The following is a 144,179-nucleotide window of genomic DNA, read 5'->3' on the forward strand; positions in this document are numbered from 1 at the left end:
TTCTACATATGAAATCACAGTAGAGAACTACGAGAAAAACAAGGGAATTCTAGAGATGTAACAGAAGACAACGGAAAATATTAAAATAAATCAGTTTAGCAAGCAATCAACCTTGAGACATAAATCTATAAATACCAGACTGTTCTTACTGCCACTCTTTGTTCTCCTGGTTTCTGTGTGAATCTGAAATTGCTGAAACTCTGCTAGAAAGGTGATTTCCTCTGGTATTTTTAGTTTTGAAATATCTGAGTAAGAAAGCATTGGCAATTCTTCCAGAAAGCACATTTTGACAAGGTTTCCTGTTGTTTCACATGCTGCAACCCCTAGGTGCAGTGCATACTTGGCCCAGCACAGAGGCCAGAGCCAGTTTGTGGTGCCTTCAGAACCACCATCCCTCCTAACAGGGATATCTATGCAGAAAATGTAGGATGCAGCCCTCCAGACTGCAGGATTGAATTGCTAGGTGATGTCACCAAAAGCATATTTAGGACATAACTCATCTCAGCCTAGACTTTGTCCTAGTAATTTAAATGAATTGCATCACCAAGTGCCTGTTTCTATCCCTTATACCAAATATAAAAATAACAAAGGTAAATGAGACTAAAATAATAATAATAATTATTATAAAGAGTAATAAGAAAGAACAATCATTCCAACAGGAAAACTGTAAGAAAAACACATTTTCTTGATTCCTGCTGCCCTAGAGAAGTTAGAGCACAGCATTCAAGAGCATCAGACAGAAGAGTCCTGTCCAATTCCAGAAGCACAGCTCAACAGAACCTCATTTTAAAGGATTTACTGGGGTGAAGCCAGCCTGGGAGAGTGGAAAAGCAGTTGAGTGTATTTTATGAAACAAGATGAGCATGAGCGCTCTACCTGCAGTGCTGTGAAGAGTCTGAAGACGGAGGAAATTTGGATCCAGAGGGACGAGGGGAGTGCGGTAGGTTGCATGTCGACGGGGGTGCTATAACAACTCTCCTTACACACTACATTGCTAAGGAGATCCACTTGGGAAAGCACAATAAATAACACGACTACTTAATAGCTCTGTAGTGCCTTTCATCCAAATATCTCCAAACACTGTACAAACATTTGTTAGAACTGCCGCTAACCCCGGGCAAAGTCACACTATCTTTGCCATGCGGCAGATAAGGAAATTGAGGTTACGTTATTTCCAGGAGCCTGTGACAGGGGCCAACGTAAAAAGCCAAGGGTCTTGCCACCTCTTCGCCTTTGCCCCATGGGAATGCTGGAAAAATGGAAACGGAGATCTGAGTCCTTGGTAAGCCCGTGCTAGGTCAAGGGGCCACCCAACGGTGGCTTCCTTTGCTCCTCCAGAGGGACTAAGTTGAACTACAATGCAGAGAAAAAATGGAAGATACTAGGAGGAAAAGTGAAGAAATGACATGTTGGAAGCATGTTTTTTTCAATGCATATGTTTATAAACGCTTGGATAACTGAAATCTTGAAAGCAACCTAAAGAGGTGTTCCCTTTGGCTCCACCACCTTATCATGGCTCAGGTTAAGGAAGAACGAGCTTCCTCCTTTCATAGAAGGGAAAAATACATCTACACAGCAAACTTGGGGTGTTTTCCTCTCACCTTGCTTTTGGAGCTTTCTTCAGTAACCCACACCTACAGGACACCAATGTCTATATCAGGAGCTGGAGACTGTGGGGGATGCTTTAGGGCATCAGCTTGCACTAGAAGTCTGTAAGCAGATAGAAGAGCCCTTGAGGTCTCAACGAGGTGTCTGGAGTCTGCTGTAGCACAAGGAAAGAAGGGACAGGCCTGGATCATGGGTCATCCAACCCAGCCCTGGGATCAGATGAAGAAGCTGAGGTGAGGCTGATCCTTCCCACTGACTTTAGCAGGTGTCTAGATGATGAGCTCAGGTGTCAACCACTACACCGAAGATGCCTAAACTTGGGCAGATGACTCGTACCTTCCACAGCAGAGACAGGACTGCAATTAGAGTGTCTAAATTACAGTGACTGTGAGCTCTGGAGCACCTTTGTCTTCCACACAAATCACCAGGAGTTGAGCAAAACTCTTTGCAGCCCCCAGGATGGGGTGCATCCACGAGACACGGCTTCCCTTTGTCTAACAGCGATGCCAAGATCCGGGTGAGCAACGAGCTGTGAACACCAGTCCGTTTGCTCAAAGCGATGATAGTTCTCCCCTGCCAAGCCCCCACTGTAATGAAAGAGTCTTTTAACTGTAAATTGTTATTTTTTTATGGAAAAAAAAAAGGAGGAATTCAGATTGTTATGTTTTCCGACCTACAGCTAGCAACACACAACCCCCCCCCCCTTCTCCCTTTGCAACTCTAAAGCGTTGATGTTAGTGTAACACAAGATGCTGAGGAAGCGATTCCTCACAAATATTATGATGGGGTTGTCATGTTGCGGTCCACGTGGGGTGATATATGGCCTGAACAACAAACTGCCCTGCTGGGCCCCAGCCCCAAAAAACGAGGCTGCCTCTCCCAGCACGCTTGGAGCCGGTCTCCTCTGCACATGCCGGGGGCTGTTTCTTCAAAGTGGCTCCTTCGGGGACCACGAGGGAGGAGAGATGGAGGTGTGAGAAGAACAAACAGTCCTCTCCCAGAGATGCGATGACCCATTATGGTTCCCTTTAAATCAAGCAGCAAAAGACCACTGACGGGCTCTTTGGTTGAAGAAGCTCGGCCCAAAGGGGGCAAAGAGGAGAGGGAGGCTCGTGATTGTTTGTGTACGGGTGGAGATTTATTTGGGAGGCAAAGGGAGTTTCCCCCATCCTTTTTTTACTAAATAGCATGTGATTTTAACCCCACCCTGCATGCACCTTACAGGAAGGTCTGTGTGCAGAGGAGTTGAACAGCCCAGAGAAGACGAACTGACAATTTTACGCTCAGTTCAGGCTCAAAAGAAACATCAGAGCTCCGGCATCTCTTAAAAGCGGAGACACCTGCTTCGATGATATCCATGTCCAAGTCCAGGGGAGCTTTATGGGAATGTCTCCCACTGAGAAACAACTGCAATACCAAAACTCCCCCCAGACAATGAATATCAGCTCTTCCAAGACTGGTTATAAACCTGTAGCCTTGTCCAACTTCTTTTTATGTTTGTAGAAAAAAAAAAAAGGAAGGAAGAAAAATCCCAGAGCCCATCTGCTTGTCTCCTGCCTCCTCCTGGGGAAGATTCCCACCCCTGGAGTTTATTTCTCTTCTCTGGGACCAGGCTTTTGATTTGGCAGCTTGCAGATCACGTCCAGCCTGCCAGACAGCATGATGGAGTCCTCCACGTAGATTCAGAGCAGACAGCTTGGGGAGCTACCATGAAGGTCCCATAATTTTGAAATCCAGTCTGTTTGAAGTATGGCATGGGATCAGGGACAGTCCCCAGCTGCCACAGTGTCCCTGGAGCCCTCTCCTGCCTTCCCAAGGGTATAATGACATCCCAGGGTAGCAACCCAAGCCCACCTGGGAGAACCACAGCGTTTGTAGCTGAATCAAGACACCAAAACCCTTGTTTTTATCCCAGGACCACCATGACTGTGTTTCAGCAGGCACCCCAAGCAGGACCAGGCTGTAAAGATGCTTAAAAAAGCTGTGGTGCCTCTCCCCATGGCTCAGGCATTCCTCCGGCTGCTGGTGCCTTTGAGCTGTGAAATTACCTCCCATGGGAACCCTCCGAAAGCAGAGCATTTGTGCAGCAGGCTTCTTCGAGAGCACATTTTCTCCAGAGCCATGCATATCTGGGGACTTTGCTGCTTTGGGAACTTTCAGGAGCTAGCAATGCCCTGGTCTCACTTATCCTTGTCCTGTGGCACATTACGGCTGATGTTTGGTATTAATGTGTGCTATAGGATGATTAGAGAGAGCAAAGAGTAAATGTTCTTTGCACTGGGACCCTGTTGAAAAGCAAGGGACTGAATTCGGCAATACACCTTGCAAATTTCAATCTCCAGTCCCAAGTTTCTCTGCCTCCCTCTCCATAGTGAGGGTCAAACCCACTGCACGTCCCTTCTGAAAGCACCCAGCGCCATCAAAGGGCCTTCCCTGGGAGCCTTCCCTATCTACGCCTACCCCAAAGGAAAGGGGAAGACCACCCTAGGACAACCCTTGCTGGGAATCCAGTTCTCCCGTCACTTCCAGTGCAGCAGAACAACCCCGGCTCAGTGGTTTGCCTTGCAATTGATGTTTTCCATGCCATATGGACAAGGTCTCTGCCAAGAAAATAATTAGGCACTGGCATGGAGGCAGCCCTGTGGGGAGCACGCAAATTCTTCCCATTTACAGAGTCTATGTGCAAAGACTCCAGATCTGAAACGGAGATGGGCCTAATTCCCACTCCACAGAGATTTGCCATTTACAATCCTTTCTCAGGTCGTAATCAGAAGCTCACAGATCCCTGCTATGCCAAGACACAGCCCCGCAGTGCTCCCTGTGGCTTCTCCCGCTTGTGGGGCCGTTCACGGGCCAAGCACACTGACACTCCCTGGTGTCTAAGCCGGTCAAATCACACATAAACCCAGCTCTCCATCAAGGTACAGCCAACACTACTTGCAGACACGCTGCGGAGATATTAAACCTCCTCCCGAGGCTCTCTGTTTTCCCCTAGCTGTCACAGCAGAGATTACAGCTTTCCACAGCCTCTCCTACCCACGCCGTTCACAACTGGCAATCGTTTGCACAGATTTTCACAGAAATCACCGCCACCCTGAAGCAAGCATCAAAGGAACTACAGGAAATCAAAGAGCATTATAAGCTCTAACACTTTCTTCTGCAGAAATAAGATATCAGAGAAACATGCTGCAGGTCTGATGGCTGCACGTTCTCTTTTCTGCCAGGGTTTGAGGGAGGTGGGAGCAATTTGCCGCATCCCAGAGAGATGAGGTTTGTACAATGGCTCTCTGAGCATATGGGAGGGTTTACGTGTCTGTCTGATGGACAGCCTGCGTTCCCCCTAGAATTTTTTGAGTGCCTTCACCAATTTCCAGTCAATTTGACAGAAAATCAGCAGTCTCCAATTTACTTGAGCTCCAGCATGTTTTGTTAATAGAAGGTTAAGGAGGGAGGGAGGCAATATGTGTGTCCTCTGAGGAAAAGCAAGTGCATGGTTTCTGTCCCTGTTAGACCCTACAAGATCTACATGGGAGAAGCTGTGGACATTTCAGCCTGTGTAAGAGCTTCAGCAAGGTTCATAGCTAATGTGCACAGGAGACTCCAAACAGCAAACAGAAATGGTTTGAAACTGGGGTGTGTTGCTACCCACTGCTCCCAGAACTGCAATCCTTGCAGAGACCATGAGACCCCGTTGCTAATTGTGATGGGCTGAACAGCTCCTAAGTTCTCTTCACCTAATGGATTAAGTATTTGTAATATTTCCTGCTCTTCTCCTTCCCTTTTAGAAGACTGGGACACTTCAATATCATCCTGACTGTACCTCTGCCTCCTCCTACCCACCAATCTCAACTTTATTGCTGGAGTCTGGCAGGACAATGCCGTAGTGAATTTGCACTTGTATCTCCTGCTGCTTGTTATGATGGCCTGGCACATTTCTCCTGCTGGAGAGTTCATTTAAATTCTTACATTTCCAGCCAAGCCTTTGTAGATGAGTGAATCCATCTGTCTTGTTCTGTTTTTCCTCTTGGAGTGCTCCAAGCTTTTCTTGTCCTGTCCCAGCCATGGTGTCCAAGTCATGCCTTCCTTGTTGAGGTACAGGAAAGATCTGTGTCATGTGTATCTACAAGGTTGAATTCCCAAACCCGTGGGTTTCCACGTATCTTTATCCCAAGGTTTTGGTCTTTCTTCCTCCCATTTTTCAATATTTTTAACTCTTTCTTTCATTATGCAAGTACACTAATGTCTGATCCACCTGAAAAAAACATCCCTATGCCATGCTGGGACACAAAAAGGATTCATGCAGGAGGAAAATCAGGGGACACGAATCAATTCTAATTTTTGTGAACATGTTTGCCTGTAGCAAATATTCATAAATATTGGAGATAGGATGAAAATGCAAGCAGAAATCCTGAAAAATAACATATGTAGACATAATTGAATCATCTTGCTGGTACAGGCTTGCTCTTGGAAAGATATCAGGGTCTTCTGAAAGCTACATGAAGAGTGTATTACCAACACAGCTGGCATCATCCATTTGGATAAAAACAGCTGAAACCTTGTTCACTTCTTGTTTGTTTCATTCAGGTGACCATGATGCGTTTTGTTGTCCCTAAATATGAGAGTTGTTAATTACTACTTTCACTAAGCTAAAAATGGCCATGTACACAACCAAAGCCTTTACCTACAGCTGTTATTGACATTGAGCTGCTGTTGATAGTCTTAACCTTATGCTTTCTTACTGGTTGCAAACAACAAATCTCTATCCTTCCAAAAGAAGTGCATTGCTTTTTCTCTTTTTGCAACATTTTAGCATGAAATCCAGCCCTGATTAATGCACTCTAATCAGCACAGACTATTGAAAGAGTCCATGGATCCTGAACTTCAGCCAGAGTTTGACTTCTGGAGGTGACTAAACCCACCAGCTTCAGGAGGGATAGCAGCACACAAAAATAACGGTCATGGTTTGGGCACTGCTCAGCCCCCAACCTGGATGACATAGAAAAAAAAACACAAGACACAATGTGAGTGGAAGCATTTTCTGTGACTCCCTGTTAAATTCATGCCAGGCTGGATCAGAAGACGTAGCTCAGGGATTCAAGGAGGAAAGCACACGGGGTGCTTCTCACCAGAGTGAGTGAGAGGAGCACACCCTTTCCTGAGACAACAAGGACACACAATTACCAATTTCTGCTTCCAGACAAGGGCAGGGAAAAACCACAGACTCCTTTGACCATCCCTTCCCATACCTAGCAGAGCAGATACATCTATTTGTGCACTAAAACTATGCAGCCCCCTGGAAAGCTACCAAGATGCCCAGGCAAACCTCTGTCCTGTGACAGGCTGTCGCTGTGCCTCAAGCTGGTGGTGGGAAACATCTTTCTTCCGAGACCAAGCTATCACTAAGCCGAAACATGTAGCAGGAGTCTCTGTGGGGAAGCACCGATTTATCAGTCTAGCTAGACTAGAAATTCCTTTTCGGCAGGATCTGCTCCTTCTTGAACATGTGCATCGCAGCCCGAGGAATGAGCAATGCACATGATATCTCTTTTATGTCTGCCACGGCAGCCAGCCTTTTAATAATAAGAATAATAATTTAAAAAACCTGCCTAGTGACTTCACACCAGTCTTCCTAGAGAGGAGACACAGAGAGGAAGCACTATGAGATGTTTATGCCTGTACCTGTAAAACACCCATATCCTGCCTCAGTTTACTTTGGGGTTAATTGGTCATATCTCTAAGATGCTGTAATGTTTGAATAACAAGTTGTACAAATGCTGCAAGTCATTCCCACGAGGGTGCAACTGGAGGTTCCCCATAACTGCATTTCTCAAGATTGAGTTTTCTGATGCCTAGCAAGGGTTGTGCTCATCCCTCAGCCTGTTCTTTCATTGAGCATTGGTAGGGTTTCTGCCTCCTGCTTGCTTGCTTGGTTTCACAAAACGTACTGGAAATTCCTTCTCTGTGGCTTAAACTGGCCAACAGCCTTAATGGTTTTTGAAGAGATAAACAGACACAGACATGATCCGAACATGATCATATAAGCTGTGCTTTCTTAGGGAGCCAAGTGAAAAGCAAGCCAGATGATTTCAACCCAGAACACCCTTAGAAAAGAAACCTTCATGAAGGTGATCACTGTGATGAGGATTAAGCGAGTGCAAGGAGAAATGAGCTGTGAGGCTAGTTGCAACTCTTGGGTAAATTAAAATAAACAGTGATGCATACATGGGTGATATTAGCCATAAGGACTGCAGGGTCCCAGCCAAGGCATTTGCATGCTGAGAGCAGGATTTGGCTTCAGATTAATGATTGCTACTGGTGGTTCAGGGTAAATCGCCATAAGTACATCCACCCTACAGCACCAGGACCCCCAAATCACAGCAGAGCAGTGCTGACAACAGACTAGGGAGGGTGGGCAGGATGGTAAAGAAGAGGAGAAACCAAAGCAGCTCGTCTCTGTCAAGGCCCCCATGTGGCCCCTGAGAGCAGTAGGTTTGAGTCTCACCTCTCGTGCTTAGATGGGGAGTTAGAGTGTAGTCAAAACACAAGAGTGGGCCTAACAAAGGTCAGGATGTGGAAAGATGGTGATGGGTGCCGTATCATGTCTCATATAAAGTCTTTTTTTATCTGAGATCCTCTTGGTGCTCTGCTTTCCATGCTTGGCACAAACCCAAGAGGTTGTGTCCACCTGGGATTGACTTGGAGGGTCCATTTCACCCAAGGGAGGGATGGAGAAGGCATGGGGAGAGGGCTGCAAGCCATGCTGAAACCCATCAGGAGGCCTACGGAGATGATGAGCTTCCCTAAATGGTGGCCTGCAGGGGGTCGGGGAGTGTCGGCCGCACAGGCTGGGTTGAAGAGGGGTCAGCTACAGGCACTTGCCATATTGAAAAAGGATTTGCAGCCGAAGGCAGGGCTGACTGGAGAGCTCCCCTCCGGGACCACTTGCTGAACGAGCATAATTGCCTGAGCATTTAAGAAAATAGAGATCCATCTTTCTGTGCAAGTGGGCCTGCTGCTGGGAGGGGAAAGCTGGGGGAAGCAGCAGAATAAATACTGGGGCTTTGCGAAGCAGAGATAAATCCACCAGCAATGATGAAGCAAAGTAAGTTAGAGAGCTTTTGGAAGCCTTTCCACGTCAAATGAGTAGTGTGTCCCCTGATGAGGGAGGGTGGCAGGGAAGTAGATCGATGGGCAAATGCTCCAAACAGTAGCATCCATCTCTCATAATAAGGCAGCAAAACTGCTCTCATTTCCTGTAATCTGATAACCCACCAGAGGAAGGGAAAAAATGCCTTTAAATGGTGATTATAACTCCCGTCATGGTGTTTCCTGATAAAGTGGCCCCCCAACATAGTGTTATTATCAATCATGACTACTGCAGTAGCATCCTGAGGCTTGCTTGGAGATCAGTACCTTCACAAGGAAACTGTCCTATGGGACACACAGGACCCTCATAGGAGGGAAGGCTCCACTGAAGTGAAATGAGTTGCACAAGGCCTTCCAGCTGGGACTAAAACAAATCCAGATACCCTTTGATTAGAGGGATTATTTTGGCTCACGCAGTCAAAGCAGTGCTAGGTGGTGGGGACCTGCAGAGGCCTACAGGCCTACCTCCTGCTCAAGGCCAGGCCACCACAAACTTCCAGACAAAAAGGACTAACTAGTTGCTCTGGTCATAACCATGGGTTTGAAAACTATAAGCATGAAAGCCAGGGTCTGAAAAAACATGACCATCAAGGCTGTAATCTCATGCACTTTGGGCCAAGTTCTGGGGTCTGGCATGTTTCTGACCAGTCCAGGCTCTGGTGGCCTTTCCTCCTGTTCCTGGGCATTTTGTTATTTTTTGGTTCTTCCATTTTATTTCTTACTGTGTAGAAGCAATAACAGTACTCAGGACTTTTTATTTTTACCTACATTGACATAGCACACAGCTGTAATGCTACTTCTCTTCACACAGGAATATGCATGCAAAGTGCTATGGCCATTAGTAGCACAGTTGCCATTTGTATTCCAGATGTATCTCAGAGCACAGTGCTCTATAACCACAGAGAAATGACAATTCTTCCTCAAACAAGCACTGACTGACACCAGCAGGTGACCAGGACCTCATTCCTGTCCTGAAGGACTCATCTCAGGAATTCCCCATACCCCACAGCACCTCTGAGCTGCAGTCCCCAAGCAGCACCATGGCTTTATCCTCACTCATTTCTCCTCCACCACCACCAAAACGTCTTCAGTTCCATTACCTTTGATTATAGGAGCACTGAAGAAGATGACATCCCAGCTGTACCCACCAACAGTCCTTGGAAATGGAGGTGAGGTGCAGAGACTGTGGTGCTGCATGGCAAAACCAATTGAGGCAGCGAGGGCAGCTTTTATCCCAAGGAACCTGCAGCATTCATCTACCTGCCTCACTCCTGTGGCTGAGCTGGGCTACAAGCCCTAAATCCCACTCCTGCTCTGCTTTTTGTCTCCTTTACATGATGAATTCCTCAGAAAGCAGAACCATCTAGCCCAGCCATAAATCTGTCTTCCATGGAGCAAGGGAAGTGGCAGAGAAAGCTGGAAGAAGTCACTGGTGTTCCAGAATATTCATTAGTGAATTTTCATAAGAAAACCTCTCTCATGTCCCTTCTCAAAATAAAAAGGGGATGAAGGAAAAATGTCCATAAAACTCCTTGTGTCATAGGGACATAGCTCTGCGCAGGCTGCTGATTAATTAGGTACCTAACGGGTGGCTGCTCCAGACAATGTGCAGGAGCAGCTCATGCAGCAGGCAGCACGGAATCACAGCCCTCAGAACAGGCAGAACAAAAGCCCCACATTGCTTCGCTACACTTTGGTTATTAAATCATCTCTTCTAGAGAGAATGTCGTGTCAAGCTGGCTCACGGTTTCAGGCACGAGGGTTGCCCAAGTCTGGTTTCTGTTCTGCAGCTGCAAACACCTCATTCCCAGCAGGTCTACCTGAAGCAAAGAAAACTCCAAAGCGCTGCCAGCCATGTATTCCCGAGGGCCAGGCTCCCACCCACCACCCTGCCACAAACCCAAGACCATTCCTGGTTCACTCCAGACCCCCAAAGATATCTTCCCTCCCAGGTGTGGGTGGCTGAGGGATGCCCACCCTGCAGTCTGGGTGCCTGGAGGGAGACTTCAGATCAACTTGAAGACCTCACGGTGACGATGTCCCTCCTCTGAAGATGTGTCCAGCCTACAGACCATACATAAATCACCACCCCCGTGATGCAATGGAGTTCCCCAAAACGATGACTAATGATATCTGCTCTATTTACCACGAGAGGGCACTTTTACATTAATTCTCACATCCCTGGCTCCAGCTTTGGAGTCTCTGCCTGAATACAGTAGGTGACAGTGGGGTCCGATGTCCCACTCCCCAGGGGAATTCCTTTTCTAAGGATGGGGCAGTGTGGTACTCATTGCATTACAGGGAGATTGCACTAAGGGGCTTGGGACTTGTCTTGGTGTATTAGTTCTATACAGAGACAATAGCAAAATAATACCAAAGAAAACTTCCATGGTAAAGGATGCCATGTGCGAAGAAAATTTCTTCAGGGGAAAAAGTTCTGTAGGGAAGATTATGCAAAAATGCGATGTCTTTCAGTCCAGATGAAGGAGACACCTGCTTTCCAACTTCTCTAGGAAAGACTCTATAAATTAGCATTTTGGACAGAGAACTGAATTAACGTTTTGGAAAATGGACAATGGCTTTATACGTGCTGCAGACATGAGTGGTTCCTTTGCAAACACCTCACCAGCTGAATGCTGCAGGATAGAGTCCAGGCTGCTGACTTGGAGCTGATTAGAAACCTTTTTAAAATTTTTTTTTTCCTCCACTCTCCATCATGCAGTAGATGTGGAAAACTGCAAGCCCTGAGAATATGCATAGCTCTGAAATTACCGCTATTCATCATGTCCAATTGGCTGTTGGAGAAATCCCAACTGGTCAAGGAGTTCTGCAGCATAACAATAGGTGATTATCTTTTGCTCCAATTCATTTTGTCATGACAGCCTCCCAGCCTCTGCTGGACTCAGATTTTCCTGGGGTTTCAAGGAAAAGTGTAGAAGATCCCAGCAACGAGACAGATCTTTGCTTCTCCGGGGAAAGCACCTCATGTTTGGGCAAGAAATCAACTGTGCCTTTTAAGGCACTTAGCAGACACAATTACTATTTTGTGTCTTGGGTTAAAAAAAGAAGTCAAAATGAGTCTTTAACTAAATTCTGCAGCTTTAGTCCAGAATAACCGGGAGAAAGAAGGCAGAGAATGACAGACGTGAATTAGATCAGCCCTGGGAAAGAGAGAGTCCTTTTCAATCATCTTTACCCTTTCTCATTTCATCTTAGTTTCATCTTAAGAATCCAACCACAGATATGAAACATAACATTTTTAAACACCATCAACGCTGTGAAAAGGGGCAGTAAAAATGCTGAGCAAACACAGAGAAATCTCACAGAAGAACAAGGATGATAAGAGACTGGAGAAAATATGACCTGTGAGGAAAGACTGGTGGAGTGGTGACTCCTCAGCCTAGGGAAAAGAAGACCACGAAGGGAATGCGATGACTGCCTTGGCATAATTTACAGCACAGCAAATTTAGGTTGGCTTTGAAGGAAACCTTCTAACTTGATGGAAGAGAAATGCTGTAAAATCTGAACTCATTTCTGCTGGGGGATTTTGTGAACTGGCAGCACAGTCCTTGGTGTAGGTGGTTAGACTAGGAGCCCTCTTGGGCTTTCTTTTATCTCAAAGCTTTCTCTCTGTGGCTGGGCATAGGGAAAGTCAATCCTGTTCTTGTAACACAATTTTAAAGCCTTTCCATGAGCATCTTCCATGAGAGTTTGTCCTTGCTGAGGGAATTCCAGCAGAGAAGAAGACAGAAAGAAGCAAGGATTGCTTTGTTCCATTTGTGGCAAATGTTAAGCATTTTGCAGTATCAAAATACACTGAAACTTTCCGAACTGGATGGAAACCCCTGCTTGGGGTGTCCCTGCTGGAGCAGGGTGGCCCCAAATGGACTCAGAGCTGCCCTCCAGCATCAGCCACTCAGGGATCCTGTGAGGAGCATTGCCTGAGCTGGGGCAGGATGATCCAAGGTCCCTTGTCACAGCAAACACCCTGGCAAGCCATGGGTCACACTTTTAAAGTGGGTTTATAAAAAGCATCTCTGGGCAACTTGACCATGGCCGCAGCCTCTCTTGATCACAGCAAACCACACACCACAGTGGTCAAAGACATGCTCCGAAGAAGATCCAGCTACACATTTTTCAGCTTGGGAAGGACGGAGGAAACTTAGAAATCCAAATCCAGGGAGATTTCCCCAACCTGCTGCTTGCTAGAGCAGGGAACAAAGCCCACTTTCCAGCTGCAGCAGGCTGGGCTAAGACAGAAAGGCAGACCAAGGGCAGGGAGGATTCCCAGGGGACACCACAGGCAGAGGCTCCAAATGCCACGTGTTGTCCTCCTGCATTAACCTCTTGCCTCCGAGCACCCTTTTTTCCAAACACGGCCCTTGAGGAGAGCGTTGGCACTCCCCAGCAGGTCGGGGCTGTGAGTGGCAGTGCGATTTGCAGCAATCAGCTCTTGCTCAAGAGCCAGGAAGCGCAGGGCTGAGGGGGCTAATTAACAAGAAGACATTTCGATAGCCTTTACATTTCGTGGGACTCAACGTTTCACATTTGTTCCCCTTTCCCTTGTGTGGAAAAAAAAAATGTGTTACTGTGACTCTCGGAGACAGGGAGTGACATGGGGATCTCCGGCACCTTCCTGCTGGATGCTTTTGGTGAAGGAGTTTGACCCTTCCCAAGGAGGAGGTTCGTGCCTCGGCTGGGTGTGCATGCGAGGAGGGGAACATCTGCACCTCCTCGCATGCAAGCACCATCCACAGCGTGTCTTCTCCCATCACGTTTCCCCAGCCACAGGCTCCCAAAGTCCATTCTGAGCCGCGGCTGCTGCAGGCATGTATCTGTTGCGTAAGATTTGTCCCCATCACTCATTTTGCAGACACAAACTACTCCCTCCGGTCATAAAAATCAGGTCTCGGCACGCTTGCAACATGATGATCTGAGAACAGAAGGGTTGCAAATGCTCGGGGAAGCCTGGGTTTAAAACCCAGGTAAAAGTTGGGAGAGGTAAAGCTGCAGATGATGTGCACGGGGCAGGTGCAGGATGATCGGTGCTGGGGGCACAGCATCATCAGCCCAAAGCCTCTGCAGCTGGATGAGGCTGTGAGCAAGGGCAGGGGCTGCGGGTAAGTTCATTTGCAGCTCGTATGCTGATGGCTGAAAGCAGAAGCCAAGGCACCTCCGCTTCCCAGATGCACTGGGCATCTTCATGGACCTCAAAAAAATCCCCACAAATAACCCAGCAACCTCCAGCACTGGGAGAAACTTGCTGGCAATCCGATGCCAAGAGGGTTTTCCCCGACATCTAGCGGCCGGCATAGACACTGAGCAAGATAACATGGCAGGAGAAAACAAGCCGTGCTATTACCAGGAAGATTAATTACAAGCGCAATACTATCCAGGCCTTCTGATGAAATATTTTACAGTATATTGCCCTCAGGAGAGCGACTGTTTTTACTGATTTATTTTAACCTTCACATTACGCAGATATGTTATAGACGTCTTCAGAGATGCCCTGGTGTTATTTGCCCCCTGACAGCAAATAATAAACTCTTTCTCAGCTATATAACATTTCCAAGGAAGCCCTTGACGTGACCAGAAAAATATCGAGGACAATTAAGTCACATGGCACTCACAGCCCTGTGGGAACGGGCTTGAGCTCTGCTCCAGGACTCAGATAGCATGAGAAACCCTGGTTCAAACGGAGTAGCAAGAGTCTAGGAGGTAGTAATTATTAAAGATCTCCTGGTTAAAGATCCTCTGGGGTCCCTCTATTATTTTAATAACGGTTCGAGCCAGCTTTACTGCTTCCAGAGGAAAGGAACGAGAGGAGCCTGCTAGCACAGAGGAGGAAGGGCTCATCGCAAGGGGACCTGGGCAGGAGATCGACTGCCTCTTGCGGGGTCTGATGGGGAGCAAGGGGGTGTTGCTCACACAGCCTTTGGGGTTGGAAGGGACATTAAAGCCTATCTAATTCCACTCCCTGCCATGGCCAGAGCCCCCTACCCAAGCCCAGGCTGCCCCCAACCCCATCCAGCCTGGCCTTGGGCACTGCCAGGGCTGGGGCACCCCCAGCTCCTCTGGGCAGCCTGGGCCAGGCCCTCAGCACCCTCATAGTAAATATTTTCCTCCTTATATCTAATCTCTTTTATATTAAAGCCAGAGGAGAAACAGCATGCCCATGAAAGAAGCATCAACATCTACATTTTTTGCGACCACCTTCTTGTCTGTAGGGCCCTTGCAAGGTCTGAGCACAAGTCTGCCCACTCCAGGTTCAACCCCTGCTCTGCACACAACTAAGTAGATGGCCATGGGTTAGTACAAATACTTGAGATAACCCTAAAGGCAACCTTGCAATCTCCAGATTTTGGCACTTCCAGCAGCATTGAGCCTCTCTTTCCCCAAAAGAAATGATTTCTCTCACTGAGAGCTGCAGCATCAGCTCTGCAGACCCTTTACCAGCATTACAAACTCGAAGCAAAAGCAAAGCTCACACAGCCCCCCGGTGCCTTTTTGCCTCCCTCCTTCCCGTGGTGCTGGAACAGATCCCTGCAAAACCACTTTGGCTGGAGAGCTGTTGTCAGGTCATTTTGAAAAGTTTGCAACACTTTGCAAATTGTTCTTGCTGGAGGTTGTACAATAACAGTGCCATTACTCAAAAAAAAAAACAAACCCACAACATCCAAGAATATTATGTTAGACACAGGTCGGGTCTCTCCACCCACAACAATATTCCAGGAAAAATAAAAAATAAAATGGAGGAGGAAAAGAAATTGTTAAACACAAGCTAGAGATGACAATGAAAAATTTACCCTTAACTGTGTGTATTTTTATGGAGAAAGGTTATCTATCCATCCATCATCACGGACAAGTACAGGAAAGAGCCTGTGAGTATTTAGATATTTATATCTGGCACGTGAAGTTAAAAAATACTCAAATAGATGCACGGCTGTATCTACTCCATCTCTCCTCCTCCTTTAGGTGTCCATCACAAACACTGCATAAACAAATTGAAGCTGGTGGTCCCACCTCTTGAATCATCTGTGTTAGGGTGAAGTGAACAGCAGTGTCTGTTGGTGGAGGGTGGTGATAAAGGGAGCCTCAAGCAACTCGTTCAGGTGTAAAAACCTCTCTTCTGCCAGGCCAAACCCATCTTTTTGTCTTGTTTTCCCCATCTCTAAGGCAGAGAGATCCCCAAACAGCATGTGGGGATCCAGAGGGAAAAGGAGCTCAAGATGTAGGGATGTTGTCTGAGAAATATCACCAGCATCAGCGATGAGGTTAGTAATGAGAGGCTGATTTGTGGGCAACATTTTCTGTAAAAGCATTATTTTCCTATCAGAAGTCAGTAATTTCTGAGCGAAACATTATTAAATAAATAAATTAAAAAAAAAAAAAAGTGGTTATTCCTAAATGCCATTCTTTAGATTCTGAAAAAAAAAAAAAAAAAAATTGCATGGCTACAGTCAATATAAATTTAACAGCATTTTGAAGAGTTGAATGCAACAAATACCCAAAACAACATGCAAAATAAAACCTTTTTTTTTTTTTTCTTTTTCCCCTTTCTTCATTTTTTTTTTCTCTTTTCCCTTTTCTCTTGCATTTCTGCTTGGGCTTCCCAGCAGCAAGGAGCAAAACAAGGATCCGAAAGCCACCCCCAGTGTGGGTCTTTCTCCGATGGCTCTTGCAAGAGGATGTTGTGTCCATGGGAAGCAGCCGGTGTCTTGAGGCCAAGGCAAGCCAAGACCTGCTGGTTTTGGGTCTGGAGCACAGGGACAGGGCTCTGGAATTGGGGTTAGAGTTGGAAAAAACAAGTCCTGATGCCTCCTACTGCTGGAAGAAGACTCAGCCCATGGCTACAGCACACCCTTTATAGCATAAGGGCAGGGAACACCAACTCCCAGCTGCTCTTGTCCACCTACTTCATGTCTGTGCTTTGTTTGTCCGTGCTCCTGTACATTTTTAGCATCATTTTGTCTCTGTGATGGGTTCAGCAAACCTGCAGTGTTGGGTTCAGTGAGGTTTTACTGCCTTGCTGGGTCTTCGGGGGGGGGGGTCTAACATTTCCACGAGGACTCAACAACATTAATTTCCTTTCAATCAATTTTTCCCTCTCCGCCCATCAGCCCTTTCTGCCTTTCATACTTTTCCAAGACCCGCAGCCTCATAAAACTTCATGGGAGAACGTTTCTGCCTGGTTGGCGCGGGCAGGAAATTGCTGTCGTTTTTCACTTCTTCGGCCCGAGGAGGTGTTCTCCAGCCCCGGCACCGTGGGCAGAGCGAGCTGGCACCAGCACCATCCTCAGAGGGGTCTCAGAGCCGACAGCCAAGGCAGAGAAGTGGCCAAGCTCTTTATTTGGGCTGGCACTGGAAAGGCAACCTGGGTGCTTCAGCAACACGGCCGCTCCGGCCGACCCCTCTGCAGCATCTTGGCAGGGTGGAGGAAGCTGGAAACCCCCCACAGCTTGCTCCAAATTTTAGCAGTGACCCTGGTACACGTGCTTGTCCTGGTTTTTGGACATAACAGACCCTGCCTTGCTGTTGATTGAGTGTGAGCACCCACATTCCTGGAAAACTTCTCTGCTGGGACATCTCTGATGGATCTTGACCACAAGGCTCCTGAGATGGTCATGGTTTAGTGGGTGACATTGGTGGTAGGGTGATGGTTGGACCAGATGATCTTGGAGGGTATTTCCAACCTTAATGATTCTGTGATTCTATGACACTGCTCTATGGGGAGAGTTAATAGAGAGGAGCTCTGGGGCAGAACACAAACATGAACATGGGACTTGCAAGTTTTGCCTTCTCCCTTCATCATTTAAGAGGAATAATCCCAGGTTCAGGTTGGCTGAAGAGCCTCATCTCCTTGCTAAGTGCGTTATTTTGTTGCTTTTGAAGGAGGAAAGGCAGGAGGTGGAATATGCAGGATCCTGCCAGCCCATTTCTCCAGGACCCCCTGAGTCTCACCCATGCCCTCCAGCACATCGATGGCTCCCTGCCTAAGTCTGGTGACATCTACAAATGGAGATGCACCCCAGATGTAGATGCACCCCAAAGCAGAAGATCAACCCCAACCCCACTAGCTTTGAGCTATGGAGGCAGAGAAAGATCCACCTCTCTCCCATATACTTTGTCTATAGACAAAGCCTGCTAGGCTTGAAAAAAAAAAAAAAAAAAGAATCTGGTCTTGGTGTATCAGCTGGTTTGAGGAAAGTCAAGTGGTTTCTCTCCTTGCCCCCCTAAACCTGAATAAATTCAAGGAAGACTTGGTGGATGGTAAGAAATCACACCCAGCCATCACGCAATTAGCACAGAAGAGTAAGAGTCACCAAATCAACACAATTATCTGCTGTGATTTGTGGAGAGGATACTCGAACTTTGGATTTCCTGAAATGTTTCAGCTTGTGCTCTCACTTGGACTATAGCACCTGCAAAAAGGTTGATTCCGTTCACAAGCGAGTGGTGTGAATCTCCCCAAAATTATGATTTTTTTTCCAAGTGCTTCCAGCTCTCATGCCATTCAGACAGAGAAATGAGAAGCATTGCTGCTTTAGGTAAATGTGTGCACTGTCAAGCCCTGTCTGATTCTGCCTGTCCACTGCCTGCATCGGGATTTGGAGGCTGGTTTGGGGAGCTGTCTGAGTTGTGGGGTCACAGCATAGTTCTGGAGGAAGAGGGAAAATAAATCCTTGTAGGTCTGGGTAGGTACACAGCGCTGCGGGAATGGCTCTGTGTGCTGCTCCTCCCAAAATCCTATGGCTGCAAGGAGAAATAAAGCTTTCAGATCAATATTTACCTTGTTTAGGCTTTCTCCTCATCATCATCTCTAACTGGAGCCCAGAAAGACCAGTTCAAAAACTCTAGCGACCTGCAGGGCAAACATCCCCACAAGCGAGCACTCCCTCCAGCTTCAACATCCTCACCCATCCTCAGGAGATGGCTTCTAAGATGTGTGTTTCACCTGGATGATGGCACAAAGTGCGTTGGCTGCTCAACACCCCAAAAACCCTAAAAGAAAGCTCTTGGAGAACCTCGTCCCCCCAGCCCAGCTTCTGGCAGCTGGGTGCTGCAGTGCCAACCAGCTCAGCAGAGAAATGCACGAGGATGGCAGGTGAAAATCATTTTTTTTTTCAGCAGAGGAAGATGTCTCTGTGTGCTTTGCTGACTCTGCAGCTAATTACCATATATTTAAGCATTTTTGCAATGCGTCCCATCTTGGTTCCCCATTGCTGAGGGTAGACAGGCAGGGGACAAGCCCTGCTCCCATCTTCTCCCTCATTTGAGGACCAGACCTCACCCAGGACTCTTGTGGCTTTGCTGGCTCCTTGGTGCTGCTGGCAGCTCCTGGTTAATCCAGCCAGGCACCTCCTTGACTCTGGTGCTGGACTTTCCTGGCAGGCAGGGAGCCGGGGGCAGCCAGCAAAGGAAACTTTCTAAGTATAAAACCCACCGCGCCTTCAGCCTTGCAAAAGCGTCAGAGCACAAGGCACAGGGTTGACCGAAACTATTTATAAACCGAGACCCCATGGAAACACGATGGAGCCAAACCAAATTGCTCTTTCCATCCTGTCCCTCTCCCCGCAGCCCGTCACCCCAGCGCTGTGGCACCAGCCAGAAAACTTGGCTCCGTCTTCCCCCATTCAAAATAGAGCTGAGTGCTCAAAATGCACCCCCGGGAGACGAGGAGGTCCTCGAGGTGTGTGGGTGGTGGTCCTCTGAAAGGTGAAGGTGTTTGTGCATGGTGCCTACAAGGAGGACACGTGTTGGGGAGTAGCTCTACCCTGCACAGGGCTCCGAGAAATGCTGCAGGGTGGATGCTCACCCCTGGTTTTCTACCCCTATGGCCACCAACAACCAGTAAGACCAACAAAAACCAGTAAGACCAACATATGGGGCATGTTGGATGGAGGCTCCAGCTCCCCAGGACCAAGTCACCAAAGACAGAGCAGACAGGGGAGCTCCAAGCCCCCAGGTTGGGCAGGTCTCCGTTCCCTCCACGGCATTTCTAAAGAGCACGTTTTGCAGGACTCTCTACCCACCGACCCCTCTCCTACTCCCCAGATCCTGTGGGCAAGGAACTTTCCAAGTCCTTGATGGTTCTTTTTGCAGAGCTCAGAGCTGATCCACCCCAGAAGGTCCCGTGCTCCGGCAGGAAATTCACTGTGCTTGTTCTCGGGCCGTCATGCTGCTCTTGCAAGTGATAATCCTGCTTTTAGCACGCTCTTCTCACAGGAGCCACAGAGGATGCTACACTTCCAGTGACTAGCGAGTTAATTGGGTTTAAGATCTGTAAAACTTAAAAACCACCAGGGGAGGAAAGAATAGCAACCTTTTTCCTTTTTCCTAAGCTTTTTTATTGAATTCTGGGGGAATTGCGGATATGTGCGATTTGGAGGAACAAAAACACCGAGCTGGAAAGGAGTTTGGGAGCCTCTAAAGACCACCCTACATTGCTGAGGCAGGAACAGGGGAACAGGTCATGGCATCTCAAGCCCTGAAGATCTTCAAAACCCTCCTGACAAAGCCCTGAGCAACCTCAGGTCAGACTGAAATTTTGGATGATGGCTAGCATCATCCAAAAAATTGGGATGATGCTGCCTCTTCTCAGGCCCTCCAGGAGCAGGGATTATGGTCTTGGATCAACTTTGCTGATAGTTTCTTCTTCAACAGTTCTGATTTATTTTTTTTTCTTCTAAAATATACAAAGTGGATATTTGTTGTGTGCATGCAATTCTTAATCCTCACTGCCACATCTCTTTTCTCAGCTAAGGGAGCTCTCACTGTTTACAAACCTAATTTTTCCTTGTCTCCTCCCGGGCTGCTCCTGCACAACTTTTCACTGCGTGGACCTGAAACCAGGCACTCCTGACTGCTAACACCTTCCCAAGGAAGGCAGGAATTATTTCCCATCCTTTGCAGCAGATGCATCTCTGTTTTGCAACAGCCTCGGGGAAGCTCCCCGCTCATCTCCTGCCACTCAGCTCCCAAGAGGAGCCACTTCACGCTTCCCTTTGGGACTCTAAAAAGTTTTCCACTCATCTTATGGGAAAAAAAAAAGAAAAAAGAAAAGAAAAAAAAAAAGAAAAACAGCCTCAAATCCTACCGGTCATTTGAAAACCCCAGCTGAGACCCATCGGGCGGAGAGCGCGGTATCTGAGCGAGGCATCGGTTTCATCGCGGGGAGGAGGTGGAGGCGGAGGAGATGCTGTCCGTGTGCCAGATGGGCACGGATAAAACCCAGCCAAGCTCTCACCTCATCATAACAGCTTATTAACCGGCAGGTCAAGGGCCTGGGCAGCAGCCCTGCTGTGTTGCAACCCTCATATGGATGGGGAAATGTGGGGGATGCAACCCGCTGATGGTGCTAACGTGGGCATCTCAAGCCTTATAAGTCTTTTATATCTTATATATATCTTATATATAAGATATATATCTTACAGATCTCGATAAATCAGCTTATTGAGACTGTTTCCCTCGCACACAGTGTGGATTTTTCCCTTGCTCCTTAGAAAATGGGCTGAGAGGCAGCAGTTTAGGCTCCAGAAACACACTCAGACACGTGCTTGGCCATAGGATCGTGGATTCCTCCTCCGTTTTTTAATAGGATCATGGATGTTTTTTAATGAGCTGCTCTCGGGAGCAATGCTGAGACCCCATCTGGGAGCTGTGCAGGGCAGGGGCCTCCATCTCCAGGCCCAAGCAAGGAGGAAGGGGAAAGCATCGCCGCGCTGGGCAGAAAACGCAGCTCCGCTTCGGCTCCCAAAACATTTTGGCATAACTCGCTAACTTGAATTTTATCTGCGAGCGTTTTCAGCCCGATACCACTGGGAATCCTGATTTTCCGAGACTTACCAACAGGAAATCCCTGAGCCGGAGGGTTTAGCTGTAATGAACTTATTGTATATTCAAGCACCGAACGTCAATTTGGATTACGATGTCAAAAATAAGCACTGAGAGCATGCAACCGTACCCTGGGGTCACCTGTCAGGAACTCCAGACTGAAATTGGCCAGATATAGACCAGCACGGCCTTGATTTATTTTTTTTCCCTGTGCAGATACAACAGCCAGGGCTGAATGAACCTACTGCAGCCTGGAGATGAGCCCCCTCCTCCTCTCCCCAGTGCCTTCTCCCACTTCACCTGGCTGGGGATGCTTCATTAGAGGCTGCCACAAGAGGCCAGGACCAGTCAGATACACTTTGGGAGGCCAAATCCCTCCACTTGTGTCATTTCGGGATCCCACAGCCTCAGGCAGAAATCAGGACACCCATCCAAGACATCCCTTGCTCCCTGGCCCTGGGCTCAAGACGCACGGGAATTTATTTTGGGGCATGGGGTGCCAGAGGAGATGTGCATGGGAAAGCATGCAAGAGGATAAATGGATGAATTACATGCAGGGAGGCAGCATGGGGGGCTCCTGCTGCAGGAGGGGTGGTGCTGCCATGGGGGTGAGCAAAGGGACCCCACCAGGGGATGCTCAGGGGACCAAAAACCAGAAAATTCATGTCCTGGTTGCACCCCAGAGTCTGGATTTTCAAGTCATTCCTCATCAGATTTTGCTATATGATTTCTCCAAAAACAAATGTTTCGCTAAAGTTCCAATGTAAGCTCCTTCTTTGGTGTTCTCCCCATTAGCTGTGCTGCTCGTTATGTTCTCCCTCATTAATTGCACCACTTTCCTTGAGATTTCCTCCTAAATCCTTCCCGTGGAGGCTGCACAGCCGGTTACAGTTAGCTGGAGGGAGAAGCAACCTGGAGACAAGAAGCTCAGGTTTGGTTTCTCCAACCAAAGGACGTGGCATTGGAGCCTCCAACCCAAATTTCCTTCACCTCCCCTCTCTCTCCCAAAACCCGCAGCCTCGCTGGGAGGCTGGCAGTGGGATCAGACCTTTATTTGCTTGAAGGAAGCTGGGAACGTTGGCTTTGCCCATGCACTCAACTGGGAGGCTGCAGCACATTTATCAAGGCGAGGGATGGGGTTTGCAGCCTCTTCTCTTCCCTGCAAATGTTCAGGACAATGAGGAGCCCCAAAAGTTGGGGATATTGGCTCAGACTAGAGCCACTGACCTGTTTTCTCTGGGCCCAGGGGAAAGGTTTCTGAAGATACACACAGAGAAGGTTGCTGTTGAGGGTTTGGAGAAGCACTTGCTGCAGTTCAGCGTCCAGGGTTTGGGGAAGGGATCTTCCAAAGGAGGGCTCCCTCTGGTAGGTGAAGGGCACGAAACCCAAAGGTTGGATGTTATAACCAGGAAGAAGGTGCAGCAAGAATAGAGCTGAATGCTCTCAAGCTCAACTGGGAGTTCAACAACGAGCTGCTGTGGCTGCAGAGAAGAGTTTTTAGCTGCCTGAATTAATGCTCCAAGTGGTTCTTGTCTCCTCCTTGCAACCTGCTGTGCTGTGAAGGGCTTCCACACCTCTCTTAGAATCACAGAATCATGAAGGTTGGGAGAGACCTTCGAGACCATCTGCTCCAACCACCCCCCTACCACCAATGTCACCACCAAGCCCTGTCCCCAAGCACCACGTCCAACCTCTCCTTGAACACCCCCAGGGACGGGGACTCCCCCACCTCCCTGGGCAACCCGTCCCAAGGCCTGACCGCTCTTGCTGAGCAGAAATGTCTCCTCATTGCCAACCTGAGCCTCCCCTGGCACAACTCGAGGCCGTTCCCTCTGCTCCTGGCCCTGGTTCCCTGTGAGCAGAGGCCGCCCCCCAGCTCCCCACCCCTTCCTTTCAGGCAGTTGCAGAGAGCAATAAGCTCTGTCCTGAGCCTCCTCTTCTCCAGCCCAAACCCCCCCAGGTCCCTCAGCCGCTCCTCACAGGACTTGTGTTCCAGGCCCTTCCCCAGCTTCGGAGCCCTTCTCTGGCCACACTCCAGGGCCTCGATGTCCTTCTGGGAGTGAGGGGCCCAAAGCTGAACCCAGCACTAGAGGCTCTTGAGGCTTAAACTGACAAATCCAGCTAAAATTCATGGCCCACGCAGCATAACAGGTTGGGTAAGACCAGCCTGAAGACTCAGCCCAGCCCTAGACCCACCCAGTTGTGGTAAATGTGGGTGGGGAGTAGAAACAGGGACCTTCCATACTCCTCCAACAGAAGGCCCATGGAGCAGAGCGACTCGGGGCCTCTTGGCCCTCTCCCCACATGTGGGTATCTCCCAGTTTTGGAGATGCCCCCCTGCCCTTCAGCCGAACAGGAGACACCCCAGGAGACATCCCCAAAGTCCACCGAGGCTTTTTGTGGTCTCAGATCATGAGGCAGCCTCCTGAAAGCAAGACCAGAGGAGCAAACACCACTCTGCAGACACTTTTTATAACCAAAGACACCAAAAAATGCACAATATCAGAGAGCACCGTCTGTGTAAGTTTCTCAAGCTCTTTGCTTAACGGAGCTGCATCAGTGAATCCTTTGTGATCCCCCAGAAAGCGATTTTTGTGATTATTTATTTCTATTATTTTGGTGGGTAGTGGTTTAGGTTTATCTATCAGAGCCAGCGTGACGCAGAAATAGGCTTTTCCCTGCCAAAATGAAGACCATCCAGGCTGGCACGGATGCTGCTGTTGGGCAAGCAAGTCAAGGAAAGGCACCCGCTTCAGGAATTCAAACGTGGTTTTATCGGGACAATGTTTAAAAGTAACCTAATCATTAGACTGATTAGGGCCCAGCAGATGAAACGCCAAGTTGGTCAATGCACCATGCACTGGACAGATCTCATCTGCACCAAGGGTGACATCTGATTACTGATTACTTTGTGGAAAAGTCTTCCAGTTTTTTTAAAACTGGAAAAGGTAAAACAAAATGTAAAATGGTGCTGCTTCCTACAAAATAAGCTGATAAACAAACCAGCAATGAAATCTCGCAGGAGCTGACGTGCTCGTTGGCACATTACAGCCTTTTTGGACATGGGTTAGGACATAACCGAAGGAGAAATAACTTCTTTGGCTGCTTGGGAAGGGAAGGGAAGGAGCAGAGGGATGCTGCTGATGCAGAAGGTGCCATCTGAGCAGCGATGCCTCCCTGAGGAGGGAACGCAGCTGGAGGGACCCAGCTGCCTCCCAGCCCCACCACCAGCTGTGGCTGTTTTTCCAGCTGCGTGCCATCTTTTTGGACGATGGAGACAAACAACTGCCGCACCTTCTCGTGTGAAACGGAGCCAGCGAGGCAGTCGGGTCTTCCAGCAAGGCTCCTTGCCCAAATATTCACGTTTGGATCAATAGGGGCTTGCTGAACGGCAAGCCAAAGGGTTTGGGAGGGGGGCTGGGAGGACTGAGAGGTTGAAATCATGCTCGTAGAGAAAACAAACAGCGAGGAGCCACCAAGAGAAGACGCACGACTTCTGAGAGATACTAATCAGTTTTATTTTATAAATACAGATGAGCTTTCCCGCAATTACCAACATAGTTTGAATGTGTCATTTACTACGGGATATTTTGTTTTTGCTTGTTTTAAATACCTGGCCAAGCAAGGATAAGCTGACGCTGTTGTGCTTGCTATAAAAATAGAGCGGGATATGATCTTCCAAAACTAATATTCTCAAAAATCTCAGGAATTCCTAGCGAGGGGAAAAGATTGCAACGAAACGTGTGCTCCCTTTGCAGACATTTAACAGTGTCACAGCTGTGCAGGAACCGAAAGAACTGAGAGGCTCTTGCCAGTTTAAAGCACGCTGTGATAAATCATCTCACCTTCAGTCGTGCTTGTTGTTTCCCTCCCACTATGCTACAGTCAAATAATTTACGGGGGGAAAAGGAAAAATCACAGAAGAAAAAAAAAAAAGCCAACTGTTGTGTGACACATTAAGAGTGACAGGGCTCACACAGGGACGGCAACGCAAGGGAACTCAACTTCATTTGGTTGGGTGCCACCTGAGAAAACGTGCAGCTAGTGAGAAAAAGCCCAAGTCTGGCTGATGCTCTACAAACCTAATTACACGGGTGGCTTAATTGCACCGAGACGCCCCGTGTCTGCCTAGAAGGCATCGCGACTTCGCCGCTGCTCTTTGGGTTGCTTTGGAAAGTCACCGCCGCACACAACTGGAGGAAAAGCAGCGTGCCCAAGCCCGTCCTGTGCTGTTTTCGTGTGCCAGGTTTTACCCCTCAGTGCTGCATTTTGCCTAAAATTGTTCTGCTCTCAGAAGAGATCGAGTTACGGGACAGAGCAGCTTCTGCTCACCTCAATGAAATGTGCTGTGCTTGGTTCAAGCGTTCCTTTCTGGCTCTCCCTACACCAAAGCACGGGGAAAGCTCCCTACAAAGATGATGGCAGTGCTCAGCGCTGCTGCAGGGCTTCCTCCAGGGACTTTGCATGAGGCTAGAACAGAAAAGTCTCCTCTCACGAGACGATACTCACAAACGTGCCCAAATTCATGCCCGGACTCAAATCGTGTTCAATCAGGAATCAACCGTAGAAAGGCTCAATGCAATAACTCAACTGCGGACAGAGCTGTTAAGAGCTAACAGAAGAAATGTGAATAGAGCTTTAATACAATCATTAAGGTGTTACCTGGAGAACGCATACTCTAGAGCAGTGCTATTATGGATACTGGTTCTCACATACACATCTTGGTTCGACAACAGATAGTTGAGATTATACACAGCCACGTTTTGAGGAGTTAATTTCGGCTAGCCTTACGGTGCAGTTAGGAGAAAGACCAGGTCGCTGGTTCAAAAAGAAAGCAGAGATCAGGGAGGAAAAAAAAAAAAAAAGCCAGTGATGAAGTGTTTTTTATTCTGCTATATATTTGTTTTTTTAATATTTCTGAGCTCATGACCGAGCCCAAATTCTTGGGTATACAATATAGAAAGCAAGAGCAATGAAATCCAAACTCAAACAAATACCAGGAATCACAAAGCAGGCTGCAATTTGCTTTCCCGTTAGTGCAGCTGAACACACGTGCCAGGGGGAACCGAGCTGACACCAACCCACACCTCCAGCAGGAAAATTCCTCCTTGAAAGCACAGATGACAGAGTTAAGAGGATATTAATTTTGAGGAATAATGGGAAGCGCCTCCCTTTCTGCAGAAGGTGGAGCGATTCCCCAAGTTCACCTAATTCCAAAGTGCTGTGTTTTCTGTCTGTGTTTTTGGTTTTTATATATATATATATATATTTTTTTTATGAAGATGTTTGCACAGGGCCTGGAAGCCCAGGGCCTGTGGTGGGTGCTGAGGATCACAGCACACCAACCCCACTCACACGGTGCCTTTGTTAGACCTCCACTAATTAGCTCGGTGAGGCTACACCTAAGCAAAACAGGGAACGGCCACGGCTTTTGGGAGAAACCTTAAGGAGATTTAGCCCTCAAGGGCTCTGCTGGCAGAAATGGTGAGCGTGGAGGAAAGAACAAAGCTGATCCTTGCACAAGGAAGCGCAGGTGCTCAGCTCTCAGGCAAGGTTTCACCACTGCCAGCTGAAGACCCACGGGTACAAACCAGAACTCGTGGGACTGCGCAGCACGGCCAAGAGGAAGCTGTCCCCTGACAGCTAAATCTTGGTGTTTCTGTAGCACTGACCCCATTGCTCAAGAAAACACAGGAGGACATGGGAAAACATAAAGAGGTCTTACCATAATTGTAATTTTAAATTAACCTTTTTTCCTTCTGAAAAGGCAAAAATAAATTTAGCTCTAAATAATAATCAGTGAAACAAATATTCATAGGAGGGCCTAATCAGCACTTGAAGTTTGTTTTTTTCCAGGAAAGCATTTAGAAATGGACTCCATTGCCTTTAAAAAAACAAAAAAAAACAAAAAAAACCAACAGATTATAAATACCAGACATAAGAGGACTGGAAGGAGAATCAAAATTTACCTGGGCTGTGAATATACCATGATCCTGTGTTATCGTGCTCAGTAACAAGTCATTTTTTTCTAACACCATAGGAATAGCTTTAAGGTTTTTTCTTTTTTTTTTTTTTAATATATATAATTAATATAAAGAATAAGTGCAATTTTATCTCTATTCCAGATCACTGATTCCACCCCAACGTCTGCTCTCAACCCCCCCCCTTTGTCCAAGCTCACTTGTCCGAACTTTTCCGCGGTCTGCGGAAGCTGGACATGTTTTCGTTCAGTGCATAGATCCTTCGAGAGAACTCCTCAAACTCCCCCAGGACTTGTTCGTCACACTCCACCGCCACGGCGTGCTCCACCGGGATGGAGTTAAAGTCTTCGAGCTGATCTCCCGAGCTGAAGCCCGTCGCTTCCATCCCCATTATCTCCTCCGCTTGCTCCACGGTGCAGCAGAGGACGGGGCCGAGCGGGGGCCGAAACTCGCGAGGCTGCTCGCTGCTGGCGGTGCCGGCGCACTCAGCGGGCAGCAACGCCCCGTTTATTGCACTAGGATGTCCTACGAAAGATTCCTGCCGGTCTTGGCTACCGGTTAGGCTCCCGTTTTCCCCGTTCAAACCGCCGCACGAGTCCTCTCCTTCCTTGGCGAGCCCTTTCGAGGAGTCCGCAGAGGTATCGAAGGAGGAAGGTATGGAGGCAGGTTTTTTATCCGGCTCTCCCACCTGGGCTGCGATGGCTACGGGCTGAGTTAAAGCGGAGTTGTAACTAGGAGGAGGAGTCTTGTGCTGCAGTCTCTCGTTTCCCGTGCTGGCTCGTTTTCGGAGTCCTTTATCCGGAGAAGGAAGCCCGCTGGAAAAGCCGACGTCCAACCTGCCGAAGCTGGAGCTCTGTCTCTTTGGAACGGGGATTGCACTGGATGTATGGTGTCGATCACTACAAAGGAAGGGAAGGATAAATCAGAGCCGTCAGGCGTGCCCGCGAGCAGCGCAGATGTTTCACCAAAGGCTGGAGCAATTATTTCATCCCAACCCCGAGCTCCGTTTGGCCAACCACTTGTATCCTGAAGTGCTAAAACCCCAAACGTGTTTAATGCCGTATGAACTGCAGAAGACACCCCAGAGGACAGCTTTACTGAAAGCCGGCAAGATCGTGCGGGGAACGTTTACAGAACTCCATGGTTGAAGAGTCAATCACCCAAGAAACCACCACATTATGCTAATTCGGACTGTTAACACCATTTTATAGGACCAAGCTGCACTTTATGAATTATTACTGTTGACCGTGTATTTATGTATTTATGGCCTGTGCTGGGCCATCATAAACTCCTCAAAAAGTGAGTAATAATGGTTGAATCCTCCACGAACAACTTCCTTCCAACACTGGACTTTCCCCGACAGCTGCACAAAGGAGAAAAGCCACGCTAACTTGGCTATTTTGCAGGGGATGATTTTTGCCAGATCTTTTGCTTTTTCTGTGCCAACCGTTCCGAAGCTTTTTTGGACAACTGTCAACCTCCGCTTCTTGAGGAAGACGAAGTAATCAAGCTTCAATTTAACAAGTTCAGTTTTACTGTTTCAGACCGTTTCCCCAGACCGCTTAGGCTGTCTCGGGGTCTGTAATTGGGAACATCCGCTTTACATCATCTGGGGCGTGTTCGGTGAGGTTTAATCCTTACCCAAATATAATCACCACCCCGTATGCAAATTATATGTTGTGTTTTAAGTGACCAGTTCGTTTTCCTTCCCTGTTTTAACACAGCTATTACTAACCTTCAGAATACACAACCACAATTCGACTGCTGTCAGCGTGCGTGTCCTTCATTAGCTTCGTTTCAGAGGAACTCTTCCTCTACTCAACGCCTGATACATTTTGGGATTTGTCTTGCAGGGAAAAATCCTGTAACGGCGGTTATGAATAGCCCCTCGTGTGGATCCTTTTCCATCCCAGTCTTTTTCCTCCACTTGTAAATAGGATAAGCTAGATTGCAAAAGGTCCCTCTGTGAAAAATAAGCGTCCCCACGGGAGGGCTGCTTGCGGTACTGCTGCTCTTTAATTTCCTTTCCCATCTTACTTCCTCCCAGGCTGCCCCTTAAAACACGTGTCGGGCTCACTCCTCTCCTCTAACCACCCCAATTACCTTCCGGAAAGGCTGCTCGTCAGAATTTACAGTTGCAGACAGTGGAGGAGAGAGATAAGCACCCAACACACAGCCAGCAGCAAACCCAACAGCCTTCTTCTTAGATTGCAGCTGCAGTTTGGCCTTTAAAATGCAAACTAACAACATTCACAGCTCTGTCTGCAAAGGTTCAGAGCATGGAGATGCTCGGACAAAAAGCAGCATGTGGCACAGATGCTCCTAAGCAGTCTCAGAGATTATTCCTCAGTCCCTTTCTGACCAGAGACTTTTATACGTGGCTTTTAAATACTTTATCCAACCCCTGTGCAATCAACCATTATGTCATTTTACAAATAATGAAGACATCTTACAAATAAATATGACAACCAAAAATCTGAGGCAGGGCACCTGCAAGCTCTGCTTAGGCAATGTGCACTGCAGATGTATAGCAGGGATGCTTTGCTTTGCTTTCCCCTCCCTTCCTCCAGCTTCGTCCTTTCAGCCTTGGCTCAGAAATGAGCACTCAGCATTACAAATTTGATCAGATTCTGTTTACCTCAAGCCTTAGCCTTGTCCACATTTCCTCCAGGCTTGCTGAATCTTCCTTAAGAAAGAGCACATGGAAAAAGGAGAGAAGCACGTTTCCAGTTTTAATAGCAAAATGCAGAAAGTCTTTTGCTCTATCAAGTGATTGGAGTCTTTACTATCAAATGGTAACTTTCAGGAATTTACTCCCAAATTCCACGATCCACAAATTCCAAGGTTCATAAAGCCAGACCATATTCAAGACACATCTTTGGGTCAAAAGGTACATTATCCTTCTTTTATGTGAATGATTTCCTCAAGGACCAGTGGTATCTGATTACTACAGGCCACCGTTCATTAAGTTTTTCAGTACAAGATAACTAAGGCTCTGCTGGTTACAGAATTCACTCCAGACAGAGACATTGTGAGCTGAATTACCTCCCTCCTACCTGCAATGCTGTGATGTCTTACTGAGGAGATGTTGCAAAATGCACCTTGGGGAACAGAAACAAGGCTGCACCTTGTGGAACTGGGCAGGGAAGGCTTCCCTCTTTCTGCTCTCCCTGCAAAACCGAGCCCAAAGCACAGCCTGGAATCACACTGGAGACTCAGAAGGAGACAGGCAAAGAGGAGAGGTGGGTTACGTGCTCAGTTGAGTGTTTTAGGTTAGAAAACCTGTTGTCTTTATTCCTAGCACCATTTAAAATGCTGAGCAGGACTGCATTTCAAAAAAAGGAGGTGGGGAATCAAGGGGAAGCCTTTCTCATACAAGCTACTCTTCAAACTTAAAGGACATTTATTGTTTTCTTCCAAGAGAAATGGGTTGTTTTCAAATCCAATTCCAGTCTAGCACCCCCTGCAACAACAATAGCACCACCACTGTCCTTGGTTTCTATCAAGATGCCAGGGATGAGTCAATCAGGACTTTATTCCTATTGAACTGGAACCCAGGAGGGCTGCAGATCCCAGGGGAACAACCCACACACTTGAAATAGAAGACAAGGAGCAGTCAGAATAATTCACGTTGTACAAACAAAATGGGCTAACTTTTTTCATGCAGAACAGCTTAATCTTGTTAATTTTTCTGTTGGCGGTTTGGGTCCAGATTCACCAAGGGACTTCAGCAGCGAGAGCTGGACCAGCCTATAAGCAAGGTGCAGAACTTACAAGATCCTCTGTCCTCTGCACAGTGCAGGAAGATTTTGATGCCAAAGCCTCAGATCTGCAGCAGTGACAGCTTCTTATGTCCTGATTCAGGCACAATGATGAGGAAGGTTTATGGGAAAGTCTGCCATTTTTCTGAATTTTATTCAACCATCCACAGCCCTGGGACAAGCGTTTAAGAGATCAAAACCTAATCCTGGAAGAATTTCAACTGTGTGCTGTGAATTTAAGCACAGATGTATGTTTCTCAAAATAGGCACAAAGATATTGACTCTTTTCATGGTATTTTAGTGATAAAAGTTCTTGCCTGAGATGTAAGCAGGCAGAAAAGGGTCCAGACAAGTCTCATGACAACCACAGTGACCTGACCAGCAGCTTACAGACGTGTTTGTGGTAGGTCCTCCTGCTGAATATATCACCCTGCAGCACAAAATGTGAGAGCTAAAAAGCCTAAAAGCCATCATGGGTGAGGAGGTCATGTAGGGAGAGATGAACAGAAAGCAATCCTAAATTTAATCCTAGCTCCTGAAGCTGCAGAGCCAAACTATCATACAAAATATAAGTAATTCTTGGAAACATCAAAACTAAAGCAAAGCTCTCACTATATGAGTGATGAATAGATGAGTATCTGCCGCTGCTCTGTTTGTTGCACTGAATTGTGCTTTAAACTTGCTCGAAGGCATTTCTCTCACTCTAGACTCTTTAAAGGTCAAAAATGACTCTTTAAAGGACAAAAATGCTCATGTCAAGAAGTATGGCACGGGACTGCCTGCTTGGCAAACCCCAAACTACCTTCAGCAAGCACTGATCAGTCCAGCTTAGGCACAACAGCAACTCTTCTATGAAGGTGCAGTAGCAGCAGCAATTTAAGCGTCTCTGTAGACCAGCACGAAAACCCGTGGTGTCTAATTAGCTTGAGAGAAGCAGCTTTATAAATCGTTCCGGTGGGCATGTAAATTTAAGTTCCTCCGAAAAAGAAACATGCCTAAATCCCTTTGTAAATCTAGGCCTTGTGGGTAAAAGGGTGAGACATTAATTAGCGTGTGGGACCAGGAGAGGTTTTAAAGAACTTGTTATGACAAGGCTACTCAAGCTAACACGTTATGTGTATCTGAACAATACCTCTTTAGTCCCGCAGCCAAAAAAATCTTCCCTTCCTTCGTAAGTTGAACTGGCAGAATGATCTACACTAAGTGATCCAACAGACTAAATGTAGCAGCAATGCAGAGCTAATCTCCCTCGTTTACAAAATAACTTCCCAGTTCTTTAATAGAGCACAGAAGGGCTGCCCCGTAGGGCAATGCAGCAGGAATCATCTTCATTTATCATGCAAGCGTTCAAACTAATGAATTAAAACAAAGAGCACTCGCAGCCAAGGCTCCTTAAACTACACGTGATTAAAAAGGGCCTTACTTCAGCCTGCGAGATCAGGTTTAAGCTGCTGGAGACGTATGCAGGCAGATTTCTGAAAGCATTCATTGCTGCCAATGTGACTGGGATGGGCTTTGCTTCAGTCAGGAATAAATATGGGGATAACAGCCCAAAGCTGGGAGAGTGGGAATGAAGTCAGCAGAATGGCTTAACTGCTTATCAAATACTAGCTGCAGCATGTAGATAAAAATAAATGCACATGGAGGACTTTGGAGACCAGCCACTTAAAGAGTTCGTTGCCTAGACTTCTTCCAAATCACTGGATAGAAAGAAAAAGTGCAAGCACTGGAGAGAAGGGTGGGCAACACCATCCTGCGAGCTGTTTATGGCACTGTCACCCTCTCCAGGTGCCTCTTCTTGTCCACGGGGCAACCAGCTTGGGCTGATTGATGAACATCTAGAAGACAAGCCTGGTAAGATGCACAGCTCTCTGTGTGCTTTAAAATGGAACAATGATCATATTTGCAGGCAAGTAAAGTAAAAACTAAACAGTTTTTAGCTAGAGGAGGTCAAGTATTTAAGTCAAGGGATCTTAACCTGTTGCCTCGCCTTCCCCCAGGTGAAAATGAGAAGTCAAACTGAGGTTTAGGATCAGAAGAAATGTTCACAGAGAAGCACAGAGCTCAGAAATAGGAGGTTGCTATTAAATTTTACAAAAATGAGCAGCTGATGGAGGGTCTCTAGCCGGTCTGCATTTTCCCCAAGGAAAAGGCTGCATCATTACCAAAACTCACAGCACTGCATCAAGGCAAAGCCCAGAGAAGATTCTTTATCAGCTTCACGGCTCACGGAACAAGTAAGAAAAAACACGTCATGCTAAAAAACTAACATCCAATTGCCCTGAAACTTTAGAGACTGTAAGGAAACCTCACTAGTGGAAAAATTTTGGCATGCAGGAGTGCAGGCCTTTACTCTAAGGCACTACCTTGACCTGAATTACTTGGGGTGAGCTGGTTCAGCTTCCAGCCACAATTACGTGGTTGAACTTCTGAGACGGCAAACAGATGTGGACACCTGTCCAAAAAGGAACAGCCTGCGACCAGTGGAGTATAAAAACCTGGTTTGATGAACTGTCATCAGGCCTTAATGGCTTTAAGTCATCAAGTTGGATCAGACTAGAGCAAGTTACGTACACGAGTATGCTGAACTGCTCTTAGGACGCAGGATTCCTAAATTAAAAACAAAAAAGGAAGGGAAACTCAGATTTATTGGACATTACAGATAAGAGAATTACATCATCACCAGTCTCAGTGTTTCAACTGAATCCAAATCAAGGACATCAATTCATACGTGGTCTAACTTCAGCTACAAGGCAGCATAACTACAAAGTAGCTGCTTTCTCCCCAAAATATTCATTTTCACTTAAAATAGTCAGTCCATTTGGGGATACTTCCAACCTGAGGTGCAGGACAGAAACCCTTTGCTGTAAGCACATTAAGCAATTGAAAGAGGACATGAACATTTCTGAAGTTATTTTTCCTAGAGAACAGATTCCCGTTGTAATCTGTTTGCAGTTTTGATAACAAGAAAGTTCCTTCGGTCAGATTCACTTGCGATTATTTAATCTGTCTGCAACGGGCACGGAGAAACTGTAAAGCACTCTGAGAGACAGAACACAATTCACAGGCTCAAATATGTATCTTTTCCTCCCCACAAAATGTTTCCTCGGAGAAACATTACTGGATCACAGCTGGTCAAAATACTAAATCTTGATTGTCTGGCCAAGAGCCAAAATCCACAGCTACAGCTCTTTGGTATGAGAATACTTTCAAAAAAATAACTTAAACACCATTTGATCTTTTTTGTTGCAAACTATGACCTCATGGCAGTAAGAACACTAAATGAAGGTGTTTAAGTTGGTTTATAGCCATCTGAAATGTTTGAAGCTCCAAGCGCAGCTCCGAGCCAATATCGTGTCAACTGTGCTAAAAAGCAATAATAGTTTCTCACCTTCTTAGAGATTACGGCTTAAATAATGCACAATAGTGACAGGGCTGCAAGGGGAGGCTGCCAATACAAAGTTAAGGTGAAACTGCGTCTTTTGGCAGCTGAGAAATTCTGACACGCGTTTTTTTTTCCCCCCATGAAAAAAATCATCATAAATTAAGCTACCAGAGTTTGCTTAACTCGAACATTAAGTTTTAGCCTCCTCTTGAATCTAGCAGTATATGAATCAAGAGATACCTCCAAAACTCAAATTTAATGATGATTAAGCCTTGGCATAACAAGTATTTTGGGGTATAGCTTTTTTAATGAGGGCTCCAAAAGACATCTCCTGACTACAGATGTGAATTTCTAAAGGAATATGTGTAATTGCCTTCATTAGATAAGCGTATTAATTTATTCACTAGGAAAATATCTGCTCACTGGACAGCTCAGATTTGCAGCATGCTCTGTAATTGCTACTAATAACCACAAATACTAACCCTCAAAGTTAGAGTAAATTGAATTAAGCTGAAGACCAGAAAAAGCCGAAAGTCTCCTGATTTAATGCAAGCATGATCCAAAGACTTCTGAAAGATAAATCTGAACATGCAGAAAGGAATAAACTGATGTTCGAGTTCAAAACGTGCAGTCTAAGCAAAGATTTAGGCTCTCAATAGCTGGAAAATGCTCGAGAGCGATTTTCAGAGACAGACTGCACAGAGCCTTTTGCATTAGCAAAAGCTGGTCTTAAAAGTGAGTGTTTTTCTGGAAGCTGGTGAGTCCCCACGACTAAGGAACTGGACGTGGGAAGAATTATTCCCAAAAAGAAAAAGATTCTGTGCACCACAACTGGGATAGTCTAAATTGACAACTCTGGTTCATTATCTTTTACCTTAAAAGCGAGTCAACAGCCAGCCCTGATACCTGAAATATGAGTTTTTGCACTTCTGTAGCTTCCATAACAGGATGTGTGGGAACCAACATGCTTGATATTCTTCTTGATTTCATCTACACACAATACAAATAATATTTTGCAGTAGGGGTAAAGGGAAAGGAAAGTAAACACAGCAGAATATAGGTGCCAGGAGAGACATGAAGAGGGAAGCAGAGCTTGTAGACCTGCAAGCTTGACGCAATAAATCATGCAAGTTGGGATGTGAAAACATGTATTAATCATTTCAGCGTCGTGCCTGAGAAACCAAAACAACACAAATCTCACCAGGCAGAGGGATCCAGCAGCAATGCAATTAAACCTTGATAAAAGGCTCCAGGCTCCCCGGATCGGCAGCGGGGCCAAGGGCTGCCCCAGGGCTCCAGGAAGAACAACGGAGTTCATGAAAGCCTGGGGCAGGGATTGTAAAAGACAACTGCCAAATTTGCTCTGGTAGAAAGGAAATAGTAGGCTCATCCACTGAAGTTGTGGGGATTTTTGTTTGTTTATTTCTATTTTATGATCTGGAGGAGTGAAGAAACTCTTTTGTACTCAGATCTAAACTGATACTTATCAGGGAAGGAGGTTAAGCCTGAAATAACGAAGGATTTGGGTTACCCCGATTATCTAGGGGATTCAATTCTGCTCCAGGCTGCTAAGAAACACAGATGTCTCCAGAGAAAAGCAAAAATGATGAGTATGTCCTGCTGAAAGAGAAACTAAGTACAACCTGAGTGCTGGTGTTTACCAGTTTGTGATTTGACATCAGTTCAGCAAAAACCCTCTGCAGCGGTAACACAGGAAAGTGAAGATGAAGACCAGCAACTGAGCGACAGAAAACAAAAGTTAGCCTGTGCAAACGAATCTGTAAATAAGAAAAACTCATCACTACCTCATGTGCTCCTGCTCTACCTCCTGCAAATGAAGGATAACCTGGAAATACTTTGCTGACTACGGTCTGTGGCAGAGGGTATTGGATTACTCACCTACTGTAGCCTGCAAACGAAAAATCCCTTCCAATCTTCATTTTAACAGCTGGTGGCTTTTATGCTTGCTTAAATATATGTAAGCAGATATTATTCACGAGACAGTGGGCATCTGTACTCCGCTACGTATGGGGCTCAACTGCAATGCCCGATTATGAAAGCCTGGCCAGTTTTCCCCCTGAGCTAGACTCCCTGTAAAGGCTCATTTCCATTTGTATTATTAGGAAGCACTAAGAAGCCTTGTTTAGGATCATCAGCCTTAAAAAAAAAAGTTACAAATGAACAACTGTGCATGCAAGGCTTAGAGGTGAGAAGGAAATGAGGCATAGACATTCATATGGGGGCAAGCAGGGAAGGCGATATTCCCGGAGAACGATGCTTAATATTCCTGCACGTTTTGAAATATCGTCCCGCCAAAAATGTGTTTTGTCTTACTAATGACAGCGTCTCACCTAACAGGGAGAAAAAAACAACCCTGCTTGTATGAAGGCAAAAGCCCTAATGCCTAACTAAAGCTTCCATTAACAGTTTTCTAGGCTAGGGTACACCAGAAGGGAAGAACAGGTACCTACACTGTGAATGTTTTGTCCATTTACCACATCCCAGAGACATCACAGCTCTGCTTATTCAGGACTGAAGGAGACATTTACCACCTGTACTCCTCCCACCCCACAGATGAGTGCCCACACGTGTGCCAGAAGGCACGGTTTAGGTATTCTAGCCCTTCATTTTTGGATTTGTTTAGGGGACCACACAGCATCTAAGGATTTTTACATCACAGTGATGTGTATCACACACACACTCATCTTCCTGATGAAGAAAGCTTTTCTTTACACATCTTCCTAGGGGATAAGAAAAGTAGGGAGAATATTTTCAGCTCAAATTACTGATGGTAAAAACCATGCAAGGACTGAGGTTCATTTTTTTTGGGCCTGCTTACTTCCACTGTTTTGCTAGCTGAATTTCTATTAGACAACACTTTTTTTTTTTTTTTTTTTTTTTTACAGTATTAGTCAAAGAAGATGCTTTTTTTTTTTTCTCCTCCTCTGTTTTCCTTTGCCAAAACTATCCTCCCAGACAAAGGAAATGATTCATAAACCAAATTAGCTCCAATTAATCAGCATTTCTATACAAAGGATGAAGGATTAAGTTGAAGAGCAACTCAGAAACAAGAGCAGGAAAGCGCAGTGGCACAATGACATCCCACAAGATTTTAGTTGTCATTACTCCCTGCAGTAGATATTTTGTCCCAGGGTCTGATACTGAGCAGCATTTCTCTAAGGCACTAACCCTGTTTGAAGCCTGCTCCTGTAATTTTCAACTGGAGTAGCAATTTTTATTTCCTCCTATTTTGTATTGAAGCATGTGTGATCAGAAACTGCCTTTACAAGTGAAGTGTTCTCCTTCCCACATTCCGTATATTGCAGGAAAAAAAAAAAGTCTCTTAGAGCCTAGCAACATTTTAGGAGCTTACTAGAAATCAGCAATAAGAATCTTTTTGAAAAAGCAAAATCCTTTAAAGAAGAGTGTAACCAGAGTAGTCTGCATCATGCTGCTGCTGGAGACCTTGTTACTTCCATTGGCTTAACATGCAAGGAATTCAGATACCATCTAAACAGCATTAGAAAGCACCAACTGTTAAAGCTTTGTGACTACCACTGTCACAATATTTACTGTGATTTCACATCAGATTTTATAATTTGTTCCAATTTGGTTTTCTGAGTTTTCTACAAGCCACATACAAGCCTCAAAATATCCAGGTTTGCCTATTAGTGCTTAGTACTTTATTACCCCATTCAAATCAATTAGTTTCCTTTAGGAAGGCTGGAAACAGCCTTCCACCCAAACCAAGTATCTATACTAAAAAAAAAAATTTTTCAGGTGAACTGAAGCAGTGATGGAGTCCATATCTATCACCAGGGCATCATCAAGTGATCAAAAACCAAAAGCCAGGAGTGGTTACCTCATACTGGATGGTATTTCCAACACCTTGGAGCATCCAGAGTATCTGCACAAGACCAGGTAATGACACAGGGATCATATGTGACCTCTGCAACCTTGTGGCAGGGGTGAATAACTGATCTAGGACTCCTAAAATCGCACTGTGCTACGTTTGGGTGGGATTCAGGCACCCAAAGAGTGAGGATGGGAATGTAATACAAAAGAATTGCTTAAGGTAAGACACTGTACAAGCAGTCATAATTCAAATAGATAAAAAAGTAAGAATATGAAGCATCTACAACCTCCAGTAATACACCCAGCAGTGAATAGCCTTTGGAATAGCCTTTGGAAGTTGAAGTTTATCATCTCAGTGGTTTTAAGGAGAATTTCTCAAATCTCATGCTCAAGCAGCTTCTGCAAGGTAACCCTATGCTAGCTTGGTCTTGTAGTGTAGAAACCAATTTGCTTTGATTTTCTACAAAGACAGCAGAGAAGATTTTGGATCCTCCACAGCAAATCAGAGCAGAACCAATTAAGATTTCCCTGGAAGGCTTCAATAATGCTCAATTCCTGATTAACAGAGCTTCCCATTTAGCAGCAACACTCAACATGCAATGGCTATTTTCCTTAGCAGCGAGTATGCTCAGATGGTGTTGACTGTGATTCAGATTCCCATGCAGCTCACCTGGATTAAACTTTAAAACAAGTGGGAGGGCAGACACTGACCAGGCTGTAAGACCTAATTTACTTAATGTCTTAGCACCTTTCTGCCCTCCCATCCTCCTGGAGTATTACAATACACAAGGTACATCTACTGCCAGCCCTTAGATTCAGTCTTAACAGAATACTTCTCTGCCTGTTGGTAAAAACACTGCATTTTAATCAGTCTTTTCTCCTTCCATAATTCCCCCCCAAGTGTCACGGGCCCATCACATGAAAAGATGTTATGAAAGCAGAAGTTAAAAGCCAAAAAAGATCCTACTATTTGTGCAGCCTGTAGTTTGAGAAAGTAATTACCTTCACTGAGCACTCTTCACTTGTCAAGAGGAGCTGCTTGTTTGTGAAAAATCTTTACAGTGATGTTTCCTGTAGCATCCACCTCCTTTAAATCACAAGGTTAAGTTACAAGGAAAAAAGAAATACACAATCATAGAAAAATACTTACCATCTAACCATTAGCCCAAGCTCCATGAAATTTTTCAGGTTAGGAAGAGTTTGCCTTAGGTCTGGAGTACTCAGCCCGTGTTGATATCTAAGCTACAAAAACAGGAAAAAGGAGAATTAGGAAGGCTTTCCAAACCCCATATTCCAACGGATATAGTAATATGAAGATTAATTTGTCAGGTTTTCAAGTAAAACGTAGGATAATCAAGCAGCTCCAGGAGATCTATTGCCCTTAAGGAAATATTCCATTTAATGCTCATAACCTCAGATTAGCAAAACCCACCCAAGAACAGGGACAAAATGATCAGTCAATGCAACTGTTAAACCTCATTACACTTTTTCCGTTTCCTATCTGTACCAGGAGAGTGGCCTCACAGCTTAATAAAAAAAAATATAGAGTTATTAAGGGAGCAGACTGACTTTCAACACAATGTCCTACATTCACCGAGTCGAAAAATTTATTTCTGTGCAAGTGTCATCTGTCATCCTGAGTGTATCAGCGTTAGCTGGAATCAGTAGAGGAATTATTACAGCAACATCAACTGGTAAAAATACAGACTGTCACAAGGCTGAACTAAATCTGGGTTCTTTTAACTGTTTGTATCAGCATATAAACTATTTTCATAATTGAATCCAGTGTCACGTGGCTCAGAGAGCAGGCTCTAACATCGACCTGCTTTAGCCCATGTATGAATTCCTACCTGGAATTAAAGAGATGCAGCCAGAAATTAAAAGCTTCAATACGCTGACTCCACGCAAACTGCAACTTGTTTTTACCCTCAGGTTATCAAAACGAAGTACACACAAATTAATTCACTGCTTATCACAATAAACTACTCACTTAAGAAGTCCCCAGCTAAAAATGCCTTTGAAGAAAAGAGCACATGGGAAGAAGGAAAAGCCTTCAGGTTTGAATCCCAAAACTTCAGGGAAGATCTGCAGGGCAATTTATCCCTCGTGTGGTTCAAATATGGAAAATATCCCTAAATTCAAACATCTTTGAAAAGAATATTGGAATGAAGCAGTACCAAATTGATAGGTAGTTATCAACAGATATTAAAACCCTCTAGAAGCTGCACCTTGCCTCAGACCTGCACAAATTCGGTACTGATGAAGCTAGCTGCTAAAACATTGAATAATACCAGTTAAATATTATATTTCTTTGAGCTACACACCTGTTTCTGTAAGTCATGAAAGCAAGGTGTAGGCATCCTCTGAGTTAGAAAGGTTTCTGACCTGAACCAGGAGCCCACGCGACTTCCCAAACAAAGACCTAAACAATTTCTCTGTAGAAAAAGGCTCTTGAAATTGGGAATGATTTCTGAGCTTGTCTGAGTTTTAGAAAGAAAAATTACTTTGGAAGAAAATCATCCACGGCACTGCATTGTACAACAGGAGGCCATTTATTACATAGTTTATTATTTCCATATGGACACAGCCGAGTCATATGGTGGGCTTGGGTTCATATTTTCTGCTACAGTGACAGAACCTGGATTAAGACAAGCATACAATATAAATTACTAAATGATCACCACATTCTCCTGATGGGATTACAGTGGATTTGGTTAACCAAAGAACTAGCCTGGGGCAAAAGAAATAAAAAAAAGCAAAAAAATAAAATTAAAACCATTACATTTGTTCCTCCTACTACAATCAAAGTGATTTTTTTGTTTTTTGTTTTTTTTTTTTTTTGTTTTGTTTTGTTTTTTTTTTAATAGAATACCCGTTTTTACAGTCATCCTTAAATTCTAAGGTTTCATAGCATGAAAAGAATTGGATTAAAGGATCTCTATTTCCAACAGCCAAGATCAGAAGAATGCATGCGAGACACACTTTTATCAAAAGACACGTACAAAAACATTGCTTCTGCTAAAAAAAATATAGTGTAAATAGCATGCAAAGTTAGGATGCAAGTTTTGTGAAGCCTCTAGAAAAAAAAATAATGGATTTAACTTCATAAATTATATTCTACTCCATCTTTGTAATTGCTTAAAGAAAAGGGATGTTGCCTTAGGTGGCTTTATCAATACCAGCTGATGATGATATATTTACAAAGTGAACCTAAAAAATCTCTGTCCTGGAGAACTCACTACATGTACAGCCCATAGTAAAAACAAATGTAGAAGGAGAAGCCCTGAGATTTCTCTTTTATTTGAGAAAACAGAACTTCTCTTCCTTCTGCTCCCACTCTCTGCTTGTCAGAGGATACAGAGAGAAAGGCAGCGAGAAGAGGAGCAGTGAAACAGTCTGGGTAGGAAAAGGAGCTGCAGGAGGTGCCTGCATGCTGTCCTGATTCTCCCAAGAAACAGAGTTTGATTTTCAATTGCTGCTGTTAAACAACACCATTTCCACCCGCCCCACGCTAAGTTTCCAGAGGAACCAAGCACCACTCGCAAGAGCAGCGTTTTATTTAAAGATTAGATTGTTCCTCCAGGATATTACAGACCAGCCATCCAAAGAAAACGTGCCTGTTTTAATTTGAATGAACAAGCACCCAAGATTTGTGTTCCCATTTATGACTGTGTATACACCACGGGACCGTAAGTAAATCATTAACGATGCTCAGGCAATAAAATATTAATTGCCATTTCCTTACTAATATTTAGCTCCTCGACGCAGCTTCATTTTCCCAAGTGCTGCGTGAAATGCTGTGTGACTGAGCAAAACCATGGAGCAAACGTACCGGGAAACAAACAAGCTGAAGCCATCGGGCACGTCAAAGAGCATCCTAATTCTGCTCTCAAACCAGTCACCAGTAATTCTTACCCCCCAGCAGCAAGAGGCAATGAACAGGATGCAGCACGCTTTAGGAAGAGTTCAAGACAGAAGAGCTTAAGGGTATTGATATTTAAGAAAAATAACTCACCTTCTAATTGCCTTCAATCACAGATAAATTCCTTTTACCCTTCTCAAAGTGAGAAAGTTTCAGCATTTCACTGAGCTTTGTTACCTTGGCTTCTGTGGTAACTGAGAGCTTTCCAAGTTAGCTAGCTCAAGATATAAAGAGGGAAGGGAAAACGTAATGGTGAAGAGTACAGTTCTCTAAGATCTTTAAAAACAAACCTAAATTCATCTAATGTGATCCTTTTTTTCAGGAAACTTGCATCTGTAACCTCTGACACTGGAAATCCTGTATGATAAATTAAATTTCAGCATTATGAGAAGTCTTGGAAGAGAAGACAGTATTTGTAACTACTGGTAGGTAGCTGCCTGGAGTCTGCTTCTGTAAAGTCTCCAAGTTTTGATTTGTCCTAAGAGTTTCAGAAAGAGCCTGTACAGAAGAATCTAAAGATATTAAACTTACATTAAGGGCAAGTTTATCTTTATGGAAGACCGGCCTATCGTACCAGTGGGTATTTTATATCATGCCCTGCTATTTATTCCAGCAGAGAACCATAAACGTAGAAACAAGCTGCGTGTAAAACAACAGTTCCCAGGGTGAAAGCTTTTTTTCTTAAAGCACACATTAACTTCCTACTAAACTCCATCAAAGGCAGAGAAAATTGTTCCAGCTAACAAAACACCACAGCATTAGCTGAAGGTGAGGCTCGACAAACAAGTTCACTTGAACTTGCAGCAAGCAGGGCACGACTGGTTTAAACTCACTGCTTTATGCAGGAGGGATGTGTTGCATTGCTCCAGCTTCTACCTGAAGTTCCTTCTGTGCAGTGGCTGGATCAAAGCTGCCTGTGCCTCGGCAGGGATCAGCTCCACCCTGAGAACCTCCACAATCCACTGCTGCTACCCAAGCATCTTCCAGGTCTTTTATCTCGTTAATCAGACAGCTATACGTAATTAAAATCACATCAGACAATACAAAAGGTTACCTCCCTTCTAAAGATAAGAGCTCAAAGATAAATATTCATTCACCAGGTCATGGCAAGCGTGGCCATCCTGTTTGCTATTAAACTAAAATACAAACCTGCATGGGTTCAGCCACTCTCTTACAAACTCCATAAGGTAGGAAATACTGCAGCTATTAAACTTTTTCCACTTAAACTGGCTTAAAAAGAAACCACTTTGTTATCTTTCTATTTCTGTGTAATATCGGGTTGCACCCAAGATCGAAATTAGGGTTTTTGCCTCTTAAGAAAAATAACGATATCCTGCATTTAGGTGCAAAGAGTAGGCCATTTCCTATCCTAATGCCTGTAAGATTATTTAATGACTAGCGGTACACGAGCACATGCATTTATTTCCAAAGAGAAACCACAGAGTATCTGGTCTGGAATATCTTTTTTTTTTTTTTTTTTTTTTTTTTAAAAGGAGCTCCCAACAACTCCAATCCCAAACCCATCTGTTCATCATTTCCCACATTGCTTCCCCAGCCATATTCATCTTGTTCTAAGACACGTGGGAGCAGTCTCGTAGCTCAGACTGTGTTCATCAAGTTCAGGATACCGGTCACTTCGGTGCTTGTTGTGCATAATACTCGAGTCTGCACCGAAACCTGCAGCATTTTTGCACTTCTTTGGTCTCATACAGAGGTACTTCAGACAGCAGGTCATCAACGTGGCAGCGTGCTGTTGTAAAACCACCTGTATCTACACAAGACAGGTACCCAAGCCACTATTACACTATCCACGTTCATGTATTATTAGGGCAGCTGAGCAGTTTTTGAATTATTTTCAGTTAAATGAGGCTTTTCTTTAATAGCTTCAAGAACTTGAAAGGCCATCTGCTCGACAAATGCGAACACACACAAACAAAAATAGAAGCAAAAACGTTCTTTCAATCAAGTTCACAGCGCTGGTTAGAAGCCAAGCATTTACATAAGGTTTTCAGAGGATGTCAAACGCTGGGACACAAATATAAAAAGCAAGTTTTAATAAAATGACATAGTTAATTGTTTTACAAGATCCTGGATGACTTTTCCCCGAGTATGAAGGAGCACTGGCTGGGATTCAGATGACTAAGCACTGCAATAATGAAAACAGAAAGTGTTGTTATAATGCCTGTTGCTATATAAACAACCTTGGGGGATCAGTGAAATAATGCCTGCTGCTATATAAACAGTTGTGTGTGTTTATACCTTTTGGGGGAAATTATAAAATTTGAGATTATTTGCACTCCTAACGTGTTGCTCTCCTTTGTTTCATTAGGTCTAGCTGGTTGTTGCCCCCTCTGGAGGTTTGCTGCAGAACCCCGAAGCTGCAACATTAGCGAAACACATCATGGTATCAATTAGCTCCTTAGACAGCCTATCTCGAAATTAAGCATTTCAAACCCATTTTGACTTTTCATATTTAAAAGACTGGCAGCGTATTAATATCTATCAAGATTGGAAGCAAATCTAACGAGGTTTTCCTCCCCCAAGCTTCTTAGGAAGTAGGAGAAGAAAGCAAGCAGTACGGCAAGTACTGAGATTACAACAAGTCTTCAAGTTCTTGTCAGCCCCACTTTTGGAAGGAACAGAGACTGCCATACAAGCGACAGTCCTCATCCAAAATCCTCATCCAAAACAAGAAGTGCTCAGCTACAGGGCTGTTTTTACAGTAATGCTGACTTGGATATTGATATGCCAACACCTGCCTTCCTCTCCCAAGGGGATTTCAATGCTGCTCCGAGGTCCACCTTGAAAAGCAGATGTTTATTTCGCAATTTTCCTAAGAATATTAAACTAACGAGAGAAATAAGTGACATCAACCACTTTGAAAACCCATGTACCTCCATTAATCCAGTGAGCACACAAAATTCCTCAAGCTAACCCAGTCTGCCCTAAAAAAAAGCCTTCAGGGAAACCATCTTCAAGGCCTCCCAGCACGTTTAGCAATAACAAGGCACACAAACAGGAATCAAAGCAGCAATAGGGTAACAACTGTTTTATGCTGTCCCTTCAAAGGCTGCTTACAATCACACTTTATTTTTATAACATGTTCGGTCTAAAACAGGCTGATCCCATCCCATTGATCAGGGAGAGGCTTCTAGCAAGAAGATATTCACCTCTTCTCTTACTTAGGTCTGTAGCAGTGACATCTAACAGTCAAAATGCTGCAAGGTCACTGCTCCAAGAGGGTGAATGCTGCATTTGGGAAACGTTGATGTTATGTCTGCACACGTTAGGTTAGCATGGAGCTCTAATTCATTCAGTTTTTGCAAACTGCATCAAGTTCAAACAGTAACTTTTTCCTCACCACTGGTTCTTGCTATCCCATAAACAATCTGCCTTCTTTCCTCCCTTCTCGCCCCAGAGGATTTTAATCCATGTCTATCTGAAAGGGAGGAGAAATTCAGGCATGAAATGCAATTACAGGAGCGATTCAACAGTGACAAGGGAGATGATATTCTCTACTGATGACAGATCTACTTCCCTTCTACCTTCTGATTTACCGTAGAATTACAGAAAGCTGCTTCTTCACCTTGCATCCACAAAAACACAAAGCCTAACCATTATCTGCAAGCAGCAGCAGCCTGAACGTTAATGCTCAGCAAGCTGTAAAATCCCACCAGAAATTTACGAGTTTTCTTCAAATTTTTTAAAACCGAAGTCTGATCATAGGCAATATTCAACCCTGGATTCTGGTTTCGCAGCACGAGTGTTTATTGGAGATAGACCACAAGAAAATAAGGAAATTGGAGTACGTGTTTGAGTACATGCACAACACGCTGCAGAACTAAACATCTCGATGAGCCAAAAGCTGCGTTTCCTCCAGGACTCTCTTGCTTGTATTAGTGAAGCCCTTCCTGACAGTAAACACAATACCTCTCCAGAGAGGCCTCAGACATTAGGCTTTGTGGTTTGAGTCCCCTGTCCCAGTAAGGATATGGGAAACCAGTGTCAGGGACAGGCTGGGGGAAACAGCCTCTTACAGAAGTAAACTATTCCTGTAAAATTTGGTGGTTAGTGGGCTCGTTGTAAAAATAACATAGGTGGGCCCCCTTGCCCATAAAGGTGCCTCTCATATACCAGGACCGTTTTACAGAAAGGACGTTAAAAAAAAAAGTAATTTAGAAGATAGAGCAGTTACTGGCCTCAGAAAAGCTTCCCCCTCTCCCCAGTGAAGCACTCAAATAACTAAAACCACGTTTACTGCTCGGCTCTTTGCTGTGCTGTAGCTCGATGAGATGAAACTATGCAGCATAACCTTTCCAGGTTCAGGTCAGAACTTCTTAAAACACCTCGGCATCACAGCCATGTTTATTGGATTACGAGACGTGGGCACACTTACTTCCTATGACTTCATTCAGCCTAAATGTTTGTATTAAAAAATCATTGCAAGAGGCACAGAACAAAAGGTTAGATGTGCAAAAGCCAGGAGAAAGACAAGTAACGCTCTGTACCTCTGTCTTACACGTACCATTTGCTTTATGCCTTGAGCTCCCCGACTGCATGAGAACATTTTAAGCTTGCTTTTGACCTACAGACACGAAAAGTGTAACAGTTTTGTGAGTGCACAGGTAAGTACAGGGAACTAACCCACCTCGTTAGGCTGGAAATCAGAGCGACAAGAAGTTGAGAGGCTGCGTGGCCTCACCAGGGATATTCCAGAAGCCAGAGGGTGGCTGAGCATCTGCACATACCTGTGAACGCCTCTGCCACCAATGAGGTTTCCTCACTTGATGACAGTTCAGAGCCATGCAGCGGTTTCCAAATAAGTTTGGGGAAATTTGCATGTGGTCCTACTCACTCCTTCAACATGAAACAGGGGGAAATGGAGTTTCTTGGCAGTTTTTCCTACAGCACTGATCCAGATTTGTTCCTTCTAAAACCTGTTACTTCAAAGCAGAAATGCTTTTGCTTCTAGAAAGCATTATTTAAAGAGAAAGTGATTAAGCCTGTACCAGAGACCAAGCAGAGAATTTGGGGTTTCTCAGCTCCCTGCCCCATGTTTCATCACCTCAGCTGAGTGACTTCCCAGGCATCCGTCACTCTACTTTTAGCAGGCAAAAGAGACTGACTTCTGAAAAAAAATATTAGATTTGGGATAAAGTGGAAAGACTTCTCATTCACGGAGTATAACATCAATAGCTTAACCTGTGTAAGACTGGTTTCCTTTCAGCACCTTCAGCAAACACCAAAAAACACTAAGCCACACCAATACTGGAAATAATTTCTTATATGATAGAGCATATTCAAAACTTAAAAGCTAAAGCCAGGGTCACTAAATCAAAATCTATTAAGCAACTCTCTCCTTGAGAACAACTAACAGCTTATATTTAGCTAACTGGAACAGCTTTTATTATTACTATTTACACAATATTGAGAAATGTTTGTGTGAATTACACACCAGGTCAAGGAAAGGTGCTTATGTTCCCTTTAGTATGTCAGGTCTCTTGAAAAATAAATACTTTCAAGCTCTGTATTTCTAAGCGTTCTGGACTGATCAAAAACTCAACGAGCCAATACATATCAGACACTTTTATTCCTTTTGTCAGAAAATGACTTGCTCGAAATTTCAACCACGGTACATAACAAGCCTGAAAGGCATTTATGGGTGATTAAGCAGCTGTCATAGCCGCAGCTTTCAAAACAGGATTTGTGCCCTGATGTGCCAAATCCTATCCAGAAGTATGAGGCAGAGCCTGCCCCACGGAGCACAGAACGACAGAAGAACAAAGGACGTGGGCGGATGGAGAAACGAAAACAACAGGAGCTCAGCGAAAAAGAAGTCACAACTTGTCACTTGCTTGTGACAGGTGAAAGTAATTCTTACTCATTAAGCGAGCCAGGTTTCAGGAAAGGACAAGCCAGTGGCTGTATGTGTCCTAGCACGTTTTCCTTCCACGGGGAGATGGCAGCACAGCAGAAAGTGAGAAGGCTCCTGAAGGAAGGGACGGGCACAGGAACAAGGTCTGAATTCCACAGGTGCTAATGCTTTATATCTGAAAGTCAAGCTTTGTCTCCAGAGCACACACCCTACTCGTTAGGAAATATTACAAAACCACATCTTTTTCCTACACTAATACATTATGCCATGGCTTGATAACAGACTTCCCGCTCTCCTATCTCTTCCAATTTCATAAAGCAACGCTTATATGAACTACAAAGCAGTTTAAGTTGGCAATCGTATGTGTGCATGTCAGCTTAACTCTATCAGGAGCCCATTTTCCTTTTGATTACTAAATCTTGGTTCTATTTTAATCACTTACTCATTTTTTTTTGATCCTTACTTAGCAGGAAGAGTTAACGTGCAGAGACGACGACAGCTGCGCAGAACACGAGTGATCGAACACACAGAGCGTGCCTGCCAGCATGTGTCCCCAAAATTATTTTGGAGAAGTGGCTCCAGGCACAGCAGGTGGTGCCAGCAATATCCTCCTACCCAACCACGCTGCCCAGGCTCCTGCTGCAGGTGCTGCGGTCAGTACGAGCTGGGAGCCAAGGTCTGCTCCTCCGCGAGCCTTCGCTGATCACTGCAGATTGCCTCCGGGCGAGGAGAGGTAGGCTTTCATCTGAATGAAAGGGTGACTGCTGTTACAGCTAATCCAGTCTCATTTCAACCTATTTTATCTTGGCATGGGAGATAGGAAAGGAAAAAAAGGAAGCCTTCCAACAAGCTTGCAAAAAAACATATGTAAATTCCCCAATTCTAAATGATCTGGCTAGGTATCAGCCCGCTGCTGCCCTCCGAGACTCTCAGGAATGAAACCTCTCCTAAAAGCTTTTGGCTCTGTGCAGCTGGAGAAGGTACTTTGTGGTTTTTCAGGTGCAGTCCCTTCCTCTTAATGTTAAAATGAATGCTTGGCACTTTGCGAGACGAGGACTCGGCTCTGGCTTCAACCTGTGCTCTTTCAACAACACTTTTCCCTGTGCAGTTAAATTGGCCACAGATTCAGACAGTGCATTCTTTCTGAACTGTACATTTTATGATCCTAGTTTAGGGGCCTCATAAAAGATGTAGTGTGCAAGTCACAGTATCCTGCGCTCTAGGGGTCATAACCACTGCATCTACACCGATACCCACAGAACTCTTTAAGACACTTCTGCTCGGTAGTGTTTACTGCCAAAACAAATTTCTACCCCTAACATTTCTGCCGTTCAACTTCCCATGGAAAAGTTTAATAGTTTCTATTATAAAGTTGATTTTCTCACATGGTAGATAGCCTAACGGAGCCAGGAGCTGGACATCTTGCCTCATTTCATGTTTAAGAGCTCATTTTCAGAGCAGTTTCTTACATATTGCCCTAGCACATAAGCATTCGACTTTTTTTTTTTCATGCAGCTAATAGAAAAGATACCAGTTTTTCCACAAACATGAAGAATTTTGCTTTTCTTCCATGCTTCTGGGAAGGTTACTTACCTCGTGCATTAGACAAGCTACAGGAACAACGAGCAGAAATCCCAGGAGAGCAGCGATAGCTGAGCAACATCTCTATAAAGCATGTAAATGTTGCCTGCCACCATGTGGACACAGCGACTCTGGACATGAAAAAGGAGGGCTAGACAAAGTTCGCTGCACTAGAGATCAACGCAAGGATGTGAAAATAAACAAGCTTCCTTGGGAGAACTGACAGGAGATTGTTCGAGTGATTTTTTCCTGTCAAATAGCAAAGTTCATCTGTTGCTAATGACTGTCAGATGAAAGCAGAACTATTCGCTGGCCAGGGTTGAACAAACCCCGCCAATGTGGACAGGAATATCAGCCTAACATCACTCAGGCGCTGTCAGACAACACAAATCAAGGCTGGATCAGAAGAGAAGCCTCGCCTTGTGAGACGATCCTGAACACGTATCCAACGTGATCAGAAAAACACTCACGCAGTACAAACCGAGATGACTCCACAAAAGCTGGGAGCGATGGCTGGGGAGGTTTGTTCTGACTGCCACCGACTGCTGAGTCTCCGACAAGCCCCAGTGATGAACCAGGGGAAGACATGACACATTCGCTCCTCCACTTAGCCCTAGGGAAATAAAGAGTTGTAAAAGAGTCCAAAAATGGTTTGTTTTGTGAGCCTCCTTTCAACAGCCAGTAGCTGAGGCAAGGACAGAATGCTGTCATTTCAAGGTCTTGTCCACTAAAGCCAGATGGGCTGGGGAACCCAGCACGAGAAGGATGTGGGGCTGTTAGAGAGGGTCCAGAGGAGGCCACGGAGATGATCAGAGGGCTGGAGCTCCTCTGCTGTGAAGACAGAGGGAGAGCTGGGGATGTTCAGCCTGGAGAAGAAGGCTCCAGGGAGACTTCACTGCAGCTTTTGAATACTTAAAGTGAGCTTATAAAAAGATGGAGAGCAACTTTTTGCTCAGGCAGATAAAGACAGAACAAGGGGGGATGGTCTTAAATTAAAAGAAGGGAGATTTAGGTTAGAGGTTAGGAGGAAATTCTTCACTCAAAGGGCAATAATGTGCTGGAAGATGTTGCCCAGAGAAGCTGTGGGTGCCCCATCCCTGGAGGTGCTCAAGGCCAGGCTGGATGGGGCTTTGGCCAGCCTGATGTAGTGGGTGGCATCCCTGCCCATGGCAAGGGGGGTTGAAGCTGGATGATCTTTTACGTCCCTTTGAACCCAAACCATTCTGTGATTCTATAGGGAAGTTGAGCTGAGACTCCAAACAAGAAACCTACAAGATAATCAACTTCTATCCCTTTTAGAGATTCACTGGAACACCAAATCATTTGGTATGCAGAGCTGCAAATGAATTCATTGTCCTCTTGACATGAAATAGCTGACCGGGACCAGAAGAATCTGGCTTTATAGCTATAAATTATTTCCTCTCTAAGCAATCTTGCAACTGGATGAGGAATAGTGTGACTGGCACATATCATGCAAGAGGCAACCCTGTGAACACCCAAAGGAATTGGTAGTTTCATGAACTAGATGGCAGATTCATGCTCTCTTCAACGGCTATACGTTGTGTATATATGGGTTAGAAATAACAAATACAGGAAAGAAGCCACATAATGTCAACTCGTACACAACTCAGGGCCAGGCTTTCTCCAGCAGGGACAGTGTGGGTGCTGATTAAGGACTCACCTCGAGAGGATTATCACTGAAATCACGGTTAGTAAGGTCATCTCTTCATCTGCAATGAAGAACCTACATCAAAGGCAGGCCTGAGCTGTTTAAGACTCTGGGGATGCAGAAAGAAGATAGCAAAAAAATAAAACCAGCAAGCAAATTTAAGAAGCTGAGAGCAAAAGGCCTGGAGCACCAAGACCAGCGCTGCTCAAGGACTTGTGACAGCTCAACTTATCCTGGCCCACGTCCGTGATCAAGATGAGCTGTGAGACACACGCCACGTTTAGAGAAATGAGAACACTCTCCTGGAGTTACCTTACCCATGCTGTGTGTTGTGCTCACTTTGAACAGAAATACTCAACTCTTCGGTGCTTCTTGATATTTATCCACTCGAAAGGGAGATTTTCATGGTGTGAACACCAATGCAAGAGTTCGTTCCATTCTCCTGTTAAATTTTCACCTTCCTCTCATACTCCACACACATCCCTAACCGAGCAGCTAACAAGTTTGTGGGGCCAGCTACCTACCCAATATCTCCCAGTACCTAATGCTTTTGAGAGCCATCCAATTCACTGCCAGTTTTTTTTTGTGGATATTATTGCACAAGTCATTAATTTCCCTTTAAAAATATCACACTTGTACGTTGGTTGCAGTCAAAGAGCTGAAAGTGCGACTGGAAATTTATGCTCTTACCTAATATTATCCTACAAAACAAGCTACTCTGAACATCATGAGGGCTTCAATATTACGAATAGAAAATAAGGGGATTGAAACAATTTGTGCTCACGTACAGATGGAAGTTATTATGAACTCTCGGAATTAACACACATTGTTTTGACTTCGGAATGTAACAGCAAAGCAAGTTTCTCCAAATAACTGCTCTATCGAGCTAGCACTGAGCTGCTTCTAATTCCAGCTGAATTCTCCTGAGTGCAAGATGTGGTTTTCATTGTTATTATCCTGCTGTTTTACAAAACAGTACCACTTTATCTCTAGAAGAGTTTTGATTTCAGTAATTTTAGTTAACGTCAACCCAGTCGCACTTCTTCCCCACTCACATTTCTCCTTGCCTCAAGAACTCCAGGTGAAAGAAGGGAAAAAAAAAACACAAGAAAACTTCTGTGGAACTGGGGAAGCTTACACAAATCCTTTCAAGAAGCTATTTAAGTTGATATTTAAGTTGATTCAAGGTTTTCTGGGCTCTTTGTTCTCACCCTTGGTGATCAAGACTTCGATGAAGCATTCAAGAAAGGCGATGGAGACCTGAGCTCTTTCCTTAGCACTCTGCTAGAGCTGGTGGTGTTCCCATCTTCTTCTGATCCTCACCCAGCAGCCAGAGGGAGGTAAGCATCTGATCCAGACTAAATCACGACAGAGCAACTTTGCTTGCAGGACTGGTTCCCTGAATTGAAGCCAACGCTTTGGGGCCTTAAAAAGATCCCTTCACAGGCTGTGATGGTCTAGAGACCGGCTCTCACTGTCCATCCAAACAATCTTGATACACATATTCTTTTCACGCTCACTTGCACTAAGCCTATCTGGAAGCTTTTCTCAAAGCAGCCTAAAGATACACTACAACTCTTACATTCCAGCCTCCAAAGGAACACAAAAGATTCAAACAATTCTCAGGTTCCAGATCAAGTCAGCCCCTGAGCACAGAACTTCTGTGATATATTTCCACAGTATCCATCTGCTACGCCAGATTTTTCACGCTGCTTTCACAACGTCCTCTTGGCAGAAGTATAGAAGCTGCAATGTTTGACCAAGAATATCAAAGCAAAGGTGACTACAACAATTTATGTGGACTTCAGTAACACTTTCCTGATTAAGTAAGTAGTAGGATCCCCCCCGCAACAAATTCTGATTACTTTTATTATGGTTTTATATTCAACGGCATACGTTCTCAACCCATAACATGTGAACCACTGGTGTTGTACAAACCACTTCAAATAGCTTGGCCACTACAGCTTGTACCAGCACCAGTGACCCCATGCAAGCTTGGAAACTTTTAAAATACAAATATGTACTTAAATAAAAGTCTTCATTTACTTTTATGAGTTTAAAAACATGCCAGTGCTTTTGGAAATCAACTGCAAGGACTTGGAAGGCAACAGGCATGAGTGACCACGAGTTCAACAGTTCACAGTCCTTTGGAAATAGGAAAAGAACAAAACCAGAATGACCGATCTCTGTCAGTCAGTGGTAACATCTCTGAGGAGACGAGTCAAAAAGAAAAAAAAAAAAAAAAAAAAAAAAAAGATGAAGTGATGTGGAGACAGTTCCGATTTAAAAAAGAGAAAAGACACTGCAGGTGCAAGTGCCAACTAACCCAGACTGCAGGAAACAGAAAGACCACCAGCTTGGGCTCGATGGATAGTTTGTAATTTCGATTAAGAAATAAAACAGTACTTGCATGATACAACTGAACAGCAAACTCACAGAATCACAAAGGGAAAAGCCAGAAGAGGCTGAAAAGCAAAGCAAGCAGCATCACAACTCACAAGCCACTGAACGAACTGATGTATTTACACCAGTATAGATTAAGGACAGCACCGATTTGGCACTAATGGAGAGAGAAAGCTATCAAATCGTTTGGAGGAAAGGGAGTATTAATCCCTTCTTTTCCTCTAGTCTTCCCCATGGAAGTCAAGTGCGAACAGCTGGCTGCCATTATTAATGCCAGCAACAAAGAGTCACAGTTTAAGGTATATTAACAGCTTGGTTAAGTGAATTTCCAAGATTAGCACGACTTGATTAACTTCATCTTAAGACATTTTAGCCTTTAAGTAATTTCAGAGCCATTGGAGGTTATCTTCCAAAATACACTAAACACGGGCAAAATACCAGAAGTCTGGAAAATGGTAAATGCAATCCAAGCTTCAAAAACAAACCAAATGATATAGCCCCAAAGCATTTCTCTAATTCAGTGGTAGAACAGGAAAGAAGTGATGGAAAAGAACTGGGAAGGAAAAAAAAGAGAAATTAAGTATAAAAAACGCAGTGGATTTTTCACAAATAAAACTGTCAAACCAATCAGAGCAGCTGACCCTGCCCCAGGGTTGGGCAACAGCCTGAACAGCTTCTACAGGTCCCCCTGAGACCAGCTTTTTGGCCATTTTCTGAATTCCATACCAAATGTGTGGGCAGCAGGTATTACTGCTTCTTGAATAGAAGTCCATAAACTTGTAAAATTAAAAAAAAAAACTCATTCATTTGCCAGAGCAAAGGATGATTTTTAAAATACATATGAACAAGAAAGTGAGGATGATTAGAGGACTTTTAAAAATGTAAGAGTCGTACATTGGCAAGGCTTTTCTTATCAAATAAGTATAGAGGTAGAAGGGTAGTTAATAATAACACAATTAAACAACACAGTAATGAGATGAACTGAGTGTGGTGAAAGTAACAGAAAACATTTACCATTTTCCTAACAGGGCATGTATGCTCACAATATTTACTACTGGAAAAGGAAAAAAAGTCATTGTTAGCTCGCAAGCCCTTCTCTAAGCAGGGCAGGAGAAAGTCTCAGCACGAAGCAATAAGGCAAGTGAAGCTTGTGATTTGGAGAACACCTCCAAGTAGTTCACAGCTGTTCTCTGTAGAAAACAGCATCACCAGCCAGCAGATGCACATTGCTGCCACGCTGACGCTAAGCAGATGGAAGATATTAATTGAAAATAAAATATCTTAGTGTACCAACCTGTGCTATATTTTTGTTGAGAAGATACACTCCATATTCAAACTGAAGCTTCTCCCCTCCTTTTGGATATAAAGGAAATCTGATGGGGAAAAAAAAAAAAGCATTAAAGGTGAAGTTATTGAGATGCTTAAATGAACCTGAAAAAGGTAGAGACTCTACGACTGGAAAGATTTAAAGTGCTTCCCCTGCCCACGAACCCCCTCCAGAGGAAGTTACCAGGAGCCCTTTGCATCTCCAGTCAGCCTTTTAAAAATTGATGTCAGAATTCAGCTGACAAATTGTGTTTTCTGAAGTATTTCAGGTTTTTAGAAGATGCTTTATGACCCTGCCAGTGCTGCAACATTCCCCTCAGTAAATGAAGCATGTCTTGAGAAGCACGCAGCACAATATCAGATTCCACCTTGCTCCTTTGTACTCAGCCTTTTGCATTTGGCTAGCTCACTTCCTAATAAAATCATTTTGAAAAAGGTGTTCTCTTTTGATTAAGTTATTTTGTGATTGAAAGAGTACAAGTCTCTTTACAGGCTCACTTCCAGGCCCATTTACCAACACACAAAAGGAACACTTAAACGGTACACACCATTCTCCTTCATGTGCTCTCCATCCCACTTAAACCTCACATAAAACCCTTCATCTCCCTTGGATGTTTCCCCCATCCTGCTCTCGTCCCACCATCCTGTTGGGAAAACCTCTCCATCCAACAAGCTTCACACACACAGCTGAAGCTCAGTAGAATTACAGCCCCATAGCTCACCCAACCCATGCAAATCGGTTCCTAATGTTTAATTCTGTTCTATTATAATAAACTGTGGCTCTTAGTATTGAGGTGTAGCTAACAGTTTAGGGGAAGAAACACAACTTATTGTGGTCTTAACTGCTGCAGAAAACCAGAGACCCACCCCTGTGGACCCTAAAGCATCTTTGACATTCTCTGCTGAATTATGTGCATGGATTATTTGCTCAAGTGGAGCAGTTCAAACTTTTAATACTTGTAAACTACCTTTCTGAGGACTGTCTTGTGACTCTTCCTTACCACCAGAGGTTGAGGTCAACCGTGGTCAAGCTGGTAATTTCAGTGGGATCTGTAACTTAACGTTTATAGGAGCTGCACCACGACACCAACTTTTGTCTTTCTAAAGAACCCCACGTTCTGCAGCCCCTAATCAAGATGCCGAGGATATTATCTGCACTAAGCCCACATTACATCAGAAAGCAAAGTCCCTCTCCAATTTAAGATAACAAATACAGGAGATCGATATCTACCAGAAACAACACGCGCTCCAGAGGGGTGATTACGCAAAGTGTATTTTAACATCAATCAAATGGAAAATCTTTACTGCAGCCCCACAGTAGAGTACATTTGCAGCATTTAAGGAGAATTATATAGCACCATTAAAGCTAAAGGTTAGCAGGTCGCAATCGCAGCAGATCAAATATTAAGATGTCAGCTTCAAGTTTTATGCTACCTTCAAGCCTGCTAGGTCACTTGAAGTTGAGGAATATAAAAATCACCTTGAACAGCATCCATCCAGCTCACCTTGCTTAATAGATCTATAAATCCAGCTGGTTCCCCATGCAAGAAAACAAACCCTTTTGAAATGACCACATGCTACAACAATCCCACCGTGCGTTACCCTAAGCGTAAAATACAAATCAAGAAGAATCAGTTTCAATCTCTACAATTACACGTAGCCAAATGAAGGAAGATTTAGACTTAAGGGATGAAAGAAGATTTAGATTTAAGGGATACCTTTACAATTAACAGCATAAAACCCACCCAAGCTCGGCAATAAAAGCACCATTAGGAACACAAGCCCTGTTTTGGTATAAGATAGCATTTCATTAAGTCACTAGTAATAGGAACCACGTATTTTATTATTAGACACAGAGCCCTTCGATATATCCAGTAGAGAAAAGAGGATAAAACTTCTCCACGGTGCTCACTACCATCTCCAACAGCTGAAGTGGTGAAGATTGAGCTTTTTGAGCTTTTTTTTGAGCTTTTTCTGTTTATCAGGTTGGTCTTGGTGTGTTTTTTTTTCTTTTCCTTTTTGTTAATATTCACATTTCTAACTGCCATTAATTAATCTTGAAAGAATCTAAGCTGCATACATCCTCCTGTCAGCTTTCATAACACAGTAAGCTACATGAAAGCCTTGAAAAATGTCAGTGGATGTCTTTGCATATGCACGCTTATGACATACAGAAAAATATTACCAACTTTGATGTTCCTTTCTTTGTGTGTTATCTTGCTTGCTCATTAGGGCTGGTCACAAGCAATAAACTTAAGGGAGAGGAGCCACGACATTTTACATCGTGCTTCACTGAGCGTAATTGAATACAACTTTAACTCTTGGCTCCCTACGTGAAATTGTTGCTTCTTAGAAAAGCATGACTGTAAGCTCAATCTCTTCCTCTGGCATGCTGTGTAAGGTTTTAGTTATGCTTGCTCAAAAGTTACAGTCGAAAATGGCTCTTTTAGTAGCTTTATAATCACAAAGCACTCAATAAAATGCAGAATGGCATCTGCCTGCCCATTCCCCTCCAGTATCTACCTTCCTGGGTTCCATTCCTACATTTGAGTGGGGTGGGAGGGAAATCATCAAGCTCCTTTAAAACAGAACATACCTAAGATGAGAATAAGTGTGATGTATTTACTGGAAAGAACAAAAACCAAGCCACAAATATCTGTTGTGTAATCACCAGAACAGACTGTCTGAGAGCAGTTACCAAGCAGTAGGGTAAGCTGCCAGTTTAAAGGGGTTTCTAAAGTTGATGGAGATCATCCCCTGGCACAGAAGATGCATTTTTCCTCCTTCTGTCCTAAGGCCCTTCTCAATCATCTTCTGAAAGGTGATGGAAGAGGTTCAGAAGAAAGGAGATGTCACTCCCATCTTCAAGAAGGACAATCCAGGAAGCTCACCCGGAGCCCTGGGAAGGTTATGGAGTCCCTAACCCACTTCCAATCACACTATGAACAAGAAATCTGGGAGCAGCCAGCATAAATTTATGAAGGGTAAATAACCAACCTGACTCAATGGGTTAGAGGAGAGCAGTGGGTGTTGCTTTTCCTCTACTTCAATGATGTTTTTGATGTGGCCTCATCCCAGGCAAAGAGATGAAGTACAGGCTAGATAAGGAGGCAGTGAGACAGACTGGCAGCTGATCCTGCAGGTCAATCCTGGTAAATACCTTCATTAATGACCCAGGTGATGGGACAAGGAGGCACCCTCAGCACCTCTGCAGCTGACAGAGAATTGGGAAGAGTGACTGGCAGATGGAGAAATGGGCAGATGGCAATCCCATAGATCTCAGGAAGGGGAAATGCCAAGTTTCCCATCTGGAGCCACATCTGGAGTATGGGGTCCAGTCCTAGGCTCCCAACACCAGACAGATGTGGGCATGCTGGAGAGAGTCCCACAAAGATGAATGTGGTGTCTTTGGCCTTGCTTGAATGGTTCGTGCAAGTCTTGATCACTCTGGGTGAGAAACAAAGAGCCCAGAAAAACTTGTATCAGCTCAGTTAGCTTCTCAGAAGGATCTGTGTGAGCTTCCCCAGGCGAACCTAAAATAAAACCTTCTACTTTGAGGATGATGAAACTGAAACAATGCAAGAGGCTGCCAGGACAGGCTCCATAGTCTCCTTTGTTGGGCTTATTCAAAACCAACTGCACGTCCCAAGGAGCCTGCTCTGAGCAGAAAGGCTGGGACCAGATCTCCAGAGGTCCCTTCCACCATCAGCTACTCTGTGATCCTCTCATTCTTTCCTGGCAAAGCCACCATGCAAGCACAGGCAGAAGTTATAAACAAAACAGCTTCTGTTCTTCGCAGTTCACTCTTCACTCTTGTGAATTCTTGTAAAAATAGGTTAACATTTACCTTAATGACTACGGAATATTACCTTCCACTAGTGCATAGACTTCATAAAACACAGCCCTGATACAACCTGAGTTTACAGTAGACATTCTGTATCTGTATCGAAAGAGCACATTACTGCCACATGCCAGCTGAACAATAATTTAACAGTAGCTCATAAAGATGATCGTAGTTCAAGAACATAAACTTGATGAAAGAAATAAAAGCACAACATTTAGTGACTTATAACAAGTTAGCCCAATTTGGGACCAATTTGGAGATGTCTCTGTATCTGTTTCCAGTGCACTCAGGGCTATTCTTGCTCCACTTCAGACACCTGACATGTCAGCAGTAAGACCCTGTGCTGGGGAAAAGCACAAGATTAGTAGAGATAAAAGAACACGCTGGCAGCTTTGGGACTGAAAATCTTTAGCACAATTGTCAAATTAAAAAAAGTTTCACTCTGAATTCAGAAGGTGGAGAACACAAAAAAGAGAGTGATCTGAACTATCTGAACTGCACACAAGACTGAATTTAGCCAGAAGGTCAATACATGCTTTTAAGATCTAAGATAAAACAAAGAGGATTCTCACTCTTAAAAGCTTACATTTATTCTGGAAGTTTCACGTTTTGCTTATTTAATGCTAAAGGAGTGACAAATGTAATGTTTTCATTAATTCCTTTGAGTCATGTGCTCTGTTTTATAGGACTCACTGGGATACAAGTCAGATGACCAGCGTTACCCAGCTGCACCACGCTGCAGGAACGGAGGCAAGTCCATAATAAATTGCAAAACACACATGCATTACATTTTTAGACACATAGCTCACCTCCCCTTTCATGGCACGTTGCGTTGGACAAAAGTTTTATTGTGGTATCACAAGTACAAGAACGACAGAACAGTTTCTTCCACGCTGAACTAGAACGTTATGCTTGCAGCCACAAAGCACACTCGAGGCTTATCCTAACACTGATGTGTCCAAGAGCCAAAGTTTTCCCAGATTCTCAAGAAGAGCTTTTGGATCTCACTTATCCCAGGAGCCAGCAAAAGAAATAAATCACAGAGGCATTTACAAGGTATTTTTAGTTCTGACTAATTTGTTTTAGCAGAGCTTGGGACAGAGATGGCAACTGACCTGCTTCCACCTTACCTTTACAACACACTTGGGGGATTCCCAAGGGTAATTAGGAGCTCATCTTCACCTGGAATCTTAGTGCAAACAAGTCAGTATCAACTGCTTTACTTCAATCCATCCCCTATAAATTGCTGTCATGCTCCCTAAGCAGACATGAGCTGCTGGGTAAAAAACACTTCCACCTAAATCTGGGTCCTAGAAAGACTGGTGCAGAAGTCAGAAGGCTACAAGGAACAGCTCTCCTCCTCTCCACCAAAGGCACCTAAAATTCAAATTGGTTGTTATTCTTACCACTGAAGTCTTCTGTGTAACATTGGATTTTGCTAGCTGCTGAGCAATTCTAGGGACAAGAATTGATGAGTTTCTGAAGTACAGAGCAAATTAGTCAATTTACACGTAGAGAGGCTTTGCTGATGGGCAATGGTTAAGCAAACCCAAAGAGGAGGTCAAGGCTTAGAGTTCTGCTGATCTACACAACCAAAGACATTGTAAGAATCTGAAGTGAGACTGACAAATCAAAGCTTGTGTTCAAGGATCAGAACAGATTAGAGCAAGCCTACAAGGAAGACACTAATTTCCTTGTAAACTGCCCACACGAACAGGGCTGGGAAAGGAAGAAATCGCAGCTACAGGAGTGGTTAAGTGAAGTGTCAACATTGGTATTGTTTTACACCGTAGACTCCACGTGGAAGTTTCTAGAGTACTAAGCCTCATTAAAGCCTCCCAAAAGGGCTGTGAAAAGGAAAAAGCGAGGCCAGGGTTACGTGCTTTGTTCACAGCAACTCTGATGGGGAAAAGTAACCACAAGGCAGTCTTTTAAATAAAAACGGGCTGAAAGTCTCCTCTTTCTCCAAGTCAAAACTACAAAACCAGCACCCCACCATCAAGGGCAGATGTAATTTTTAATTCTTCAAAGATCCTGCAACACCTCATAAGTTGTAAAAGAAGTAGATATTGAATATTTGCGTAAAGAAATGCCATTATAAAGGGTATTAAGCTTTGAAGTACCCAACTCCAGCTACACCAATTAACAGGACTCTTCAGAAGCCACTAGTTAGGAGTCTGTCTTCGTGCTAATGAGACTTTGTCTAATGTGGTAGTCAAGAAGTGTACATCTTAAACATTCAGCTATGTTTCCTATAAACCAAAGTGAAAAGTACAGCCTTACTACAGTGAACCACATTTTTTAAAGTTACAGAGAATGTAGACAGGGCTCTAAATTGTCACCTCTCATTTAAAAGTCTTCCTATTTAAAAAGGAAATTCAATATCTGCATTTCCAGTCAGTGTGGAAAACTAACAGTGGCTGGTTGCCATCATTTCCACTCCAGCTGAATCATTAAGATGGAAACAGCTAAACAGAAATATCCGTGTAAAACCAAGGCAGATTGCATTTTTTGGTTCAAATTGTAGTCTTTGTCTAAAGCCATTTGTGTTCTGGGTCAGGATGGGCAGACAGGAGTTCCAATGGACACCTTTGCCAGCTGCACCTGTCCGGGGGGCTGAAGCTCTCTCTACACCATTCCTGCAGTAATCCAGTCCAAAAGGTACAAAGTGCCCCACAAGACCATCAGTCTTCACTCCATACTGCTGAAACTACCTGTTCATCACAGAGAAAAACACATCATCTTTTAACCATAAAGCACAAAGTACAGAAAAATCCTCACCTAACATCTCCAAGGTACGTTCAACCCAGCCTGTACCTCGCTAATGCTTCTTTCTAAATAAACTTCATCCCTCCTTGGGGTAGGAAAAAATGTCTTTCAGCATTCAGTTCAGCTTTATTTCTATGAATCAAGGCATAATAGGGACAGCCAGGATTTTGTGTTGCTAAAAGAAAAGCTTTTTGCAAGGATCTTCCCTTTTCTATTTACAATTCAAAATGAGATGCCTACAGTTTGTACTCTTTTTTCTCTTTTAAATTTATTTTTAATATGATTTTTTTTCTACCTCATGCCATCTCTTACTCATCTTTGGATGTATGGACTAAAAGCATCACTTCTGTTAAAAGGAACTTTGCTACTACTGTATCTCCAGCCAACTGCTCACGAACATGGATGTATTTAAAAATAAAAATGACTATAAAAAGGTGAAGATTGCTTATGTCATGCATTGAATAAACCTATAATTTTTCCAGAATCAAAGCTAAAATTCTGGTTAGCCAAATTTGTGTATTTTAGGCGTTAAGATTTAAAAAAAAAAAAAAAAAACTCATAAGTAAACTGTCCTAGTTATTCTACTCTACCCACTAAGAATTGCCTTTTTCAGTTGTTCTCAGACAAATGCTTATCAACCGTCAAGATCGCATTTAATTTTATATCCTCGTATGTGTTACTGAGCTAATCTTTAGCTGTTCTACATTGCAGCCTCAGTTTTCGATGAACTTGCAGTAAATCACCACAGGACTCTTGCTTCAGTCAGATGTTAACTGTTAGGAAAGCTGAAAGAATCCTTATTCCATATATTTATTTCAGACCTCAAGTATCTCTTATGAATTCAAGCCCAAATACGTTTTCAGTTGTGTTCTGTGATTTATGAACTCCTCTGTACCCAAAAAAAATCACATATGTACCAATATATTGGTGGCCAATTTTTATTGTCCAGAACCGCCTGTCTTTAATACAAACTATTTTTAAAGTTTAAGAACTTGCTTCATTTTTAACTGCTTTCACCTGCTTCTACTTTGGTATTATACCATGTGTTTTAGATCTTTTATTCTCTTCTGCTCAGTCATTCTGCCATATCCCAAATTATATTAGAAGTCTCAAAATTTAATCTCTACTCCAGAAAGCTCTTTGGGGAAGAAATCAGTAAAATAAAGATTTACACATGCCACCTAACTGGTTTCCACAGGCTGAAGCGTGGCACAATTTACATATCGTAATACATCCCATTTGGCACATCTAGGTGAAATTTTCAATCTGTTTTGGAATAGTGTTCAATAACATTAATTTCAGAATAATGTAGAAGCTTGAGGACCAATAATATTTTAGCTTTGCAATGTGAAGAAATATTGGCATGTTTTAAGAAATTGAACAAACGCCCTCACTGAAAGCTTACCTCAAAATAAAGACTAAGAGCCTGTTGTCAGAGACACAATACACTTAACAAAAGCAAAACATGTAGTTTAAGATCAGAAACACCTAAAAAAAATACTAATTACATGTTTCCTATGCAATGTATTTACCCATTATTTAACTGAAGATCAGAAATTTGGTTCAACAATTAGGTGAAGCCAATGTCAGTGCATTCTCACATCACCATATTTTCTGCACTTTGACTACATCCTACCCGAGTGCATCCACTGAATTTGGGACAGATCACAAACCTGAGGTGGCTTCGTTCCCTTCATTTCCTATTTTTGAGGACAGTAAGCAGAACGGCTGCAGCGAGATGACTGCAGCAGAGCTGGCAGAACACAGCTAAAACCCAATTATTCACTATTATACAGATAAAGAACTGATGTAATTTCTCTAACAGTCCCTGGTGTGATAGCAGAGAGTCATCCATCAGACCTAGGGAATAACTGTGCCTCACACACACTACCAAAAAAATGGGGCAGTTCAGAGAATGATGAATTTCCAGCTTAAGCCCATGGACAGGATGCCCTATACGAGGATAGAACTAAATAGCCCAATCCAACTAAGATAATGGCCTGAGAGAGTCACAAGTTCTTGCATGATATGTCTGAAGCATGAGGAGTGTACAAGAACAAGATTTGAGTACTTACTGAAGTTTAAGTTTCAACTTCAGCCCCTTCTGGGGGGCTGTGTGGGGCAGGCAGGGAGGAAGGAGTAGCGTCTTCCCTCCAACCTGACCACATCCTGTGTGCTCACTGTAAAGGAATGTCGTATCTAGAAGAGAAAGCTTGAGTTGTGTACAACTGCTAGGGTCTTTCTCAACCAGAATAAAGCAAACCTGGAGAGCCTTTTAGTGAGGAGGGCAACCATTGTGCAGCCATCTCACTCGAAACCACTATTCCCCAGGACGTTTCAGATCAAATATTAGGAAAGCAGGTTCCTAACGAGCCACAAAATACCCAGCACTTCCAACTCATCATCACTCCAGCAGATGACCACAGCACAAGAAGCGCTGGCTGCACAGCTTCAAAACCTGTTTCCTTTTCAGATAAGCTACGCCGAAGATTTATCAGCTTCAGTAGAGGCAGGAACAAGCCTGAAGTAACATGCCCAGGCAGCTGGTCTTTGTTGGAAGGGTCCTCATTAGAAGGAACAAAAACACCACAGTACAAACCTGCCTTCACCACCAGACTCCTCAACTAGAGGCGCAGCAGAGTGCTGTGGATCCTCTTCACATCAAGCTACCAGTCGATGGTAAGGGCCACAAACTCACCTCGGGGTCAGTAACAGCCTACAAGGAGCAGCTAACTAGGCTGCCAACAGACAGCGTGATTGGAAAAGTTTTAAATGAAAAAGTAAGATCCCCACCTGGTGCGTAAAACTGAAAGTCAAATGAAATGGCAGTAAAAAAGAGATTACAAGTGTACACTTTGCTTTGTTAGAGATGAGATTAAGACACAAATATGAATCACAAGTGAATTCAGATTTGATTACTCTATGGTTTTTAGTCTCTACATGAGAGAAAACAAATACTTGTAAAACAAACTTGATGACAAAAATACAGACTGCCAAGGGAAAAAAGCATATCCTCATTCAAACTTTACACAATACAAAGATAATTAGTTTACTGGGAAAGGAAAACATATTGGCAGTTTAACTGCATGAAGCGTATTTTCAAAATGCCTATCTGAATAGCTCAACAATAAGATAATCAAAAGCAGAAGCACTGCCATCTTTCCATTAAGAAGTGTAACTGTCATGACCTTGCTCTTGGAGAACGTACAATAGCTTCAATATGTACAGGCTGTACACAGGAAAGGAAACCAAAGACCCAGATTAGGAAAGTTAAGCAGTTGTTGATAAGATAGTCACTGATTTGTAAAAATATAAGGGTATCATTCTACTGGTTCAGCAAATAACACTGTCACACACCTAAAAAGCACAGCCAGCAATCCACGGAATTAGCAACACCGATGGTTTTTTGTCGATTGTGCATATCTCTGACATGTTACAGCTTGAATTCAAGGCTTGCTAGACGCTCTGTGATGGATGTCACACCGCGAGGACTATCTGTAAGGACAGAGCAGACAACCCCGCTATCAGGGCTTTAAATCTCCCTGCCACCGAAGGCTCATTTTTAACGAGAGGACACTTTAAGCAGGTCAAGTCCCCGTTCATTGAAAAATGAAGTAATGTTTTGAAAAATCATCTCAGCAGGAGGATAGAGTTCCAATGGGAGTAAGCTACGACTAGTATGTCTTCACAAAAACATTTCTCAGCTGTAGATGTCCGGGGTCAGTGGTCTCATCTACTGCAGTAAACAAAATCTGCTTTCTCAGACTGGGCAGAAGCATGCAAAAGCTGCTGCTCCCAGAGCCGGTGTTAATAAGATCTGCATTTCCTAAGGAGCACTTGATCTGATTTATAATCGCTGCACCTTAATAAGTGCTGACCCAATGAAGGCAAAAGTATTGTTTTGGTGATCAAGAATAAAATAACCCTGCGTTCTAGCTAAATATTCCTAAGAATGTGGAGCGTACAAATACAGTTCAAGATAAGTTCATGGCAAAAAGCATTCTTTGAGCAATAGGCGAATGCTTAACACACACTCAATCTACCACAAAGAATCAGCTCTGCTTTGACAGCTATTAGGTTTCTCAACAAACCGTCTCCCTCCATCTGATTTAAGTTTGCCAAGATTTCTTCCCAAAGCTGCCATTTTATTATCTCGGCTGAAGTACCAAAGATGATTAAAGATTTCTCTGTCGAGTTGGAAGATGTCAGCATCAGTGAAAAGTTATTCTTCACTCATTTGCGTCCTGACTTTTCAGACTGCTGTGTTGCAAATGGCTTATCAGCTACTGGACCCAAGGCAATAACCACCTCCTGACTTTCAGCTTTCACATTCTTAGAAACAGGAGCGAGACCACAGAAGCAAGGACCGTGTTTAGACCGAGCTCATTCGACAAGTGGTTTCCAAACACTCCAAAAAGTTATCCACGTGCCTGCTCAGCTCTTCTCCTCTTACTTGCAAATCCAGCTCTTCACGCTGAAGCAAAAGGCACCACAGTTCATCAAGATAGGAAATTTGGAAGCAGTCTTGTAGCAGAACTGGTCTGGATGTAAGTTTTGCTTTACTCAGGTCTAAGCAGAGCAACTTTTTGCATCAGAACTCAAGATGGCAATAACTGGGACTGCTTGACTTAGTTCTGGATGAACCACACACAGAAAACTGGAAGCTTGCTTTCTTAGTGCAAATGAGGATGCCTTAAACATAACCCCAGCCCACTGAATGAACTGCTTAAACATGTGCAGATTAAAAGTGCACTTGGCCTGAACTATTCTTAACTTTTCCACTTCTCTCAAGCTTGGCCTCTTCAACCAATTAAGAGCACCCCAAACTAGGCTAAACCAACCTGCTGGTTCGAATTCAAGGCTCAATCAACAAGCCATGCAAGTATGTTAACGTTCACCGTACACCAGGCTGCAGACCCTCGGCCAAGCACTCGCATGTGTCAGCTTCAGCTATAAACAAACTGTCTTAGGAAAAAACTCACTCATAACTTTACATCCTTGAGGAGTCCAGAAGCATTCTGAAGATCTGACAAGGTCACCTGCATTTCCTGTCTGCTGCGGTCTTCTGTTGCTACAAGACTGCCTCAGCCTGGTGAAAGATGACCTGGTTTTAATTATTCAGACATTCGCCACTTACCAAACGGGCTACAGCAATGAAATAAAACCAGGCTTTAAAGCCTTTGGCAGCCACAGAACTGCAGCAAATTTAAAGTATATGTAATAATATAAGAGGTTGGATAAATTCAGATGTTGTTCCCAGATCAAGCCAGGTGCCAGCAGTGCTCCATGATCCTGGCTCAACTACTTCTGCAATACCCACCTAAACATCACAATAAAAACTAACTACTAATTTTAATCTTTGGGCACACTTGAAGTTTGTTATAATAATGAAGCTGACCACAAAAAAAAAAAAAAAAAAGACTACTTAGAGGTCATGACCCATCAAAGAAATATCCAGAAAGTTTCTTCAGGATCATATCTATCACTTTAAGCTGCAAACAAGGCAAACAATTTTAATCTTATTTTTTATAAGAACCCAGTAACATGAAAGATAGATGTTCCCTATGTTTAATGACAACAGAAAGTGTTCAGTGAGGACGAGAATTAGCATAATTAAAAAAAGGTGTAGAATAGACATAATTCCAACGAGGCATGTCAGTAGATAACCTTGAAGCAACCTACCATTCCTATTATGCCATTCCCACTCTTATGCTATAGGGCTATTTCATCAAAAATGAGTAATGTTCATAGTCTGCATACATTTGCTTCAAAATAAGTCCTCCAATTGCTGCTCAATGATGTTACTGTATGCAGAAATTAAAACAGCTATTTTTTTTCCCGGACAAACAGCTTAAACTGTTCTCAATATTCAGTCCTTCTGAATCTTGATTTCAGTCCCAAGACTATCAAAGCTGTCAAGCTTGAGCTTTTCAGAGCCCCCAAGGAGCCAAACCCCAGGTAACTGTCAGTATGTTCAACTTCACTCTTCCTTAAGCTGCTTCACATAACTTCTTGGTTCCTGAGGTAGCCTCTGAATGCAGCATCAGAGCTGTGTGTGTACAGGCATCTAACAGAAGAGTCCTTGAAAACCGTCTCAAAGATTCAGTATGAATGAAAAATGTAAAGATATAACAGAAATAATTGCTCTGAAAATTAATTTCACTTGCCCAGACACACACAAGCTAAAGAAAAGGTGATTGAACGCTGAAGAGCATGGTTTTTCCTTGGTAAGCATACATACGTCCAAGCTGTCTAATGTGATTTGATGAAACGAGTATTCTATTCTTAAATCTCCAACTGGCAGGTTGCACAAGAGTCATGTGAAATTTCAATTATAAAATAAAGAAATCAAGTAGCTTTGAGTCAACGTGGAAGCTAAAAATGCTCCCGAACAGATGACATAAATGTATGCTCCTGAACTCACTTTAAAAGGAACAAGGAAACCAATACTGTCTAAAAAGATGCAGTAGCTCCCAGGTTGCAAAATGCAGACATTTACCTTGTAATATTTTAACTCGTATTACTGGAAGAGACCTGAAGGGAAGACTATCTAAAAACCTTATGACAAAGGCAGCAACGCCAACATAGACAATCTTGCTCCAGACATGCCACCCCTTATTCTTATATTGAAAACTGCTTTATTTAAAAATCTGGGAGCAGACTAACAGAAGTGTTAAATTCAGGGCTTGACAGACAGCATCAGAACATGTCCTAAATAGTTTAATTTCAGCATTCTTACCAGGTTTATGAGAACAAGATGAAGTGCTATGTTCCTATTCTGCAAGAAAAGTACCAAGGAATTAAGGTCAGGTATTAAGTATGTTTGTCACTGGAGGAACACGCTGCTCTGCTAACTAGCTTAAATTTGGGAGTTCTGTATCCATCATTTTCTTTGAGATCTTTCAGAATCCAGAACTTCTGGAAAGGGTACTCCTTCCTCTTACGTATTGGATGTACTCTGAAGGTTTTCGAAGAGACCACTGAAGAAATGTGAGCTGTTTACTGAAAGTTGTATTCTTTCCTTCCCTAGGTTCAGAAAGTCACAAAAGCAGATTTATGGGAGAAAACTTACAGCATTTTAGTAGTATTAAAATAAGTTAATGGAATACAGAGAGAAAAGCTATCAAATAGATAATAACTACTAATATCTATGAGACCATATATTGTACACCAGTGGCAGGTATTCCCTATCTTGTTCCACCATCAGTAATGGGGCCAGATGCAAGAGAAATTTTCACCACAGCCTCTTACTTTTTGTACAGTCTTTAGTACCAACATAACAATAATGGCAGCACACAAAACTGAAAGCTTCTGCCAGAATCTTATGACTTAAGTAACCTGGTTCGTTCAGGGAAACAGATCTGAAGTGGATAAAATACTTCCCAAATGTAACTTACATTCTGAAAGCTCTCAAAATGCTTGACCAGCTTATTAGGACTTTAAAAAGCTGATGCAGAAAGCTGAAAGATGCATGAAGTAATACACTCATAATATAGTATAACATTAAAAACAAACACATGTACTGATGAAATTTCTTCTGAATGAAAACATCAGCTATACCCCCCAGTGCCCAATTTTTAAAATCTCTTAATAAGAATTCAGGGCAACCCTGAAGTCCAGAAAACAGTATGAAGCCAAATCAAATGCTTTATCTAGTAAATAATTACGATGCAATGTGTTATAATAAAGACTGAGTACACAGAAAACCTCAGTGTAATTACTTAACAGTTTACATTGGAGTTAGAAAAGCTGTTTAAGGACAGGTTACTGAAGTAAAGAAATTTAATAACACACGTTAATTGCTATGCTCTATTCAGTTAGGAGCACATGAGAAACATGAGCTATTAGTTTAGAAAGAAAACTGCAAGTTCAGACATTTGAGGTTTTCTATAGCAACTCAAGTCCTCTGAGAGCTGGCAGGATCGACTCTCCAATAGCTGGGAAGAGAAGACCTCAAGCAGGAGTTAATCCTGAAAAAATCTTGCAGAACACAGGTAAATGGCCCAATAGGGATTAATATACTTAGCCAAACTTTCTCCTTTTCAGAAACTGTTGTGAAATAAAGTATTAAGTCATGAGGGTTTGGAAGGCTCCAGCCTAAAGGACTAAATCTTCCACTTTGTCTCAGACAACAGGAAATTGGTTTAATCTTTATACTCCCACACACAGGCAGCTCTGCTCCTCAGAAATGTGTTTTCCAGATATAAGTGCTCCAGCTTGATACCCGTCTGAAAGTGATGAACAGGCAAGAGGACGATCATGTGCTTAGAGAAGTAAAGCTGAAGCTAAACACATTAACTTTCTATTAAGTTATTAAAATAGTATCAAAGATTTCTTGGATAACTCACCTCAAAATCATTTTCAGAATTACTATAGTCCATGTTTTATCACATCACAACAGTTAAAGCTCTGCGACAGACAGCTTAACTCAAGGCAAGTTACCTCAGCTGTCCTGCCAAAGATCACTGAGCTTCAAAAAGAAATCAGACACTTCCAAGCATCCCAACCCTCCCAGTTATGCACAGTATGAAAAGACCCTTCCATGTCGACTGGGACTTGTAAGAAATGCTGCTATAAACGCTAAAACACTTCAACTGTATGCACCCAAAGAGATCAAGAAATCGAGGCAATAGAGACAGCAATTTTCCACAAGTTAATTTTCCTCCAGCCATTTCTTTCACTCATTTTTCAAATCTTACAAGTGAAAAACAAGCAAGGTTACTGGTGCTGCAAGCCTGACTTTGCAACCGCCCGCAGACACAGAGAGGATCGGAGTGGAGCAGCTGGTCTCCCGCAGCTGGTCAGCGCTGCATTCCTTTGAGTTCTGTGGTTGCAGGCTACAAAGCGAAGCTTAACCAGTAATTGCCCCTATTTTCATATTCCAGCGCACAGGTGCAAAGACAGTGGGAAAACAGGCAAAGTGCCAAAACGCAGGAGGCATTCAGGGAGTGGATTTAAGGACAGCAAGATAGCTTCCGAGTAGCTTAACAGTAACAATAACCCAGTTCCATGTTGAAAGACAATGATTATAGGCCAGATGACACATTTTTCATTGAATATTAAGTTGATTTATTAGTAGGTAACAATTCACAAAACTCTTTCCTAACCATTTAAAAGTCCTCCGTGCTAAAGACAGCTATTTTGTCGTGAATCAAGCAGCACAACAGCATTTGCAGCAACTCCCCACTGAAGGCTGCTTCTGGTGTCTGCAGTTTATTCCCATAGCCAGGAGAGAAACACAAAAGGCAAATTTTCCAATCAGAAGCCACAACTTACCTACAAGGTCCACTAATTAGGTTTTTCTATCATTATTAGATGCCTAATCAATAGCATTTGGCTATCAATAGATGTAGAATGACAAAACTGGACTACAGTTAGCTCCCAGAAACTCAGAAGTTCTTGTCCCACACCTACTGAACACAGTACCAAATAACTTCAAAATCAGTATCCCATCACAGTACCCCAAACTGTTCAAGTTTAGGTGTTTTTTGTTGTTTTGAAAGAAGTACAGAAGTATCTATGTTGTACTTACTCTCGCTCTTTCTCTGTCAGTTTGTCATTGATGTTATCTTTGATTGTAGACCTGGAGCCCTTGTGGATGATGGGATACCTGAGTGGCACTTGTAAGAAGTAGGATATCATTGAAACCAAATGAGCGGTGTAGCCCAGGGCAACAGCAATGCTTCCGTCATCTTTTGCTGTCAATAATAATAAAAAATCCATTAAATAAATCAGTTGAATCTCAGTGCAGACTCAGCACTTCAGGAAGTTATCAGAAGTTATAACACACAGCTACAAGTAGAAACAACTTTAGACTGCTTTGCAATTATTTTCAGTTCACCCTTTGCCTCTTATTAAAGGTAACATAAAGTGGCTAATGACATATCCTCCATCCAATTTTACACTTTTGAAGCTTAAAAGTTACTCTTCCCAAAGTTTCGTTGGGTCAGGCAGGGTGCAGAAGAGATGGGAAAGTGGGAAAAAAATTCCAAGTCATAATTCAAGACTTAAACTTTCTGCACTTCTCAATATGCAGGTGACATATATTACCAGGGTCAGAAAAAAGCTGCATTCCTCCATAGCTTTACTCATTAGAGAGATCAGTTGCAGAGAGACTGACCCCAGGTTCTGTGCTCTGTTGTCTGGCAGTAAGTTGAAGAAGTTAGATTAACCCATTGTTTTAAAGGGTCATTTCCAATTTGACATTTCAGGTTGCAGCCTTAAAGCTTCACCTGCTGGGAATAAACAGGTCTTGAGATTCAAATTACATCCTTTCTAGCATGCAAATACCAGCCATGTAAAGGCTTCTTCTTTCTGATTCAGTTTTTCCTTCCCCTCCTCCTTGTAAGTGAGCATACCAATACAAACACCACAAGAGAGTCATCCCTACTGAGGCACAAGGGAGTCCTGGGCAAATAACCAAGGGCATTCTAAGAAAGCTTTTAATGATACTCAACAATGTCTGAAATCATGCTGACTTCTACAACAAGAGATGATGCATGGATTTAAAGTGTTAAATCCTTTTAAAAAAGGATTCTGTTAAACATTCAACCTTTGAAGCAACACTGTTTTTGCAAATAAAACCACTGATCCTTGAGATGCCTGACTTTTTTCTTTTTTTTTTTATATAATATTTTCTACTAAGAGTTTGAACCAAGACACAGCAAGTCAAACAATTCGGTATTTCACTGATTTGAATGCTGAGGACTTCTTCCCTGTAAAACTGTATTTCCAGAGACTTCGATACAGAATTAAATCATTCTTTTGTGAGGAGTTAATAGCAGTAAACTGAAAACAGGCCAAAAGACACACACCACTGCCTTCTCAAGAATTACAGAACTGAATTCATTCTCACAAGTGCAACCAGGAAAACAAATTAATGTGTTAAACATTATTCCTCCATTATTCGAGCATTCGATATACCCGCTGTTAGTACAAATTAACTCCTCTCGGATGTTAGATAATCAATTGAGGTTTTTGCCCAAGAAACCGTATGACTGGCAGAGTGAACAAGTACTAAGAGCAAGAAATTCCCAAGGGGATTTTAATGAAGTTCCAATTCATGTCCAACACCTACAGGTGAATGCACGCAGTTACCTGTATGACCCTTACACAGGCAGGCATATGGATTTGCTTCTGCAAAAAGATGATGTGCAAAGTTACCGTAGAAGCTGACTTGTAAAAATCCTGCCATACCACAGCAGGAATTAAGGTCAGGAAGTTTTAAGTCATATTTATGCAAGATGTTTATTGGTATGTTCATCAGGAACCGCAACAAACTAAATGGAGATTCATGCACATTGCCTGAGCACTATTTATAGATTGAAACTGGGAAAATGCATTTTTTTTCCCCCCCGAGAATCACTGAGTTTAGAAGGCAGCTCTGGAAATTTCCTATTCTTACCCCTCTGCTCTCAGCAGGATAAGCTACAGCAGGTAGCAAGGAGCACAAGCTGGGCTCTGAGCATTTCTAAGAAAGGAGGCTCCACATCCTCTCTGGATAACCTGCCACAGCATATCACTGATTAAACTTTGAATACAGAAGTATTTTAAGAGTCAGTTCCTAGCTAGCATGAAGGCAGTTTCCAAGAATAAATAATGAGCAAGGTTTCTTCCAGTCCAAACCTTTCCAATCAGAAATGTGGATCCGCAGTCGTTACTATCAGTTTACTTCATTTTATTATGTTTAGAAGCAGTGTCAACTGTAAGAACTAAGTTAAGAATATCCAGCTACCTTGAAAGTCTTCAGAATTAGGAAGCTTGACTCCACAAACAAAGTAATCCTTTTGATCATTCTGCAAGTTTAAAACCAACAATGGAAAGTGAGAATGAGACAACAACAGCCAGTAAATAGAAGTCTGTAAAAAAAACCAATGACAACAAAGCGTTTTGTAAAGAAAAACTAAATATTCAATGAAACCCAGGCAGAGATAATGTTTTAGTAACACTTCAAATTATTTTAAAAAAACAAAAGCAACTTTTTTTTTTTTTTAAAGGGAAGAGCTTTACCTTAATTCATTGCAGAAAAAGGTTTAGGAGTTCTGTATTTTGCCATCTGTTTTTGTGCACTCTAGTAAAGTTCAGCTACCCTACTGTCAAGGTTACTTTATAATAATTACATACAAAGTGGCAAGTATCCATTAAGATGTAGTTATATACATTCTACTCTTATAGTTGAGGCTATTTGAATGATGCTGGCATAAGTCCTCTCTGTGTGAGGTTTACAACTTAAGGACCAGATCCAAGAAAAGGTTGTAAAAAGCAATATGAGGGAAAAGTTTGATCCTACAGAAAAGCAAGGTTTGTTCCAGGTGTGAAACAAGCTTCCTGTTTACAACAAGAATACATTTTAGACCATTCGAAACCTACCAGATCAATAGGGTAGATGTAAGACAGCTCTGACAACAACTGCTTGCATCGAATGGTCTGCTGGGCATTTGTCTTCAAGAACAGCTCTCTGCAGGGGAAAAGAAACCAAAATCATTAGCTTCTTGGAAAGCTTTAAGCAAAGCTATCAACCCCCATCAGCCCCACCCCCTTCAAAAAGGCAATTCTACAAGGATAGCTAAAGGGACAAAGCAACATTTTCAGTTCTATCTTGTATTGTAAGCATATTTGGACTACAACAATTAACAATTACAAAGCTTACAAAATTACAAATTGTAATTACAAAAATTACAATTACATAGGTTCTCTTGTAAAGAACCTACACCTGCACCAGAGCCCATTTCCTTTGCTTCTATTCTTGCTACTGTTAATTATCACTTTAGATAACTAAAAACTGTAGCAGAGAGGTCTTAACAGAAGTTTTAGGGCAACAATAAGGAAGAATTGGGTGCAACAGAAGTCCCTTCTCAAACCAGTATGTCTTTACTGATTGTGGACTAGTGGAAAAAAAATCACGGGCCCTTTTACCTCTTAGCAGTGCATTCTTTTCTTAATTCATGCAAGGATTCATTATGCTCTTGAAGCTTCTGGTACTCAGCCTCAAATGCATTTTCTATATGAGGAAACACGAAAAACATAATTAGCATCACGTATTTTGTTAAATCTGAAGCTGTAAGAGTAGATACTGACACGAGTGTTGGCATTAACCCTCCATTTAGTCTCAGGTGCCCATTTGCTCTGACATGCTGCCAAGCCGGGGAATGACAGTGCAGGAGGCACACCTGCCTTCATGCCCCATACACCATTCACCCAGCCAAGCACAACCTATGAAAGCTCATTCTCCTTTTACACCTGTTCCCTTCACGTCCACAGTAATGTAACTACGTTAAGGCAGCTCAAGTACTTGCACTGGCAGAGTTAAGCAAGTCACACGCACTTCATTTTTAGTAGTGACTCATTATTTTTGGACTCTGCTGGGAATTCAAAAAAGTCCTGCAACAAGATCAGCCAGCCATGTTGTTTGGTTGCTGGTGAGCTCCAACCAAGACACAACCATGTAGAGTCTTACTGTAAAACACTTCCAGGGTAAAATAAAATGCCAAAAAGGCCAAGCATTTCACCTTTCACTTATGTAATAAGCTCTCAAGATTGATTTTTGTCTTCCAACTCTTAGAGTGGGATCCTAGGCTAACAGGTACATTAAAATCCCTTGTGACATTAAAATATGGCTGCATCATGCCACCGTTTACTGCATTACAGCATAACTCTTCTCATTTTCCTTCAGAAAATTAATTAAGCACAGTTTTAAGGCTGCTTTAGAGAGGCATCACATTAAGAAATTGTTTAGAGACACAATACAAGAAAGGGCTGTCCAGAATTCAGTATAACTGATGGTGAAGAGATTTTATCTGACTGTAAAGTTTATCTAAAGGTAGGCAGAAGCACTTTAAAGCCTGATCAAAAAAAAAAACAAACAAAAAAAAAAAAAAAACAGCACCTTCATCATAAGATAGCGTAGTGGTTATATTGGACAAGGTTTTAGGAACAGTGGGCTGAAGGAGCAACCTCTGAGCAGAGCCCAGCAGCTGCCCCATGTCAGATCAGAGCCAGCTACAGACAGCTCCAAAAGGGACCTGCCACTGGCCAGAGCCAAACCAGTGACTGATATTGTTTGTGCTTCTGTGAGAACAGATTTAAGGGTAAAAAATTGCTGTGATGTAGCAGCTGGGAGAGTGGGGAGTGAGACCCAGCCCTGCAGCCCCCAAGGGGGAGCAGGAGGTGCTTCAGGCAGGCAGCAGCAGTTCCCCTGTGGCCCGTGGACAAGCCCCTGGTGGAGCAGGCTGTCCCCCTGCACCCATGGGTCCCACACGGAGCAGATCTCCACGCTGCAGCCCGTGGAGGAGCCCACGTGGAGCAGGTGGATGTGGCCTGGAGGAGGCTGCAGCCCATGGAGAGGAGCCCATGCAGGAGCAGGGGAGCTGCCACCCATGGGGGACCCGTGCTGGAGCAGTTTGCTCCTGGGGGATGGACCCCGTGGGACGGAGCCATGTGGGAGCAGTTCTTGAACAGGATCCCACAAGCTCAGATTGGGAAGACAGCATCCTGCAGGGGCAGAGAATGACCATGAAGGAGCAGTGGAGATGAAGCATCAGGGATTGACCGCAGCCCCCATTCCCCTGAGCCACTCAGGGGGAGAAGGTGGAAGAGGGTGGATGGTGGGGGAAAAGGTATTTTTACTTTGCTTTTAGTTTCTCACTGCTCTAGCCTGTTTGCCATAGGTAATAAATTACTTTAATCTCTGTATACTGAGTCTGTTTTGTCCACAACAATACTTGAGTGATCTCCCTGTCCTTACCTCAACCCTTGAGCCCTTTCCATCCCTATTTTCTCTCCCTTCTCCTTTGAGTAAGGGGAGTAAGGGGGTGGTTGTGGTGGAGTTCAGCTGCCCAGTTGGGTAAAACTACCACAGCTAGGCTACTACATTTCTGATTAATGGATTACAGATACCTGCACCAGAAGCAGTAACACCTGTACACTCACCTCGGTCATGCAAAGTGTTCTTTTCCTTATGCAGCGAGGCTACTTCGTGACCAAGGGCCTTCCTCTGTCTCTCCAGTTCGTTACGTAGCACCAGGATCTTCAGCTGTAAACATTCACTCTCCTTTTTCTATTGGAAGAAAACCAGACTCCAATAGGTAAAACTGAAAGTATTTTATTCATCTTCAAGTTTTTCTTCATATAAATGGTTTTGTAGAAGTGATGATAGGAAGAAAGGGAAAAGTAGGACAAGACTAGTGTCTGGCAGACTAAGAAGTGAGACAACAGATAACGAGGGACCCTAATCATTTTGCTGCTTTGGAAGAAAAAAAACCTCAGCTTTGGTCTGGAGTGTTTGTTCGTCCTACAGGATATATCCCTTCTCCTGTGCTCAGTGATGCAGCCTGGCCCAGGGCAGAAATTAAGAGATGAAGGAGATGCAGTAGGAAATATCTGCAGGATGAGTATGTGGACAGTAACAGCAGAGTGCTAACAGCACGAGAATTCCCTGGCAAAGGGCTTGGTAACAAGAGAAGAGCTGAGCAATGAGGAGCCCGGGCTAAAATGAGATAGGGAACAGGAAAAAGGCTGGAAATGTCTGAGCTGCGCTATTAAATTCTGTTCCCAGCTTCAGAGCAATGAGAAAAGAGGATCCACGTGGGAAGAACACAGAGCAGTGAACAGATTATGTCATTATGCATAGTTATATTAGAAGGATCCCTCCTTTAATATTTAAGACTTTTTTTCCTGTGTCTTTAAAGATTTATTTTATGTGATGCATTTTCTTCGCTAAGAAATTATGCTTCCATGAGAACAGTGAAATAGAATTTTCTTCTATTAAAGGCTGGGTCGGTTTTCCTGTTCGGTTGTTTTTTTGGGGGAGGGATGGGGAGAACATAGTTCTTTTTTTAATCTTTTTTCCCACCATTTTCAGTTTGGAATACTTGTTAAGAATAACTGAAGATTGATTCAAAATGGAAAAAGAGAACTTGCATCCCTCCAGTCCAGCCATACCCCTGGACAGAGCTCAAAACATGAAGACATCTCTGCGAGCACAGCTTCTGCAAGCAGCACCAGACACTGTCACTTCATGCAACGCCGCCAGCTTTCACTTTTTCCCAGCAGCTCATGGAGATAATGTTACTTCAACGCTAACTGCATGAGAAAAAGTCAGCTCTTCCTGAACTCTTCCCTCTCCTTATTCGCCTCAGTAACATGTGTGCGCCCAGCCTTCTGGTTCAAGGCTCCAGCAGGAAACGTGACTCAGGATTAAGGAATGAAACTACAGCTCGCCCATTTATAAAGAGGGATAGAAGCCCAGGAAGAGTTTTGACTACTAAACAAAAGAAAAATGGGTAATCATTTCCTTATACCATGTGCCGTTTCACTAAGAAGCTGTATCACATGCATTATCAGTGTCACTTCTGGTTTTAATGTTGTTCATGTAGTTTTGCTCCACATATTTATAAAGGAAAAGCCTTGGTATGGAAAGACAAGGATATCCATAACTGGAAAAAGATGATGAAGATGATTAAAAGCCTTTTAACAGCCAAGATATTAGCAGAAGACAAACAAGCTCCAGGTTGGAGTCACTGACAGGAGATGTTATATTGCTCTTAAGGGAATTCACTTCATCTACAATGCAATGCTGCAATTAGGGGTCTTCCCCACTGTTCCATTTTATCAAACCCTTAATTTAGTTTGACACCTCTTAAAACTAGCTGAATACACTGTTTTTGCATAGGGAGCAGGGTACAGCAAGATAGACTCATTCCACTTTAAATCCACCACAAGAACCCATCAAGATTTATCATTAAAAGCTTGTTTTTCCTGATAAAACTCTTGTATTTCCTATGCAGTTTTTGTAATTTGAGAGTATCGAAGCAATTATAATAAAGCAGCACAAGCAATCTATAAACCCATTTGAGTAGCTCACACAAACCCGAGATCTGCTACATTACACTTCTCGGTTAAGTTTCCTTTTGAAATGCTAGGTTTAAGTAAAGATTTTACATGTATGGTTTTTTAAAAAAAAAAGCAATTTTATGGTCAGTACATCACGGTGCTTCAACAAGCCTGTAGAGTAAGATTTTAAATGATCAAACTTACCAGTTCATTGCTTGTCGATGTACATCTCAGCTTTTCTTCAATCTCCCTTCCTATTTTCTGAACAGTTACCTGAGTCTGTTTAATTGCACACTGGGCTCTGTGAAGCCTGTAAAGAGAAGTCACAGCTGTTACTAAAGGTTCCTGTACTAAAGGTTCCCCATATGTCTTGGTGATGAATGCACCAGGCACGTCAAAAGCAGCAGAGGCAGTGGAAATTTGGATTGCCAGGCTCTGTTTTGAAATGAATGAAACATTAGAAGAGGAGTTACAACTTGCACATTTTACAAATAAGCGGTCAAAAGAAACCCGCGAGTCTTTAATTTCAATCAAAAGTGACAGATGTCTTTCATTTGTCAAATTCAATAGATGCAGATCACGCAGAGCTATAATTACAGGGTTCTCATGTCATATTTAGGCTATAACACAATAGAGTGAAGACATGGGTACACACGTGGCAGTTACCATGAGCATCATTAACACGGGCTAACTTTATTTTAAAGTGCAAAAATCCCTTAGATAACACAGAGGCACCCGACTTGAAAGCACAAGGTCCACTTTTCCCAATCACAGCTTTACAATTAAGTTCTTCTCCCTTTGTTAGAGCATTATTTAGGCAGCCCTGGTGCTGGAATAAGAATTTCACTCCACTAAGGCCTGGTCAGAACAGTAAAAAAAAATGAAAAAGGAGTCAGAGAACCCACAGCACAAAGTTAACATTTGGCCAGGCAAACACAGCCAATGGACCAAGCCTGTTCCAATACAAGCTTTAATGACCACCTCTGCTTAGCCAAAATTAAACTCTGCCTTATAGGAACATTAAGTTTTACTAAAAGGAAGGCTGCACGTTTTCTGTGAGCCAAGGACCAAGGCGCTGCAGTATATAGAAGAGGCTGCCCAGCTCCTTCTTTATACGTTTTTTAATACCTTCCAGATTTACGAGCAATTGAGGCATTGCTATTTAAAGCTTTTGGCTAGAGATTTTTCATGGTCTGTATGCAGTTAGATCGAGATAGCTTGAAGTAACCCCAAAAAATTGCCCTTCTCACACTGCCTCCCCTTAGCGCCCTACCTTTAGGCAACAGCAGACATTAGGGATTAGTTTAATCACCATGAGGACATCACCCAAACCAGCTAGCCCAGCAAACCAGTACACGGAGAGGAGATAATACAGACAACAGGGAAAAATTAGTGCTAGTGATATTAAACAAGGTCATTACCGATTCATTACCAATTTGGACTCCTGCATGTTATGCAAGAACATTCATGAATACATTAAACCCAAAGTTACCTTTAGTTCCTTCACACCATTGCTTCTCCTAAACACCACCCTCCGAAGTAGATTTTTGTTTCAAATTGTTACTAAAGGGTTGGAAATGAGGAGACATTTCTGCTCAGCAAGAGCGGTCAGGCCTTGGGACGGGTTGCCCAGGGAGGTGGGGGAGTCCCCGTCCCTGGGGGTGTTCAAGGAGAGGTTGGACGTGGTGCTTGGGGACAGGGCTTGGTGGGGACATTGGTGGTAGGGGGGTGGTTGGACCAGATGGTCTTGGAGGGCTTTTCCAACCCTAATGCTTCTAGGATTCTCAGACTGTTCAGAAGATAGGCACTTATGGTCTTTTGGGGGGCAGCTGTACCCACCTAAATCGCATACAAAGCAGAATGGCTCCGCGAGCTGCCACCAGACTGGGGGCTTAAAATATAATAATAAAAATAAAAGAGACTGTTGAGGCCAACAGCACTGGGTCACCTGAAGGCCAGTCCCACATCATAAATGGAGCCCTGGGACCTTCTGCAGAGGCACCAAAGCATCCCGAGCTCTGTGAAGCTCATCCCAAAGCTACCCAACATGTGCTTACATGGGCCAAAACCAAGGCTTGCTGCCCGTCCCAAAGGTCACCCAGGGTTCTGTTGCCACGTCACACAGCAGGGCTTAGGTTCCCTACTCCAACAGTTTCCAGCTGTCCTTTTGCAAAGCTCTGGAATGTTTTCTTTCCAGACACTGGGAACACTTACCTAGAGGTAAGATGTACATGAAAAGAGCAATAACTGAGTGAAACGTACCTTTCCTTTCTCTACCCTTCATCTCATTTTACACTCTCGTTAAGTCTGCTAGGCCATCTAGAAAACACCATGGTACATCCCTGACATCCCACTGCTTATGTAGCAAAATCCCACTGCTGAGAAGCCCTCTACTCACTGAAAAAGCATTTATGAACCTAAAAACTTATTAGAGGGTCGCTTGCCACGTTGCTTCTTTTAATCAATGCTTGGCTAACAACCTGAAGTTTTGTAACACCTTCAGGTCCTACCCACACCCAAATACAAGGAACAAATACCTACCTAGACTGACTTTTACACCAGTACATACCTCAGGATGCTTCTATAATATGGTGAATCTCTATCTAAGAAGTATATTCCCAATCTATAAACTGCTGTACAGAGTAATTCAGCAATCAAGCCTCCTTTTAATATCAAATGGTTTTCTTTTTTAATACTAAATAATTTTCTTTTAAGCCAAAAATCATCCTGATATTCCTTGCACAATTAAAAATGTCCTACAGTTAAACTTGGCTGCCTTGATGCCAAATAAGAGCCATTTACACCGAGTCGACCAGTATCAGCAGGTTTTTGTTCCTGCAGCCTCTGCATGTGAACTACTGTCCTGAGGACTTGAAAATGGCAGCAGAAAGGTCACAGACACATCTGAAGCTCAGCCTTCCAAGCTGAAAATTTCAGGGACTTCATGTTGCAAGAGCAAGAACAGCCAGAAATCTTATTTCTCCAGCCAAAAAAAAAAAAAAAAAAAAAAAAAAAAAAAAAAAAGAGCCCCAACTGCACCCACATGGAAATCTGCGGTCATCCAACTGCAGGATCACAAGCTAAGCCTGAAGAACATCAACTGGAAAATCTGTCTGTCATCTTCACAGGCACAATAGGCTTGGAGGAATAAATTATGCCTGCACCAGTGAACGGAGATCACCAAATTTAGGCCATAAATCTGGATTAGAAGTTTGATATAATTAGCAGAGAGAAGTTTCAACACTAATTGTCCACATATTGTTTCCATTTCTAGCTTGAATGCACGTCCAAGGCTACGGGCTGAAGTTAGCACAGTTTGTGCCTTGAGTGCAATCCGCCTGGGTTTAGTAATCAACAGCTCCCAGCCAACTGATGGCATAACCTGTGTGCTATCAGCCAAGGCAGGATTCTTCCTACATCGTTTAAGAGGGAGTTTTAGTATTATTGTTATTAAAATTAGCACTTACACAGCACTTTAAGAGCTAATTCGGAGCTTGGAGAGGCCACCGCTGGCTCGCTATCAAATTTCCTTCAGTGGTCAGGAAAGCCAAGCCAGTTACAGCAGAACTGCAGGTCTTTTTAAGGAGAATTTAGCCAAAAGTGTCGTCATTCTGCGCCTGCAGGCTGTTCTGGTGTCCCTGCAGCAGAGTCAGAGGGACGTAACCGTGGCAGATTTACTGCAGGAGCTTGGGGCCCCGAAAGCTGCTGCGTAATTGTCCAAGCTCAGGTGAGTCGCACGCTGCTGCCTGGGGAAGCTCTGGAATCAAAGCAAACATTAAAATTCCTTGCAGGGGGAGGCCACCCTACACTAGTTTGGATACCAAAACATCAGCCCCGTGCTGTAATCTAAGACCAGCAAAATCTGCATCCCTAATTGATCTAACAAGAACCCGCAGGCAAAAATTCAACATCTACCCTCATCGCTTCCCAGTTCCCGAGTTGATGAAATACAGGCTAATTGGGGTATTTCTTCAACGCTTTTCAAGTCTAAAATAAGTGTTTCCTCTTCCCCCCCAAAAAAAAGCTACTCTTTACCTTGGCTGTAAGATGTGAAACATTTTTAGCATACGATACCCTGCCAAGAAAAAGCTGAGTAATTTCATATCTTTGAACATCTTTAGGGTTGGATTTATCGCTCTGGCAATCGATTCTGCTTGGGTATCGACCTGGAAAAAGCGAGTTCCCAAGTTTGGGACTTCTTCACTGTTACAGGACCTCTCTGCAACAACACCCTTGTCTTGTTTGCACAATGAAGCCGTTTTCCCAACTTCCCAAGGAAGGGGTCTGACATGATTTTACAGCTCAGGAACATGCTGTAACACCACATTTGCTCTCTTCCAGCTTGCAACAAGCTCGAGGCAACGTTTGAAGCTTCAGCTGAACCCCTTTCCTTCAGGACACTGCTGTATCCTCTTGTAAGCGAGGCATTCCTCTCGGTCATGCATTGCTCTGCTGATTTACTGCTTTACACAGCAAGTTCATTCCTGGCTACAATCTTGAAAAAACAAAAGCTGGAGTCCTGTGATAGTTGTGCTTATTAAGCTAACATAAGTTTATATTCACATTAATCAAAAAATCTCAGCTTTATTAGATACTTGATACGCTGTTTTGTAGTTCTACGATACACTCCAAGTATCTCTCTGCTTCTATCAGACATCTGGGTTTCTCGTGTACACAACTTTAAGCCATAAATATATCCATTAATTACAGCAGTCACATTCTACGGCTACTTCTCCCAAGAAGAAATAAATGCCTCTAGTCCCATTTGCCAGAACAACCTCAGTTTACAATGAGCCTAAATTTAAACTGAGAATTATTAGCAGGGATTTAGAAAACGGAGCAGAACACTTCTGGCGACGAGCGAGATGCAGGATCCTGGAAGTACAATACCCAATACTAATATTAAAAAAAGCCAAGACTTTCCTAATAAATACAAAAAATTGAATGCTCGCTTCTTATATCAGTCCAGAAATTATATTATAGGGAATGCCAGCCAGCTATAGCATATACAGATTTTTTACACAGCCCCTTAAACCACCATTTGCTACATCTACTTTCCCACAAGAAAAATTTTCCTGATTTATTTCATCTACTCCCTTTCCCCACTTCCCTCAGAAATCCATTCCTACAGTTTGTAGGAAGCAGATGGAGGATGAGAGAAGACAGTAGGGAGTAAACAGAGAATTAAATCATGTTTGACTCATTCACTGATGGCATAAACTTCTCCAGCAGTCGGTGCAGGAAGGAACTCACAGAAGACCAAGCTTTTGGAGCACAGATACTTTCCATCACCCTTTCAGTTTTGAATTGACTTACATAGGTAGGACAAATTAAGTTTTTGAATAATTGACTTGAATTGAATGTGGACACTGCAATAGTGAATGCTTTGAGCTATCTGGAAAAGGAGAAGAAGAGGAAAAAGAGACATCCATCGGACTGGCAGCCGGGGAGGTCCTGGCCTCCAGCAGAGGAACATTTGAAGGAGCTAACATACAGATCACCCTCGATACACACAGGGCACGAGCAGAAAAGGAGAAAGTCTTGAAGTGAAGCACGAACCTCCAGAAATGAAGTCACAAGACCTGAGATGTCTCCAGTCCTTTTATTCCAATTCATTGATATGACTCCGCTGCTGGGATGGATTTCCAGCTTATTGTTTTCATTCAAAGACCAAATGAAATTGTGGCAAATAACGTGGAAAGCTTGTGTTTTTTTTTCTTTATACTCACACTTACTGTTTGTATTTGCAGAAACCTTGCTGCCAGGGCAACAGACAGGATCACATTCAAGATGCTGCACATGGCAGAAAGGTAAAATCACATGAAAATCTAAAATTTCAAAGGGCATAAACATATAAAGATGATCCCTACCAGAAGGACAGCGATGCTGGTAGAATCCTGCTGGCTTTTGCTGACATGTAACTTGCCAACAAATCTTAAGTTTCAACTCTAGCTCCAAGGCAGTAAACAAGGCTAAGACTACAGCTCACTGCACAAGTGAAAGGAAGATGCATTAGTTTAGGTTTAGTAGATTACAGGCTCCACCCAAAAAGGGAAACAGCTGCTGTCAAGTTAATTGTGTTCTTCCAGACAAAGTCCACAAGCCTGATAAGGTGTTTGCAACAGCTGAGCATAGGCCTTAACCACTGGAGGGAGGAGGAAAAAACACAGTCAATATTCAGGTGACTCCTTTCTTCAAGCTGCATATTGCTGTGTTTTTTCTGAAAGCAATCCCCAAAATCTGATAAATCAAAGTTTAATTCCAAGAAGTACAGAGCTGGGGCTGAAGTAGAAGAGCTCTACCATCAAAGGGCAGAGGGATGGTCCTACCTCTTACAGGAGCATCTGCTACTTCTCTGTCATGAGTGCATTGCTCCCACCCTGCTGGGTTTTTGGTTATCAAAGTGAGCATTTTTATTACTTTGAGAACAAGCACAATGGATTATAGACCTTCCTTGATGCAGTTACGTAACGAGGCATGCATTCATTGCAGTTTTTGCCCAGGGGGACAGATAGAAAACTTATCTTACCATTCTTACAGCCATACCCCGAATAAAGGTGTAACAAAACTAAGGAAGAGAACCCAGTGCAACTGTTCACAAAATCCTCCTTCTTAGATGCTTTCAGAAAGTTATTCAGGTGTGACATGCTCTGTTTTTCATCAACTCTAGTAAAACTGTAACAGAGATGAGGACTGGCTTATGACTTCTGATCTAATTGAACTGATCCACTTCACTGATATCGTGTTTTATATGCCATAAAAAGAAAAAAAAAGAAAGTTATTCCTGAAGTTCTGCATGACTCTGTGTAATTTCTCTCCTAAATAGCGCTCTCAAACTGAATTTGATCAAAAGCTAGCAACATCCCGATCCCACTCACACTGAAGATTTGCTACTGTAGGGGTGTTTTATTCTGCATGGTGCATTAGGCAAGCTGAAGATAAGACCAACAGCAGAGGAAGGCTACCAAGCCTCCATTTACGTTCAAATCTCTTGTGCTTCATGGACTGTTTCAACTTGCTGTGACCCACGCTGCTCTCTCCTACAGATTCTGGCAAAAATCAGGCTTGGAAATTGGCTCTTCTGATGACTGATTAGCCTCAGTGTCCGGATAGCTTAGCACCACGCGAGTAAAATGCCTGGGAACTGATTTCTCTGAAAGTCTGCTTCTACAGATCAAAATCCCCAAGGAGCCTCTCAAAAAAAAAAAAAAAAAAAAAAAAATCAGCTCCCTCTTTCCTTCTCCATCAGTACTTCCCAAGAAGACGTCACCCTGCGACTCCAACCCACGTGATTTCCAAGCCAGAAGAGCTCACACTCCTTGCTCTGTTCATCCATTTCAGGGCTGCTTATTAAAAGCACACAGAGGCACTCAAGAGGTCCGATTACAGTCCCTATTTATTTTTGCTGGCCTTCAGCCACCCAGGTTTTCACGTCCAAAGCCAAGGGGATGCCTGCCTGCTCTTGGCTGCCTACTCAGTGTGGACAGCCAAGTCTTCCAGGTGGAGATCTTTCCCGGTTCGAAACATCAAGTCTGGCCGTTGCAGAAAAACCACCACGCTTATCACCAGCAAAAGCATGTTTTAGGGGATGAACCTACTGATTTAAGAGCACAAGTCAGGCTAAGAGGAAGCCTACAACCCACTCCACACTCGGAAGAGTATTTCTACCACTGCTGGGAGAGCTGATAGCTGTTTTCTTACCGTTTTTCTTCACTTTTCACCTCTCCAGAAGTTCAGAATGGCTGCTTACAGCAACTGTACAACTGCAAAGTCTGGTTGAGCTGCTGGCTGTCAGGACAGGACACTTCTGCACTGCTCACGACTTGCCTTGTGCATCTCCTTGGCTGGAAAGAAGCCAGTTTCCCCGTGACACACCTTAGCACCAAGCATTTGAAGCACAGGAAGGCCTCCCTCGCTCCATCATTCCCCACTCGCAGAGCTTATGCTGAGCTCGAGGCTGTTTTTCATAGTTTCCAGCTAAAAATAGCTGCCCCGAGTCAATTACCACGTTTAGCATGTGCAATTCCACAGACTCTGTGGTTTCTGAGAAACTACTCCCAGCTACTAAATGAGTTTTTCAACACTGCAACTGCTTACACAGGCTGCACGCTTTGTCTCTTTACTCCTAGCTTCAGGGATTAACTTGCATAAGGCTTCTGTTAGTCAAGGCCACTGCTAAAGACAGAAGAATCTAAACAGCAAGCAATGTGTTTGTTAAAAAGCTTCTTTCCTAAGCAAGGTAGAGCCAAACAAAACCTGATTTTATACGGAGTCCTGACATTTTAGTCTTGATCTCTTAAGGTAGTTGATTTTGCAAATATCCCCAAGATTTCAGCCTGCTGACAAACTGCCTGCATTCGTGGTCTTCAATTCTCTTCAGCCCTAAGTCATGCATTCTTCTTCAATTTAAGTTACTTTCTTTAAATTAAGTTACATTTCAAACAGCAAATCCTGCAACAAAGCCCCACTTCCAGCAAATCCCTGCTGCACTATGACAGATCATGAGAAGTACAGTGAGAATATTCACAACACTGAGATGGAAGAAATCCGTAACAACTCCTATTTCTACTTGTCATGTATCAACACGACCATGCTCAATACTGCATAGCTGTGCAGTTGACTCAGCCCGAGAAAAATGCGGTTCGTGCAGGTTTCTTTGAGCCCCTAACCAGAAAGTAATAATTAGTTCAGTTCAAAAGTCAAGCTCTGCTCTTCTGCAGAGCAATGTCTTGTCACTGGCCAGCTTGGGCCACTTAACATCAGCAAACCTGGGCCATCAGTGCTGTGATGTGAAGCACAGGGCAATTGTTCACTGGGTTTTTCACCCTGCTTGGATAAATCCTGTCTGGGACACTGCAACCAGACTTACTCTCTTATCAGCAGAGCTGTGAGAAGCTGTTTTGTTTAACAAAGGCACAACTTACGTGCTCTTTGGAGTTACTCTTCATTTCAATATTTAATCCTCCAGGTCAGATGCACGCCACGCTAGCAGCAGAAGCCCTTTCACACCCTGGTAGGTCCATTTAAATCAACATCAGCTAGGTTAGATGATATTATTAACGTTACAGCAGCTGCCCGGAGCTGCTCTTTTACACACATCTCCAGCACTGATGTGGTACTACCTTCAGGTTTTTCTTTTTATTCTTCCTACAACCTTTTTCATTTTATTCTGAGCACAAAAATACAGCTAAAATGTTTCCAATTTGCTCTAACGGGCTTGCCAAACAGCAAAAACACGCCATCACATCTGCTGAAAGAATGGTTAAAGCCAGAGAATCACCGAATGGTTTGGGTTGGAAGGGACCTTAAAGATCATTTAATTCCAATCCCTGCCCCCAGCCCCTTGGGCACTGCCAGGGCTGGGGCACCTCCAGCTCCTCTGGGCAGCCTGGACCAGGGCCTCAGCGCCCTCAAAGAGAAAGAGGTTTTGTTTGGAGAGAAGGATATAGGAAGGAAAACCACAAAGGGACAAGTTTGACTAGCCTTTCCATCACTCTTTGTGTCATACTGACCTTGAGAGGATTTCATGCACTCACATATTTAGAGGCATAAATACTACCAGAAGCTCAACTGCTTGAAGTGTCACAATACCCTGAAAAAACTGTTGTAGAAAAAGTAATGTTCTGTATTCTATTTAAGGACTTAAGTAAAATTTTAACACACAAAACTATGTCTTTTCTTTAGTGATTCGCCAGCATATCCCATCCTCCCAACACCACTTAACACTGGAAGGTCTATTTTGACAAATTAAAGAAAACAAGGAGAGAAAACTCAGTGAATACTAAATATAAATCTCTTGCCTTTCGTACTGCAAGTGTGCCGAGAGCTTGATTCTGGAGACATGTCCAGAACATGACCTCAGATGTATTTGGCCCATCCTGAGTGTTATGTGAAAGGTGAAACGTGTTTCTGTACAACCTATTACTACCAGCTACATAATATTTAGAAAGCCTTCAAGTGACCTCTTTCTAGGAAATACGACAATATGGCCAAGGGGGGGTGGGAAAGTCGAAATTTTAGCTTTCCAGTTGGGGTGGTTAATTTGTTAGCCTTTTTAAAACAACCGACTGGAAGAACATTCGTCATCTCCATATGGCATGAGCAACTTGTTAGCTGCTCTGTGGTTGCCTGAGGTTCTTGTCCCTGCCCCAAAACATGAAGGCTCGTGAGCTACAGGGGTGCTGAGAACTTCCTCGTGTAAAGCTGAGCTGCCTGGGTACTTAAACTTTTCCTCTTGCTTAATTATATGGGTTTACAAGTTAATTAAGCATCGGAGCACACTGGCACCATTTTAATCTAACACTCAAGTTTTTCTACTGTTCACACTCTCTGGCATTCCTAATTGATTCTTTTTTAATCAACGTAATTGGAGCCAAGCATATGCTTTCCATAAAGGCATATTCACAAGCTTCCTAAGTTTTAGCTATTCTTCAACTGAGAACTAAAAAATAATTTCTTCCCCAAAAGGCAGTTTTGACAGCTGACGGAGACTAACCCCAGAGCAGTAATGGATTATTGCAGTTTTTAAGAGGTAAGGGCTGAACTAGAACGTGGTCACAGTCTTCACGTCGTACAGCTGATCACTGTGGCTACCTGGCAGCACAATTCCTTCAGAGTAACTCAAACGTGGATACCACCAGCACCGGGACCTGCTTCCTGCTGTGAGAAGTAAGAAAAGCCAGTACAAGCTGCTCTTCACATTCACAATCTCACAGAAACGTTACAAAACCACATGTGCAACTTGTGAGTTTTTACTACAAGTATACCACATCATGGGAAAGGCTTCAAAACATGGGATTTATACAACCAGATGCAAACCTTTACAGTGTAGACACCTCCCTGCTCTCTTTAGAGCCAGTGGACAGAAGCAGGCAGACAGCAATACATTTCCTCCCAAAGTGCATGTCCTGTCAAATGACTCACAACTCAGGTTATGCCTGTACCTCTCTTCTGGTTGTAAGAGGAACATGCTCTTAAAAAAAAAATCTTTGGAAAGAGTTCACGGTCTTGTTACTCAAGTCTGGACTCCTGGAGGAGGTGACAAACCAGACTGGGTGGGAAGAGAAAAAGCACACCTGACAAAAAGAGACCTGAGATCATTAGAAAGTAGTAAATGCTATCACCAGGCTTCTGAAATAGGTATTGAGGGTAAGCAAGGGTAGAGAAAGTGGACCTGTAAAAAAAGCTGAGTTAATGTGACAGATGAGAGGGGAATTCAGGACTATGTGGAGGACCTCTCTTCCATTCCCAAAGAATTCTCCCAGATACCAAGTAACCAGGCAAAAAAAACACACCTATATAAGGCCGTAAGTTAAAAATTTCAGCTTTTCCTGGAACTAGACAATGCAATATATCCTTGATAAGGCACACAGAATCCACTGAAATATAATCAGCATCAGGCCTGGTGCTGAGGACTGGAAAAAAGTGTTCCTTTTAGGACAAGGCAAAAATAAAGGAGTACCTCTTAGCTCAGAGGCAGAGCTAAACAGGAGCTACACCCAACAGCATACCCAGAAACTGCAAGAGTGCACCTGGACTCTCACCTCCCCAGACCTGAGCACACAGCTCCAGTAATCAGGTTTCAAAACAGCACTGATGGGCACCCAGCAAGGGAAGGTTTAGGAAAGCTGACATTTTCATTTCTATTCAGCTTTTTAACAGACAGACACTTTCAGAAGAAAAGTTCACATTTGACAGGGCTCCAGTTGGTCATGTTCATGACCAGCTGGTATCATAGTGAGTGTTTTCTCTGGTTTGTGCTTCACACTACAAAGAAATAAAGGAAACAGGGAAAATATTCATGAACAAAACAATCAGGATGACCAACATACATTTTCTCTTAACAAAAACGTAACATTAGATAATATAAAAGTTCCCTTCCAATGGATTGTGTCTGAGTGTAACCAGAACTTCCTAACATCCCCTGGTTGTTTTCCACTAGAAATAAAGATAAACTACAGACTGCCTTCTAAATGTTGAAGTGTTTTACAGAATCAAGAAAAAGCACTTTTAAATTTTAAGAGAACTTATAAAAGATTGACTTCCGAATAAGCAATCTAGAGCCAACTTTCCCTGCCACTTTCTTCACTGTAGCATTGGGGCTATTGCTTCACGCAGCCAACAGTGACACCTACTGCTAGCACTACCAAAAGACAACTTCTACAACTGAAAGCCAAACACGACTTCTGAAAACTCTATTACACATTTGCTTCTAGAAGTGTTCATTTGTAACATACCTAATAATGTTATTTCATTACTGGAGTTTGAAAACTGTGCTGTAAAATGCCTTTTAAACACAACCTACTCCTCAAACCCAACCTACTTACAGTTTTTAATGCTATTATACTTCCCCACAGCTAACATTCTTGAACAGCTATAGTTAAAACTGATTTGAAAAGGGTTGTTGTGTTTATATTCGTACCAATATTTTATGTTTTTCACCAGAGACAGCTCAAACAATCAAGCTGTGCAAAAGTGCAGTTACTATACCTGTCGTGTACTACACACCATGGAATAACTGCTTCCTCACTAAGCAGTTATCTTCTGGATTACGAGGGAAGATTACACAAAATTTAAGTTCAGTTCAGTGTTTTAACAGAAAAAATCTAGTCCTTATTGTGTAGCTATTGCATAAGCTATACCATCACTCAAGCAGCTTATAGAAAGGTGCTTCTTTTCATTATTTTATTTAAATCAGTTCTCATTTTGTTGAGGAACACAGAGTAAGGGCTTTCCACAGAGGTTCCCTAACATAGAAGCTTTCAACACTTGTAAGGTAGTCTCTGGGCCAGCTCTAGGTCAGCGTCCACTGGAAGCAGCCCAGAGGATACCAAGAAACACGCATCAAGACTCACCTCCTCATCACTGGTAGCAAACCCACACTACCTAAACAGCTCCTTTGCACGGTCCAGTTAAGAATTTTATTGATCTCGAAAGACTCCTTCCACATACCCAAATAAGTTAAAATGTCTATGCAGATATATTCTCCAAAATCTTACCTAAGCAAAGAGAAGACATCGTAAGAGTTACGAACGCAGTTCTGATCCACTTGGAGAAGACTATTCTTCAGGGCACCTGAGTGATCCTTAAGGCAAAGAAAAAAATGGTAATTTAGAAATCAAAAAAGCTTCCATCTGGACTAAAAGCATGCACTTTGATAACAAATGACCTTGCATTTAATGCATTTTACATCTGTCTTCATACAAGTTTACATACTGTTGGCAGAAGCAATTGAAGAAGGCAACAGCAGCAGCTCAAGTCTGGCCTACAAGAACACTTACCTATAAAAGGATAGGTCAGTAGCATATTGATCTGCGTTCGAGACACAGAATTTGAACTTCCTAATCCATTACTGCATAAAGTCATTTTATACGTAGGATGTGATTTACAGTACTGCCATTCTTCAGAGCTGAAAGCCCATTACGCATTCAGCACTGTGCCAGAGATGCACAAGACCATTAGATAAAGTCCTGTTCTTCACTCATGCTTCCACGTGTTTAAAAGATCAAAGCAATCTGAAGCTTTGAAAGATGTGAACCAGTTTCTGGAAGCTACAAACAACCTGCGTCATCCCTAGCAGACCAAAGCCTACGTGCTGCACTAGAAGCATGACACCAATACAGGCCAAGAGCCATTCTTTATGTCACAAGGGTCCAATATCGTACTTCGTGTGGCTGTGCCTGACATGCCAAATTCCATAAAATGCCATAAACTCTCAGAACTGGTTTTTCACATGACGAAGTGAATTCTAACTAGGTCAAACAAGCCAGCAGCATTGCCAGAGACCTAACGGATTGCAGAAAGGCGGCGTTATTCTACAATATAAAACAGCCCGAGGTGGTGCACATGACCAGCAAACTTTTCAAGTGGTGATACGGATGTGCTCTGATATGACTGCAACAACCCCTATTTAGATATATTTTGCCTGCCTCAACAGGCCGTTTCCATTTCAAGATGCTGAGATGCAGAGTTACATGTCAACATCTCCTGACAACTGTATGAGCCACAGGCCATGCAGCTGACATGACTTTGCACCAAAAATAAGGCTCCACTTAAATAAATTAGGAGATCTATACACTACATATGAATCATATTGTAATAGAGGCACCGTAGCAGCACTGCCTCAGCTCCTCAATCCTGTTCTCAAGATGCTAGATTGATCTTACATGCTGAAATCCATACATATATCCCCTAATAAAAAAAAAAATAATAATCTTAAAAAGGAAGACACCTTAATCCCTGAATCAGTTAGGATGGTGAAAAACTGAAAACATTTTGTACCATGAAGTCAATCTCATCAAACACTGCCTTCAGAAAGTGAAGTGCAAAGTTTTTCAGAGAACAAGTGGAATGGTCTAGAAGTCGCTGCAGGAAGAGCTCCCAGTAGCTGCATGTTTTAGCCTCTCTTTCTCCTGCTATATGACTGTATTGAAAAGAAATGCCCAACAAAGCAGATACAGTGGTCCAAACAAACTCCTAAACTATTCTATCTTGAGGATACTTGCAGATGCAAATGAAAAGTTTCAAATTTAGTTATCACAGAGGCTTACCCTTTAGAACTGGAGTTTGTCTATTTTTCTGCCACAATATTTATTAGATACAGGCACATGTCTTTGCAACCATACATAAAAGCTCTGCTTCTGGAAACTGGCCAGGATCTAGCTGCTAAATATGGTCTGTGCAGCCTCTACCTGTAGGTAGATGTGGGTACCTCTGACCTGTAGGTAGATGTACGTGATGTAGGCCACATGCTGTAGAGAGAGATCAGCTTTTCAAAGGTCCTACTGCTTGACTGTTGGAAAACATAGCTACAGCTCAGTGTCCCTGGATTATAACTTACTGTTCTGTCTGTCCCTAGGCACAACCAAATGCTTCGAGTTATGCAGAGCCCTACAGGCTAGCTCTTGCTTTATTTCTTTAAGGAACCAACAGAAAGTTGATCCAAGTAAAAGCTTTACCTGCTTCCCTAAATGCACTTTCTGAAAAGGTATCACTACAGGAGAGAGGGCAAGTCTTACTAGCTAGCAAGAGTAAACAAAATTGTTGAAAATTTTTGAAAGCCAGGAAGACATTGAGGAAGAGGAGGAAAAGGAGGAAAAAGGTGGTTTTAGGAAGGTCTAGGTGCTATACTGGCTTTATTTTGTCGAAGCTGGCCAAAAAGCAGTGCTACACAGAAACATGCAGTCTCAGGTAAAACCAAGAGGATTCAGAAGAATGCTCAAGGGTCTGGAATACTTTAAATCCAGACTGACAGCTTCAAAGATCTCTGAAGTTCCCATCCATTTCTTATTCAGATGTTGGTTCAGCTCAAGCAATTCCATACTGTTTCTCTGTTTGATTTTCAGGGAGAATGGAACCAATAATGAACAAATGTTTTAATGGTCCCATATCAGAACTAAAGGAAACAAGAAAGTAAGGTAGACGTGGTTGTTGCAAAAGGAACAGTCCTACTGAATTCATCTAGCAAAATCACTGCACAGTTTAATATGAAATAATAAAAATCTTGAACAAAATTGTACCTCCAGCTTCTGCTTAAGTGGAAAGTCAAATGTGATTAAGGTCAAAGCTTATTTGCTTGCAATAGCTGCTTTGACCTTAAGCACACATTCATTTACCCAACCTCATTGTAAATGCTAGGAGTTATATGAGCACTGTGAGATACCTACAGCGAAGAAGTAAAACCCTTCAGGGCTCAGAAGGCACACAGAAAGGCTTTTGTAACCTCATTTCCCAACCTTTTTCTCACCGTGATCCAAGTATCCAATGTTACAAGAAAACAACAACTTGATTAAGAACATTACCCACAGAAAGTGTTTGTTTTCTCCTTGGGTACCAGGAAAAGCTATGTCACTGCTGGACAGAAGGGATGAGAGTGGTAAAATCCCAAATCTCTCTCTCAAGAATACAGAATTTAAAGGCCTTCTGCCATTCAGTGCAAAAAAGAAATGAGTCAGTTATATTAACATATATTAAATATTAAAGAGTCAGTTCTATTAACAACAAAGATAGGACTCTTATCCTGCTAACACAACAAATGCTATACCGTAAGTGCCTGGTTTACCTACAATTTCTGTTCCAGTTCTATTTTGCTCCTTTATAGGACAGAAGCCTCCTGCAAAGCAAGCTTTCTGAGCATACACACATGTATTTTGGAGGTTACCTTATAAAAAAAAAGTGGGCTTAAAGGTCCTAAACCACTAAGGTGCATCACCTAGTGAGGACGTAACCTTCCTTTTTGAAGGTGTAACCTTCTTTTTTCACTTCAAGTTAACAATTTAGCAACTACAGCATTCCTACACGGGCATGCTGTTCTTGCTGTTTGATTAACAGGGATGCACCCACCTGATCAATGCATCTCCAGTGTTAAAATAGCTGTGACAATGCTAGTTGTTCCTGTTCTACTTCAGATTGCTCTGCTACAATTGTTTTCAGGCTTCCACCTCTCACTATTTATAAATAACCAGATAACACAGCAAATAGGAACTTGTATTTATGGATCCAGTAGTGATCAGTAGCACCTCCATGGTGCTTTTTGAAAAACTGAGTTCATAAAGTCTCCAAAATATTAGTCAACTTCCAACGATTTCCTTATTTTGGCCCATAAATGGCATTAATGAATGAAAAGGACATTTATAACCATAAAAACTTAGTTTCCCTATTATTAAAAGGCACTTAATTGTAAGAATCCATCAATCTAGTTTGGCTATTTAAATGGTAGCTCAAAGGATTATTAAAATAATCAGGCTTATTTGGAACAATGCACAGAAAAAATAAGCTAAGAGTACAATGCTGTAACTTTATTCATAATGAGATGTGTAAGAACAGAGGACACATCCAACACTGAAGTGTCTTTGTGCACAGGGTTTTCATTAGACTTGCAAAATAGCATTTGTACACATCTAATTTCACAAGGCTTATTATGTGCCAGTGCAAAGAAACCAGAACTGTTATCCCATCCACTTATTACATCAAAAATTTCAATATGAGGCTTATGTCTTGAATTATTATGAAGACCTAACCCCCCCATCAAATAAAAAGCATCCCAAGAAATCAGAAATCACAGCCAAGCAGAAACTGTGTCATGCAGCTTCTACAGTGACAGAGCCACACACCTGACACAAAAAAAAAGCCATCCATACAGAAGGTTTCAGGTAGTGCTTTATACACAAGTCAGTGTACCCACCAAAGTGAGGCTGTATTTGGGATAACCAGCATCAATAATTAGGAAATTAGAAAGCAAAAGAGATTAAGACAGAAGTACCCCTTAGGAACACAGAGCTTCTGAAGGATATAGGAAGATTGAGTCAAGAAGTTGGGCATGAACTGCACACAAGTCACTTACATACAGGAGGTACGTACTATACCAGAAGATATTTAGGTTGAGGAACTGACAAAAAGCAACCAGAAGCTCAAGAACAGGATGACAAAATAAGTTTCTAGCTCTTGCAGCTAGAATAAGTTATAGGGAAGGACAGAAAAAAGATGTGTTCTTCATACACTAGGTCTGTACTTTCAACTTTGCTAAGAGCACATACAAGAACCAAAACACACCTGGGAGCAAGATTAAGGATGGCGTTACCAACACTGAATACAGGCTTGGATTACTAACAATAAAATCATTAAAATTGCATCCTGCTTCAGCAAAACTGAGTTAACAGCACCAGAAAGCTGAGACTGAGCTGCCTACCATAGCATTTGTACCTGAAGAATAACCACCAAAATACCAAACACAATTTGAAGGCTTGCATATGGTCAGAGTTTTGCACATGCAGCCACCTTGCCACTTGCTGCACTCTCCCCATATAGGAGTGGCTACTCGTGCGGTTGGCTGTCCCCACAAGACTGGCCCTTGCTGGTTCCAGCACACGAAGAAACTACACCAAAAATCATTTTCTCTCCAGCCACAGACTCCTTACACAACCTATCCATAGGACAGCACTGCCACCAGCAATTTGGGATAAAAAAAGCTGTTAGCTGTGCCCTTTATATTAGGTAAGTTTAAACTTTTTCATCTTCTGTGTAGTAATCAGCACTGCTATACAATAATTTGGCTGCGTTCACTAGCCAGACAAACAAGTATTACAGTGAAATGGTTGCAATAGGGCAAATAGCTTCAATTTAAGAGCTACAAGTTCTGGTTTTAAGATCAATAACCACCACTTAATGCGGTTTTATATTCACCATGAAAATCAGTCTCAATAACCCACCATTTTCAAGATGCTTTAAGTGTGAATGAAGTGTCTGCCTCAAGCAGTAAAGTCTCAAAGCTTATTTGCAGTAATCGGGATTTCTTTGGACCTAAAATGCTAAGCTCTAAGTCTTCCATGTATAGCTCCAACTGTCCAAGCAACAGAAGTGAGATAACACCTCTGTCATGTCAAAAAAAACACTCCTCAAAACAAAGCATTTTAATGTTCTGAGTGCTCAAGTGTGAAAATTTAAGTTTAGAAGTTGAATTTCAGCTTGTCACCAGCACTAAAAAGCCAGAACAAATAAGAGATCCTCACCTTCTGTTCATATGAAGCTCCATAATAACCATCATTGAGACCAAAAATAATTTCGTTTGGGTTTCTTGCATGTATCTACAAGAAAAGAAAAATCATTTTAAGGTCAACTTAATATGGTTTTACACTCCAGCTGAGCATAAATTGCTCTGTATGACTGACGGTCAAGCAGTTTCTCAGCACCTGTAATTCCAGGAGCAGATGAAACAGAAAAGTGAATTTAACCACAGAAAAAAACATTTGCTTTACAGCTTTAGTAACAGTCACAGATTATGTTCAGCCATTCTACCTTGAGATAAGGAACAGCGGCCAGAGCATCTTGCCTACTGTTGCATTTCAGGCTATCAAAAAAAAAAAAAAAAAAAAGACCAGCAAATGAATCAAAGAAGCCTCAAGAGTAACTGGCATGTACGTGATATGAACCTAAAACCTCAGAAATAGGCTGTTGGGGTCATAATAGCTGTAATACTGAACTAGTTTTGTGTCTAATATTTTGCTGTTCATGTAAAGAACGTTATTTCAAATAAAAGCATGCACTAGGGAATATTCTTTAGGGAGCCATTTCTTCTGTTGAATAAAAACAAAGGGAATATTAAAAGACACTATACTGAGGGATACAGGGTCTGGCTGGGAGGGAGTTTTCTTTTTCGCAGTCCATATGGTGCTGTCTTTTAGATCTGTGACTAAAATGGCGTTGGTAACAGCAGTATTTCAGCTATCACTGAGCAGTGCTCATGCAGCATCAAGGCCACCTCTGTTTCCCACTCCACCCCTGCAGTTACTCACTGGGGGAGGCAGCAGCAGGTTGGGAGGGGGCAGCTGACCTGAAGTGACCAAAGGGAAGTTACGTGCCACACAACCATCACCCTCTGAAATAAAAATTAGGGCTCAGTCTGTCCACAGCAGCTGTTGCTCAAGGACTGGCTGGGCATCAGTCTGTCAGTGGGAGGTGGTGAGTGACTACTTTTGCATCCCTTCTGTGTTGTTTTCCACCTTCCCTCCTCTTTTTGCTTTGACTTAAGCTGTCTTCATCTCAACCCACGAGTTTTTCCTCACTCTTGCTCTTCTGATAGATCTCATCAATTAATCAGTCCAGAAGTGCCCGTTGGAATTAGAACATGTATGATTCAAAAGGCACCAGATTTTTGTGGTTTTATTATTTGTGTCATAGAGGTTTCTTTTAAGCCACTTTTACCATAAACTTAACACAGAAAACACTGTTCACCTCTTTCAAAAGGCTCCTAGTAAGGGACAAATACCAAACTTTTATCAACTCTCTAAACCTTGTAAGGTAAACTCTTCAAAATGAAGATTTTTGACAGTGCCATTCCCAGGAGAATGAACTGGAACTGTAATATACACAAATATTAAGACCTGTGTTCATTTAACTGTGTGTACAATCACACTGCTACTTCCTTGAATCAATTTCTGCATTGCAATTTAACGCACCAAGTGCTAGCAGTATCATTTGGGAGGCTCACTCAGCAATGGTTGCAAACTAAATACTCAGCCAGTCAGGATTTAAAGCTCTGAAGTAAACTAATACAAATCTAGACAATAAGACTTTGAAGTTCACCCTTCAAATGTGTATTTCCTTTCTTAATATTCTGTATTTATTTAGCTGTTTCATTTCTGTAAGTCAGAAGTAGAGAACTGTTCCACATTACCTGCTGTCCCAAGTACTTTAAGCCATCTAGGTTGACTTTCCACTCGATCAAAAGCTGGAAATGCTCCTTCTTGCCTCCCCAGATCCTCACAACGAAACACGAGACAGATGTATCGAGACGATCAGGCATTATTCCAAAGTCCAGACTCCTCCACGTTGGATTCTGGTGGTATTCAAAGGGAAATAAGAACAACTTAAGCTCAAAGCAGACTTAACATCTAGGCACAATATCAGAATGTAGCAAAGCCCATATCAAACATGGATTTTAAGAAAAAAAAGACACTTAAACATCATGCATTTCAGGGTTTATAAAGAGTTGAAAGCAACAGCTGCTTCCTTATTTCATTTTCAAAAGGCAACTCCTATCTTAAATACTATATTCTGTAAAGCACTGCAGAAACTCCATGAGTTCTCACAGAATCACAGAATTTTCTAGGTTGGAAGAGACCTCAAGGTCATCGAGTCCAACCTCCAACCTAAAGCTAACAGCCCCCCACTAAACCATATCCCTAAGCTAACTGCTGCTTTCTATTACAAAACATTGAAGATTACTTCATTAATTGAGTACAGCCAATTTGAAAACTTTTAAAGTGGAAGCAACATTATTTTCCATGTTATAATTTAGCTTCTGAAAACCAGGGTATAGCTTTCATTGCAAGAGTTGAATTAAAACTCTGATCTATTCCCCCAATAATTAAGTTGGTGTAATTTATTTACAGATTTGTTTCCATTCTCCTCCTCTTTGACCAATGCTGATGGCAATCCCCAAGTGTTGCCACAAAGAGCTCCTCTTTGTTCTGAGGGATCAAGCTTGCATCTCAGCAAGAAAGTAGCATATGTTAAGCTGAATGATGACCTTCCTCCTATTCCACTTGGACCCAGATTTGCAAACACGAAGCACTCCAAGAACTGACTCACGTCTGATAACATTTAAATAAGGACTTACAGAATCTGTTGTAATTGGCTCAAGCTACAACCAAAACAGAGTCAATCCAACACTGATAGGGGCAAGAGCCAGTATGCAACTTTTGGACTTCCCCAGGCCTTAAACCACTGGGTGTCCAAAATGCAGAAATAGGAAAAAATATATATATATACATCCCTCTCTTGCTTGATTTCCTGGTCTCAAAGATGGAAACTCCTCCACAACAAAAGCAGGAGCAAAGCTAGCCAGTAAGTTTCACAGGAGGAATAAACTTAAGGAAGTTTCCCTAAGGAAAAGAGATGTTTGGTAGCTACTCAGCAAAAACACCAGGCTGTTAATACCAGGCCCATAGAAGATGTATGGAATTTGCTCAGTGCTACACCTTTTATATAGATTCCTATCATCTGTTTCCTTCAACTGAATTCCCTTCTTGTTATTCATTTTCCTGATGTGGAATAGGCAGAACTGAAAATCCGAAGGTCTCAAGAAATACAAGCTTGAGCAAGGTAAGAGCCTTGCAGTTGCAGACAGCTTTTCCTCCATTCAGGAGGCTTTTGAAGCATTTATAGCCCAGCGTGCTCTAACGGTGCACTTCCACCTCGTTGATGCAGACACTGGAGACTGTTCAGCACGTTTTCAGACTGCCTTGCCCAACACTTGCAACATCCTACTCCCAGAGACCTACCCCTTCTCCATTGTAGTAAACTATTCAGTTCTGGTCCTTCCACTGCTCTGAAGTGGAGAATTTAGTAAATAAGACGTTCACATACTCTGCTTTTTTAAACCTATTAGCTCTGCAGAGAATATACATTTATTTATACGTGCAGGTAGATGTTCCTTACCATTCACCTACACAACAAAGCGATTTTCAAAGAATCTAGTGGTATATCCTACAGCACTGTCTGATTCTCCCTTTATCTGGGACATTATGCCTTGTTTCTGCTTCTACACCATGGTTGCTAAACTACACGACACTTATAATGAATCTGTACACCCAGCAAGTGATATACAATCACCCTTGAATAAGCAAATTGCAGACATTTAAATAAAAGCAGCTGTTTCTGTTGCTAACACCAGAGAGAACAGGGAAAAAAAAAGGATGAACTGTAAACAGACCTTAGGCATGACACATTCAGTTCCCAGACACTGAAAGAATACTTCAGTGAGAGAAATAGCTGAATTTTAACTCGTCCCAGTAAATCTAACATTACTTGGCTTATTTGGCATTCTCAGCATTTAAAGGGTTGATATACTGTAAAGCTTAACCTGAACACTGATCAGTTTTCACAGGAAAACGCTCTGCCTTTGGAGTGTTTAGTCCCAAATGCAGAGGTATCAACAGGCCCTTGTTCCACAGCTGGAATAAAAACCATACATTTCTACTAGTCACCCACTCTATTCCAACCCTTGTGGAAAGAACCTGAAAAGAATGAACGTGATGCTCCTAACAGAAACAGAGTAAAAATATGCATTTAATGGTCACAGCATCTGCAGAGAAACCTATATATTGCAGCAAACAACAATTTCAAAAGGAAAGGTTTTCTTATATGAAACTAACTTACCAGAGAATTCTTGATCACTTCACTCTTATAAAACTCTAAAGAAAAAAAGTAAAAGATACCTTTAAATTAGTTTAAACACTGATATAAATCTTAATATTTGAAATAAAAAAGCTAGAACAAGTAACTTTTAGTCAGAAACTTATTTGAATTTTAAACTATCCACTGACACTTACGTATTAGAAGTCATTATTTAAATGTAAAAGTTTCATCTTTATACCCAAGATGATCCTGAGGAATTCCTGCGTCTTTGGTTTCTGGGGAAAAAAAACTGTTCCAGCACTTTACAACATTTGGTTGCCATTTGCAAAGTGACAAGTTTGTTACGTGACATCTTCCTGGAAGAGTGCAGGAGGGATAAACTAATTGCACTCCTTTCCTGAAGAGCAAGGGTGACCTGTTCCGGATGCTTAGAAAGTGAATGGCCAAATCACCTCACAGAGGTACAAAGAAACCTATATTTAAGTGGAAATAAGCAACTGCTGACACATGAACCTTGGCTCTCCCAGCCAAAAAGAGCTTGAAGCCTTTAAGTGGACAACTACAGGCTGACAACCACACTTCAGATGCAGAAATCAATTACAGGTTCAACCAACCACCACAAGAAAGTCCAAGCAGGAGGCTCAAGAGTTACATATCTTCAGCATCTTCAAAAAGCAAGGTTCTACTCCTGGAAATAAAATGTGGAAGCAACAAAAGTCACTTGCAAAGCTCCAAGCATTGGTAGTATCAAAAAAAGCATAAAAATATATTTTTAATAACATCTCTCCATAATGAGGAGCTATAGGCTGGGATGGAAAAAAAAATTAGAGAAAAATGGGATCTAACACTCAGTTATCAAAAGCAGCACAGATGACTGGATGCTTCTTGTCACTGGCTGACAATGCTATTTTTGTCAGTCTTCGATAGTAGCAAGTGCTGGTGTATGCTCTGTAAAATATCTGGTACCCACAGAGCAGAATGCTCTCTCCCACACAAAGCTACTCCTGCTCCAAAAGCTTTTGCTTTTCTGCACACTTGGAAGCTCCGAAGTTCCTTAAACTCCAATTTTTGGCTGGGGGAAAGGAGGGCAACAAAAATAGGTTTATTTAAGAAGCTCTACCAGAGCTGCCACCTGTTTTGCTTCCTTCCCTACCTACCCTGTAAGATTTTATGAGGCTCAGGAAGCTAAAGAGCTCTTTTCCACCATTAGTGTAGATGAAGCAAATCATGGCAGCAGGTTATCAAGACCTGAAAAGGACAGAAAATTAGCAGCATAAGAATTCCACCTGGTAAAAGAGTTGGCAAGAAGCCCGGTTTACCTTTGTATATCTTGGTGTTATCACACAGGTGAAGAGTGAAGTACGTATCCAGGAGGCGATAGCCATTCTTATTGATAATGTTGCGCGCTGCAATATTCCTAAGATGACGAAGTCGGCGCTAAAAAGGAGGAAAAAAGAAATTTCTTGGTGTGAGATCACATTATTTACTTTTTTTTTTTTTTTAATTATTTTAACGATTTCCAAAGCATTGTTGTCACAAAAACACCAGACACTCCACTTTTTCACTTTTTTTTTTTTTTTTTTGGCAAAAAGCTAGTGTGAATATTAAGCATTCAGCAAAGCCACAATAAACTGTCTGGGCGAGCAACAACAATCCCCCATGAGCTCAGATTAAGCAATGCTGATACACAAAACAAGCTATTCTTCATGTCCTGTATGTAACTTTTACTCAACACATACAACTCATCTCAACTATTAATTATTTCCCATCCATATGCGACACCAGTAGCACTGAACGGCAGCAATATCACCCAGGTGTTCTGCACATTAGGAGTGCTTTTTAATTATTTCCAACACAAACTAGCAGATAAATCTCTAACATAATCCACCACCAAGTCCAGAACCATGTGAAATTGGTTGAATAAAGCTTCCTGAAGTCACAGCAATCGCAGAAACTGTTGCAGCATCCTTAAATGAAAAACAAAGCACGTAGAGATCCTTACCAAGTTATCGTTCATTTTAACTACTTCAAGCAATTCTGTAGGGCAGTTTAGTATTTCTGAAATTATTACTTAGGTTTGCTTCTTGTTTAAACTTTGAATACCTGTGCGTGCATAGCACAGACCATCAGCAAGCTGCCACTTTGGATGCACGAAGCTCTCCCCAAACCCTCCAGCATGGTACTGCAAAACCCTGCTCCCAAAATCTCTCAGCCTACCAGTGTCTCCCCCACCTACCTCAGGGATGTGGACAAATGGCTCCCTGTCCTTTTGGGATGGCCACAAACCACCTACAAGCCTCAAACAACTGGTTTAATACATCCTTTTACCCCATGCTTCCTTTCACAGCATGCTGCTTTCTCCCCAAAAACAGTGTTAGGCTGCCCGTCTGGATCCACCTTCAGAGAAACCCTCCTGCATCTGCCAGAAGAGGACTTGAAACGCTCGCAGAACCAAGAGGCAGCAACTTGTCTGCCTGCAGTTTGTCCTGGGTTTTTAACAAGGGCTGAAAGGCCAGCATCAGGTTTGGAAGGAGGACTCTCACATCTCTGTTCACGTGACAGACCCACAGCCACTGGTGAATAAGCTCCAGCCTTGTTTCTGGAGTCTTATTTACGACTTAAGACTGTAAAAACAGGGCCTGAGAAAGGATGCCAAGAAACATCACAGCACAACTGCTTACTAGTATATGCATGTGATATAAAATTTAAAAAATAGTAATCTTGTAAGCAGCTTAATTGCAAGGCTACACTTTTTTTTTTGTTAGAAATTGGTATCAAGAATGTCAGCTGGAAGAATAAGGTTCACTTAAAAAATATATGGACCTTTGTACATTATTTCAGATCTCAAAGCCATGCAGTTCTCCTGCCCACTTCCCAAGAGCAACTCTGTTACCAAAACACCCAAAGAGGGCAACTTTCTCTGGGTCTTTGTACGATTGCAAGCTCACTGTGTGACTGGTTCAAGCAGTGTGTTACAATGAAGTAACCCTCAAGTGAAGTCAAACCAGTTCCTCCTCCTTTATTATATAGTTTCAAAAAGCTCTCAAGCATCATAACTTCCACTTGCATGTTGAAGACCTCAGCCAAGTTCTTATCTCCGTGCTGTGCGACTTCCCAGTTGCACCTCCCAGTTGCCCACGACATCACTGATGCCACATCGCATTATTCAGATTCCCTCGGAGCTCTGCGGAGGCAGCTCTCGGAGCTAATTAACCTCCCCTGACTGAAGATAATTAGCTTTAGCCAGGAGACCATCAGCTACAGAGGCAAATCCAAGAGACGAGTCAAACTGGCGCTAAAATCCTTCGCAGCCTTGCAGCTGTCCTGTGACAGTGACCTTTATTTCCGAGGTGTTTTCGAGTCTCTGCTAAGTTTTACCTCCTATCTGTCTCGTAATTTTTATTACAAGAAATAGCTTCAGCTACACATGAGGCTACAGCCTGGGGCTTTCACAAGCCAAGGGAAAAGCAGCTCACAGCCAGGCACTGTGAAGTGCAGAAGCCAGTTTTTATAAAGAAGTGACCCATTACGCTTCACCCTGAATACAACAGGTGCAAATAATCCTCTTATTTTCAGGTGAAGCAGGAAAAAGTAGTCATTTCTCATTAGAGACACGTTTTAGCTCATTGTTCTGGTTATAAAAGTGCCAAAAAATCTTCGTCTCAAGAAGGGATCGCTTGCAGATGAGATGTTCTGCAACCATTCCAAAAGAGCCCTTCCAGAAAGCCCAATTTAAAATCAAAACACCAGCGCTAAAGAAAATATATATAAAAAAAGGCTTTGGCAACCTCCTGAGTCACAGAACTTGGAAGAGGCCAGCTGTGCTCACAAGCTGATTGCTCAGGATTTGCTTTCTTAAAATAAGATAAGCAAAATATGCAGATAAGGACAGATAATTCTCACCACGGGCTCCTCAAACAGCTCGCAGTCTATCAGCAACGCAACGCCGAAGATCTCAGCCACCACGCTAGGCATCTTAATAAGATCTCTCGTTGTAAAAATATTATTTTTCACCAGAGCCCTGATTTAGCTAAGCTCTGACAGGCAGAAGTGACAGCATTAGAAAGGAAATTTAACTTCTCCTGCAGCTCTGGATTTGGCACGCGCAGCCCCGGTGACGGCGAGTCTGGATCGCTGCTTGGTGCGGTGGTGGAGCAGGAGCAGGTCGAGCAGCTGACGTTAGGGTTTGTGACATGAGAGTTTGTTTGATTGCCACGGTTGTCCTCAGCCATTGCACTTCACAAGAAAGTTAACGAAGTAGGGAAATTGCACGGTAGGCCTTATTATCATTTGATTTAACTGCTAGCCTGAGATGTAATTGAGTAGAAGCAGCTGCTACGTAGTTTTTCTACAGTCACAGAGACACAGAAAGGTTTGGGTTGGAAGGGACCCTAAAGCCCACCTAATTCCACCCCCTGCCATGGTCAGGGCCCCCTGCCCCCAGCCTGGCCTTGGGCACTGCCAGGGCTGGGGCACCCCCAGCTACTCTGGGCAGCCTGGGCCAGGCCATCAGCACCCTCAGAGGGCAGAATTTCTTCCCAATTTCTTCCCGAAGCCTCCCCCCTGCCAGGCTCCAGCCACTGCCCCTTGTTCTGTCCCCCCAGCCCTGACCAAGAGTCCCTCCCCAGCTTTCCTGCCCCCGGGGCCTTCTCTTCCCCAGGCCCACCACCCCCAGCTCTCCCAGCCCCTGAGCATCATGTCATCAGCTCAGTGCCATCAGCAAACCCGCTGAGGGTGCACTCAATCCCACTGTCCACATCAAAGCTGTTAAACAGCTCCAGTCCCAACACCAACCCCTGAGGAGCACCACTCACCACCAGTCTCCAGTTTCTTTAACCTACATGAAAGAAATTAGTTCTGGAGCTGCTACAAAGCGGGACTTTCCATGCACAGTGATGACCAGATCCTCTCAAAAGTCAGGGGTCTCTTTTTATTTAAGGAAAGCACTCTGTTTTCATCGTTCTGAAGAACTATTATCAGCTGGTTAATGTATCTGCTGTTCCTATTCAATGACCTTCCGGGAATCCTTCCAGATTTACCGCAGGCCATAAACAAGTCAGGCCGCTGCAGAATAAAGCATTTTGACCAACATCCTTGTTAATGCTCTGCTTTTTCACCAGATGATCCCACAGCTCTTCGGCCTACCAAGTCTTCTGAGCTTTCAAGGCCTGAAAACACCCAGTCCCTTCACGCTTCACCTCCCTCCACACACAGATACCACGACCTGGAAGTACCTAAAATACCACCACGAAGATCCAGCTGTTTGCCCCCCGTCCCTCAGTGTTTTCTTGTGGGTTTGTGCTGTTTCGTGGTGAGGGTCAGAGAATGCAGCCAAGGTAAAACGAGCAAAAAGAGCTAGTTTTAAACTCAAGCAGGTTCCTCCAATTCAGCTCACCACAGATGCACCCACCACAAAAGCAGTGAACAGCAGGAGGAGAGGAAGGATAATTTTTTTCTTTAATTCAGCAGCTTAAACTGATCCAGACACCACGCTCTGCTTCCCTTTGGGCTTGAGGAGCTGAAACGATAAAGCTAATCCAACAAAAACACGAGTGAATATGGCTAACAATCCCTTACCATGAACAACATCCCTGCAGAAATGGGGGAGAGGGCAGCAGAGAAGAGGGACAGAGTCAAAAAACAGAGGAGCTGTGCACTGCTGTAGCCTGAACTCAGCTGCTCAGGGAGCCACAAGGAGCAGGGACTACCTATAAGCACCTCAAGCATTCCTGGCATTTCCTCATTATTTGCTCAAGGTCACACAATGGGCAGCAAAACCAGGAACGTAGAGTTCTGACTCCTGCCCTGTCTGCATCACTTTGTTATTCTCTCACAAGAATCCGGTGACCCCAGAAGCAAACAGAGCTCTGTGCAGGCTGGAGGAGAACGCAGACAGTTTGCTGTCTCTGCTGCTGATCTATTTCAACACCAGCTCCGGCTCCAGCCACGAACTGGGAAGCTCAGATGATAAATTTGGGCAACATTCAGCCCATTCTTCCTGCCATGGAGCCTGTTTTATTAGCCCTGGGATGAACTGCTGGGAAAAGGGAGAGGCTTTGCTGGTTTTTATCCCTCACCTCTCTCCTACTGCCCTCTCTCACATCCACTCTTTCAACAAACCTGCTCAGGAGTTCTTGCTCTTCGCAGACACGTTAGCACTCCTCCAGATGTTACAGGGATGTCAGCATCCTGCCTGCATCCACGCTCCTGAGCGGGATTCACAAGTTGTTGGGATAATCTAACTGTTCAGGGACCCAGTAAACGTGAACACATCTTCCTGAAGGAAGTTTAAATTTGGCCAGGAAGAATTTTTCCAAACCAGCTATGGGCTTATAAAAAACCATCATCCTCACAGCCCCTCCACTTTGATACTATCAAATAATTCCCAGTGACACCCCACATAACCCATATCAAGGGCAAGGCATCTTACAAGCTCAATTTTGCCTAATTCAAGAAAGGACCAGCAGATGGGGGAGGACAGGGAGGGCACAACCTTGTCTTTCCATACAGTGTAAACACCGGGGTGAAACCAGTGTGACAAGGCTGGAAGCCATCCTGAACAAGCAAAGCCTAAACTTACAGAAATGACTTCAGGAGCACGGCGTTGCCAAAAGCAACTCAGCCCTGGGGGTTCTCCCAGCGGCCTGCTTACCTGAAAAGCGATCCATTTTTCTCCAAAAGTTATAATATAAAAGATTTTCAACAGGGGTTACAGCCTCACCACCAATTCTGTTTATTTAGCCACAAATAGGGTACCCTACCTGTAAAAATTTTTAACACCAAGATGCTGTCTTTGCCTTCAGACACTCTCTCCATTTTTCAGCCTGTTGCCTTTCTTTAAAAGAAATATTCCGTGAATTCTTTCCAGGCCAGGATCAAGCCTGACCTCTGCACAAGCTGCCACACATTCCCCGTTTCCCCCAGCTTCCTTAAGATTTTCCTAGCTCGCATGCTTGATGACCCGCAGTGACTCTGGAAGAATTTAAGCAAAATCCTTCCAGCTATTTTAGCATGAAAGCAGGGTGCAAAGATTAGCTCGGAACAGAAATGTCACTGCAGCAAATCTCATTATTTCAAACTCGACAGAACCGAGCTTTTCAGATCAGCTGTGTGGGGCTGAACACTTGCGTGGCTCTCAGTCATTTTTTTCCCCGTTTCCTTTAAAGCATAAAAGCTTGAGTTCTAACGAGTTTATCAAAATAATAAGCTGAATTTAGCCAACATGGGCATTATTTGTCATCACAGCACCTTGATATCACAACATGCTGATTCCCCAGATTTTCACCATCTACCTGCTTTCCCTTACCTGCACCAGTGTGAATATTGAGCAGCAGCCGTGTGACCCGAGTACTCAGCAGTCAAAAGGTAGACACGAATTCATACAGCATCAATTTTTGATGCATTTTCAGCCTGCCTTAAATTTTCAGACCTCCCAAAAGGGCTGGCCTAGCTTGCTGCAGTAGGCAAAGCCTTCAAGAGCAAAGCTTTTCAGCTGCATGGCTACTTGAAACCCCTGCTTGTAGTACTCAAAGAATGACAAGAAAATGCTGTCCTCTGATTTACATGCTTGCTGGGAAGATCTACGTAGAGGTTTTGCAACTTCACTTTCCACAGTTCATCTTTTGACAGCTCTGAGTCAAGAGAATCAAACAGGACTTTGGGTCTATTTCAGGAGCAAAGCAGAAGCGTTTGCTATTCAGTTCTGTAGGCCAAACCATAAGGAATTTGGGGAATTCTGTTTTAACATCTTTTCAGCGCACACTTGGAGGCAGCGAGGCCCTCACACAACCACCACTAGGTCAAAAAACATCAATATGGTCAGCAAGCCATTTGCTGATCTCCCTATAATTGCACCCCCTTCGTATCTCAGTCTCCTCATGACAAATGATGGGATCCAGCAGCAGTTCAGGAGCTTCTTTGCCTTCTTAAATAATTAAATTTCCTTCTGACAACTGCCTTTTATACCTGTACGAGTAACACCTGAGGCCCACACCAGTTCATAGACACTGCAGGACTGTAGCTGCATTTTTCCTGTGAAAATAAAACATGCATAAAAAGACAACTCTTCTCTCACATCCTTTGAGATGTGATGGAAGGAACGAGACACGCTGGCTCTGTGCAGTGCTATTTACCTAAACTAAATGAGCACAAGACTACTTTCATCATGGCCTCAACATTTGCACAGATGTTTAATTCTGGATTGTAGTTTACAGTTCCTTAAATGAAAGTGCTTCCTTTTTTTTTTTTTTTTTTTTTTTTTTTTTTTATTTAAACCACTTGCAAGCATCTGAAAGACTTTTGAAGGGTCTGAAACCTCTGAAGCTCTCGTTTGAGCACGCTGAGACTCGCTGAAGGTTTCCACTCATCCATTTCTGCAACAGCTCCTCCTGTCCCTGCACTGGGAAGCTCAGCACGAGCGGTCAGCACGTTAAAGATGCTGTCCAAATGACAGAGTCTTCCCCTTCTGGTTCAGGGAGAAGGAGGAATAAGGAAAGGCTCCGTATTTGACAAGGCATATGTAGACACAGATGGAGAAAAATTGTTTTTGGAAAGCAAAGGAGCCCTTCACGATCTCAACACAACATGGCAGTCTGTGGCACAACCTCTAATACGCCTCTGATGCCAACTAAAACAGCAACAGCAGTATCAGAAAACTATTAGATAATTGCAGAATGGTTATATATTGCTTTTAAAAGGAACTAAACCCTCTGGTCTTTCCTCACCTCAACCCTTCTGAGCAAGGCCACAAAGACTTTTCCTCATTAGGTAACTGACTTTACCCTGGGGAGCACCTCAGAAACCAAGCTGTACCTCAGAGCGATAGGGTGAGCAGCCAGCGACCATACAGCAGCAAGAAACTTCCTTTTTGTACATTATTATCTCACACCAAAAATCCACATCACTCTCCTAGAGTCAGAACCAAGGAGACAACCAAGAAGAGGATGGAAATGTAGTGCAGGCTCCCTGTTCATGCTTTTCACTGGTCCCCTCCATCTTCATCCTTCTTCCCACATCCCAAATCGATCTGTGCTCATCGCTGCAGGAAGAGGCTGAAAGAGCCTCTTATTTAAAAGGTGAGGTAGGGACAGGGCCAGAAGGCACAGCTGTTCAGTCTCAGGATACAACCAGGATGGTTTGGTGTGATAAAAACACAATTTACTTCAATTTAACGTTAGCAGGAAGGATTCAATACCAAAATCCTAAGGCCACGCAGGGGCTTAGGCAAATCAAGCTCCGTCTCTGTATTATTTCAACAGCTGTGTTTGGTTATGGTCACCACAACAGCAACAGCCCAAGCGAGCTGGCAAACAACCCAACTCCAAAGAGCAAGAACTCCTGGTGTGCACGAAAATATTGCTCTGAGGCTGAGAAAATCCTACAGGCACCGACCCCACTGGCCAGACAAAGCCCCTCTTGCTGGCTGCTTATTTAAGGTACAAATAACAAGGGATTACACACATAAAATACTCTCATCTTAAACAAACACCTTTAAGAAGCAGCTAAAAAGACAGCTGCTCCTTACTGGAGTTTGCCTAAATAAATATTTACTCCCTCGCAAGAGGAGAGGCCAAACCCAGAACTGCTTCTTTGATGCAAGAAGGGACCCCTACCACGGGGTAGGAGAGAGAAGAGATACAAGCCTCACCCCACAAACAGCTCTGTGACACTTTGGAGAAATCTCAAGCCTTTAACCTCACCTCAGACAGCTCAGCATTCACACACGGGAGCTGTGGGAACGAGCCAGGTATTCCAGAGGAGAACATGATGCTCAGAAGGATGACCCAAAAAAATTACACACGGCCTGATGGAGCCGAGCATCAACAAAACCAAAGCAAAGGCCCTTCTGACCCTAAAGGACCGCCTAATTTTAGGCATGCAACATGTTACACAAGGAACAGCACGTGCTGATTAATAATAACCTGAAGCTTATTAATGTTTATGATCTTAGAGGATGACAAACCGAGGGCAGAGCAGTAAGCCTCTCTTTATAAATATGGAATGAGTCTTTATCAATTATGGAAATCTTTCCTTCACCCAGTTAAGAATATTTTCTGATGCCCCCCCCCCCCCTCTGTATTTCCTAAATAAAGCATCAAATCTGATTTACTACAGCTGACGGAGCAGTCTCCTACAGATCATATTTAGAAATCAGCCTACAAAACACACTTACACTCTTAAGTGGGGGGGGGGGGGGGGGAAAAGTACATTATACAAAGCAATAATCTAGCCCCAGATTAACAGGCAGACCTAAACCAGATTAGTTGCAATTTTAGGGCTACAGTTCCAGTTTCACAGCAGCTACTTCCCCCTAACTGGCATCTGTCTCTGTGAAGTGCCAGACCTCGATGCAGCTGGAGAAAGCAGTGTATGTGATCACCAGGTCAACACTCCCACGTTGGTGTTTTACTGGAGGGTTTCTTCCCTCCCCGCTCCGTGTTTGTAGACCGTGTGTGTCAGAGAGAAGTGAAAGCAGCATTCAAATGCACCACTTTCCATCTGCCTTTCAAATTTCCCCCAGCACACTTCGTAGGAAAGAGGAAGTCAAATATTTAAGAGTCAGATTTGTTTTCTTATTACTCACTGGAGTATGTAACAATAGCAACAGAAAGCTGCCTCCAGAAGAGATGCTTTTTGCAGACTGTTTTCGCTGCAGAACTGGTACGTGTGCGGCCACAAGCCCAAGGAGCAGGTTTCTTCACTTCTCCCACATGCAACGCCTCGCAAACTCAGCTGCCAACACCTTCAATCAGCCGTCTATGCCACAGTGCCCACGTTATTTATGAGCTGCGTGCATCTTTAAAGCAAGGAAATTGGAAATTTTCAGCTCGTTCTAATTCACCTCATGTTGCTTTACCTCAACTCACTTTGATGGCATCAAATATCAAAAGCATGTGCGTACCTGAGGTATTTAATTACCCTGGATCGTCGCTTCCGACTGCTAAAAATAAGCTGGGATTTACTACCAAAACCAGAAATACTTTCAGACAAGAAGTGATTTTGTTCCTGGAAAGTTCTTTCCACCTCTTGCTTTGCAGTTCACTTCACTTGTGACTTCCATTCCTTTGTATCCTGGCTTCACACAGCGCGGTAACACATTTCTGAGGTAAGCATCTCAAGCTCATCCAACTACTAGAAACACCAAAAGCTCCATGACTCCTCGATGTTCAGCATACATTATTTAAATAAATGTAGCTCAATGGGAAGTTTCTTGTACAGCTACTTACTTCTTTACAGTAAGAACCACAGAATAAGAATATAAACCCAAAAAAATCCCTTCACGGTCTTCGAGTTCAATCCCTTTCCATCACAGGCAAGTTATGGAAGGGAAATCTTACAATGTGGTTTCACACTCAAAGATTTCTGGGGGACTTCCTACCCCTAGGTATTTGCTTCAGAGCCTCGTTTGGCTGGCTGAAGTCCTGCAATTCCTCAGTCTGGTTTTCATCTTCAGTAGTCAAAACAAGGGACTTCTCCCTGCCAAGAATGTTTAGGACAGGGAAAACCAATTGCTTGAGCAATACTGGGATAAGAGAAAATACATCCTGGCCTCACGATGGTTTTACCCAACTACTGGAAATACCAACGTGCCTTCCACGAAACCAGCCCACATCTAGCCTGACAAGTCCTTATCAGCACCGGGTGTAAACAGAGGTGATGGAGAGCAAGGAAGCTTCATGTGGCTCAACGTGGAACCAGTCCAGTGACTGAAGGCTACAGAATGGCCCTGTGAAGTTTCACTGAACATTTGCTCTGCCTGAGCTTTGGGGCTGAAAACTCTTTGCTGCTCCACTCCACAGCTTTCATCACCTGACAGCAGATGGCTACAAGCTGAAAGACACAGAAGATGCTGGGTTACCCAGATTTTGGCCTGATAACGTTCGTGGCTACGCACAGTGACACAGCTCACCCCTTCCCTTCTTACCACCACGTCCACATTCACAGCTCCCCCAGACGCACCCTCCTGAGCAACACATTCAAAGCCTTTAAGTCACTCGCCTTTGAAACCCACCTAGGAGTTAATAAGCACAACAGGGCACACAAACACAATTTTCCAGCACTGAGTTGGAATTAAAACCTCTGAAAGAAGAAAATTAACTGAGTACAGCTCCTAGTAACTGTAACAGCTGGCTTTTTTCTCCCCTGTCCATTACCCAGAGAGCAGAATTCTTTTCTACATCAAGTTATCAATAGTAGGGGCCCAAGAGCTGAACAACTTCCTGGGAAAACGCTGGTCTTGCTACTAGAGATGGAAGTGCTACTTGGTCCCCTTACAGGCACAAAACACCACATGTAGTTTTCTCCAATAATTTGGAAGTAATTCACAGGTGATCTCCAGAAGAAAGCCTCCTGCAGCTGCTCAGTCAGACCTGTGAACATCACGACAGGAGCAGCCCCAACTTTTTACCTCCTAGCTGGCTGATAGTCAAGCAGCTGATGAGCTTTTTTTTTTTTTCTTCCTTGTGGCTGGTGTAGAGTGAAACTGTTCAGGGATGAGCTGTGAAGCATCACTTCAGAAGTGACATTTCATGTCCCAGGCAAAGAGGCACATCTGACTCTGCACCCGCCTGTTACACTGAAATCCACGCTGGGTTTTGTTTGCCTCCCCCCATCATAATCCACCCTTTTCACAAGAAAGGAGTAAAGATGGAATCAACAGCAAAAGTTTCTCAATTTGAGCACGAAGGAGAAGTTTAAGTGCTGGAAGCTCTGGTGCTGAAGTCCAAGCAGGCTGCTCTAGCAAGCTCCTGCCCCTAGCCAACCACACACGATATCTTTTTTGGTCAGTAATTAACACAGTAACATCCAGCAGATCATCTGACTGCAGCGTGACTGCCCGCTCTACGTTAAGGACTGCATTTTTTGGCCAAATTCTTCCAACTCGATTGTAAGCCTGAAAGGTCTGAGTCCCCCCATTCCTTTGAACTGCTTATAAAGGCAGGACTGAAAAGTTTCTTCTAAGCTTTTACAAACCAGTAAGAAGTTATCACGACGCTCCTGGCTTTCTTGCACCAAGCAGCTGGGAAGAGATAATGCTGAAGAATTTCTGCTTTCAACTGCAGTTGTTTCAAGACACTTCAGGAGGAGAAAAAAAAAGGGACATTGTGGAACAATTAAGGACAAAAAATGGAATTGAGGCTAACCAGATGCATTTCTTTACAGCTCCACCATCTATTTCTCCCATTTAAAAGAGAGAAAAAAGCAAAATACAGTGTTAGGCCAGGTCATCCTACATGTAATCGCATTAAGGTATGGGTAATATTAAGTCTAAACTGAGATCTACATCTACAGGTCATATTAAATCTAAACTGAAATCACACCTTCGGCCACTGAAAGCACTCACCTCAAGCTCACAAGTTTAAGAATTTACTCTTTAGAGATTCATAACCATGACTTCAACCACCTCACGTTCATCCTTATACTCCAAAAAGGCAGCACCAGGTGTTCTGCCAAGAACTGCCTAGTGAAACAAATCACTGGGTCACATTCTGTGCTAGCAGGTAGCAAACATTACCTCGTATTACACAGCACCCGCTCGGATCAGACACATTTCTTGCATTATTCAGGTGGAGCACTGAACTGCAATGACTTTTCCATTCGATTTCTCATTTCTGCAGTAAAACACCCTCGGGGAGGCAGCCCCTTGAAGGCATTTTGCAGTTCAGTAAGAGACTTCGAAGCTCAGATAACAAATCCTCCTCTTTCCCTGTATTATCTGCATATGAGACTTCATTTTCAGAGCTTTTCAATCCGATGGCAAGCACTGGCACAAAACACAGACACACAGGCCGTGGATTTGCAGAGCACACGACAAAACAACACTTCAGACTGTTGCAGGCTGCTGCTTGCTACAATTCACATTTCTGCAGCATCTCCACCAGCATCCTACAGAACTCAAACTAAATATTTACTTGGCTGGAGCAGCCTCTAATTGACGGTTCAGTTTCTGTTCCTACGAACTCCTACAAAAGTTTCTACTCCCAGAGGAAAAACAGGAAAAAAAAATTGTTTTGGTCTCACTTTCACAAATGAATTCCAGTGACTAATACTAAGGCTTCTCCCTGCAGCGCGCACTCGGTTCTTGCACAAGCCTGGGAAAGAATAAAACCAGGAATTTAGCAGGCAGAAGGCGGTACTTGATCCCCTGAACAACGCTCAGCACCCTGCAAAGTTCACCCAAAAGAGAGACCCTCAACTCAGGGTCAGCACTGGCGCTGCTCCCGCAGCCAAGAGCCACCTCTATCCTTCCTCTGAGGGCCTGGTAAGTCGCTCCCACCCCAGGAGAGGTTGTGGCAGCTGGAAATGAGGTGATCTATTGATTTTTTCCTCCAGGAATGCTTTGTTTTCACACCTGGAAGCACCCAGCTGAAGCAGCTCAGGCCACGTGCCTCGATCATAACACCACCAACAGTGCCCCAAAACTTCCAGGACTTCCCTAGCACTGAATTTCTGCAGAAAAGCAAAAACATGCTCGGTCACTACCCCCGCCCCCCTCCAGCACCGCTGGAGCCACAGGAGGGGAAAGGGCACAGGCCAAAGGATTGCTAAACCCTCGAGCGGAGCCCAGGCTGCCTCGCTTCACCTTGCTCCCAATGCTGCCCGAAATGAAAGCGCCGGGCTCCGTGGGACGGCTGCCCAGTAACCCAAAAGCCAAGCATCAGCAAACAGGAAAAACGGAGCTCGGCGAAGGAAGGATGTGCCGGGGAGGGGAGTTTTCACTCCTTTCTAGAATACGCCCCGCAGTCAGCCCTCCCTTCTCCTCAAGGCACCCCAAGGATCCCGTCCTTTCACCTCAAGGGGTCCTCGTACCCCAGAGAGCCCCCCCATCACCCCAGGGGATCCCCACATTTAAGGTAAAGCCTCCTTCACACCCCAAGACACCCCCACAACTCAGGGGAGCCCCCCTTCACCTCAGGACCCCCCTGTTCACCTCAGAGGAGCCCCCAAACCCAAGGGACTCCCTCCTTTCACTTCAGGGAGCTCCCCCTTCACCTCAACACACCCCCAAACCCCAAGGATCCCCTCATTTCACCTCAAACACCCTCACACCTCCAGGGAGTCCCTCTTCACCTCAGCAGACCCCCCTTTAAACTCAGGGTCCCCCTCCTTGACCTCAGAGCTCCCCTACATTCCACAGAGCCCCCTCTTCACCTCAACACACCCCCAAATCCCAGGATCGCCCCCATTTCACCTCAGAGTAACCCAAACCTCAGGGGAACACCCCCTTCACCTCAGGGTCACCCCTCTTCATCTAAACACACCCCCAAATGCCAAAAGACCCCCCCCATTCCACCTCAAAACACCCTCACACCTCAGGAGCGCCCCCTTTCACCTCAGGGCACCCCCTATTCACCTCAGGGCTACCCCTTACCCCATGGAGGAGCCCCCCTTTCACCTCAGGACCCCTTCCTTCACCTCAGAGGAGCCCCCAAACCCAAGGGGGTCCCCCCTTTCACCTCAGGGAGCCCCCCCTTCACCTCAACACACCCCCAAACCCCAGGAACCCCCCCTTTTCACCTCAAAACACCCTCACACCTCAGTATCCCCCCCCTTTCACCTCAGGGTCCCCCTCCTTCACCTCAGAGCTCCCCCATACCCCATAGATCCCCCCCCTTCACCTCAACACACCCCCAAACCCCAGGGATCCCCCCCATTTCACCTCAGAACACCCTCACACCTCAGCACTCCCCCCCTTCACCTCAAGAACCCCCCTTTTCACCTCAATAAACCCCTTATTCACCTCATAGATCCCCCCTTTCACCTCAGGGATCCCCCCCTTTCCACCTCAGGGCGCCCCCACCCCTCACAAACCCCCCCCCCCCCTCCCCTTTTCGCGCCTTACCTGCTGCGAGGGCAGCTCCACATGCAAGGCCCGGCTGCCGGAGCCCGGGGGCAAGGCGGCGGGGCCGGCGGCCGAGCTCATCATCATCCTAGGGGCGGCGGGGCAGCAGCAGCGGCGGCCGACCGGCGGCTGCTGCTGCTGCTGCTGAGCATGGACCCGGCGGGGCCCCCCCTCGCCGCTGCTGCCGCCGCCGCCGGGCACGAAGGGGTTAATGGCGGCGGCACCAGCGACCCGCGCCGCTCGCTACGGAGCCATATTACCGCAGTGCCGGGGGGGCGGGGGATAGGGGCGGGGCTAAGCGAGCAGCGCGCCCGCTCATTGGTCAAAACCCCCCGGAGGCGGGAAGGGCGGGTGGGTTGCGGAGGTTTCTATAGGCTGTCGGGCGCGTCAATCCGCGCCGCGCTCCGGCCGCCTCTGTCAAACGGTTGGGAAAGGGGGGAGCGAGGAGGTGATTGGCTCGCTGGCTTCCGGAAGGCGGGACGGCGCCCGCAGAAGCGGCTGGGGATTGGTGGAGGCGCGGGTTTGATTGACGCCCGCGTCACGTGGTGGTGGTGGAGGGGAGCTGTTTATATCACGTGGGGGGGACGAAAATATTTTGCTCGGGGGGCGGGGGCGGAGGAGGGAGGGGGGAGGTGTCGCCATGGCAACGGGGAGCGGCCTAGGCCCTGCTGAGGGGCGGCCGGGCCTAGGGTCCCTTATGGGGTGGGTGCTGAGTCCTAAAGGGCACGGTCCCTTGGTTCCACTAGTAATCCACCTCATATCCCACCATTTCACCCAGTATTCCAGCAAAAAGCGCCATATCCCACCATTCTGCCCCATATATGCACCAACCATGTTGTGCAAACGTGCCCCACACGATGCTCGCCCACCCCAAGCTGTCCCACGTCACGCCAACAACTCGCCATCCCACCCCACGTCATATCTACCTCCCCTTCATCTCGCCAGCCTGACCCACGTTATCCTGCCCAGCCCAACAGCTGGCTGATCCACCCCACAGGACGCCAACCCACTGCTGGTCATTCCAGTGCTCACACCAGTGTGCCCCATATGCACACCAGCCCACCCCATGTCGTGCCAAGCTGTCCCATATGACACCAGCTCACTCCTCATGTACTCCAAACGTCACACCGAGATGCCCCACAACACACTAACCAACCCAACAGTTGGCCAACCCACACTAAGCAACCCAACTGTTGGCCAACCCACCCCACATCATGCCAACTCATCCCATAACATGCCACCCCACCCCACATCACATCAACCCATCCCCACACCATGCCAAACCACCCCACATCACATCAACCCACCCCATACCATGCCAAAACACCCCACATCACATTGACCCAACCCACAACACACTGACCCACCCCCCATTGACCCACCCCACATTGCGCCAACCCACCCCACATCAGGTCAACATTGACACCAACACAATAAATCCTGACACAGCCCTCTCCATGCTGTCCATCTCCATCCCATCCCACCCCACCCCACCCCATCCCATCCCATCCCATCCCACCCCACCCCATCCCATCCCACCCCATCCCATCCCATCCCACTTGGGCAACCTCCATCCCCGACAGTAGGACCTTCCCCACCACCCCCATACCACGTCCACCTACCGCGCAGCACTGGGAGCGCCAGTCCTGTCCCCACGTCCCACTGGTGCCACCGGTCCCCACGGCACCCTGCAGAGCTGGGAACGCCTTCCCAGTGTAGGCAGCCACGCTGGAAATGCTTGTCCCCATCACTGCAGGGACAGGACCCCAGTGTGGCTGCAGCAAAGCAGCCGTCACCGCAGCGCTCCACCAGGAACGCCTGTCCTGCCGCCCCAGCAGCAGCACTGGGAATGCCTGTCCCCAGTGCGCCGCGGCACTGGAAATGCCTGTTCCCACCAGGCCGGGAGGCTTTGGAAGGGCTGAGCACAGCGTGCAGTGCTGGAAACTCCTGTCCTCTCCTCCACGTGGCCCCGTTCGGCCTCCAGCCACGGTTGTTGGTGCAGATGTCCTCACCAGGAAGACCTCCGGTGGAAGACCATCACGTCTTCATGCACCTCCACCGTTCATGGTCATGCAATATTCATGCTGAGTTGATGTAGTTGTACCAATATTCTCTATAGCATGCATTTCAGTCATGTATAGCTTATGGAGAATGCATTAATAACAATTTTAAAGAGGAAAAATTGAGTGGGAAGTCAAGTTTTCTGGAGCTTGATGGCCATCCTTGCAGAAGCCGTGCTCTTTCATTCCTCCTGTGTGCTCTGCCTTTCCCCAAAATACCTCTCAGGAGTGAAAATTAAAGCTGACAGACTGTCCCTTGATTAGTGTAGGTGGTTTCACCACACAGTGATATGTGAGTGGGGACTTTCTTCAAAACTTTAACTGAATCGCGTGATTCTGCGTGGGGGTGCCCAACAAATTTGATACCTCGAGCTTAAGTTTCAGACACCGTGAGCCTGGAGTTGTGTTTGAATTCTGGATGCTGTCATTTCTATTTAGAAGAACTATTTCCAAATAGTGATGTATATTTGGAAAATCTTCTGGGAACTGGTGAAATCTCATTTTTTATTCTTGTGAAAAAAAAAATAATTTGCTGTTTCAGTATTTTCTACAGTAAGTGCATTACTTTCAAGCATTCAGACTCCTGAGCCATGTTCTCAAGCGCAAGGTTTAAACATAGTAATTTTGGACCTGTTGTATCAGTTTTATTCACCTCCTGGTTCCTGGTTCATTACAATGCACGTGCTCCTTGCTTTTGAACTCTATCTTTATGCTGGAAGATTGAAACCTGCTTTCTAGAATGAAATTTTGTTTTGTTTTGTTTTGCTTTTCAGTCCAGAGGTGTGAAAAACATTTGGAACAAAATTGTTCATAAAATCAAGAGACTTAGTAATGCTTTATGACTTAGAAATTCTTCAGATATGCTTCCTCCAGCAAAACTAACCCAGCACAGAATTACATATAATATCAGAGAAAATCACAGTTGTAGGAATAGAGTTATTTCCTAGATAAATCACTAAAATGGTTTATGGAAACAGCATGAACGTGCTGCTGCTTGTTTGCCCATAGCATCAGAGAATTTAAAAAAATCATTGAATCCTGAGATGATGGGTGTCATAAGTTGGAGTTGTTCTGGGTTTGGTTAATAGAGACGCGAACAATTGGACTCGCAGCAGAAATTCAATGCCTCACTGCACAAACCCAGCTGCTGTGACACCCCTGCAGGTTCCAGAGAAACACTAAACAATGAAACATCACCACCACACAAAAAAAATTAATTGTGTGGTAGGATATAAGCAACTTCAAGTGCTTTCTGTCCTCGGTAAACTAATACACTGTGACCAATTTATGCTGATTTCATGAATTCAAAGTCCACGCTACATGACAGTAGGCATTACCTGCAGAAAGACTCCCATGCTGTGGAGAGCAATAGCAGGGCTTTCCTATTGTTATTCAGTTTAATGAATTTCTCATTGAAAATTCTCTGAATTCTCTTCCTTTGAAATACAGGTTTTGTTTAGCAAAGTAATATGACTTACTTCAACATAGCATCTCTCATGCCCTGTATATGGAGATTGCACTTAATTTGCTGCTTAACATACACTAAGAGATCTAACCCTTAATTCAGGTACTAAAGAGCAAAATTTCAGAGGAAAATTCAGACATAAGCGCAAATCAGCAAAGCCCATGTTCATTTCATAGCAGTGGAATTGATATAACTCCAAAAAAAAAAAAAAAAAAAAAGTCCTTGCAGATTTCCAGGTCATGCTAGTTGAGGTTTTGGCCTCATATTTCACACTTTTTATTTATTTATTTATTTATTTATTATTATTTTCCTGCCCTTTATTTATTATTATCCTGCCTTAGATTTATATTTATTTATTTATTTATTATTATTATCCTGCCCTATTGTGACAAGGACCTGTTCACACAAGGACATTACAGAATGGCCCTTATACGCGATACCATACCCACAGCAGTAGTGAGGTGTTTTGGGGGAATACCAGGGCTAAGGTTTTCATTTTACATTTGATTTCCATCAGCTTTGACAGGTTAAGTCCAGCCCTTGCCTAGTTCACGTCACCATTCAACATGATAAAGAACCTAATCAGGAAATCTGGAGACACTTAATAACCTGGATAAGGTCCGAGTGCAAACAAAATAATCATCCCTTTTGGGCTTAAAATAATTGTTTTGCTAATTAATAAGGCTTGGTGGATTATTTTAACCAGAGTATTCGCAAGCTGCACCTGGGGAGGGCCATGGCTTCTTTTATCCTTGGTGCATCAGCAGTCCTACAGGAGAGGTCGCATTGGAAGAGTCCTGCAAATCTCAGCTGCACACCCGGCGTTACGTAGGACCCTGTGTAATTTAGTGACGCCCTAGGAACTTGTCATTTGAATTTCTAACCACATGAAAAGGCCAGTGTTATCTGCCCGCATAGTTTGGAAGATGACAGCACCACCTTTATTACGTCCCAGTGGATGTTCTTGGGTCTGTTTAGCAAAACAGATTAAATTCCTGCGGCTGCAGCAAAATGCACCGATGCATGCAGCAGCCCGCTCCCATTACCTGCCCAGCTGCTGCTTTGCTGAAGTGAATCCAGCAAGCTAACATGGAAAGAAGGAGTTTTCAGAAATATCACCTCATTTCTCGGAAAAGTGTGTAGATGCTAATTTGCACATGAGGTCTTCACACATGGTCTGAACTCACATCATCAGCCACTCACTTCGTTAGAAAGTTAGAAATGGTTTCCTCTGAGCATTTGTTTGGAAAGCAAGGCCAGAAAACACTTGAAATTATTGTGGAGAGAATTTTAAGATGTATTTTTAACCAAATAAGGTAAACTGCCTTGCAGAATAAAGCAAATTTTTAAAAATCTCTGTGGAAAGCTAGATGAAAGGCCACTCAGAAAGATGTAAGTGTTGCCAGAAGTGCTATTTGCAACTTTTTGTGTTGTATTTTTTCACACTTCTGTCTCAGTACTGCTCTTGCTTGGTGGCACTCAATGTGAGACACAAGGGATGGTGTCCTTTAAAACAAAGAGGGTCTGACTGCAGGTCATTTCAATTTAATAGATTATTTTATTTTATTTTATTTTATTTTATTTTATTTTATTTTATTTTATTTTATTTTATTTTATTTTATTTTATTTTATTATTTGCAAATTTTGGCATGCCAGAACCATAGGGAAAGGAAACAATGGCCTTGTGGCTAATTCCTACCCCTGCCTTAGATCGGCTAAAATATGCTTTTTTTATACTGCTACGGGGTATTAGATCATTGCAAAACCACTCAAGTGAGCAAACACACTTCATTGACAGATGAAAGGATTCCAAGTGCAGACCTAAACACTTAACTTTTTCGATGTATTTAAAGAAGTGGGAAAAGCTTGAGCTTTGCCACTGAATGCCTGTTAAATAATGTAACTTACAGCCACAGCAGTGGGGGTTAAAAGAGCTTGTCCAGCTCTGTTTTTGAAGACATCAAGCTTGAGCAACAGGGACTAACATAAGAGGCTGTGTTTGTGGGTGCTAAACCCTGGACTTGTTATGTACAGAGTGTTCTCGAGTCTGTGTTTCTAATTGCAGGCAGATACGCTTGCACTGTCCCCAGAGCTTATCTTAAACTGCTGTAGGACATCTGCAGCTACCTAATAAAGATGTTTATTTCTGAATAAATAGCAACATATATCTGTGGTCATCAGCTGAAGGGCTGTCAGGTCTAGTCAGGTCTAGCTCTGGTCGACATGGAAAATGTTCAGAAAAATGCTGAAAATGTGCAAAGGTGAGTTAAACCACATTAAATCCCAAGGAGAGTTTATTAATTTGCAAGGAAATTGCCATTCATTTGCACTTCACTATCGCTGTCAGATGCATAAGTGGTTTTGTTAATTGATTTCATTAACTTGTCATAAATTTCCTGAGTGTCCCAATACAAATAAACCCCACATCCGATAGATTTCATTGTATCTTTGACATGCAATCAAGCTATTCTGGTCACATTATGTGCACAAAGTCCCCTTTCAATAAAAGCAATCTTGAAGTCAGCTCACAACTGATAGGCAATTTCCACGGAGAGCATAGAAGGGGATTCCTGGTGCTTTGGTGTGTAGGGTATCTACATTATTTTCCATTATTTTCCATTGCTTTCATGGAAAAACTTCCTGCTCAGACTCACTGAGCAAACAGATGTTTAAATGAGATAAACTCTTGAGGGAGACCAGCAGCAGCATCCCAGAACAAGGGGATCCCTGCTTCAACCCTTACAAACTGCCCTTGTTCCCAGATGGACAAGGTTGTAGAGGAAGAATTGTTTTGTAATTGCTGTCATTGTGAGTGTCTCTTTGCCATGGGCATGTTAGCTTTTGGCACCAGGGTTCTTCCCCCATCTTCACAGCACAATCACTAAATAGCGAGTAACAGCCAGGAAAATAAAGCTTATTTCTGGGAAAACATGCAATGCTTTCAACTATACTGCTCTAAAAATGTGCGTGTATTATTGCCTTGAAGCCTTCAATACAGTAAAACATTGTGGTTTGGGGGAAAGGGTGTTGTTTGTCCTGCTGGTTTTTCTGGGCAGCTCGAGAAATGTGTTCACAGACTGAAGCCACCCAGCCAAGACAGGCTGATCTCAAACCCACTGAAGTCAACAGATCGAAATTGAACACCTTTGGTGCTTTTTGGATCAGGTGTATGGTGAAGGGAGGGTTTGCCAAAAAAAAAAAAAACACACCTCATCCAGTCCTACTGGCTTGGGATGAGGTTTACCAGATGGCTACGACATGATGAGGGTGGTGGGGTCCAGTTCAATGGGGGATGCTCCAACAGTACTGGTCCCTGCATCAGCCCTGACACAACCTCACCCACTGGGTTACAGTAGAACCTGTATATGTGAACCCGATTTTTATTTTGGAGAAGATATTTCAGCCCATTTACCCCAGCCAGAGCATTGCCGGTTAGTTTGGAAGTTGTTTGAGTTGGCTGGCTGAAAAAAATCCAAACAAAAGCTTATTGTCTAACAGAGCTGGAGGGGGGGCGAAGTGGCAGGGGGTTGTAAAAACTCCCTTCAGAAGGATGTTATTGCTTCACCACTGTTGCCGTAAAGAAAAGCTCTTAACAGGAAAAGTTTAACGAGTTCAATAAATGTTCAAAGAACCTCACAAAAACCTTCTCCATTTGGAAGCAGCGAGAGCCAGCTCTTGATAATACGTTGTGTTTTTGGGGTGGTAAACGAGAATTGCTGCCACGTGAAGTCATGCTGTGATCTTAGCAGGTTTCACAAGCAAGGCAGAATTGGGCCAAGACAGCTTGGGATGTTTGAAAAAGGCCTCCTGGAAATGGCACTTGGGATTAAAGCCATGAGCTTGTGGTATGCTTACTCAGGGACACATCTGCATTAAACTCACACGAGTTTTTGGCTTCCCAGGACCCGTGTATGAGGTTAGGGTGAAGGATGGCTTGCCTCCTGCTCGATCAGGGCTTGGCAAGGTGGTGTTTTGCCCTCTGAATGCTGTTGCAGCATAGCTGGGAAAATGTGGTGCTGTTTTGGCTCAGATATAAAACCAAAACTCCAGGCAAAGCCATTAGATGTGCTCCAAAATAGAAGGTGCTGGATGAATCTTCATGATTACTGAATAGTCTTGGTAAGTTAACAGAGACTGCTGAACAGGTTTATTTCACCCTACAGAAAATGAGTGTGTCACGGACTAAAAGGCAGAACAGGAAACAAAAAATAAGGGAGAGAATTAATCAGCTTGGGAGAAGGAATGGTATTTACCAGTATTTTTCCCTCAGGGTTTTCAGTTGGCTATAGGAGAAGGCTGTATCTGTATTCACCAAATTGTATGCTTTGGGACCACAGCAGACAGAGGAATTAGAGGTCTTACCTTATATACTGTGGTGTTGATCCTTCTGGGGGCAGTCCTAGGGCTGTGCAGGTGAAAGCAGGACACCTCTGCAGCTCCCCAGCCGAACACGTGTGCTGATGGTATCGCTAACACGTCACATCTCCTGTGTGGGATTTAATTGGTAGGAGATGGAAAAGAAGCTGGAAGCACTGCTACAGGGTCATACATCGAGCTGAAGTGTTACCCTCCAATAGCCTAAATGCATGACAGAAAACCTCAAATGCTGTTTTCCCTTGGGATAATTATAATTTAATAGAAAGTTTCAGTGGATCTAGAAGACAAGCTATTGTTTTGGAGAAGGAAATGACAACAGGCAGCTTCTTTGCTCTGAAAGCAAATCCACCACCTTGAACTTTGCTAATTTGAAAGAAATTCAATCAGTTGGAAGTTTCTGCTTTTTTGCAGGATGCTGTGTCTGCACAGGGACACCCGCACCAAAGTAGTTGTGTGACCATTTTGCACATGGGCTCCATCACACCCAGCCACCCCAAAGTGCTCGTTCCCAAATCACTCACCGGGAACTAAACTAAAAGCCCATGTGAACCAAGCAAAAGAGTTCTTCTGACTTCAGTGAACCTTACATCAAGGCCAGAGTTTAGCAAGTCACCGCTGAAGAAGTACTGGGTCTCTAAATCGCTGCAACAACTGTTATCCAAGCAAGATGCAAAAAAAAAAAAAAAAAAAAAAAACTAAGCTCCTGCTCGAGCATGGTCATGAAATATCCCCTGCCACATTGACAGGAGTCTCCGAAATAAATTTATCTTCTGCTTGATTTCAGTCAAGTCCTTTCCCTTTACTGCATTTCCATCTTGCAGAGGTGCTGTTCTGCCTCCCTGATGGGTGAGAGTGCTTCCCACCCCGTAAGTGGTTGCATTTCACCAATGAGCAAAGCAAATCCTTGTGTGGAGTATTTATAGAGCTCTTTCAAGCCTTTTGAGTTGAAAGCCTCTGCAGGATGATCCATTAATGAATATGAAAGAAAAAAAAAAATCGATGTAGGCATTGGCTGGGAGCCCTCTGGCTGTAAAGCATCCCCAAGGCAGCATTTGTACTGAAATCTTTCTTGATCTTTGACTCACCAGGTATCATTTCTAGGTCAGAACATTTTGACTGACTCTTCACGGATGAAGCACATGCATCCTATACATCCATTTAGCACAATTTACTTCCAGGTGGTTGGAAGGCACATCCAGGCCCTCCAACACAACAAGGAGGGAGAATGAATGGGTGTTGCGGTTCTGATACCTGTTCTGATAAGGACTCCTAACCCTCCTGGTATTTCATTGAACGAGACGTGTCTCAAGACCCTCAGTCCCCAGACACTTGGTCAGGGGTAACAGGCAACAAAAAACAGGCTAGTTTTGCCCAAACTCATGCTCTCAGGGCAGGAAGAATAGAAACAAATGTGACTCCAGTTCTTTCTGATGCCTGACTGGGAGAGCCATGGCTTTTTATTAAGGAGCCTACAGCAAGAATGCTTTGGGGATAGCACACAAATGAAATCATAGAATAATTGAATTGTTTGGATTGGAAGGGGCCCTAAATCTCACCTAATTCCACCCCCTGCCATGGTCAGGGCCCCCTGCCCCCAAACCAGGCTGTCTCCAGCCCCATCCAGCCTGGCCTTGGGCATTGGCAGGGCTGGGGCACCCCCAGCTTGTGGAGCAAAGCCAGGAAAAACTCCCTATGTCTCATCAGCCAGTATGAGTGGATCAGATCTGGGAAAAAAACAGAGGACCAGCCAATGCTCAGACCATGCACAGAGTTCAGATCCCCGCCAGGCTTCTTTTAAAGCCTTTTACAGCCTGTTAAAACATCCTCATCTCTATGTTCCCAAGGCTCAAGGAGAAAATAAAACCAGCAACCTCTGCATCAAACTTTTTGTTTCATGCCCTTTCAGCTCCAAAAGGTGGTCTCATGAACCCCTGGCAGAAATTTGCCCATTTTCATGATACCAGGATTCTTCCTGAAAGGGAAAAGCCTCATTTAACTGAGCTGTTGCCAACTAGCACCATTGTCCCGAGGGATCTGGGGGTCGTGGTAGACAGCAAGTTGAATATGAGCCAGCAGTGTGCCCTGGCAGCCAGGAGGGCCAACCGTGTCCTGGGGTGCATCAAGCACGGCATCGCTAGTAGGTCAAGGGAGGTGATTGTCCCGCTCTACTCTGCGCTGGTGCGGCCTCACCTCGAGTACTGTGTGCAGTTCTGGGCACCACAGTATATAAAGGACATGAAACTGTTGGAGAGTGTCCAGAGGAGGGCTACAAAGATGGTGAAAGGCCTGGAGGGGAAGACATACGAAGAACGACTGAGGTCACTGGGCCTGTTCAGCCTGGAGAAGAGGAGGCTGAGGGGAGACCTCATCACAGTCTACAACTTCCTCGTAAGGGGGTGTCGAGAGGCAGGAGACCTTTTCTCCATTAACACTAGTGACAGGACCCGCGGGAACGGGGTTAAGCTGAGGCAGGGGAAATTTAGGCTGGACGTCAGGAGGGGGTTCTTCACAGAGAGGGTGGTTGCACACTGGAACAGGCTCCCCAGGGAAGTGGTCACTGCACCAAGCCTGTCTGAATTTAAGAAGAGATTGGACTGTGCACTTAGGCACATGGTCTGAACTTTTGGGTAGACCTGTGCGGTGTCAAGAGTTGGACTTGATGATCCTTAAGGGTCCCTTCCAACTCAGGATATTCTATGATTCTATGATTCTATGATTCTATGATTCTATGATCATTTTACTGCGCGAAGCTCAGGAGGCTTTGCCCTGTCGAGATTCATTTGTTATTCCGTGTGGTGCTGCTGCTTGGGCTAACCTGACAAAATATTTATCCAGAGGGTAATGCATCCACTCCGCCTAGTACAAAGCCATTCCTGGCTGGCTTCGTGGTTTCTCGGCATTACCACCTGGCATTTCCCCAAAATGCGTTTTTCTTATCGTGGAGTTACTGACAGGCACCTCTGGAGGGCAGCATGTCCTCTATTATATTTTTTTTCCCCATCCCTTTCCTTAGCCCCTGCTCCGTTTCCAGACCTAATAAAAAAGCTCCTTCAACCCAAATGGCCGTGCCCTGCCAATGACACTTTTGTTTATCCTGCCTGCGTTAAGGAGGGTCTCAAAGCAAGCTGGTGACATCCCAACATTTTTCCTGCTGACATGCTAGGGCCATAAAAAAAAAAAAAAATCTCCACCCTGCTTTGCAGCTGGGGAAAAAGCAGCTAAATAATCCCATGTAATGTGCTCAGGATGCCCCGTGCCTGGCAGTTGAGGCAGGAATCATTGCAGGTGGCCTGCATCTTATTCCCATATTTTTTTTTTCCATAAAATTAGCCACCTAGCCTTTTATTTCCAGCCCTGTTTGCTGGCGGGAGAGCTCTGATTTGAGGCAAAGGACATAAGCTACTTAAAAGCACAAGGAAGAAGAGGTGACGGTGAAAATCCCCCTGCTTTGAGCCTGTAAGGAGGCACAAACAGGGACAAAAACAGGTTGAAAGGTCCCCAGCTGCTTTCCTTCCCCTTTGAACAGGCAAATTTGTGAGCCCAGCCCTAGGCAGGAGGGAAGAGCGCCCTTGGGAAGGGGTGAACAAAGAGAGCAGAATGACTGAAACCAGGACAGGGGGCAGCAGGACTCTTGGAGGTATAACAAGGTATGTGACCAGGGCAGGGAGGTCTAAAAGCACCAGGAAAGTGCAAATTCACTTTAACACCAAGCTAAACAAGAGCAGAGGAAAGGAAGTTGCTCAGCTAAAGGCAAGACAGGTCTGCCAGAGGGCAAAGATGCACATTTCTTTAAAAGAAAATAAAGAAGGAAAAAGAAGAAGAAGGAGAGAAAGGAAAAAAAGAAAGAAAGGAAAAGGAAAAGGAAAAGGAAAAGGAAAAGGAAAAGAAAAAGAAAAAGAAAAAGAAAAAGAAAAAGAAAAAGAAAAAGAAAAAGAAAAAGAAAAAGAAAAAGAAAAACTAAGAACAGCTCTATCTGGTCTACCAGAAGCAGAATCCCACCTCTTGTTATGGCCAACAAAAGACGCCTGGACAAGAAGGCAATAAGAGCACAGTGCTCCTGACACCATCTCCATCCTTCCAGCAACACGTGCCATGCCACCACCAAGCCAGAGGTGGCAACTTCAATTTCTGTTAAGGCTTAGGTTATTTTACACTTTCGTATCTCTTGTCCTGGCGCTGTGTATATCCACAGCAGCCCCTCCCCAAGAAGTGCCCATGTTATGTAGGCTGGGGTGGAAGCAGGAGATGCAGGTGCCTCTATAGGTGCCTATAGTGTTTTGCTAAATCAGTTAAAATCCTTAAACATGCCACAAGCCAGGTGAATTTTAGATAAGGCTCTTATCCATTGGAGAAGGGAAAAATGACCACAGGAAAAATAGAATTGGAATAAAATAGAATAAAATAGAATAAAATAGAATAAAATAGAATAGAATAAAATAGAATAAAATAAAATAGAATAAAATAAAATAAAATAAAATAAAATAAAATAAAATAAAATAAAATAAAATAAAATAAAATAAAATAAAATAAAATAAAATAAAATAAAATAAAAATAAAACCAGCTCAGAGGGAGTCATTTGTTCGTGAGATCAGCTCAGAGCAGGGTTTGAAACATGAGCCCAGCACAGACCTTGGGCACAAGATGAGATCAAAGGAAAGAATCCTCCTACATTGGTGGTAAGCAGCTAGAAAACACTATTCAGGAGCGGTTTCACATTACAGCTTAATTTGTAGGACTTAGGTGTCCCCTTCAAGCACAGCCAGTTTGGGGCAGAGCTGGCCCCACACCTTGCAGAAGGGACAATTACAGGAAATTCGTTAGCACAGCCCTGTGCAGGAGTGGGTCCTTGTTTGGAGCAGCTCCCTCCCTCCTCTGTTTTGAGGAATTTGCAAGCAGCAGCTGTGCTTTGATATAAAACTTGATAACCGAGCACGCAGCTTTGAGAAAGCTCCGAGAGAGCTGACCTCCTCCAGGTCACGCAGAGGGCTCGGAGCAGAGCATCCCAGGGCTCTGCTCCCAGTTTCATGGCTTTCCTCCCTGGGCTGTTTCAGCCATGTCACAGCAACCCAGCGTCAAGATCTGCTAGCAGAAACCAGGACCAGATTTACTAGGAGGTAGCCAGGCTTATCGTCTAGACCAGGAGGCTTTCAAAGCCCATGGCCAAGCCTGAAAAAAGGCAAAAAATAAAGTGTGCTATTTCTGGAGCATTTGCACCTGCTGTGGAGGGAGGCTGGGGGCTCAGACAGGAGCTGGGAGGATGCAAGCCCCTTGCTGGAAGGAGCAAGAGGGCATGAATTTTATCTGCTCAGCAAACAAGGTCCAGAGATGTAAGTAGGCAGGCATAGCTCCTTACACACCCACATCCCTTAAAGCACAAAGATTTTCTTAATCTCATGAGTATATCATGTAGGAATCATGCAGGTAAGCACAGGTCTCCTTTTGGACAGACGAACCCAGCCACAAGAGACCAAAGCAGCCCACTGTTTTTTGCTCAAGTTTTATTTCTAGAAATTTGTACAAAAATCGGTACTCTGTAACACAACAAGTCTATCAAATGTGACAGATGGACGTTTGTCGTCAGAGGCAAGATTCCAGGAATGTGAAGTACCCTCCTCTTGCATGGCAGAAAGGCACATTTCAGAGCTCCAAACACACTCACCGAACGTTTGCAAAGGCAGGTCAGACATGCAAGTAGTGCAATGTTTCAGGTTTACACAAACACGCTGTACTCTGAAGAAATCTCACTACAAGCACTGTTAGCAGCCACGTAAACATTTTATAAACACTTTAAAAAGTCGCTCACTTCGGATCCTATGCGTGAGAAGGCTACTCCTTTACATCCACTGGACAGAATATTTAAAAGCCGTCTTTGGGCAGAAATAACTCCTAAGCTTTCCCCAAATGCTTCTTTTTGGGATTCAAAACACGAACAGTCCCGCTGCATTTACCCCTACTGGCTACCCTAAGGGTCTGCAACACTGGGGCCACAACATTGCACCGTCCCACCGCTCCTGGAACTTGTCCTCGGAGCTTCGTGGCTATGAAGGAGTCCTGTCTTTCCTGCTACGTACCACTGTGCGAGTAGCACCTGGGACAGACCTGCTTCTAAAGTGACTTTCCAGACACAAGGAGTGAAGTTACAGCCACCAAAGTATCCGGTATATCGATATGGATTGAGGTCCTCAAGACTCACACATCCTTTGGTTCCCCGCACCACGCAGGGCAGGTGCCCTGCCTGGGTTTTGGCAGCCTGCTGGTGCTTTCAGAAGGGGCTTTTCCAAAGCAGAGAAGCCCTTGTGCTAGTAAAGCATCTCTCAGCATGGCTCTTGTGCAACGTGCCTGTAATACTGCTCTCCTGGTCAAATCAGCCTGCTGCTTTCTGGTTGAGAACCAGCTGGATGCTGCCCTCCCCAAAATAGCTTGTGCAGTAGTTGTAGGAATGCTTCTAATCCACCACCGGCAATCCAACAGCATGATAGAGCAGATTACAAAGGCAATCATTTCCCCCACCCAAATCCTCACAGCAATGGGGAGTTGTGCTCTTTTGGACAGAAAGATGTTTGTAATGGGATTTATCCTAAGTAAAGACTTTTTTTTTTTCTTTTAAATTATTATTTTTACAAGTGGTCTAGCAATACTTTAAACACTTTCTTTAAGAAGACACATACACCCACACATGCTTTCAAATGCGTGATGACAGTTTGGACTCCTGGAGAAGATGGGCTGAATCTGAGAGAAGGAGGTGCTGCTGCTGAGCCAGTCCCTTCAGTTGACTTCCAAGACGTCAGTCTCTGGCAGACCAAATTTGCTCTTATACTTGTCAAAGAGCTTGATCAGGGAGTCCACGTACATGCTGTGGTAGAAGTCCACTTCCTTCTGCGATGGATTATCGATTTTGGGGATGGTGATGGGCTCGCCAACTAAAAAAAAGGAAAGACCCACAGGTTAGGTTAAATGCTCCTATACACCCTGGAGATTTTTCCTCTAGGGCTACAGATGCATTAGCTCAGCATGTCCACCCTGCCATAGGACATAGCTTGCCATCGTGGTAGATGTTTGCCTGATTCCTCCCCAGTTGTGTGCAAAACGGTGGGGAAGTCCCACTTGCTGCCTGCAGCCTAATGATAAATCCCCCCCCAGCTAACAGGAACCAAGGCTAAAAGCTGCGGTTCTCATACTTCCCCAATACACAAAAGCAAAGAAATGTTTATTTCCCTAAAAGCCTCGTTTACTTTGGAGTGGAAGACTCAGAGGCACACGTTAGGGCTGGCATTAAGGCTCAGCTATCAGACAGGGCAGGTTGCTTCTTATTTTGGCTTAGAGAAGGCAGCAGCCACAGCATTTTGTCCAAAATGAGCTCACTGGCTCAACTGGCTGGTAGAATACGATGGGAGTCCTGCAGCCTCTTGAAGCTACTGTGGCTCATTCTCAGCTTGTGCTGGGAGGTTTTGTTTAAAAGGGAAAATTGAGCTTTATAAATAGAGTTTTTCAACACCCCAAGACCAAGCTAGAGTGAGGATATGGCACAGATTCAAGTATGCTGCTACCTAGAGAAGCACAGAACATGTTCACCCCAAAACCTTACCGACAGTGGTGATGGGCTTGGAGTACGGTAACAAGCCCCACGTGTTGGAGGAGAAGAGGCCACGGCCATGAAAGATGCACGGAGCAAAGCCAATGTGCTTCTGAAACTTCTTCTGAACCCATCTTCCCCAGGAACCCTCCTCGAAGATCACTTGCTTGTACACTTCGTTCTCCCCGAAGGAGTAGACAGGAACCAGGTCCGCACTAGAAGGATGGAGAGGTGTTAGGACCCCCGTGCCCCTGGGCTGCGGTCAGTATTGCAGCACCACACGTTGCCACGCACTCTTCCAGGCTGCACACTCAGATTTTATTGCCCACAGCTTTATTTGCAGCACAAAGCACAGACATGGCTAGTCAGTTCGACTCGGCAGAAGATGGGACAGGTTCAATGTGTTTGAGGCTTTGGGCATGGAGCCATGCAACGTGGCAGGACTGCAGAAAGAAGGATCCATCAACTCCTTCAGGGGGTGAGACCACCTTTTGTATGCTAACAGTACTGCTCGAACATCGAGGTTGCCTCTTACCCGTGCCGTAGAGCCAGTTTTACAAATCCTTTCCGATTTTTCAGCGTCACGGAGTTCTTTCCTGGGGTGCAATTCAGGGACTCTGCTGCTCCCCCCACCACGATGATGATGGCGTTGCCACTGCCATTCTTGGACAAGATGTAGTCTATGCTGTCACGGTTCACAGGACATATACCTGCAGAGTCAGGGGAGACAAAAGAACCAGCTGCAAGATTAGGAACAGCCTGGATGATCCTGAAGACACCAGCCTTGCAATCAAGGCATGAACTTTCTGCTTCTAGTTGAGTTGCCAAATTTCCCTGTGGTCACGGAAAAGGGCTGGGTGTATTATCAGGCAGCCTGTTCCTTGACTACACAAGCATTTAATAGGACTGGACAGCACTAGACTTGGTCATAGACAAACTCCACCACCACCAGCTCTCAAAAATTTGCCTTTAAATGCAAGATTTCAGCCAGGATTTCCTTCTGTGCTTAGTGACACACAAGGCAGTTATTTAAGAGTTCCTCCCTCCATGCAAACTGGAGCTGGTTTATCCTTAGGGGGGAAGCAAAGCAGCTGTGTAATTTTCACGGATACAAGTCTGAATCTGACCAGTTTCTCAGCAAAACCAACCAGCAGAATAAGTCAGCCTGTGAGAATGCTTTAGTGATACAAAGAAAACGAATAGACAAGCCTCTCTGAGACATCTAGTGTGGATTAATTTGAAAAATAATTCAAATTTCCAAAATAACATCTCAAGCCCTTGCATGAGAAGTGTAAGGTGCTCAGGTAAGTCCATATTCTGGGATAAGTGCCTGGGAAGATCCTTCCCTCTATTGTGTGCTGGCAGGGACAGGGCTGTACTACCACCCACAGCACCTCAGGGCAGGGAGAGCTCTGCAAATCTGAAGGACCAGGCCTCACTCTGCTGATCTTATTCAGCCAGATGAAAAAGGGACGTTTTGACTTCTACATTATTGCTCTAAAAATATGAAGAAGTGCTAACTTCCACCTCTGAAAGTCATGGCTTTATCCTACAGTTACTGTCCGAGCTTGCTCATGCCTCACATTTTTGGCTAGCACAAGCCAAGGAAAAACGAGATGCCATCATTTACATTCCCGTCCATGCAACTTGTCTGAGCTGCGTCGAGTACTTAAGGTCATTGCACCACGAAGGGCAGTAGTACATGCCATTTAATTTTAGAAGCTGATTCTGCACATCTCATGGTAGTCACTTGAGGCAAGAACTGAAGTGATGAATGGGTCCCCTGGAATTACGCAGTGCCAGCCTGCAAGCCTTTGTGCGTATCTTTAAGTACAGGACACCAAGGTCACCACCTCGCCCCAGCTCCAGGCCACAGGGGAGTAGACCTTTCTCGAGATAGCTGGATTTGAAGATGGAAAACCCATCCAACTTCGTTCAGCACAGCTACAGCTGTCCCTGACCACATTTCTCTAAAAGGCTCAGCTGTGCTGGCTGCCCAGTAGGATGTACTGTGTTCAGCTTTGGGCCCCTCACTCCCAGAAGGATATCGAGATGTCTGCTCACAGGTAACCAGTGACAGGAGCAGAGGGAATGGCCTCGAGTTGTGCCAGGGGAAGCTCAGGTTGGAAATGAGGAGACATTTCTGCTCAGCAAGAGCGGTCAGGCCTTGGGACGGGTTGCCCAGGGAGGTGGGGGAGTCCCCGTCCCTGGGGGTGTTCAAGGAGAGGTTGGACGTGGTGCTTAGGGACAGGGCTTGGTGGTGACACTGGTGGTAGGGGATTGGTTGGACCAGGTGATCTTGGAGGGTTTTTCGAACCTTCATGACTCTATGAGAGCCTTGGTACTTCTGCCCACCAAGGCTCACCGACGACACAGCCCCAGCTAACAGCAGTTCTGCTTTATGTTCATCCCCCTCACACTTGTCAGCAGAAGGAGATTACTGCTGCTCACAGCACTGAGCGTGGAAATCCTTCCTCCAGGAAATGCAACAAGACATACAGACAAGTAGCAAATGCAGATTTGTGCTCTTTAGTACGTTTGTACAGTATATAGGATTTTCTGGCCACCTCCTTGTGCCTCAGAGGAGGCTTGCTGTAGCTTAAATCTCCACTGTAACACTATAATATGCAACAGTGGTTGCAAAATGGCTAAGTTTGTGTATTGGTACAGTAAGATTTGCCAGGATTTCACTCAAAGTGGTTTGTCCACAAAAACAAAGGATTCAGGGAACTATCAGCACTTTGCAAGCAACAATTTCCAAGCCTTTGCATTGACACCCTCAAGATTCAGTATAGGAAGAGTAAAGACAAGATTTGTCCTACCACTCATATTGTGCAGATTGAAAGGGTCTTTTTTAAGCAGAATGGTTGATGATGCACAGCCGAACGAAGTCTACAGCTGTGCAATAGTCCAGAAAGCAGATCCCAGCTTCTTGTGCACTGCTGTCCTGCAGAATTTCTGAATTATTTCCATCTAATGCAGGCAGATGGCGACCAGCTTGCTTCAAATATTGCCTTTCCTGGGCAGGTGCATGCATCTTTTCCACACCATGTCTAAGCAGTCTTCCTCTCCCTCACTTAATTAAGGCAGTAGTCTAGGAGCAGTCAAACCTAGACAAGCCAAATGCTGCCACTTCCTCACTTTTCCCAGCCGTGAGTTAAGATTTAGCCAGAAGGCTGAATTAAAATACTTGTTTTAAGTACATTTATTGATGGTAAATGGTATTGATTATCTATTGATTGCTCCAGGAGCAGCAGAGGTTACTTCATTGCTCATGTCACGGTCTTTCAAACCGTACTTCCTCGTCTCTTCCTAACTCTTGAGCACCCTTACTGCAAAAGGGAAGTTCAGGCCATGCAAGAGCTGTTTCTGGAGGTTATCAGCACTGCTTCCTCTGCCCAGTCATAACCTATGAACCCTCCATCATTATAATAGCAGAGTCCATTAAAAAATAACAAAACAAAAAACCACAACACCTAATAATGTCATTCAGCAATTTATATCACTGCCTATTCTCCGTGACCCATCTGTAGGAATATCCCCAGGAAAAGGGCTTGTCTGAGCAGCTGAAACCATGCAATAACCCAAATTCTGGCAGGCATCTAAAATCAATTGGATGAAGAGGGCATCTACCATCACCGTGATGCTTGGCTTCGTGCCACCTTGTGCCATGAGACCCAGGAGCTCACATTTTAAAGACTAGGAAATTTTTGATACTTTCACATAGTGCAACTTCGTCTGCCCATACCTCCTACTGCTAACTAGGATGACTTGTTTTACCTAGTTGTGGATGTGAAAGATGTAGAAAAGTACCAGATATCTTTAATATGCCCTCAGACAAAAATATCTTTGAACTAAGGATGAATGCAGAGAAGCAGCAGCCCCTGCTGCATTTATTCACAGCTTCCTCTTGACGACTATGGAAGCATAGTTTGTGTGATGCTACCAAGGAGAAGGGATTGTGCAGGTTTCTCCCACAGTTTTTCACCTGAATCATAGAATGCTTTGGGTTGGAAGGGACCTTAGAGATCATCTAGCTCCAACCCCTTGCCATGGGCAGTATCACCACCACTAGATCACTGTGAAAGAGGGGCAAAGGCATGGGTTGGAGAAGCAAAGAGCTCCTACACTTACCTCCAGACATTAAGTAGTCCCTCAAAATGGGCATCCTGAAGTTCCCAGCCAGGGTAGCAAGGTACGGTCGGATCCCAGGGAATTTCTGGCTGACACCTGTGGCCTCTGTGCTGAAGTTGCAAAAGGCGCCCAAGCCCATGATGCCATGTGGATGGTACCCAAAAATGTAATTCCTGGTGGTCAGCAGATTGTGGGTTTTAACCAGCTAGGATAGAAACAGAGCGAGCTCACATGAAGGCAGATGTAATGTAGTAATTAAAAAAAAAATAAATAAAAATAAGTAAATAATAAATAAAGAAGTCCTCAGTATAAGTCCACCACTTTTGTCCCCCTTCCCACCGAGGACAGCCCAAGGGCTGAGGATATCGGCTATCCTGGATTTCAGAAGCTGCATTAAGGGCTGCAAGTTAAACGTTGGCTCCTAAAACTGGGTGAGCAGAACAAACAGACTGATCTTAGTCACTAAGAGGACAGGCAGCCAAGCAGGAACAAAGGCTGGTTGCAGCAGGCTGTGCCCTTTGTTCCTCCACTCTTCCCAAAGGTATTCTTCTAAGCCTCCTGTCCAAACCAACCCAGTTCTTCACGGTCCTGTTAGCCACAGCTACGCCTCCTTCCAAACCCCGTCTCGGCACATTAGTGGCTCACACCCCAGTGAGAAGGGAAAAAAAAAAATAATTAGTGTCCCATAACACGAGCAAGTTTGCTTAATGTCTGAAAAGAGACCTAACTGCTTAACACGCCTTCTGGCCACCCTCCAAGATGGAAAAAGGCACGGAGGGGAGGCTCACCATTGGAAACTGTCCTCCTTGTAGGAGATTTCACACTGATCTACACACCAAAAGAGCCAACAAGACACCTCAAGCCATCCACAGCAGCACTCAGGTTTCTGCAGGATGCACTCCAGCAGCAGTGACCACGCTGTTTGGGGTTGTGCAATGTCCCCAACCTAATATTCCCTTCTGTTTTCACACCACTGACACTCTGAAATTTCCTTAACCATGCACAGCACAACCCATGCCCTGGTTCCATTAGGGCCAGGGAATTTCCCCCCTACTGTAACAGTGTCCCATGCAGCAGAGCATCTTTCCCTGTATGCAAGCAGGGCAAGGGAGCAAATTAAAGGACTGCTCCGTCACCCTGTACCCTAACACCCAGAGAAAAACCAGATTTTAGCCTCGTTTCCTCTGTTAATATAGGAGTAGGGATTTAAAATAAAATTTCTTGCTTTTCCAGTTGCAATAATACCATTTTTTTTTGCTGGCTGCTGCACCCCAGCAGCTCACAGACCAGGGCAGCACCTACAAGCCCCGGCTGCCCTTCAGCACGGCTCTCTGACCATCTCTGCAGCCTGATTGTACATGAAAAGGTCACGCTTTGTGTCAGCCCCTGGAGGAAAAAACTTGATGTGACGCTGCGGAAAGCCACGCGTTACGCACCCCGGCACCGTGGCCAAGAAGTGCTTTGGCAGCAGCAGCACGCGAGCAGGTTTTGTTGAATCATGCTACAGGGAGCTGGAGCCCAGTTGCGACATGCTGAGCGAGTGCCCAGAAATGCCATTCCCTCCTCCTCCTCCTCTCTCCACGCTCCTGCTGCTCCCTGCAGCATTTGCAGGGTTTAGGACAGCAGCTGCGGGGGGTTCACCAAGCTGGGTGCCCTACCCCTGCACACTTTCGTCTTGATTTAGGGTCACGTAGGGCTCTAGGAAGTGTCTGCAGATGCTTGGGGTTGCAGCAGCTCTGTAGAGCCCCAAGGCTTATGTCACACATTTATCCCTCTCCCTTTTTGCTTAATTAGGAGGTGAATTTGCTTTTCATCCCCAGGGTGCAAGGGGTGTCCCTCTGGGGTATTTGACCACCCTGGACAATTTGGGCTCCAAGACCACAAAATGGAAACCTCTTTCCCTGGAAGAGAGGAGGGAAAGGAAGCAACGTAACAAGTAACCCAAGTTATCCATCACCTCTTGCTCAGCTGCAGGAGAAACCCAAGACCTCATCCTCCCCCTGCATTGGGTATCGCTGCTCTCGGAGGAAGGTCCCTGGAGCAGAGGGGTTGTCCTTGTCCCCCCGGAGCAGGAGGCACACCACGCGTGCTGTCCTGCTGCTGCCAGCCCCTCGGCCACATGCAAGGACACCCAGCTCCCACGTGGAGCTCCTTCCTTGCATGAGCCTGGCCAGACCAGCCTGTCTGTCTGTCTGCCAACATCTCCCGTTACAGAGGCGTGGGGTTGTGCTTCTCTTGGCAAGGATACGCTCAGTGCTCGGGAGCCCTTTTACAGAACGGTTCACACTCTCTGAAGGCTTTTCCCAAGGCTCACAGCGGGGATTTACAGGCTTGGAGTCATTCTGCCTTTCAGATCGATGCTCTGCCCCAGCAGCTTGTCCCACGCACTTGCCACTGGGATGTCCCCCTGGGATGGGCCAGCAGAAGGTGAGCACGTTTCATGTCTGATCCACATAACAGAGAACATCCTCCTCCTGCCAGTTCAAGCCAGGACAGCCCCACACCGCAGGCACCAGCCAAATTTGCCCGTGCAGCACCTGCAAGAGGTGCTCAGAGCTGCTGCTGCATAAACTCAGCCCGGGGCTGAGCTGCCAGCAAAGGCAGAACCCTGATGGCTCCCAAAACGTGGTCTAGAAGCAGAAATCTAAGGGCCATAAGCAATTATTCCTGGCCTTGAGCACAACCAAAGCTTTCCTTAGGAAGCTGATCGCTTCCCACTGCACCAACGCACCCGTCCCAGCTGCCGGAAACCCAGCCCAAGGCTGAGCACACCGCAGTGGGAGCAAAGGTCCATCCATCTGCTCGCCCATTAGCCCAGGCAAATTTCTTCAAACAGATCTAAGCCTGCCTGCAGCAGCCATAAAGCCGCGTAATGGGGGTAAACAAACCAAGCCGAGTTAAATATTTGAGTGCCAAGCGGAGCCGAAGAACAGCACTGCCTGTTGCATCTGCAGGAACAGGAGGAGTAAATAATGTGTGCAAGCGTGGAGAAAGGGGGCTGCAGAGATGGAGCCAGCAAAGAGCAGGATGACGGCGAGTTGTTTAGGTGAGGGCTCACATCCAGCCACAGTGACCACTGAAGCATGCAAAAAGCACAAATTTACAGCTTCTCCTTCAGGATCCACAAGTAGAGCCTGCAAAATGATGGAAGGATTGCAGCTGGCTGCATCCCATCCAGCTGCACGGTGGAAGAAGCTGCTCTCCCCTTCCCAGCGATGCAAACCAGCACCTGGAGACCCCTCCAGGCTCTGGGTATCACCGACGTACGACATCCCCCACGGGAAGCAAAGCCTCCAGCTGAGCAGGAGATGGAAAAGGTCTCTCCGCATGCATCTGGCAAATGCTCGATGCCTGACATCACCAAGAGCCAAAGGTCTGCAGTCATCGCTATCTGAAGCGTTATTTCCCCTGGAGATAAACAGCAGCAGCTCCTACATGCACGGGGGAGGGCTCCTTTTTGCCTAAACAAGACCTTTGGGTGCTGGAAGGTGCTGGGACCTCTCCTGTCTCTGCAGGGTCGAGGCAGGCACAGCACCGTGCCCATATCCACAAGAGCTCGGGTCCCACCTGGCTGTTCAGCAGCAGGATTTAGCTCCCTGGCAGCTTCCTCAGCTACTTTGTGCACTGCTTAGTGCTTAAAGCACTATCTGCAAGGCCAGCCACTAAGCAGCAGACGAACTTAAGCTCCTGGTGCCCTAAAATAGCTCATCACTGCCAGAGGAGCCGCGCGAAGCCCCAACGAGCATGGACGAGCTCTTGCAAACTCAGGCTGGTTCCCAAATCTGCTTGTTATTACAAAACACGACCCGGGTACCTCCAGGTACGATAGCCCTGGTGTTTCAGGAGGCAGACGCTGCTCAGTGAAGCGTAAAACCGAGCAAATCATCATAAAAAACCACACCAGAGCAGAGCCTGCTTCTCCTGCAGCTCCTCCTGTAAAGGAAGCCCACGGAAGGTTGCAGCAGGTCTAGCCCCGAGTTAATGACACAGCTTTGTCAGGTGGATGCCAGTTACATTTTAGCCTGGCCAGATCCTGCCTGGTCCTCCAGCTGGAGCTCACAGCAGCTTGGCAGGGGGAAACCTCAGCTCCCGGACCTGCAGCCTCCGAGGACAGCAGCCTTTTGGCCTCCACACCCACAGTTTTCGTGCTGCAAAAACAAGAGGTGGCTCTCCAGTCCTGGGAGGTGGCTTTGGTGATTTGGGAAATGATCCACAAAGCTGCTTTCTATTTGTTTCTTGGACTGTAGGTTCAATCTGAGCTACTGCAGGTGGTTCCTGCACACAGCTCTGCATGCAGAGCTTGCAGAAGGCAAGCTGAGCATTACAAGAGCTGCTGGCAAAACTGTTCGAGGCACTGGTGTGACTGGCCCCCGTGGTGCTCGGTGGACGTGTGGCACTGCAGACCTCAGCCCAAGGGAGGAACCAAGCCCTGCGGAGCCCTTACGGGCAGCTGAGGATCCAGCCAAGATGAATTTTGCAGCCAGAAAAAGATTCAATGTTTTTCTCTACACCAGTCTCCCACTTAACCGAAGACAGATAAATAGTTTATCTAAAGAATTCCCAGGCCTTTCATGAGCCCAAATAGAAGCTGTCATCCTTCCTGTTCTGCCCTTCAGCTCCCATTTACCATTTGGCTCTGCAAACCTTGCACAACTCCACCCCTTCAGCAACAGGAATTACAGCCAGAAGGGGACCTTGGAAATGTGTGAACTCGCAAGGATTGACCTAAAACTGCAGAGAAGTTCAGTTTATCTACCTAAAACTGCAGAGTTTACATACCTGAGCAGCCCAGTGTTTGCTAAGCTTTTAATGGCCACAGTGGGGCTGAGCCACAGGGCTGGAAGATGGGTGCCACGCAAAGGGACCAGCCACCACTGGTGGCCTCCTTGGCTCAAAGTCTCCAGGAGAAACCTGCCTGCTTTGGTTTTCTGCAATATCAAGGCTTGTGGCAAGCCCTTAAAGTCTCATCTCCCACACCACAACCTGCCCTTTTCCCCTTTAGCTACGGGGCTGACCTGGCAGCCTGTGCAGCTGCAATATTTTCCACGTACACCTAAACCTGCCAGAATTACCCGTTTAGAGAAGCAAGAGCATGGCAAGAGGCTCGTTGGACAGCAGCACGGTCATGCCCCTGGGAGTTCAAGTGACTTGGGAAGAAGGAATCCAGGCTGTGCTGCTTTGGCTTCCTGCAGGAATTGGATTCTCCAACCCCCTTGGAGCAGGGTGGCTCATTAAAAAGCCATCCAAGGTGCCCCCCTTTTGCTCGGCCTGATCAAACACTTGCCAACAGCCTTATATAATAGACCTGTGTGTCCTTCCAAAGAAGCATCAAGTTGAATTTGCCCTCTGGTTCCTTCCAAGTCCTTTGGAGAATTTGGAAACCCCCAGAGCAGAGTGGCAGCCCCATCCTGAACTACCAGGGAAAGTACAAGCACAATCCAGGGACTTGGAGATATCCCCACCACTGGACCCCAACACCCCAAACCAGAGAGATTACAACTAATTTCACCGATTGCTATAAAATAAGGCTTTTGGTGCATGGGCTTCCCAGCTATTCTGACCCATCTCCCTGCTGTCCTATAGAAATAACTGGAAAACAGACCAGAGCTGAGCTAGGTTTACAAGCAGAGACCAGAATTGGTGCTAGGCACAAAGTAGGATTGCTGCAGCATGAAAAAAAAAAAAAAAAAAAAAAAGCTAGAGAGGCAGCAGTAAGGCTCCCTGTTCTTCAGTTAGATTGCCTCAAGATGTCTGGCAATAAAATCAGAAGCAAAAATCTTCTGCAAATCATGTTACCACCATCACAAGCCATGTGTTCGAGATTTTTTTTGTAACCACAGCTGCTCCAAGCAGTGCTAGGGCAACGCTAGATAAGCCACATCCTGCTTCAAGTTCAGTGTCGTGGATAGAAATAGTGGGTGACCAAAGTCATCTCCACAGAGGTTGTTAAAACTGAGTCTAAACCAGAAAATCTCATTGCACAGAGACAAGGTGGTGCTTACCCTTATTGGAAAATAATCCCTGAAGTACCTCCATATAGCCCAGTTTCTCACCCATTGGGATCTTCTGCCACCTGGAGAGAAAAAGCCACGCTTTTAGAGTCATTTTTGGAGCCATTTCCACCTGTGTGCCCACCAAGAAACCTAGAGGGCTCTGGGCAGGTCACTGCCTCTCTGGGGAAATAAACAGCTTCTTTCTAAGGGAGTGTGACACCTCCATCATTCACTAAGATCAGGTGAAACCAGCAGTGCTGAGGACTTCAAGGTACTTCAACAAGCCAAGCGAGGCCTGATGACAAATTTGGGGTGGGTCAGACTTGGTATTCTGCTGTCATTGGGTGTTGGACAAGTCAACCTCAAGGTTAACCTCAGATTTCCCCGTTGGGGAAGGAAGGCTGGGATGCTGGAAGATTTCAGCAGTCTTTAGAAAAAATCTCCACTGCCTAAACGTGGCCATGGAAGGAATTGCCAAAGCTCCCTGCCACATTGCTGCAGTGGGTCTCAGAGCTGGTTTCTGCAGGGTTTTAGAAAGTAGAAATAAAACTTTTTGATTCACTCACAGCAACACAGGTTCTGCAGGGGAGCCGTATCCGAATGCCAGTGCCACTACCTGCACCTTGCAAGAGCCGTAGGGCAGCAAGCTCTTGCATTTTGTCACAGATCTTCCTGATAGTGAAAACCTAAGCCTCAAACCCATCGCAGCAATGTGCTGTGAGCACCACCTTGCACAAGCAGCAGTGCCTACAAAGCCTGCAGCCGCTGCTCCTGCCGAGGGCTGGCATTTGCACGCTTCGCTGAGCAAAGCTCCCAGCGGGTGATGCCGAGGAGGGAAGTCACCCATCATGAGGAAGCGCTGCTTTGCCCAAACAGGGAGATAAGGACATGGGTATCGGGGATTGATTCTGTCTTATTTACCTTTCTTTGGTGTGTTCCAGTCAAACACCAGCCAGGCTAAATATAGAGCAGCGATGGCCCAGCAGTCTGTGCACAGTATGTACATGAGGATTAAAGTGCAAGCAATACCTGGATAGGGCAAAGAAAGAAAGCCAAGAGGTGTCAGGTTCTGGGCTGCAGAGGGCATTTACCCTTGCACTAAGAGCCCCTTGCCTTTTGACCCTTCCATGATGTCTTAGTCTCAACCTGATGTCATTAATCCTCAATCAAATCGGATTTGGCTAAAAAAAATCATGATCTGGGATGGAGAGTGCTTCCTCCAAGGCTATCTGCTTTGAAGAATGTGCACAAACACCCGATTTTTGGTGTCTGCAAGTATTTCTTTCCTAATACATCCAGCTGCTTTACCAG

The 144,179-nt window shown here is 44.3% G+C and overlaps 2 protein-coding genes across 2 annotated transcripts in view; both read right to left on the reverse strand.

Annotated features, from left to right (window-relative positions):
- Positions 1-26,861: 26,861 nt before the first annotated feature.
- Positions 26,862-117,346, reverse strand: UVRAG (UV radiation resistance associated). The gene is made up of 15 exons (XM_032192305.1): positions 117,266-117,346; positions 102,744-102,861; positions 101,446-101,480; positions 98,960-99,121; positions 97,296-97,370; positions 91,788-91,873; positions 78,994-79,099; positions 76,888-77,014; positions 74,875-74,959; positions 74,329-74,416; positions 73,694-73,754; positions 71,492-71,657; positions 55,315-55,393; positions 39,721-39,812; positions 26,862-28,468 (listed from the first exon to the last, which is right to left on the reverse strand). The coding sequence occupies exons 1-15, from the start codon at positions 117,344-117,346 to the stop codon at positions 27,766-27,768; spliced, it is 2,064 nt and encodes a 687-aa protein (XP_032048196.1). The 3' UTR covers positions 26,862-27,765.
- Positions 117,347-130,664: 13,318 nt separating this feature from the next.
- Positions 130,665-144,179, reverse strand: part of DGAT2 (diacylglycerol O-acyltransferase 2) — a 19,935-nt gene continuing 6,420 nt past the window's right edge. Inside the window, exons 3-8 of the mRNA XM_032195262.1 lie at positions 143,790-143,897; positions 142,878-142,948; positions 136,876-137,080; positions 133,277-133,451; positions 132,754-132,956; positions 130,665-132,088 (exon numbers count right to left, since the gene is read on the reverse strand). Coding sequence (XP_032051153.1) covers positions 131,934-132,088; positions 132,754-132,956; positions 133,277-133,451; positions 136,876-137,080; positions 142,878-142,948; positions 143,790-143,897 — 917 coding nt within the window. The 3' untranslated portion in view covers positions 130,665-131,933. The remainder of the gene's footprint in view (positions 132,089-132,753; positions 132,957-133,276; positions 133,452-136,875; positions 137,081-142,877; positions 142,949-143,789; positions 143,898-144,179) is intronic.

This window comes from Aythya fuligula, chromosome 1 (assembly GCF_009819795.1).
Source record: "Aythya fuligula isolate bAytFul2 chromosome 1, bAytFul2.pri, whole genome shotgun sequence".
In the NCBI taxonomy this organism is placed as follows: domain Eukaryota; kingdom Metazoa; phylum Chordata; class Aves; order Anseriformes; family Anatidae; genus Aythya; species Aythya fuligula.

Coding starts and splice junctions, on each gene's coding strand:
- UVRAG (XM_032192305.1), bottom strand. CDS start 117,346: ATGAGCTCGGCCGCCGGCCCCGCCGCCTTGCCCCCGGGCTCCGGCAGC. Junction 91,874..97,295: donor GAGCTTCATATGAACAGAAG/GTGAGGATCTCT, acceptor CTTTGCCTTAAG/GATCACTCAGGTGCCCTGAA. Junction 71,658..73,693: donor TAATTCTGAAGACTTTCAAG/GTAGCTGGATAT, acceptor TATTATTGACAG/CAAAAGATGACGGAAGCATT.